Raw genomic sequence first — 144179 nt, forward strand, 5'->3', positions numbered from 1 at the left:
GATATTTTCCCCCAAATAATGACCAAAATAGTGTGAGTCAGGAAATTAATACCACACACGTCTCATCAAAATACTTGGGAGTTTTTGCCATTAGTGTCAGTAGAGCTGTGATTCTATCCACTGTGCTTTCTAGTAAAGATACCCGTGGATAAACTGTAAGAGCAAGCATGGGCATGTCCAGTGGGAGTGCTGATCAAATCATACTACTCAAAGGGAACAGGATAAATCTTAGTCCCCTCACATAATACACATCTCACCTTGCTTCCAGAAGGGTAGCAGAAAGGTCTTTTGGCCCCAGGTTACAAATGGATACTAAAAACCTGGGAAAGCCCTTAAAGTCTTACCCTGGGCCAGCCGCACAGATCCTTCTCCTTAATAAAATCCCTCCCTTGAAGTAATTTTGCGGATTAATAGGACAAGTTTTTCAAACGAGTTTAATTTTTTTCTCAGATAAAATGTTAGCGAGTATTGAATTACTGTCAATGTTGAATGCTTTATTCAGTGTTTCAGCTACCCGAGCTACACGCTTGAGCATCAGCTTTCATTCTAAATTACAGTTTGCATTTTGCATGTTTTTCACATTTTTCTTTGCAAACATCACCTGATAGCTTTTTTAAATGGCAAGGCCAAAGCATGAAATGCTTCTATTGTAGGGAAGCCCTTGTAGGGCTTTTAAGACTTCCAGAGCCCTTTTTGGTGGGGTTTCAGCAGCTCTGTACATTTTCTGGTGCTTAACTCACTTTTGAGATCTGAACAGATAACACTGAGTAACATAAAAGGAGAGAAACAGACTGGAGAGATTCTTCAAAGCACAGCTCTAAACAAAAGAAATATGGGGTCCTCATCCTGTCTGCTTCACATTCCTGTTTGTAACGATTTCAGTTCGCTCTGGTTTCCTTATCTCAGAAAAGAGATAGCATTGCTTGCTTACCGCACGGAAAGGCTGCGGGAATTAATTGATTTAGACATACAGGCTGCTTTTGAAAGCCTGGAACATTATTAATATGAACCACTACCCACCAAAGACATGACCAGCTAACCACTGCACCCTCTGTGACAGCCCTTTATGGAATCACTGCAATTATTTCCAATCTGCAGAGGATTAAGGAGGACAAGCAGAGTTTTCTCTACAGCAAATTCATTTTCCATTTTATCCCCAAACTGTATCCCTCTTCTTGCGTTTACTCATCAGCATTCAGTTTCTCGCCAGGGTGCCTGTGGGATCTGTGCGGCTGGCCCAGGGTGAGACTTTAAGGGGCTTCCTGGGTTTTTAGTATCCGTTTGTAACTTTCTTGGGGCCAAAGACCTTTCCACCAGCCGCGTTGTCAGAGCAAGAATTCAGGCTGCTATTTTTAATGTCTGTAGAGCAGTTGTATTTCCCTGGGGCTCCTGGAGGCATTTATCCATCTTAGGCTTCCTTCCACAAACCACTATTGGAGCACGGCTTTTGAAATGGCAGCTGGCCGTGGCAGGCGCCGATTCACCGTGCTTTAGTCGTCACTGTTGCTTCACACTTGTAAGTAGCACTGTACTGAGGTGTTTTTTTTTTTTTTCCTAATTGCTTCCAGCTCACCCCTGCACAGCGAGAAAATATTTCTGCGCCTTGTTGATCTTCTGGATTGTGCAGATATTGTGCCATTGGCCTTAGTACCATATTTTCTGTGCCTTCAAGCTATTTTAGTATTTTTCGCTTCCTCTCTTTCCTTCTGCTTCAAAGCTCTGCAGTTATGCTTTGTTGGACAAGTCACATTCCAGGAAGAGTTAAAGTAAGAAATAAGTCGCTGGCAAAGATGTGTATCTTTTATATAAAGTAAGTGTAGCAAGACAGCATGTTGCTTTAGCTTTCGCATGTACATTTACTGTTAGCAGTAGTTTAAATAGTTTGGGATGGACGATTTCAAATGTTTATATGATTGAATAGGAACATTTTGTAGGAAAAAACAGTTTAATCAATGTTCTGAATGGAAATAAAATGTTGTGGTTTTTTTTTTGTTTTGTTTTGAGAACATTCTTGCTGTATTTTGGCTTAATGTTAACATTTTGATTCTGTATTGTTGTATGCACATTTTATAGATTATTGTCAGTATATATTTGACAAAAAATCGAACAGACTGAGTGCTTTGATAAGCTTGTGCTACTGTTCCTTGAATATATTTTTCATCTTTTACATTATTTTGGGCTCAGAAAGAGAATCCCAAATTGTCATTCTTCAGTCTGAAGGTACAGCAGGAGAAGGCACCATGGTGCAATTTCTTATGGACTAGAAGCCATAGCACACTAGCATGTCCTGGCACATGACTCTTGAAGAGTATTTTAGATTTATTGCATTCCACTGACATCTCTGGAAAATTCCTACCCTTTTCTCTATTAACAAAGACTTTACAATTTCAAAACACTGAAGTGTTCTGGAAAGGGATAGTAATATAAAAATGTGAAGGTATTTTATTTAATAGTAAAGTGGCTTGGGGCATAGACTGTTGTAACTTGGCCATCACTACTCTAGCACTCTATGACATTTAAGCTCTGATAATTTATATTTTTCTTTCCCATAGTCCAAACTGAGAAGTGTTTCAGGGATTCAGTCATACTCTGATGTAGACCGTAGATTTATGTTTTTACCTGAAGTTCTTTCTTTTCACTCGATAAAGGCTGGAGAAGGGATTTAAAGTGATGAAACTCACTCTGGGCTTTTTCAGGAAAAATATTTCCATATTTTTTCACTCTTGTATATATATTAAAACTCATCCAAAATGTAGGAGGAAATAGGAAACAATCTTGCACCAATACTGTGTTTGTAATTAGCAGCACACCTTTTGGTATGCAAGGAGAAGTGACATTTTGTGACAAATTTCAGTTTTGCTTTATCCCCTAAAGGGCCCTCTTAGGCTAGCCCTGTATAAAAATCTGGAGAAGTTTAATCAGAGCTGAGCTTTTGCAATGTGTTAACTCAACAGGCATACTTCTACTCAGGATTACTCCTCTGTCACTCTAAACATGAACTGCCTCAGCTTAAGTTTTCTACACATAAACATCAATTATCTCAAATTTCGTCTGCAGTTCCACATAACAATTCAATCCTTTTCAGAGGAATTTCAGGAATTTCATTCAAAATCCAATTATCTGGATGGATTTCTGAATGGGGAGGATGGGATCGAAGCAAGGCCTTTTGACTCTCCACAGACTTGTAGGAAGAATTCAGACATTTTGTAATCAAAATATTATGTTGAAATACTGCAGAGAGAATTACACTATATTGGCAAGACCTTTATTAAAATGTGCAGTAGCTTTTAAGCTCTGCTTAGATGTTTAACTGGATTTCAATGTACTAATTTACTTGAAGGTTTTAATAAAATCTTAGAAATATCATTTTATTATTTTGTCATGTTTAGGATTAATTAAAGATTTCTTCAAATTGCTTTTTTGACATTGTTAACACAGCTCTTGTTCTGTGAATAGTAAGATAGAGAAAAGGAAAAGATAGTATTATTATACTGATTGCTTACATTTTGTTGCATGTAAATGCTCTATCACTTTCATTTCAATCCTTAGTGCTTAGCAAGAACTTCTAGTTAAGTCTCATACTCATGTGCATTCAATTTTTTTGGGTGTCTGCTATATTAAAATACAGAATGTAGTCTTAGGATCCTTTTGAAAATGGGAATGCAGGTTTTTTTAGATATTTTGACTAACATTTCAGGATCTTATAATTGATTGTAACCGTTGCACATTTTATAATAGTAAATATAGCAGCTTTTCTTTGGGAATTCAGAAAAGCTTTGTGAATTCTTAGTTCCCTTCACGCTGTTTGGTGGAAGTTATTATTTTCTCTGTTTTAACACGAGGACTGCAAGTGGCAGAACAAAACATGGTAGTAGATGCTGCTTCTGTCTGCTTTTTTTCAGGTGCCATTGCCCCTTGCTCCTTCTCCTCCAGTCAGTTTCTGAACTGAAATAGTTTTCGGTCCAGAAAATTAAAACATTTTGCACACAGAAGTCAGTGACTGAGGCCATGCCCACTTCTGAAGGCAGCAAGAGGCCGTTTGAGTGGCTGGTTTTGTTGCCACTGCAGCTGGTGAGACTCAAATTTAGGTGCTGAGAGGCCTCAGCCCAGCCTCTGCGCTCAGCCTGTTGGTGGCTGAGAGCTCACGGCTGCTCCGCGCCTCATCTTGGGGAGAGGGGCAGTAAAGTTTTGTGACAGAAACTGGCAGAACTACCCATCTGAATAGACTTGCTCACGTGTACGAGGGCTTGCAGGGCGCAGCCTGTAAATTACAGGCATCTCCTTCTGCGCTTTGCTTCCCGTCTCGGTTTTGTGAGCTGAGTGAGGGGAGGTCAGGTGTTCTTAAACTGATAAAGGAGCTCTTGCGAGAGAAATTACTTGACTGTCCGTGTGATGAATGGCTGAAGAGAAAGCAAGAAAAGCCAAGATTCAGCTTGGCATCCAGTAAAAACACAAATGAATGGTTTGTGCCAGACATCTGTGTTTGTTCCAAGGAAAGCCCTAGGAAAGAGAGTCTGGCCTTTCTCCACTTGGAAGCTATGAAAAAGGCATGAGAGCTCAGTTTGCTTTTTACTTAGTGTGCACTGCGTTATGTCCCAGGATACTGGAAGCTCTTAAAAGTGGAGCAGTGTATTTCCATTCAGGTCCTGAACTTTACTGATCACCAGGTGCACCATGTCGTTTCCAAACCACTATCCTAAAGTGTGCCCTGGCCAGTATTTATCTTAGTACTTCTTGCCTTCTGTCTGGAAAGAGAGAGGGTATGCCCTCATAGCATTGCACTTAAGAACATTTACACATACATGCAATTTTAGTGGTCTCAAGCAGTGTGTAATGTTCTCAGTATATGCAATTAAAAGTTCTCACTGAATTCTGAAATCCCTTTAAAAATCTACAGCCCTTTGATGTGATACATGTCATGTTCCTTGTTCGTTGGAATACAGGTGAATATTTGCTTCCCATAGCTTTGTGCTTTTTTGTTCACCTAAAGATGAGCAACACCTTCCTCTTCTTGTATAAAGACAACCTCTGGGTTGGTTACTTTGTTTATTTGCTTGTTTGATTTAAAGTTAAAAATCCAGATCTTGCCTATTGTGAAAGACCTCTCGACTGAGTGAGAACACAGTAAAATTCACATCACAGATCATAGGGAGTTCACTTTAAAGTATACTTTGGTTTGTTTTTGCCAGCCTCTTATAAAGAAGTAGATGAAAAATTTTCTTTGATAAAGCATTCCTTTCTTCAATTATCTCTTGTAGGAATTCCCAGTTCACATCTCTTTATCATCCAAATGATTCTTCTACTAGAAAGGTTTCGAGCTCACTTTTTGTCTTTGCTAAATTACATTTTATTTCCCATTGATATGAATGGAACCTCGAGACCTGTCTCATGTTTTGGCAGCCTGAGATGTTACAATCCCTCTGGATGAATCAGAAAAATGCAGTAAAGATGATTTATTTAACCATTTTTAGGACATCTATAACAGTTTGCTTAATCTTGAACATACAGAACCTAAAGTAAAGATGTGCTTATATTAATCAGGTTGCTAGGAGAGAAGCAAGGTTATAAGCAAATGATAACTGCCCTCAAGAAAAAAAGGATCAGCCTGGTATATGAAAAAAATGATAGGGCAGAGGCAGGAGGAAACAAAGAAGATGATATTCCCAGTATTATTTTTTTTCTGCATATGGCACTTCAGTAAATTCTGTTTAGCTCTACAGAAAGTGATAAATTTGAAAAACGAGGATGTTCCCCAGATTCCAGCTGGGTTCTTGCAGCCCCACAAAGGAGTTCCAAACCAAGTTCTGTTTGAAGAAAAGACATCTAGCAATAGAAAGAGAGCTGTAGCTGAGTGGACCTTATTTTCCAGTGTTAATTTATCCTGTGTAAAACTGCCAGGCTATTTCCCCAAACATCCTTAGTAAGGTGAAGAGTGGAATTTTTTCCAGAATTATTACATCGTCCTAGATTCTGCTGATTGTACGTGTATGGGTTGTCACATAAGAAATCAATAGCTATGCTGAGTCATGGGACTGCTGAAGGTATAAACATGTGCCTTTGTTTTCTGAAAATCGGGATTAAAATAGGAGTTTGAGATGAGACAAAAGGTGCCACCTTTTAGTAATGGGACCACACTGGATCTTCACAAAATTGTAACATGCTTTGATGGACATTTCAAGTGTTAATTTGGAGGGAAGTTGGATGTGTAAGTTCAAATGAGCTTGTAATATCAAAGAAAACTCATGTGCTGTACTCAGCATGGAATTACCCATCTGCTGCTGGGTAGCCACTGCAGTGTAAGTCTTTAGTGTGAAAGCCATAAGTTTGATGGAGACAGCTGAAGGCCAGCCTGAGTCCAAGATGGCCATAACCTTGCTCATTGGCATTTGTTGACTTCTGTCAGCTGTCTCTGTGGCATTGACATAAACATGGTGATGTCAAGCTATAAACGTAGCTCTGTACCACTATAGTGTAGGTCACTTATTTTAGCTCAGAGAATGGCTGGACACTGATAGCCGTAACGGACTAGTTCCTGGCACAGTCTTTTGAATGCATTTTATGGTAATTTGAATATCTTCTCTATCTAAAGGCCATTTTTGGCTTTGGCTTGGTACAATTTCAAGTCAGATTAGAAGCTACTAGTTAGCTAACTTAAAAACAAACAAACAAACAAAATAAAAACCCACCTCCTAAAATTCTAGCAGTGAATGACGCACTTTCAGGATGTCTAGGCCAAATTCTTCAAGTCTTCTGAACCTGTACTCCAGATATATGCATGGGCATCCAGTCAGTGTGCACAAGAAATTGCATGTCTAGCTACAGTTCTGGCACTGGTGCAACGGGTTTGTATGCCCCCATGTAAAACAGTGGCCAACATTTCTCCTCAGTTGCCTCAGTGTGAACATGGAATAGCTCTCTACCATCTTCAGTACCAAATCTAAAGCAGTGCAAAACAGATGGACACAGTTTCAGAGCTGCATTTGAATCAGAATGCTTCCATTTTGAGTATAAAAGTATTTTATTTGAATGAAAGCTAACATTTCATAGGAAAAAAAAGGGGTTTATTTTAAACAAAAATATTATTAGAAATAATTATGTCAGAAATATTACCTTTGCCTGTATAGAGGCAAGTATATATATTTTAGTAATATGTTTAAATTATGTCAGAAAGCATATTTTTGTAATGATTATTAGGGGTTACATGACAGTAGTTATTTCATTATTCATATTCAATATTAAAAATTTATTAAACTGTAATAAATGTACTCGGCCTCATCCATTGCAGGCTGAAAGTTAGGACTGTGAAACGCTATCCTTGAAACCTATTAAAGGTGCAGAGTTAGGGGAATGTAAAAAAGAGGAGAAAGTTGGGATGATATTTCTGAGAATCTAATGATGATAAAAGAATACTATTCATTAGATGGTATTTTTATTTTATCATCCTTCTGATTCATTAAAGTTGCCTAGCTGGTCTTTATACTATACCTGAGATTGTGCTGAAATGTGGAATGGTGAGAAGAGTTCTCCAGACATGGTACTAGAGTGACACTTGGGTCTACATTTTGTCTTGACCTTGCCAGTTGCCAGCTGGGTGACGCATCATGTCTTTACATCTGTGCTGAGCTCAGGTTTTGGCTGGTTTGTCTGTTTTGGCTCTAAGTTCTTCAGAGCAGGATCTTCTGCTGGCTTGCAACAAGAACAGCTGCGTTATGTGCTTGGTAACTGCAGCTCTTGTTTCTTGAATACTTCTACAATGCAAATAAAAATTGTCAATTAGTAAGTATAAAAATTACATATTCAGAAAAACCCAAATCCCAGCAGCATCACCTCCTCTCCAACAGCTGTCTTCCTGCTGTCTAGCGCAGTCTCAACTCAACATCAATGGCATCCCTCTGCAGTGAAGTTTACATTCCTCCTTCTTCAGGTTAAAGCTTCCAACTAAAGCTCAATTTTCTCAGGCTCTGAGCATGTGGAGCAGGGGCAGAGGAGGGAGCACTGAGCTCTCTGGAAATCAAGTCCTGTATGCTGTACTGTGTCTTGTAGAGTTGGTAAAAGCAAGGTTTATTGGACTAAGCAGAGACATAAATCTGTTGGTCAGGGTCTGCTGTTGGGACTGCCAGTTTAGTTCCTTGCTACTCATTTTAAATTAAAAGATGATCGAACAGAAGTTGGTGGTCTCTGCAAAGGCCAGATTAAATATGAGTGCATGTCTATGAGCTAGAGAGCAATTGGTCTTTCCATATTTAAGAGCAAAAATGTTGACTCCATTTTTTAATGTAGATAAGAGTGCTTAACTTTTCTGTAGCAATTTGGGGAGTGGAAATCTCCATTTTTCACAACTGGATTTAATAGCTTTTCCTTAGTTTTGCAGTTAGTGACTGTAGCATGCAGAACAGAAGTGATACACCTTAAGGGTTACATTAGAATGGGGTAAATAGAGCATAAATCACCTGGGTACCACCCCATTGCACTGTCCTTTAGATCAGAAAAGAGACATGACTTGAGGGTCTTATGTCTAAAACACAGTGCATTGCTTTGAAAAAAATGAGTTCTTTGCAGTACTGAAAATATCCAAAGCTGGCAATATAGAACAAAGGCTAAAAATTTGCCTTGTTATAAAGTTGATTAGTAAGCTCCAAAATCTAAGTGATAAGTGAGCTCCAAAATCTAAGTGATACTGTTGCTTGTTTTTATTTTATGAGATTATGTGACAATGAGGAACTCACAATCTGAAATTTATTTATATTTATTCCTGGAAGTAGCTATAAAGTATTAATTAAAGTATCAATGCCCACTTCACAGGGGCATAGACCAGGACAGGGAGAAGCTAGGAAGGCTAATGGTGCTCAGGATCAAAACTTGGTTGTGCCTGTGCCCAGAATCTTGCCATGGCCTGTGGTACATCTCCTCCTCAGAAGGAAAAGGGAGGATAAACACCTCTGCCATTCCTGAAAGTACTCTGGCTAGGAAAATTAGATACATTTCATTTCTGTCTCTAGTAAGCTATGTTGACAAACCAGACTATTGGCCACCATTCTACGGTATTAATTAACTAGGTAGCCTAATTATTGGAGCTACTTTGGCATCTCAGGAGAAAATGATTAGAAATCCATATCCACATATTATTTCAAATAAAAGTACTGCACAAAGGCAGATTTTACTGGCTTGGCCAACGGTGTGCAAATGAATAGTAGGATACAATGCATTGCTGTTTGAAGTTGCATTTGATGGCTTTTAATAAGATCCCACTGTTTATGAATCAGATGGAGCATAATCTGTTTATTTACTTCTTCCTGCGCAACGCGTCACTTTAATGCCAGTCTGCTGAGACTGGCAGGGACTGGCAGAGTCACAGTTGCATCATTAGAGCAAAGGTGCCAGAAGGGATGTTTGGCTCTTTCAGATCTCCAGCTCTTCAGTCCTGTTGCCAGCAGGCAATATTTATTAAATACTCTGAAAACCAATTCAGCCGATTTAAACTATGCTGGCAGCATGAAATTGTATGTGATTAACAGAAATAGCTGCTGCTATGAGCACAGGACAGGTTACAGGAATCCTTAAAGTCTGGTTGCCTTGCTAACTGCAGGTCTCAGCACTTCACTTTAGACATGCCTACGTTAATGGGCACAGGTAGATCAGAGGTTTTCTGCTTTGTCTGGATGAAAACCAGCTCTAGTTCAGACCCTGTGGAGATGTCCTGCTGGGGGGTAGTAGTCTGAAGGGCAGAAAGCTGCATCTCTGGCTAAGAAGAGCTACCCACTTTATTGCAGGGTGCTCCAGGGTTGTTCTAGTGTTGTGCTGGATGGGGGCTTCTCCTGTAAGTTTTTGTTCAGGGATGGGATACCAACTACCATGGAGCAGAGACTATGTTCCTCTCCCTCTTGTGGTGGAGTAGCTGATGGGATGCTTTGTACCTCTGGGAGCTCCAGCTGCCGTTCAGTGCTCTTGTAATGATGGACAGAATCATGCTGGAAATATTTCTCCAGGGCTTGGAAGAGAAATAGCTCTCTGTGTTGCTTCGTGTCCTTTAAAACTGTTGCTTTTCACTTTTAAGGATGGAAATGCAGCTTGTTGCTGCTCTTGAGGGCATCATTAATCAGGTTTGACTGAATGCTCATCAGTTTAGTAGATTTATGTATATTTATTGTCATTGTAACATTTCATGTGCAGTTACATTCATTACACGGAGTCCATGCAAACATAGGCAAATGCAGATTCAAGGCTCATCAGGTGTATTTTTCCTTTGCTGAGTCATAAGCATATTTTTACCCAGCTAAGCCAGAGCATCTGAGCTGGTTCTATAAATTAAGATATATTTAATATTTATAGTGTTTGAAACAATGGGTGAGGGCACAAACTGAAATAAGAATCTGATTGTGCTCAGCATTGTATGAGTACGTAGTAAGAAGAGTTTCACAATTTGAACAAGTATATACAGGGGAATGTTTGTTTGGGTAAAATCACAGAATAACAAAGTGATATGTGCAAGATCTCACAGCAGATTGGTTGCAAATCTTAGCATGAACCTGTAACTCCTGCTTTCTGGGACTCTTCCCGTGTTTCTTTCCAGCTCTTCCTGCCAATACAGAGTTATAATCCATACATGGATACAAAGATGCCACAGTTGACAGCAAAGCCAGATCTTCAGCTCATTAAAAAATGAATGTTTTTTCATGATGCCGATAGGGCTACGCTGATTCAACATATATGATGACATGTCACTATTTTTATGTTGAAGTTTTCTAGTAATTTTTAAGATACAGAACTCTAAAATCAGGACTTCCAAAATCTCCTGCCTAATTTAGGCATTAAATCTATGTGTAGGCTGGAAAGTGTATGGCCTGATTTTTGGTTGGTGATTCCACAGGGAGCAGAAATTGCCTGAATCCTTTGTAGCTCAAATCACTCATGTCATTGTCTACAGATGAATGTGGGCGTTTAACTTCAGGCCACCTAGTTTGAAAAATTTGTCTCAAGTCTTGCTGTTGGCTGCTAGAAGTTTCTGTGTAGCCAAACATTCCTATTGCCTTTGTTCAGTTTACCCATCCTTCTTTCTGAGTTTTCTTTATTATGGTGCATAGTTCCTACGTTAATTTGAACTTTTGTAAACAGACAACCTTTGCAAAATTCAGTTTAGCCTTTCCACAGGCTTAGAATAGGAATGGATCAGGTTCTATGTCTGGTTCTTTATGCCACTGGACTGTTGCTAACTTGAATGGTACAGGACAAATCACCTACAAAAGTAAATTGGCAAAAATGTCCTCATTGAATTTAGAATAGTGTTCTCAGGTTGCTTCTGATTCTCAAGTTGTCTTACTTCTAAAATCAGCATATTTCTGAGGATGGTTACTTTCAGCTCCGTTGCCAACATCCTTTAATTTTCAACAGTGCTTTGAAATGACCTCACAAGGTGATATAATAACTTTTTACAAGGAGATCTGGAGACTGTAGGAACATGTCAGACTGGTATTTCACTTACATCTGGACGTACTGTGTGACATATTAACACTGCAGACACATCTGCTATTCCTAAGGGGCTGAGGAAACTTCGGTCTCAGGCAGGTGCAATACGCAGAGTTGACAGAGCAGACAAAGAATCACTGCAAGTTACTAAAGCAGGTGAGAGATGGACGCAGAGGGGAACTGAGCAGAGCTTATCGTGGTGCTGCGTGATTTGCAAAGTAACATTAAGAGTGTGGCTGTGTTTAGTGACTTAGAAATAAGGCATAGACAATGATGCACTAAATACATATCCTGAATATAAAGGAGTGACTGTTTATGGCTTAACTTCTATCACTCTCCCAATAGCTTGAAGTTTGTATCAGAGTGATTGTACTCTATAAGTACCTCTATAATTCCACTGAGCTTGATCTCATCTATGAGACCCAAAGGGTCATTAAAACCATGAGCATTTGCTAGCCAAGTCATAGTTTTATCTAGAAGTTCTGAAAACAGTTATATTCTGTGGGATTTTGCATTTGTTTTGTTTTTAAACTCCTAAACAGTTGCTACATGCAGCTGACAGATCTGGTGAGATTTTGGACTCCGGAAACAGCTTTTGATGCCCATCTTTTATAGTTGGGTAAATAATCAGTATCACCTGCATTAATTTTTTCATAAACAACTTGCTTCTCCTGTTTGAAAACTCCTTTAGAGTTTTCTGGTTGAAATGTAAAGTACCTGAGATAGAGACTAATCTTTCTGTCCTCTGCCTGTGTCATGGTTTCTAGTACCCTTAATAACCAATAATGCAGAGGACATAATAAGAACTTCTACTCCCTTCTTTTCCTCTTTCTTGGTCTTGTCTAAAATTCTTATTTTGTACCATATGATTGCAATTTGATTTGACCATTCATTTTTTGTTGTCATTATCTTCCTACTTTGTTCTGTTTCAACTTTTTTTTTGCTTCAAAGCTGCCTAATATTGAATGAGAAGAATAAAAACAATTAAAAATGACAAGGTAGTGCTTTATCACTTACAACAAATTGAGTTGTTCATTCCAATGGTTTTTGTGGCCACCGGTTCAGCACCCCTGTACCCACAAACCATTTCTCACCAACACCTGAATGCTGAACTATCTGTAGGGAAAGGCAAAAATAGACAGTTGCCTGAGACAGCAGATTGCTCTGGAACAGTCATGTGGTCATGACCTTCTGATAGCTCTGCCTCTGCCAGAGCACTCCAAAATCAGGCTGGCTGCAGCTTTTAATGAACCTGAAGATAGGGTGGTTGATAGGCTGTCGTTGGAGGTGAGCACAAGGCTTCTCCCCTTCCCCAGGGAGCAAAAAGAGCACCAAAAGCAAATCTGCAGAGCTCTAAAACTGGGTCCCTCACCCAGTTCTGACTGCATCTCTTTTCCTTCCAACAGCAGGGGAATTATGGCTTTGTCTTGATCCAGACACTCATTTCTTTGCTTCAGCTTTGCTTATGCTGCATAGAAACCTCAAGTTTGAGGAGAAAAATTTCCAAAGCTCCTCAGAAACTCCAGAACACAAAATTCGCAGCTGTTTTCAGTGTAATGAGGCCCTAATTCCTTCAGTCTTTTGAAACGTCCTCCATAATACATAAGTTCAGTTAAACCACAGTAATACAGCCTTGTGGATTTAGCAATTTGCTTTTAAAGTTCACCCACCACTGAAAATTTTCTTAAAGGAACAGTCCCTGACATGACGGCAGGTTGGACTGTGGTGTCTGCAATTTAAGAATATCATTCAGTGAACAAAACTAGGTGTGCTGGGGGCTAACTCTTCTCCCCTTGAAGGCAGTAATACAAACAGCCGAATGGAGCACTTTTGTGTATCCTAAGTACTTTTAACATATATACTGCACTAACAAAGTTTGCAAATAAAGCAAAGATGTGAGCCTTTTCTCCAATGGCTGACCTCAGGAGTGAGAAGATGATCTTCTCAAGTACCACGTAGGAGAGCTGAAGCATCGTATAATTCAAGTAGATGCTGGCAACCACCAGTTGCAGCATCAAGGGAGAGGACTGAGGGGGTGTGCTGGCAGGCTGGGTCCAGCCCTGCAGGCTGTGCTAGCAGAGCTTTGTGGGAGGAAAGACTTTCTTTGGCTACCACCACTTCTGTTCTGACTTACTGTACCAGAAACTCATTCTCATGCTGTTGTTAGGGGTATTTTCCTTTCTTACGAGGTGACTTCTTCTCAAAGGCTGCATTCTTACTCATGGCCCAGGGCCCATTTTCTGTCTCCTCGCCCAAATGACGCAGCACATGAAAAAATTCCCTCTCTCTGTTTGGAGTCATATTAAGGAATATTGGCAGGACTACAGCCATGCAGCTTCTGCATGTGCTGTATCTGCACTTAATTATAGATTAAGTTTTATTTCTGACGGTTGCCAATCTGGCACATTGTAAAAAGCTAAATTTCAATAAAAAGATGAAGAAAGAATCATCTCTGAGAACTTGCCAATGAAGAAATGTTGCTGTGCATTTGTTGCATTTCTGGGGGTATATCCAGTATTGTATAATGGCATATTAGCTATGAGGCAGTAGCAAAATATGAGTAGCTTTTCAGCTATGCAAAATATAAAAATATTGGTAGAAAAGGAGAGAAAGCAAGGGATTGGAGGTGGTTTTAGGATCAACCCTCTAGAGGTAACAGGATAACATTTAATTTCCTAAGCTACATTGATCCAGTTTGCTGAAAACAAGTCAAAGAAGGGATAATTTTCAAATCTCATTTAAGTTATAAGAAGACCTTGTAAATGAATGTATTGGTACTCAGGTAAAGTTTAATTACAGTATTGAAAGAGAAGGTGGCATCTTTCTCAGTACTGCTCCCTGTGGGCAGCTTTCAGAAACAGATTCAGAACATTGTTAAATCATAGACTCTGGAGACTGAATTGGCTCTGTGACCATTTATAATCCAATTAACAAGAAATAAATAAACAAACGCACAAACAATTCCCAAGCCCCATCCAAATTGTCAACACAGACAAAAAAATGCATTAAAGTTTAACTCCCATAAAGTTTTCTTTAATGAAGGGGATGCACTAAAGTAAATGCCACAAAATTGCTTCTTTTAGCAAACTGTAGGTATTAGCATATTTAGGATTTGAGATTTTTTTCTGAAGCACCTGGTAGTCCCCAATATCTTTCCAATCAATTCCTTGTTATTGTTCTCCTGTTTTTTGCAAAACACAAACAAGAAAATGAAAAACATTACAGCATTTCATCATATGCAGCAGGATTTAAGGCTGCTTTGAAGAAATTGCACCTCATTATCTGGAAATACAGCTATCCAGTCTGAAAACAGCCCAAGATGATAGAATGCAGCAACTTGTCTATTTAGAAACACAAGTAAGCGTAAGTTTATTTCCCTAGTGTTCTGTTCTCCACTGGTTCCCCACTGAATACAGAATGAACTTGAAGATTTCTGCCTTATGTTCAAAGCCCTACAGAGGATTTGCTGTATTTTTTTCCTAGCTGTAGTAGGGACCTACTATATTAGGTAGTTTGCAAAGTCATACCTGGACAGTCCCTCCCCTGGTGCCATTGAGGAAACAGAATAAGAGGACTAGATTGAGTGATGACTTTTGGGCAAGTTCACAAAACAAGCTGGGAACGGTGCCAAACCCTGTGACATTCACACTAGTTTCATAGCAGCCAAATCCCACTGGCTGCCAAAGCTACTCAAGTAAGCATGTCTTTCCCTACAAGCATCATTTTTTTAATAAGAACTTCTACTGTAATAGTGAACTTTCTAATCTAAGGACACAAAACAGGATATTCTTCTATGTCAGTTGCAAAATTTATTTTAGCAAGCAATTCGAATATCAGCCCAGGTAGATCTCAGACGTGCTTGTTCCTTTGATTTAACTTTTCAATAACCAACACATTTCTCCAAATCTTAAGCCTAAGAAGGAGAAGAAAGAAGAAGAAGAAAAGATTCGGAAGAAAATAATTATTTCCTTAAAAATCATCCAGCTTCTAGACAACACAGAGTTGAAGGTAGTATGCACAACTAGATTAATAGGAAGGAACCTGTGGGACAAAATTTTCTTAAATATTTCTTATTGTTCCTTGAATGTGTCATTTGGTCATCTTCAAACTTTTTTACATTCTACCTTCTCCAATTTGAAACTTGAACCTGTAAAGAATCCTGTTTACCTCTTGTGTTTGTGTTTATATTTGATGTGTGCCTCCATATCTGCATCTGCATGCCTGTGTGGGCTGATGGCTACTTGGAGGCCTACTTTTTCAAATTGGTTCCCACCTAAATGTATACACACTCAAACTTGTTTTGCAACTGTACTGCTAGTAGATCACCTAGGAGATCAAGTTCTTAGTTGCTATAAATTTGGTCAGCAAAGGTTTACTGACTAGACACTGGGCATCCCTCCCATGTGCCCTGAACAGTCCATACAACCCAGATTATGTGATGCAGCCTTCACCATTGACATAGGGGCTGCATCTGTCTCAGTGATTGTAGAAAAGTATAAATATTTGTCTTCCATAGACTACATTAAGGAGGTAAAAGCTTACCATAATTATGAATGAAGTGCAGCAGCTGAGTGTCTGTACAGATGTACTTTTAAAGGGTTGTACACTTAAATGCGTCTTTGAAGTTTCAACCTAGCTGTTACTTATCTTTCTTATTAACCACCTATACATGTTGCCTAGGTGTGTTGATGAGCTAGTACTTCAAAAATAAAAGAACTGTGATTATAATCCATATTGTTATTAACGAAAAACACATTTGACTGAGGCAAAGCTTGGATCAGCTGAGTATGTAACTGTATTATAAGAGATCTGCCAAGAGGTTTGCAGGATTGTAGGCACAAGATGAAGTAATTAATTAAGGAATTACATCCACAGGTGAAAAGTCCCTAAAGATAAGTATGTCAAGAGCTATTTTAGGGAATGGATCTAAGGTTTCTGCATCTGAATAATTTTATGCAAATCTTCAATGGCAATGCTTGTGTGTGTGAATATATTTTCCCTCTTGTATAAGTGGTCTCAGTTCTGTGGTCTCAGATTTTTTGTGACAGACTCTGAAAAACTCACAGGCTGTTCCTAAATGATGCTCTTCATTGAAGTAGCCTAATACACATCAACTGTTGGTTTGCTGCTGATGTGCCTAAAAGCTTCATGAGAGGACCTTTCAGGTGGTGAAGATTAGGGTGAATGTTTGCTCAAGAAAAGATGGAGTGAATGTAGGATAAGAGTGTGGAGGGTATGGAGCCCTTGGCTAATGCTTAGGAAGGTTATCTTTTTCCTGAGCTCTGCTTAAAGGCCCCTGTAAATCACTAGAGAAGTTTACATAAAAGATATAACACAAGCTAACAGAGAATAAGACCTACCAGACTGTGGATTTCTGGACTTGTGCAATAACCAGGTACCATATTTTGATGTCAGTTTGACACAAGTTGCTCCAGTTTTCTGTGATGCTTTATATTCTTCAGTTCTGATGGTGTCAGAAAAAGGTATTAAAAAATTTCCTTAGTGTGTGGGTATCCTGTCCTCCTATTAGTTATTGTGAAATATGCTGCTTGTTCTTTTCACATGATTAAGTGCTTGGCTTAAGACAGATGAAATAGCTTGTTGTCTGCACACAAACACACAGACACACAATGTAATCTCATGTAATACAAACGTTCTCATTATTGTTGCTATCCACTTTAATAACTTCCATTGTTATTAGGAAAAATCCATACATGCACTAGTAGTTGTGTGCTTAGTATATTTATTTTGTAAACTCTTCTCTTTCATTTATTTATTTTGATTTTTAGAAGGAAAAAAGATTTCTTTTAACTTGATGACCTCCCTATTATATTAAACATGCATCTTTCCACTTTTTTTTTTCGTAGTAGATAATACCTTTTGGCCACCAAATTAAAATAATTCCACATTCTAGTCTATTTTAAGTGACATTAATAGTGATCTATGGTTTTAGATAATGACCAGGTTGAGAGGAACATTTTAAGAGGATTTTATACCATTTGTAAAGCAAGCAAGGAAACAAACACACAAATAAAACAGAACACAAGATAAACAGGAACAATTTCCTGTTTTCTTTTCTCTGATTTCTTGCAAGCTGAAATATTTTATGCTTTTGTGCATATTTCAGTCAAGGCTTCTGCTTGTTTAGGAAATAACTTTCTCCTGATCCTGAGATGGAAGAAGTAAGACAACAGGGACAGTGTATGTTGCTTAAACATGGTTGGTGAAAGAACAAATAGCAGTGACCAAGCACTGCAATACTAGAAAGCAGAAAAAATAAATAATTATGATTCTTACATGTACCTCTTTTGAATATCAGAGATGTTAAAACATTTGCCTATCTTACGCAACTTTTGTATAAGATGTTTTTGGAGCACTGCTGCTGTCGATGGTTGTTTTATATTTGGCAATTTGCAGCACGCCCAGGTCTGAACCAGGAAGCGCTGCTGCGTAACACCAGGAACCATCGTGGAAGCACCTCCTTGGCATGTGCTTAGTGATCTGGGACCTGTGATGAAAGGCAAGCAAAACGGTTCTATTAACAGAAAATTACTATTGATTGTGATCTATATTTTCACACATTTTCAATGGAAGTTCCTGACATCATCCAAATGCATTTTTTTTTCACCCCAAAGAGTGGAAACCCAGTCTTGGGCTTAGCCAGATGTGCGCTGTGAATGTGACATTTCCCTGTATTCTCCCTAGTTCCATGCAGTCCTTCACTCCAAGTGTACCTTATTTCCTCAGTAAGTTCTGGCATTTTTCACGTTGATGAGGATGAGACAATCCACTCTAAGTCTCAGCTATGCAGCTCAGATAGCATAAGGTGAATATTAAAATCCAAATCAACAGCCTCAGTCAGAAAGTTTAGGAGGTGTTCTATAGGCAAAAAGTACCAGGCAGGTTGTTTTCAACAACCCAACTAGCTAGCACTGTAAAATGAGAGCATGAATTTCTGCAGTCCCCTAGGCACGTTTCGTCCACCAGGCTGTCATCTCTAAATCTGAATCAGCTCCGTACACAAAAGTGAGCTGTGTTGCCTCCTAGAATTAGTTGTGAATGGAACTCTTACGGAGCCAGGGAAGTCATTATGACAGCTCTTTGTCTAAGTCATCATGCAGCCTGTAAAACATGCCATGTTTATGAGGGTAAGCGTTGTATGGCTGTAAGAGCTGTACATCACGCCTGCTGCTCTACGGAGGCACCTGCTGACAGCTCATATGCCAGCTTGTAAAAAAGGCATGCAAACAGCTTACCTACATAGTCTTCCTTTTAAGTTTAATGAAACCAATTTGAACTTTGCGCTATAACCCTGCAAGTAATAGTTGAAGAGACTGTCCTTTAAAGAATGTATGCAAGAAAAAGAAATCCTTCACCCAGTGCGTAATTGGTTCAAGGACTGAAAATTGTAGGCCCCTGCTACTCATAGAAAGTCATGCTGTATTTAGATTTAGACCACCTTTTGGTGCTTTGAGCCCCAGACCAAACCTTACAGAACAGAAATACTACTCCAAGCGTGCCTGTAATAAGAAGAGGTGGTGCAGTAAGCCAGAGGTATGTGTTCCCTGGCATACTACTGTCAGTGGCTCTAGTTTCCGGCACAAGGTGCTTGCCTTTTGTCCCTGTAGCAATTAAGTTCTGTTAATTAATTAATAAGGTGCCTGGATGCGTTATACCTCTCGTCCTACGCTTTTTATTGTGTACCACAAAGAAAGCGTTTTAGATCTCTGCTCTGCAGCTATGCTGCTGGTGCTTCCCCTGTTCTTGCCCACCTTGGTTTCTGGGGTCATGGCAGGGTTCAGAACCTGAGAAAGCAAACACATTTTGTGCAGCAAACATGTTTTAGGAAAAGCGGTAAGTGTCCTTGATTCCTATATTTCATGCAGAAGTGCTTGAGGACACATATAAATATCTGCAAGGAGTGTTTATGGGATGCATAAAGCTCTGTCCTTGGCTTTCATGCTCACTCATCCTTAGCCCCTCTAGAATTAAGAGATATACATAATAAATGATTCATTATGAGCGATTATCTCTGGAGATCTTTTTAATCTTATCAAAGCATAGACTATGTCAATCATATGCAAAGTCTCAAATGGAATTACTTCTCATAATCAACCACTCTTAAGTTTGTATCACATTTTTACCATGTTGTTTTAAAAGGAGATCTGATTCCCAGTGCCTCCTTTGCAAATTGAAAGAAAGAAAGGATGTATTTTAAATCCATCTTTGGGACTCAAAGCCATCAGCTGAATAGCCTCTGGAGTCTTAGGATTTCCAATAAACTTTCACCAACAGAAAATCAATCACTTCAGGGAAAAATATTTGTACCCTAGTGGTTGCATACAAACAGAAGAGAGGTAACACATATTAAATTAGATGCCTCATCATGTGGCACAGTAAGAATGGTGCTGATCTACATAACCCATTGTAATAATAGTCTGTGACTCAGCAAAGTGCACTGTTAGCTTTAATAAATAATAATATTTCTCAATGTACAACAGATTACCAGATAGCTTTTGAGAAAAAGTCAGTAAAAAAAAAAAAAGTCAAACTTTGGAGGCTAAAAGAAAAGAAAAGACATCCAACAATTATCAGGGTTCATTGAAACTGACTTGAAAGTTTCCACTGTGAATTTCTAATGTGCATGTAGGGACCTTACTATTGAAAACTTGATGAAAAGTAGACAAAAAAGATTTTCTAAAACAACATTTGGGAGTAAGTGCGCAGCCTGAATTGTGCAGCTTCCATTAAAGGTAATGGAACTTTCAATTTGTATATCTTTCATTGAAAATGTGCCCTTGATAGCCTAATTTAATCTCACCAAAAGAAATTTCAAACTTCAGACAGAAGTGTGCTAAATACTATGCTGTACAAGAACAACTGGGCACAGCTTTAATTTTATCAACCTGCTTGGTATATAAGACTAATGTAGAGCACAACCCCCCAGATCGTACTGCCAAGGCTGGGACCTGCCTCCTTGCTGAGCCATGTGCCCATGTTTTCTTGCCCTGCTCTCAGGTGATAGCACAGCACCATGGCCTAGGAAGTACTCTTGAACCTTTGGCTAGAGGCAAGAAGGAAAGGAGCAGTTGTACTTGACCCACGTGGCTGGTGCTGGGTGTTGTACTCGGCCAGTTTCTCTGCAAGATCAGCCCCACTCTAGTCAGCACGTGGACTGGTGGCTCTGAAAGAAGAGGGGAAAGCCCCCGCTGGGAATTTGTAAAGGAGGAACTGTGTAAAGGTGAAAAAGCACCCTGGGGCATCCCCAGGATGCTAAGGAGGTCTGGGAGACTGCAGACTGCTAGTGAGTCAACGGTTGGAAACATGTTTCCATTCAAGCCAGCAACTTCTAAATCTTGTTTTCTTTAGGTGAGAAGCGTAGAACGCAGACACATTTAAAGCAAAACCAAAGACTTCCAGTTCTTTCTGGTGATCGAGCTGGAGTTTTCCTTTTGCACTGTGCAAGTGTGGTGGACAGTAGCACAAGAGACACATTCAAGGCTTGTGCTGCATTTTTACCGGCGTGGAGCAGATCCAGAGATAGGGTCTCTTGAACGGCCAATTGTACTGAGAGACAACTCCCTTGAGTCTCTGCAGAAAAGAAACATTTTTCCCCTGCAAAATTCAGATACCATTTATGGCTTAATGTTTATTTCTGCTCAACCTATAGCCTATTATCATGACTGAAAAAGCCCCTACTGATTTGGCAGGACTTTAAACCAAATGTATTGAAGACTTTATTCCTATGTAAAGCTGTATATACTTAATGTACATTCATAGAGCACTATTTACAGCCAGGTCCTACTTACCCCAACATGCTCTTTCACAAGAACATGCAATGAAAACATTTGTCATTTCTTTAGCTTTATGTCTTTCTGGTGCCAGAATTCATAAAACCAGAACAATTTATTATTTATTTTACAAGCAAAAAGACTTCATTTTCTTTTCGTGTCCATCCTCCCTGTAGCAAAGCAATGTTTGAAACATTCCTGTCCATATTGTCAAAAAATAACATACAAAACCAAAATGAGCATGCAAAAGGTCACCAAATCTGTAAAATTTTAGTTCCAAATGTGTTTCCTTAGAAATTTATGAGCAGATCAAAACAAGGTGTCAGAATGACAATACATGTGCGCTATTAACTTTCAGAATAGTAATGGTATTTTAGCTAGAATTATACCTCATTTTTCAGTAGTTCATTTAAGCCTTGGTACTTTAAATAATTAAATCATGAAATGAAGAAACTAAGGTGGATGTGACTTTGACCTATATTTAAAAAAATACTCCTGTCTTCTATATCACATGAGTATGTCAGTGAGCAGTCAGATAAGCAGAGCTCAGTCTGTTCTTGGTGCACACGGTGTGTTCATACATGCAATGAGATCAACATCAAACTCTGTGTCTGTTTAAGAGCTGTGATCTGGAGCCAAAATCCTGAGTAATGCAGGTGCAACTGGAATATCCAGTGATGATTTGGCCACATGTATACAGATTGCCAGAACCTAATATTGGCAAGAGCAAAGGAAAGGTCCCACCTGCATTCTGTATGTGACAGGTGCGACTCAGTCTGTTGACTCACAGTAGCAAATGCCGCATCATTATAAAGTCTGCTATGTTCTTTGTTAAGAGTCTTCAGGCTGTGATTGCAGGGGAGGGTGTGGTGCACAGGCTTTTGCCATTTTCCTTTGTGCTAAATACCTTCAATTCTCTTCCAGCAAAGGCTGAACACAAAGGGTTGGGAGGTAAAAGATCACAGCAAGGTTTTAGATCCCCACGTCCTGCATGTCGATATGTGTTCTTAAGTCCTGGAATGACCAACTCCCATTCCCAATGGTCCAATGCAGGACCATTTTCAGGAATCACACCCTGGAAATGTTAGGACTCAGTGTTTCAAGGGGACATTTTAGGATTCCTTTGTAAGGAATAACTGATTTGTGATCAGATGAGTGGAGCACAAAGCATTAATGAAATGGAGTGATATTAAAAAAGTCACTGTCTTGATAACTGTTGTTCATTAATGGTCAGTCTGTGTGGGGAAGCCCCTAACTCGTGGACCATGTGGAAGTGACTCTGCCTACCATCACAAGGGTGAAAGGAGACAGGTCCTAACAAGTTGTTCTTGAAGAGTGGTACTTTCATATCATAAAGAAGAGCCACCCCACAGCCCTGTCACTTTTCCACGTTTTTCCAGTAACACTGGAAGGATACTGAAAAAGAGAAAGACCCATTTCAAAGAAGGTCATATACTTCCCAGAGCCTGTGTAGCTCCACATCCTTCTCCATAGGGACCATTGCCTCAAACATGCATGTTAACTTGTTGTGTTGTGTTATGTTACTACTAAATATTATTAATCTTAAAATTCTGATCTCAAAGAATGGTTAGAGTTGGAAGGGACCTTAAAGATTATCAAGTTCCAACACCCCTGCCATGGGCAGGGACACCTCCCACTAGAGCAGGTTGCTCAAAGCCCCATCCAGCCTGGCCTTAATCCCTGACATATCTATAGAAGTTTTTCTTATTGTCTTTGATGTGCCTGCCTAGATTTAGTTCTGTCTGGGTTTTCGCTTGCCTGATCTGGCCACTTGGACAGTTTCTCTATATTCTGCCCAGTCTACCTGTCCTTGCTTCCACCCTCTATAGGCCTCCATCTCATCTCTGTTGGATGATTATTTTTCAAATTGCCTATTCAGTGCTAGTTTTCTATCTGATAAGGCTGTTGAAGAGTTGCCAAATTTCATGACAGAGGTATCTGAACTGTGGTGGTAGATTAAATAATCCCTGCAAACCATATTGCTATAAAGGCTTCTAAAGCATGTTATGACCTTTTAGGGATGAAAAACAATTTTAAACTGCAGTTATGATTATCATTCAGTTCTTCGGTGTTATTGCAACAGAATGAAGAAAAAAAAGCTATATAATGGCAACTGGTATGATTATGTGATATGCTGATCTTTGGTAACAAACACAACTTCTTTTTCATGAGTGAAGGTACAGAAATAGTGCCTGAATCAAGATTTATTAAAATCTCATCGTCATCCTCTAGAGGTACTGGCTTGTATTTCTTATTTACGTTTAACATTAATAAGGACCCAGGAGCAGAGCAAGTGAGAAAATAGTGTCCCACAAGATATTGTGGAGTTTCAAAGTGTACTTTCATTCTCAATTACAGTGAAAATTTCAGTTAGATTAGAATTTCTGATCTATTTTTTCTGAAACTCTGAACAGATTTATTTTAATAATGCCGAAAGAGCATTATGTTAAACCTGAAGTCTTAAGACCAATATGTAAATAATATGAAACCTTATAACCATAATAACAAAATTAAATTAAATGTTTCCAACTTTTCAAAACACAAGGTTTCAATGCGACTGAATCAAAACAAAAGGTAAACAATGATTAAATTTAGTATTTTTTTCTCAATTTTGGGAATAAAATTATCATGTATCTATTTTAATTCAACATTTCCCAATGTGAAACACTTCTCTTGAAAATGTTTTTGAGCTTATGTGATTTGTTAAGAATACGTCTTTGCTTGGTTCCTTTACTCTAAGTAACAGTGCAAGTTTGACTCTGCCCGGCAGTGACTGCAGAGCATTACTGTTGGCAGGTCTTCCTTACAATAGAGGAGACCTGAATCAATCAAATTCCTGATAGCTATCCTGAAACTCTGCTTGGCTAAATAAATGCAGGTCTAAATAAATGACCAAGTATTAAAGGGATGTAACAACCAAGCTCTTTTCTCATCTTTACGTTTCTTTTTCATACAAAGTTAGTACTAGGCAAAGCCAGAATATGAAATCACAATGTGGTAGTGTACATATCTCTATCTGCAGTGGGGAAGAAGGAAATGGTTGTGTGGCCTTGTCTGGTCATATGTTTTGGAAACGCAAGTACCACACGGGGTGATATTAACAGAATGGGAGTACACAATAATGAATATGAGTACAGATGCATTTTCTTACCAGTAAATCCAGCCTTAAGCTAGGTTCTCCAAACTATCTCCTTGTGTAGACATTTTTATGAGCAATAGGAGAGGTAGCTTACTTAGAAATGTACTTTCTAAGCTGTTTGGCTCTACAAGCTATTTTGAAAGCTTAATGTCTTTGAAGATGGGTTGAAATACTTCATTCATATTTGTTGCATTAATAAACTCACTAAAAGCTATTGTGGAATGGCATGTGTTCAAACCCATACTGACTTCCTAACTCATACAATCTACCTATCTTAGACCTAAATCCCTCAGCTCAGGGTTGATATGGGGCCACTGGCAATATTATCTTCTGGCTATGCGTATGCTAGTGTTTAATATGGCATCCCTCTGCCAATCTCAAGACAGACTAGCATCAAGCAGCTGCCACCAGCAGCTGTGGGGATTCAGCACCTCTGAAAATTAGCTGCATGGTATCTTGAGTCTGCTGTTCCAAAAGTGGTGAATCATAAATTAGAAGCTGCAGTTGAAAACATAGCTGTAGTTCTTGAATTTTTCATAAGAACTACTACAATTAAAGCCTTATAGTAGATAAAAATAAGTGGGGAAAATCAAAAGTCTTGCTGTACCCTCTTGAAAAGGAGAATTCATATGAATGATACTCACTCTAATTGTTTCAAGTAACATCTTAAAACTAATGTTGATAATTTTGAAATAATAAATATTAGTAAATTACCAGTTAAGTGAAGCCACAGTGCAAGGTCAACAGCTAGTGTGACATCACACTAGACTGTAAAGTGAGCTTGTGGGGGTTTGGCAAGCAAAGCTGAACATCAGTAGTGGTTAAATTGGGATGAAAATATTGGAAAAAAAAGAATGCAGAAAACTAAGAACTGAAACGCCTCGCTTACCCAATTTCACTTTACAGTTTCTTACCCAAGATCCCACATGCTTATCACATATTTTACAGCCAAGATATCTGATTCTACTCAATAATACAGTTCAAACAGATAGGGAGACATAACCTCCATTTCTAAATTGATATTGGTACTTACTTTGGTGTCAGATATCATCAACAGTATTGTTAGGGTATTGCTGTGCAAGTTGTAAAACAACAGCTCCAGGTCTAGGAAACCCCCTGTCTTTCAACCAAGCTTTGTAAATAAGAAGTACTTAAGCTGCCAGAGTGAGTGGGACAATGTCCAAATCAGTTCATATCACTGAGCTGACTTAAAGCTCCCCGACTTTTCGTCTAAAAACTTCATGGATGGGTCCACGGTTTACTTTGGACTGGTTTTGGAGTTAATCTCCTTATTGCCGACACTTAGCAAGCTTTCACGTCATGGACTAGTCTGAAAGTGTTCCAAGTGGATTTCTTTTGGATGAAACTAAACCAGGAGACATGATCCAGTCATGCTTGAAATGCAATGTGCTCAGTGCTTGAGGCCAAACTAGAACTAGTTTGAAGTAAAAGCTCTCTAAAGTGCAGCTAGTGCACATATTAGTTCCTACGCACCACCTGTTTCTGTCTACAAATCTTCTCTTATTGGCCTCCATTACTTGATAATGTAGACGTAGCTTGTCTGTCCATCTGCGTTCCTGGCTGGAGATTGTGAGCCAGGTTGCCTTTAATTCCTATGCTGCCTGATTGCATACAACAAGACCTTTCTAAGACTTGTTGTTTCTAAGACTTCTGCAGGGTTTGCAGAGGATAAAATGGGCTTTGCAATAGCCTTGCCTTGAGCCCACTTTGGATACAAGGCAAACTGGGGTTTGAAAGGCAGTAGGGGTTAAGGTTGGGAGTTTTTGTTCTGGCTCCATGTGGGCTTTCACCAAGCTTTTAGGACCTATCTGTTCCCCTTGTCCATTGGAGCTGAAGCAAAGGAATGAGAGGATTGCTGGTTGGCTGGTGCATAACCTGAAAGAGGTGCAAAATATAATATAGCTTCTCCTCATCTGTGTCTTTCACAGGGTGCACAACAACATGGGCTTCAGGGTGGAAGGATTTTGCTGGGAATGAATCATAGAATGGTTTGGGTTGGAAGGCACATCCCTGGAGTTATGCTCTCTGCTCTTCTCATTCCCAAGTTCGGTTTCTTCCTTTTCCATCTTCTTCTTGGAATGTTTTCCATTGACTCATAGGTTCTTGTTGTCCCAGAAATGCTGGAGCATTCTATTTTCTTGTAATAAAACTGTTAATATCTCTAACAAACCTCAGCAGCTCTAAAAAGTCCATATGGTGTTCCTATATCAGAACTAGCATATAGAATCCACAGAAAACATCCACCCAGTGGCTTAAGAATGCAGCAAGTACTCAGTAAACAAAAAACCCCACAACAATTGCCTGTATAGTCAGACAGAAATGCTGGTGGCTCCTCCTCTTTGGTCTTTGTCTGAAGGCAGAGGAAGGTATTTCTCATGTCTGTCACCAGGAAGAAGATGACACTTCACACTCAGGTGTTGTGAGTGTAGGTTCCTGGCTAGTGGAGGTGATGGTTGTGTGCAGACTCAGTGCATCCACTGAACTTCCTTGGATATGCTGTATGCATTTTGCAAAAAGATTTTTGGAGACCTTTTTTTTATATGCTCTTATTGTGTCTTTCTGGGACCTGCTGTCTATGTGTGGCTGCTAGCCAGTGCAAAAGTTGTGTTCTTGATGAGAAGTGTCCTCTGGGAACTGACTATTGGGCTTTTTCTGTCAATACAACCCGTACATCATCAGTGCACATTTAAAACATGGTGGTGGTCTCTTCCTGGTGCCTGTGAATTCTGAGGAATGTGAATTATTAATCTCTTTTGCTTATTTTATTTCTTTTAGAACATTAAGTCTTGGTCTCCTTGGGTTTTTGTTTTGTAAGACGCTTGCATTAACAGACTGCACCTCCTCTTAGCAGCCCATGAATGTTAATATTTTAATGTTTATTCTCATATCTCTCTTAACTGTCAAAAAATAGTACTTAGCAGTACACTTCATTTAGTGCAATGTATTAAAGTAGTACCATCTCAGAATAAATACATTATGCCTCTCATACATGATATGTAATTTAGAAAAGAACCAGATGCTAAGAAGGAAGGAAAGGAAAAAAAAGGAGAGGAAACAAATAACCATGGACGCCCAGAAGCCAGATTGATGAAAATTGGTGTAAACTTCTTTGGAACAAAAGGGAAAGAAAATCAGTTTGCATAAATAATACATGTTCATATTGTTCAAATGAGTGTTTAAGGAACTGGATGGTGGTGTATTTCATTTCTTTGGAGAGGGAAGGTTGTACACATGCTGAAGAACAGCAGATAAAAAAATAAAGCAGCGTTAGTGGAATATCAGGGTCTCTGCTAGTACTCTCTCAGCCCAAGGAAACTGTAAGCAAATGTATCAGAACAAATGGACAGTGTTTGCAAGCTTTCTTTCTCTGTTTCTCATGGAATTAGAGAACAGTGGGTTAGGAAGAACCACAAAAGGTCAGACTGACTGCTGCCAAAAATATTTGGTGATTCCTTCAATTGAGAATTAAAAATAAGGGAATAGATTAAAAGCAAAAGTGCTTATGAATGATTTGGACATAATTAAACATTCCTCACACTTGTAAGTGTTCCATGTGCTTGGCACTGGTACCCCAGGACAGGATGTACTGGAGCCCTAACCACTGAAATCAATGTTAAACCAGTGCTTGTCCCTTTCTTTTTTGTCAGAGGGAGATAGCTCAGTAAAGAAAGAAGCACCAATGTGGACAGTTAGTGGACAACCTTGTGTTTGACTGATTTAGTTCTTTTCAACAGAGTACAGTGCAATATTTACTGCTACATGGTATGCAGAAATTCTTTTTGCTTTCTGCTGTTGTAAATAAAATGAAATATTCTTTCTTTGGCTTTTTGACATCGTAGCAGAAAAGTACATGATACTAATATTCTCCTACTGCAATCAGTTTGTTTTACATTGAAGAGATCATCAGTATGTATGAACAGGTGGGGCAAGCTGTAAATCCTCTTCGAGCTAATTAGACATTTTTCAAATTTCTTATAAAGGAATGTTTAACCATACACTTTTCCACAGGAAAATCATCACAACACACTTGTACATTTGGTATTGTTTTATTTTGGAAGTCACAATAAGTAGGACTCTCAAAACACTCAGTGTTGACCACATTCAAATCATCTCTGAAAGGACTTGCCACTTTAGAAAAAAATTCAGAATCACTTAAGCTGTATTTCTACATGACAATAAATCTAATTTTAAGACACACCGTAGAGAATCAAAATGTCATGGCCACATGACATAAAGCACCAAACCTGTACAATGTCTCCCTGTCAATCCCAGTTGTTCTAGTGGGAAGTGTCCCTGCCCAAGGCCAGGGGGCTTGGAACTCGATGATTTTCAAGGTCCCTTCCAACCCAAACCATTCTATTATTCTATGATTCTATGGTTGTTAAAAAACATTAAAGGGGAAGCTTTGTTCCAGTAGGTTTTATATCAGAAAGGCACTTTTCGTCTGCTCATAGCTGGGATAAAGCTGAAATGCGGCTCAAGACATAAGTCCCATGTTGTTGGGTTGTTCTAGATAGCTGAAGAAACATGGCTGAGTCCTTCCGTTTAGTCATATGTGAACATGGACTTATAGCTGGGTGAGCATATATTGTAGTGACTTGGAAGAGCAACTGTGGAGCCAAATGTCTTTGCAGCAGGAACACATCATTGTTTACAACACAGTATATCAAGTTCACCTATTAACTCACCTGTCAAAAAACGGGAGGTCTTCATAGGTTTACGGCAGTGTCATGTGGGTGAAGAAGTGTCCTTTTGTGATTTCATTTTGGGGCAAAACTGAGAAGAATCACACCACACCTCGAGTGCTGTGTTGCTGTAGATGCTGAGTGTGTCTTTAGAATTTAATCTACTTTATCAACTACAAAAAGATCGTATAACACAGTAGTCATGCTAACTGTCAAAAAATATCCTGAGTAGTCGGTGAACTAGAGTGTGATCTGCTCCATTTGTCAAATTTGTGAAGTTAGGGCACTTCCTTGCATTCCCTCTGCCTAGATCCATTGTAATAAATTTGGATTGCATGTCAATTACTGCAATTTATGACTACCCATCTCTCCATTCTGAATATGTATGTGATTTTAATTTAAGGCTTCCTTACTGTACAATATTTATTATCAGTTCTCTATTTTAACCAGCATTGAGATAACTGCTATTTTACACTCTTCTACTGTCTTCTCTTTTCAAGGTCATCAGTTTCGCGACATCGCTGAAAATGAAGTAGGACGTATGGTTCTGTTTAATCAAATTTCATGCTCTGTCACCTCCTTCTTATGGCCTCTGTGCTAATTGATCAAGTTTTCAATTAAAGTCCTCCATCTTTGTTTTAATTCTTTGTTAAGGTTTTTATTCCATTACATGGTTTCATGAGATCTAAGCTGTTACAAGTGCAACTGTCTCTGCCTTTCCAACTGCCTAGTTACAATGATTTAGTTATATAGTTCTTCTCATTTCCCCTTTCTTATTATTAAAACCCTCAGTGGACTAGCTTCATCTGTTGGATTTAGACTTACAGTCCAAAAATCTGATTCATCCATCAAGGACAGATTAGTTTACCTCATGAATTGTCATAGTTAAAAATCTCTCTGTATTTCAGCACCTTCCAGCCATTTTGCTCAGCCACAATTAAGCAAATTGCTGTTCCTAAAGAAATATTGAAATGACTCTCGCTAATGAATGAGGCCATGTCAGGCATGTGCAGAAGTCACTGCCTTATGGAGAGGTTTTCCTAACGAGCAGCGATTCTGTTTTCATTCTTTTAGTGTGTTTATATGGATGAAGTAAATATTAATATGGCAAATATATATTGATGCACAGGACTGATTATTCATTCTGCAGTTTATAACTCTGTGTTTCAGCCTCTAAGTTGTACTATATCAAATATATTTTGAAATCCACTACCATGTTCATTTTTAAAAATCAAATAATCTTTTGAATCAAATGTTTTTTAAAAGGCCAAAGAAAAGGTGCTGACAGAATCTATATAAACATAACTTTTTCAGGGAGTTTTTTTTTTATTAGGGGCAGTTCTTCATTTTTAAAAAAATGGTGGTGGTCTTTTTACTTAAGTTCTGATACTTTGAGTTCTGAAGAAAGTATAGACCAGATCATTCTCTGAAAAAATTGCGATGACTGTCAGCAGTCTTAAAAGGTTTACAGTTTAGAGTCTTTGCAATGCATAAAATCTCACTTTAAGATAATCTTCAAATAAAGCATGAAAGCTTATAAAACATTTTCCATTTTCCTATTTAAGATGCAAAATCAGGCTTGCTTTCCAACCTCGGCTATCTGAATGTTGAAACAGAGCCAACGTGTTGATAAGAGTGACTGTAGTGGTCCAATTCCACTGTGATTGTGCAGATACATTTTTGTTTGCTGTTTCGTACAGGACCAGTATGAAGTCCAGTAGTTCTTAAACTCTTCCATGAACATTTTGTTCAAGCGCATGCTACAAAGTTTTGTGCTTTGAAAATCTCTGGATCATTTCATGCTGAATATTCAGGCAGTCACCAGGAGGAACCCTCATGTGTCCAGGAGCACTTGAGCCTTGGGACTCAGGTAGCATGAAGTGAGATTCTGCTTCCCTTGCAGGTGGTGCCAAAATTGCTGCTGATTTCAATGTGGTCAAGATTTCATCCTTCCATCCAAGATTAAATCATTCATAGATGACAGCATCATCTGTGCCATCGAACTGTCAGGTATCCATTGGGTTTCTCTGAGCAAGCCCACAGACCACAATAAACAACACAAGTGCCTACATCAGCACAAATACTTTTATTTGCAGAGGCCATCTTCAGGCCCCTGAGGCATTTTTTGACAGATGGCAAAATCCCTCTAGCCTGTATGCAGTTTTGAGAATATTGAAGTACTGAATACCTAGGGAAGATGTAATAATAGGGCAAGCATACAATGGCTCTTCCCTGGCATATTCTCCCAGCTTCCAGCAATTCAGAGTTTAGCAAATTCCTTGGTAATAAATATTTCTGGGTTTAACAGCCTTGATGCACTTGCTTTCATGAATTGACCCTGTTGATTTTTGAACTGGTAAGAATTTATAGTATCTAGAATATCCTAGGGCACAGAATTTCCCTGTGCTGCTTGAAAAAATGCCTTCTTTTGTTTGTTTTCAGCCTGCTACCTGATAATTTCATTTGTTGCCTCTACTTTTTGCACTGTGAAAAATCCAAGTAATAATTTCCTTATGATCTTCTGAACGTCATTGGTGTTTCTATTCATTTATGTCACATCTACCCTTGGTTGTCTCTTTTCTCTGCAAAAGAGTCTTAATCTAGTTGTTTCTAGTTTGGACACCATTCTTTATTATGTGATACTTTTATCTGTATGTTTTCTCATCCTAGTACAGCCTTTCTGACTGGAAATCCAGAACTGCGGGCAGTGTTCAGCTATGGGCACACCATGGGTTTATACAAAGGCACAATTACATTTTCAGCCGGGTTCTCTGTTTCCTTCTTGATAATTTCTAGCATCCCTGTTGTTTTTGTTGGGCCAGCTGATGTTTTCATGGAACCAGCTGCTGTGACTCAGAGTTCTCATTCCAGAGACGCAGCAGCTAGTTCAGAGCTCATCCTTGCACACATCAAGTTAAGTTTTGTCTCCTAGGTGCACCACTGCACATTTACCAACACTGCATTTCAGCTTTCATTTTCTCCTCCACTATTTTGCCATGTTTCTATATGTCTCTACAGCATCCTTTCATTTTCACTCTTCTGAATAATTTAACATTAACAAATCTGTCCTCTCACTCTCCCCTCCTTTTTCTGGGATATTATTGAATATGTTTATTAAGAGTCTTTTGAGAGAAAGCTTGTTGAAAGCTTTCTGAAAGCCTTTTCACTGTGCTATGGAAAGCCTTTGAAAAGGCTTGTACATACAATGCCTACAAGAGGAACCATCTCAAATGGGTGAATGCTTTTGCCTGAATATCTCTGTCCTTCGCTTCTCCTCCTCACAACAATATAGGTCAATAATGCCCCTCTTTTGAAAACTATTTCAGGAGTTTGGGGAGTAAAGATTGTATAAGTGCTGTCCGTTAGTATGTCTTAATTTAGCTATTTCAATAACATTTTATGTGGTGAATGCTTGAAGGAAGCCATAGGAAGAGCACAAGCTGTTCTTTAATTGTATCTGGCAGCCATAATAATTAATAATTGCAAAGTAAACCTTGTCTACATTTGAAGTATGCAACTACTACAGTGAAAGGCTTCAACACCTCTCTGCTTGAAAAAATCCTTCAAAGCCATTATGTTCTTTATTAAGCATATTCTGGAGCATATTTTCTTATGCAAGTGAGCAATTCAAGAAGTGCAGAGATGAATACACTGCAGTACACATTTAAATAAAGATTAAAATAAATTCAAAGACAATTGAAATTATTACCAAAGTTAGTAAAGCAAATTCCTGTATCCTTCCCATGTTCAACACTGCTGAGCTTACAAGAGAAAGACTAAAAAATCCATCCCACATCCCAGCAAACAAAGATGGCAACAATAAACCTATTTTATCGAATGTTTGAATATTTTAAGAACATCTGCATGTTTTTCAAAATGTATGCTATGTTCTGTCTTGAAACGGTGAGGCACAACATGTAATAAATTTTAAACCAATTTTGTCTGTGAATGCACACTATTGATTTAAATAGCATTTATTCGCATTGGATTTTTTTAACAGGACAGTAGCTCAGCAAGTAGGAAACTTTGTGACCCTCCACTTGCTATCAGCTGAATGCTAAACCAAACAAGAGCTGGTCTGGCTTTTCTCATTGCAGCCTGAGTAAAACAGATTGTTCAGGTGTTTCAGAAGCAGGTTTTCCACCAGGCTGATGTGGGTGTCCTAACCTGGAGGGTGCTCCCCAGCATCCGTTATCTACCAGACAGAGAGCCAGTGTGGTTGCTTTCAGTCCTACCTTACTTTTTAACCCAGAGTTGCATGTGAGCTGGAAGGTGCTCACTTACACTATTATGAGCCATCCACCCTACAAATCATAAACAAAGGTCTCCTTGAGTCCTCTTTGCCAGCGATTAACATCAATACCAGTTCTGCTGCAGACAGAGCTTGGACAAACTTGTGTTTCCTTCTTGGTTTCATCCCTAACTCTGTGATCACCCTGCATCCTGTGTCATCTAGATCTTCCAGGCACTGTGCTCTGATTCTGATCAACCAAAGTCTTAAGGACAACACAGGCAATGAAAATGTAAATTATGCTGTATCACTAGTACATCCACAAAATAGGTGGGAAATCAGGTTAGCAAGGTAAGGAAAGAGAATAATGTGTGAAATGTCCAACCGTATATCTTCTTTCCATACATTATAGTCAAAGTCAGTAAATTTTGGTCAACCCCAGAAAAATATTAATTCAGCTACGTCTTGATATGATGGCTTCTTTTAGACTGCTTTAAATTTTTGTTTTCAGTAGACAACTGCCTAATTTGTTGTGTACCTGGTCATGTCTTCCAGACCATGCACTGCATGTACCTGCACAATAGAGGCTGGAAGGTGGAAGGAGGCACTGCCGCTTTCTGGTGGAGATGCTACCAGCTTTCTGCCTCAGGGAGCACACCTTACTCTGTTCAGCCTGGGGCAGTATGCCAAGGCCTTTTCCTCTGATTGCCGTGCTCTTCAATGTGCATAGATGGATTTATTTTTTGCTAGAAAAATACAAATTATTTATTCCTTCCCTTTTTCATTGTGCGTGCTTCTCCAACCACCTGAGTTTCCTACCTTCTTTGCAAGATGATGACAGAAAAATAGTCATTAACCTTTAGTGCCCTTGTGATTTTAAGGGTTTGGTTGACTGTGGCCAGAGTGCAGTGGCTGCACATCTTAGATAATACAGAATGGTGGTTTCTGAGATCTAGCCCAGTTGTAACAACCAAGTGCCATTCACACCAGTGACTTTGTGTGTGGGCAAAAACTCGTATCACATTTAAGGTTGATGCTCTCATTTAACCTAATGAACACATTTAGCGCAAGCTACCCTACAATATCCATTTAAGGTGACTCTTAAGCTAATTTATCACTAGTAAAGTAGCAGAAGAAACCATGATTCTTATTAACAGCTGAATGATACACTTGTAATCTCTATTTCAGAAGCTGCTGTGGGAAACAGCCTCATAGCTTGTTGTTTCTTCTGCAATCCAACTGGCTTGTGCTAAGGTGATAGTTGCTGTATTAAAAGCCTAAAATTTCTATTCTTAAATTTAGGTTTTATTGAATTTAATCATTCTATTTTTAAAACTGCATTGCAGTTAATGATTCAAACAGATCAATATTTATAACCGGAGTTGTGCAAACTAAATACATTAATAAGTAAAGCATATAAACTTGTACTGTCACATAAAGCATAATTAATCTGATGTGAATTGTAGACATTTTTAATTGGAATTATCAGGTAAGGAAAATAAAGTGTTTACCTCTTTCCGCAAGAAAGAGAAATTCTGTTTATTTCCAGAGAATGGGTACCAGATTCTGGTCTAGTACTCTTTTTACATGGGTTAATTAAGCTCAATACCTTCAAGCAATACCTTCATTTTAAAGCAGTGAAATAGAAAGATCATGCCTGTAGGGGAGACAGTATCAGTGAAGCTGGTCCTTCTGGTGAGTGTTGGCAAAGAATCAGATGAAGCTTTGCTTCCAAATGCAATACATTGCACTGTGCATGAGAAAACAAGCCTAACTACTCAAAAGAGTTAATTATCTGAAGCTCAAGCCCTTGGTAGTTGTGAGTATTTTGGTTCTGGAGTTAGGTAGATCACCTTTGGCTCTGCATCCTTTGCATGGTGCTTCTCTGAGCTGTGTAAAACCAACTCCAGAGTAAAATTGCCCTCTATATGCTTGTGTAGGCACCCTTTCCATTAAGATACATCAAGGCCTTCTATAGACATGACAAAAGTGTCAGTAGACTTTGCAGTCTAAAATAAGTGGACATATGCCCTATGCATTTCCTTCTTCATGTGTATGCAGAAAATGTGCCTACCCTTTTGGTTAGCTGAACAAGAGTGAATTTCTGTCACCTTTCTATTCCTTCTTTATTTTCTTTCCTGGAACAAATCTGTATAATTCCTGGGCTGCTTTATTTAGGACAATGATGACTGGATCCCAGATGGATGCCTGATTGCCCCCGACTGTTAGAGGTCTCTCTGTACCTTGGTAAGGGGGAAGAGAATTCAGGAACACACCATGTCAGGTCGTCTATGCTGGTTTTATACAATCAGAAAATCTCCTATGGAGTGTAAAGTATGCTAGGGAGTAGGATCTGGTCCCATAAATAGGACAGGAATAAAATATTTCTGTACTGTATAACCAGAATTACATAAGACACAACTCATTCACTTTTGTTCCCAGGGAAAGATAAAAGTCCTATTTTGTCTCCACTTGAGTTGTTAGATCAGGAACCTGACAGTATTAGTTGGTCAAGTCTGATATTTTTCTAAGTCAAAGTCTCTGTATGGAGAGGTTTCACTTCTTCCTGTTTCACGTACTCTTTGGTTCATGCTAAGTTGATTCCACAGCAAAAAAAAATAATTAAAAAATCCATTGTCAACAGTAATTGTTAGCAAGAGATTCCCTCCCTCCTTATCTGTCCACAAAATTGGTATTAAAAATGGTTGAACTGCTAAGGAAGTTGAGACAAACCCCTGAGAACACTTCTGAGAATACATTTGTCAAGTAGAATTTTAGTCAAGCCTTTTCATGAAGGACCTAACAATTTTGCAGGGACTTGCTGCTGTAACACACACACAAAAAGTATCCATGCTTGTGTCATGTCAGAACTATCAACACATTTTTCTATGCAAGAGGGAACATGGATCCTCCACACCTTGTTTTCCTGAAACAATATAGCAGTGGTAGGTTATTGTCTAATTAAGTTTTAGATTTCCCAAGCAGGAACAATCTATACATTCTCAAATTTATCCTCATCCAACTCACATTCATTTCTGAAAAAGCGATGTCTGAGATGCTGGTAGATGGCTGGACACCGTAAAGCTTTTTGCAGTTCTGAATGTTGCAGCTGGTGTTGTCAATTCAGTGTAGACAATTTTAAAATACCTGAGAATCCCTGGGGCAAGCTGTTTTGCGGTTCAGTAAGTTTGGCAGGGGTGGCAGTCCTGCCCAGGTTGCCAAATTCCTTCCTTTTGCTTAGTCATGGGGAAAGTGGTGTCCACATGTGAGGAGTAGCACTTGATTTTTCGCCTTATTGGGCTAGATAAGCAATAGTTGCGGACTGAGCTCTGCAAAGAATTGAGCTTTGCCTCTGGGAATGTCAGCCCACTGCTCTGTGGCTCATCTCTGTTTCCCAGTTTGAACAATGGAGTCAAAAAGTCGGTTCTTGAAATCTTGCAGTTTTCAAGATTTTGTTTCCGGCTCTTGTACTCTATTCAGGAAAATCTGACTCTAGATCTTCCCTCTCTGTGCTTTTAGTTCTTTATTCCCATTGTGTTAAAATCCTGAGAGGAACCTGTGGCACCTGTGAATTTCAGTGTGACTCTGACTTAGATGGCAAATGGGAGAAGGAGGGACACCATCTCTGTGGTCCTTCATAACAGTTACTACTTGTTTCTGGAAATGAGGAACAAGTGCAAGAAATGAAGAGGTGTTAAAGGGCCATAGTCTCCCTGCTTAGTGCAGATTTCTGTGGGAAGTTTGTGAAGACCTGAAATGTACTGCTCTGTGCAGGGCTGTCTATCTTCTGGGATTCTTCAGCTACCCAGTGACATGAGAATCTGACCCTGTTGCAAAATTTAGCTCAGAAATTAAGCTTTTGTGGTTTTGCTTAAGCTTCCACCTTTCCTGGTTGCACAGTACCTGATCTTTGTGTAACCCGGTGCTGTATTATCCTCCCCAGCCCACGCTCTGACAGCATTTAAAAGAGGCGTGAATTTTCTCTGTTCACCTCTGTGGGATGTGTACTGCCCCACACCGAAAATTCAGCTTACTGTTTTCCTCCTGCTCATTTCAGCTAACAGAGCCAACTAATAGGATTCTTTTCCTGTATGTTCCCAACATATGTTACACAGACTGTGTTATAGTCTCTGTAGAATTGTTTGATGCACTAACAGGTATTGAGAGAGTGGGAGTAAAAGAACAGGTTGGGAATTTCAGCCTATTTAACAAGCTGTTTTTGCCTTTGCCCCACAAAGGAGGTAGAAGGAGAGGCCATATCACAACTGCTTCCTGAAGATCAAGCCACCTACCTTGTTCTGGTTTGATTAGACTGATCCAACTTTTCATTTTCTGGCTTCCAAAATTGATTTACCTATTTTTAATATGTCATTCTGCAGCACAGTGGTGACAAAAAATAGATTGTGCTGAAATCCTGAAGTTGCTCCATTTCATGGTAAAATAAAGAGAGAGCAGGTGGCTAATTAGAGGCCCTTTCTAAGAATATTTCTAGAAGATGCCACAACTGTCACTGTTGCTCCTGGCAGGGTCTTCTCCCAGAATTTGAGAGACTTGGAGACACAGCCTGCATTTCCCATACTGTAAAAACCTTCAGGTTTGTGTTTCCATATTAGATATTGGCCTTGACTTTTACTCCCTCAGGTGTGGTAATGAATAATACAATGATACAATAAAATAATGATTACTGCTGCCCATGGGTGTTGTGTATGGGTGTGCTCTTGTTGCTGCAACCAAAATAAATCATAGCAAACTCTATGACTCTTTAATTTAGTTATGCTCAATGTTAAAACTGACAAAACCCACAGAATTTTTACAAGTGATGATAGACCAAGTTTGCTGTTTCTACCTCTAGAGATACTGGAGACACCCAACTCAAGAATCACTTGGGTTTTAAGTGAGTTAGGTTACAATATCATTACATAAGCTGCAGTAGATTTTCCTGAGATGTGAAGGTGCTTTCTTTCTTCTTAATTTGAACAATCTTTCCTTGTATGCAAGGAATTCTCAAATGTCCAAATTGAGGAAAACTGTTGGAGTATGCTATCTACACTTACCAGGAACTTGTTACTTTCAATCAGTGTGCAGAGCTGAAACTTGAAGTCTTCAGAGCTCACCTGATTCAGCTCCAGCTGACCGGTAGCCTAAGTCAATAAGGTGATTTCACTCCAGGTTTTAGGAGATTAATTTCATTTCATCCCCATTGTAAGGCATTCTGAGGACATGCACAGCCCGTATTCTTTTTACACCGCCTCTGACCGTAATCTCTTTCCAGGAGAATGAGAAGAAATTGTATTTTATTGTGTTACTTGCATCATGATCTGGGTGACTGAGAATGGAAAGCAGGCCTTTGCTTTTGTCTTTTCTTGCTAGGAAATTCCCTTTGTGATCAGATGCTTACTCTCATTGACTGTAATGGAAGGAAAACAGTCCTTGACACACAAGAAAGGACTGATGAGAAAGGCCAGGTGAGTGAACAGCTCTTTGGCACAGAAGCTGTGTTTGAGGAACAAGATGAAGCAGGCTACAAAGCCAGGGCAAGATGAGCATCCCGAGTGGGATTTGGCCTCAGCCTGGAGGCTGGTATTGCACTGTTTTTGCTGTTCGAGGCAACGAATTACCGGATGCACAAAGGAAAGAAATCCAGCCAAATGATCCCACTCTCAGTAAAGAGGCCTTTTGAGTCAAAAGTCTGAGAGAATTTTTTTTAATCTTAAAGGGAAGAGCACAAAGCAGGCACAATGTGGCTTCATCTTCTGATTCCTGTAGTTGTTTCCAGATCCTAAAAAGCAAGTGAACATTTTCTACCCATACTGAGAATCCTCAGGGTAAGGAACTGACTGACTCAGCCATGTATCAACTTGCAATGTGTGTATCCCTGCAATACAAGCCAGCAGGCATTTGTTTTCTGTGCCATAAAAAACCAAGCAAACATATCATTATTATTACTATTATTTTTATTGTTTTGTATTTTCAACTTGTATTGGGGGACTGTGAATATTTATTTTTTTTAAGAAGGAACTGGCAAAGAAGATTAAGTGATCTAATAATTTGTAATAATGAGTACTGCATTTGTGAGTGCTGCAGAATGTTATATTCTGCCTTTTGGGACCATGCGTGCATTTTATAGGGGGATAAATAAATAATCACTTGTGACTTCAAAATGTAGCAGTCTTCAGAAGGGAAGGGGAGAGAAATGAATGTTGATTCAGAAGGGAACTACTGTTCCAATTTGCCATAATTTTAACAAGAAGAGATCTTTGAGTGCTTACAGGAGAACAATGTGTAGTTAATACTTCAAGTTAAGTACTGGCTTGATTTTCTTCCTCTTTATTCTTGGATCCAATTATGAGCAATCTACAGAAATAATGAGAAATTATTGAAAGTTTTCCAAATTTCTGACCTTTTTTAAGGTAATGAGAAGGAGTCTTAGATTTTACTACCTTTATATCTTGCTTCACTTTTCAAGACTGGATGAACTTCCCTATGCAGTTTACCTCTGAACTGTCCTGTAAAATCTGATCTATTACTGTGATTTATGACCAACTGGATATTGATTTATTCACACCAAATGATAATATATGCTAAGAGCAGTCCCATAGGATCAGTGGAAATACTTGCACAGTAAAATGTAACTTAAATTTTTAAAGTCTGGCCTTACTGGCATAAAATGGGTTAATTTGAAAAGCTTTCCAGAGTTCAAGAATTATTGATATTTCCCATTTTGAAGAAAACCAAGTAGAATTATTCGTAATGAAACTATGGTAAGAACTTTTGTTAGATATGAGAGCTTGCTATTTGCTTTGGATGTGAAAAGGGATTGTAAGTGTTTTACTTCCCTTACTGAGAAGCAGTAATTCACATGAAAAGTTAGTGATACTGCTCACAAAGGGGATTTGAATCCTCTTCTGGCCTTTAATAATTATAGGTCATATTGTGCCCCTGGCTGTAAAACAGATCTTCTCACTTCGGGAGGTACACTGCTGACCACTGATATGAAACTCAAGCTTCCAGCTGGTGTAGTAAGGTGTGTAAGAAGTGAGTACAATTACAAAAAAGTCTTCTAAATGTTTTTTGTGGCCTTTTCTAAGCACAGAAGACCCAATCTGTCGTGCAGAGAATTTCTGGATTTCCAGGATGAATTGCTGCCTGGATTCTTTGGCCCAAAAATTCCTCCTAAGACAGCCAGAAAATTATAGCACAGCCTATGAAAATTATATTGTTACTTTTCTAGTTTACACTAAGAAGACACCCATCTTTCAGTGAAGTTAATAACACAGCTTGAGTAGCAAATCAGTACACAGCTGCAGCAAGTCTTCTCTGCCATGAAAGGACCAAATCCCACTCAGGTGTCTCAGAGATGACATTCCCTAGGAAAGAGAGGTGCAAAAGTGCCTGGACTATGGACGTTGACATGGGAAGGTCAGTTACCAGTGTTGCAGCCACACTGCCTTGCCTGTGCTGCAGGCAGGGGAATTCTGGGGAGGTGTACCCTGACTGCACAGGGAGCATGCTGCAGGACAATGCCTGGGGCTGCACCACCCCTGAACCACATTCTGCCTTCCAGGGTAAAAACATCTGGATATTTGAGCTTGAGGAGAACCAGTATGTCCTGCAAAGGATCGCCTCATATGAAGAATAAAGAATGAGGAGTGCAAGGTCTCCTCAGAGTACACCTGTCCTGCATTTGAGATCTAGATAAAATTGCTGCAGGGACATTCTCTTTCTGAATGCTTCCAGGCTGGGTGTTCTGAAGCATGTGTGCAGTCAGTCTGCTCTGGAAAGGAAAGTCATCTGCAGAGAGGACATGGGCCAGTCTACATTACTTGGCCTGTGATCCATGGGATACAATCTGAGGTAGCTACTTTTAGCTGTGTGGATGCAGCCTTTGGCACTTCCACTGATGCTAGATTTCAAGTATCTGGAAACTGTGCTAGCAAATCTCATTTGCACCACAGAAAAATACTCCAGTTTGGAGAAAAACTATTAACAGCTGAGCATATACAAGGAGTTTCTCCCACTGGTGGCTTTTTGTGGTTTATATTTAGTTGTTTAGCTATTGCCTCGTTGGAGGGTTGATCTGTGTTTTAAGATGACATTGGCATTTTGTGGTTAAAGATTAGTTCTCTGCATGGTTGCACTTGCATATGTTCTTTCCTCTTCGGAATTCCTTGTAGGGTGTTTATTTCCCACTTCTGGAGTGTTATGTCACCTTTTAAGAGAGAACTGCTAGGCAGAAACTGGTGATATAGCCTCCAGGTGATGTATTTATCAGTTTAGGGTATAGAGAGTGAGGGCAACATTTGTTGAGTACCAGATACAAGCCGTTGAACAGGAAAATAGCAGCAGCACTTCCAGGGGGGTATGTATACCAGAAATAAAAAGATCTTGTGGCACCCCATACACAGAACTGAGAATCCTAGCCATTACACAGAATCACAGAATTGTAGGGATTGGAAGGGACCTTTGAAGATCATCTAGTCCAAACTCCCTCTTGTGTTAGCTAATACCAGAGTCCGTGGCTCTTTCCAGGTGTCCAAAGCACGAGGGAGTCAGTGGAGATGGGTATCATAAAGCACGAAATCAACAGCCAAATTCAGTGCTTCTGTATACTCAGAGTAATTTCAGTCATGCCAGGGGAAATATTCTTGTCAGTATTATTAGTAGCAATATCTGACTCAAACTTTGGAAAGTAAGGTTGGTCTTTGACACAGTAAATATTGTTCTCGGTTTACCTTCTTCATGTTAATGTTTTAAAGTTTATGCTGTAGTAAATAATATAATAGTACATTTTTATTAGATTGAGTAGACAATTTTACATTCAGTTATTAGCTGTTTAGACATTGGTAAATGGGTTGTTCTCAGAGATGCTGATCTTTGGATATCCCTTTTCTCTCCAAATGCACATTCCAAACCACAGACCATTTCTCTTCTTTAAATCTTACTTTTTTTTTTCCCCTTTTCACAAAACAGCATATTTTGTTTGTATCTGCAGTTTTTTAATGTTTGTTTTTGTTGGGGATGGTATGCATGGATATTTTATTAATGTTAAGAAGCAGAATTCTTTATGATTCCTTATGATTCTTTCTCTCTTCCCTCAGAACAAGATCTATGAATTAGTGCAAAGTAATACATCAGGAACTTTTTTAATGGTTTATGTGATCAGTAGAGAGATAGCACAAAGCCTTCCAGAAACTCTTGGCAGGACCCTGAAATGATCATCACAGATGAGTGGCTGATTGCAGAGCTGAATCAATCTGTGATTACATTACAATATAAGGGACGGTTTCTGCAACCCCTTATTCATGCAAGCAATCCTAATGGAGGCAAAGTTAAGAAGGAGAAGAAAGCTGAAATCATCAAATTCCTTTCAAGCATAAAAAATATCCTGAGGAGTGAAGGGGTTAATGCCTTGAAGTCTGCCTTTTCCTCACATTTTCCATCAACTGTATACAATGTGAAATGAATTGAATTAATTTAATAGTTGCTAATGGCTTAAGCGAAAGCAACCTCTGTAAAGCCCAGTACCAAAAAACCTGCAGGTATTGCTGACTCACTCTACAATTCAGAGAGGATATTTCTTCCAGCAATCTATTTAACTTTGAAAGGCTAGTGAAAAGTTCCTTAACCAAGAGTGGCTTCTACAGATGGATAATTTGTGGCATACATATCTGAAGCTTTTACTTAAAAAAGCAGTGTATTCTGTTATTGTATTTTGAATGCCATAAAAATTGTAATTGTAATTAGCCTATGTTTCCATTGTTATCCCTAGCCCAGCTAAAAAAATGGAAACATGACCTGTTCAAAAGACAGCAGAATACATGATAAAAATGTAGGTACAAGAAAACATAGTGGGTTGGGTAACGTGACTCCAGCATGCTTATTCCACAGAATAAGAATCTGTGTTTAAATTTAAACTGTGCATTTAATAAAGCCTGTCCCCATGCAAAGCATTCAAGCTCATGCTCAGCTTGAAATCTGTGGTCACATTGTACTGATGTGAATAGAAAAGGTGCATTCAAACTGATCAGCATGAAGCACATATGGGCTGATGCAAAGCCCACCGATACCTGAGACTTGCATTAGACTTGTGTTGAGGTGTATCAGACCCTTATTTAGAATGTTTGCTAAAATGGGGTCATTTATTTGTTCATTCCACAGTGCTTTAATGTACCCCTAACATGGACGGGACAGTGTTCAGGTGAAAGAAATACAGGGGATACAGCCTCTGCCCTAGTCAACCTCAGATTTTGCACCAGGATTGGGAAAATTTTTGAAGTACATTCCAACAGGAAAAGTGCCTGTTATTTCCCCCCCTTTCTTGGTCCTATAGTATAGAGAGTCTCGTTTCTCTCCAGGTTCTCTACATTTCATGAGAGTATCTCCAGGAGCCCCTAACCACTGCCACCAACAAGCTCCACATGTGGAGTTAAGGGAACAATATCAAGAGCATTCTTGGGGCCCATGAAAGTTACTTAATAATCAAGAGATGGAAGGAAGATGTAAGAAGAGCAAGGTAGTTTAAAATTTCTACTTTTTTAATTGATAGAATCTGTATATATAAGAATGGAAAGATGCAATTTCAGCTATAAGGGATGTTATTTCAGTAATCTGGCACATAACAGAGTTGCCATGAGTGAATACAGCTTTCACTCTTTCCAATGCCCTTCCATTTTAGAAACATATGAGAAAAGATTCTTACTAGACACTGGCCCCAGGGTATGAGGGGAATGTGTGTATTTAGGTATTTGTACAATAAATGTACCTGAGGCTGCACGTGGTCTCAGTGTTGGTCCTGCAAACTCTAAGATGGAAACATTATAAAGCTTCCAGTCTGCTTTTCAAAGAGGCATTAAAACAGGCTTTTGAATGTGTGCATACTGAAGCTTTGTTGCTGGGCATGGGGGGAACAACAGGAGAATTGGGGGTGCAGGACTATGGTATAGATGACACTTTTTTAGACCAGAGTACAAGGAGTTAAACAGCAGTGGTACATTTAAAGGAGTTTCACACTGGAATGTTGCAAATCCTGATGTTTGTCTCAAGGTCTGGTGCACAGGGACAGATATGAGATGCACAGACTGATTGATACACAGCTATGCAGCCTGGCTAGGGTTTGGAAGCCTCAGGACTGGGTTTATATACTGTTTTGCATTTCTATTCAAAATAGGTTCTCCTAAAGCTTTAGGCATTCCTGAAAAGCTACAGTGAAAGCGACAGTGTATTTTCCATAGGAAAAAGGACTGTGCAGCCTGTTCCATGGGGAGGGGACTCTGTCATGAGTGGGGAGAAAGGAAGAAAGCTTAGCGGGGAAAATGTCAAAGAAACAGGATGCTTCTTAGGCTTCTATAATTTTCTATCATTGACCAGTGACAGGGGGATGTTCCAGCAAGGATGACTTAGTGCTGAGTTTGATCAAATGTAGTAATCTTGTCCCAAGAAATTCATTCAGATGTTAATAAAAATGGAAAACTGTGAAATCATGGCATTTGCAGGATAGGAGGGAGGCTTTGTCTTCCTTCCTGCAATTTACCCTCCTTCATTGCTGAGGCACAAATAACAATGTGGATAAATGGCTTTTATCGCTGGACCTGGCTTTATACGCCTTGTGCAATGGTAGGAGGAAAATTAATACCGAAGCTGCAACCTGATGAAAGCCATTGTAACAATAGCCATTCTTTGTGAAGTGCTGCATCCTAAACTGATTTTCACTAAATGTTTACAATCATGTATCTCTGTGTCTATGTGAGAGACATTCTTGTTTACTGTGTGATTTCATCAGCTCCTACGGCTTGAAACACCACAATGTACCCTGTGCTCTAACACACAAAAGCTGATGGGTTTTCAGTTTAGGGGGATTGTACAAGACCCTTCCTAATCCCCCCTCCCCCAAAAAGAAACCCCAGACTCCTCAGGCTTCTGGAGTTCATGATGTTTCTTTGATTTCCTCTCTGGAAAAAAGAAAAAAAAAAAGGATGTGCAGCTGAAAACTACTCTGAAAAGAGAGAGGGGCGGGGGAAAATAAGCTCCTAAAATGTTTTGAAGGCTAGAAATTACCTGGTTTTTGTGAGCTGTGTGCAATAGATTTAGTCTGGGCATTAGTTATCCAAATTACCTCTTCCTTTTATCTAACATAAAAAACACTGTCACACTTAACTAATGTTTCATTTTTGTGTGTAGATGCAGTATTGGATGTTTAATTAGGCCAATAATTATTCATGCATTAGTGTGAACTTTTTGAAGTATAATGGTAACTTGTTAACTTGTTAAATGTATAATTATTACCACTGATAATTAGCAACCTTTGTTAAAAAATGTGCATCACTGGGCCTGTAGAAAAAACTACCATTTGCAACACTGAATGGCGCAATTCAGTGGAATTCACATCTCTTCACACAACTTGAGTTAAGATTGAAGACTTGACCTTGCTCAGGTAGAAGTCCCAGTGTATTGTAGTCTTGGATACTCAGTCGTACTCCACATTTCTAAGAAGCTGCTATTTAGAATTTCCTGTTAATTTAATGCTGTTCAGTTGCCTTTGCAACAGGAAAATCGTGTCCTTTGTGTCATTGTTATGAAAACCCTTAACTCTTCTTTAATGCAAATAATTCTGAGTACATTCCTTGCTATTTAAAATTTTTTTTTCTTTGAAAATTCGAATAACAAACATTTGATTCCACAGCTGAAATTCTCTGTGAGGAAGCTTATTTTTCTAAGCACAGATCTGATGCCTATTTTTCATTTCACTTTAGAAATTTGAATGACAAAATACTTAAACAAGCATGAAGATAAAATGCTCATTCCTGCTAAATGCTTTGGAAGTACATCTCTAGCCTGATCTATTCTTTTTATTACTATGTGTGATTATGTGGCATATAATTTTTTATGTATGCGTGTCCATATATATGGGTAGGTATCCATCTATATATGCTCCCTATGTATATCTAATTTATGCACACACATTCTTTGATGTAACATTAAATACAGAACCATATGTTATACAGCATTATGGCTTCACTATTATTAACTCAGAGTTAAACATTCAGAAGCTGAGGTACCTCATGTAATCATAACTTTGGTCGTGCGTGTTTTACGGTCTTTAACTGGGTGAGCACACATTACTTCTCAAATAATGCATCCAGCTTTATCTGTATGCTTAGAAGTTGAAATATTTTAAAAATAGTCATTTCTCCACTCCCAATCCCTGGAGTTTAATTTTACGTTGTTCGAAGTCTGTACAAATGTAACTTGAATACGGCACTTCAAATGCGGAATTGTCATCCTTTTCCTTCATTCTTTCACAGGTATAGTAGCATTTGCATGAGTCTTATTTTGAACCATTTATTCTTTTTTTTTAAAATAAAACAGGATTAATGAAAAACAGTTACTGGGACAATGCCATTCAGATTGTACTTTCATATTGTATTTAATTTCATCATGAGGAGAATCTATAGCACATCACAAAAAGTATTAAACTAGAAATCCCAATGTCTGAAGCTACCTAGATTTAAGAAATAGTTTGGACCTTTAGAAAAACACCAGTTATAAATTTTGGATTAAGTTTCAAATTTGGATTGCTGATTTGAATGAAATGTAAAGGACTTTAGAGGTGGCATCGAGATATAGTTCTTCCCTAACCAAGCAGATAAAGAGAAATAAACCAAAAGAGAATGATCAAGAAGAGCAATTAAAAGCTAAATAGTTCCCTGCTGTATTAGAATGGCAATAACCTTTTGTTGCCTTGATTTACTGCTTTGTAAATTGGGAATATCATGACTGTTTCTGATGTTTACACAGCACTTAACAGATAATTAGGTTTTTCTACATGCTAAGTATTTCAGCCATACGTAGTATTTTAATGGTGATACCCAGACCATATCAAAGCAGTGTAAAACCAGTTTTTTTGCATACTTGATGTGGGATAAGAAAGGATACTTTCTTCATTTTCCCATAACCCATTTCCTTTCCTTTGCTTGGACTGTATGAACTTAGACGAGCTGGTACCCGGAGCCTTAGTGAGAGGGTTTGGATGTAAAAATATCCTCACATAAAATTGCTTTCTTTCTGTAACAAATGGATATAAATCCTGATGGTCAGTGAATTCAGTCCATTGTCAGTATCCCCAGTAAAGACTGGGTTCTCAGTAAAGAAAGTAAGTTGCTGGGTCTGCTGCTCCTCTGATCTCTGTTTGCATAGTTTGTCCAATGAAATGAAAATCATGCTTCTATATTTAACAGGGCTGGAATACAAAATACTATATGTAACCACTGGGCTCTATTTCCCACTTTTGTTTTTGTGTTTGGGTTTGTTTTGTTTGTTTGTTTGTTTTTTGTTTTTACATAAGGGTGATATATAAGGAAAGAGATAGCTTTCCATAAAAGGAAGATACCTCCTTTTTAACTCCTTGAACCTTGCTCGTTCTTTGGCTGACTGGGTCATCTGGAAAGTGTTGTACTTTAGGAGATTATTGTCTACACAGACTTGGCTGGAAGCACATAGCCCTATCACCATGCTGAGCTCAAGTTAATATATGCTGCCTCTTGGTAAACCTTGCTAATTTGGGTTCAGCACCATGCTAGCTTTTAATTAAATGGCTTCTAATTAAGAGCTGGCTCATATCTTGGCTCATATCCCCATTCATGGGAAGAGTGAAATTTCTCTGCCCACAGTGATAGGACAAATCCACACCGTTATCGCTGAAGTTCTTTACTGAGTTGGTGTAACTTGGCACTATGACTATAATGGCCTGACTTACTACAATCACTGAGAATGTTTTATTAGTATTTGCCATCAGATATTCAGGGACTCAGGGGAATGTACATGGAAATATTGCATCCTTTAGTCAGAAACATAAAGGAAAATATTTCATCTGTTGCATTTTCTACTTCCAGAAGGTGCCACAACAGCAGCAAAAACTTTCAGAGTAAATAATGTAAACAACATACGAGAAAAAACAGCCAACAGTGTCATAAAGCTAATCAAGAATATATTTGATTTGGATTGAAAAATCATATAGTCTTCCTTTTTGTTTCTTGCAGTTAAAATTTAAAAAATAATTTCTTTTCTGTTTTAAAATAATGATGAGAGCAATTGACATCTGCCAAAAGCAAATGATGTGTCAGCTTACCATAAATTCTGTGTCAAGTCTGGACAAGTGTAAAAATGCTGAATGTAACATTAATTTATCAATTTAACATAACAGAAAAGCTAAATTCCTCCCTATGATGAAAATTCTCATTTTTGCCCTTTTCAGAATATGGTTTTCAAGTGCAACTCCTTTACCACTGAACACTCACCATGCAATGGAGACGAATTTCATATCCATTGTCCATTTTTGTAAATTATTTTAATTACTTCTGCAAAGGGTAATTGACACAATCAGCAGAGGTTAGCAGATCATCTGGGAACATTTATTTTGCCAATTATCCATTCTTGAAATGTCAGTACTGAATTATCTTTTTTTTTTTTTTGCTACAAATATTATACACAGCTATAGTAAATGTATGTTTTCTAGGAGAACTTGTGATCTCAGGGTTCATGAGTTAACATGTTTGTTCTGGCTACTAAAGCTAAACGGAATGTTAATGAAACATTTCAAATACTGTCATCTGAAGTCTTTTGTAAAAACAATATGTATTGTAGCACAGGACTGTATTTATGTAATGAGAAAGCATAATGTGCTCAATAAATATTGAAGTTCTTGGCCTCCTGCTGAGCATTTGATATTGAAGTGTACATAGTTGCAGACTTTGAAATTGATGCCCCTTTTCATTCTGGGCTGAATTTGCACCTTTGCTACAGTAAATTCACTTTGCATCTCTGCATGTAATTATTGTGAGACTGATTCAACAGGGAAACAATAAAGAGAGATATAGAGAGAGCTCTGCCTGAACAGCAGGCAGTGTTGTATTATTTTAGTGAAACTAGAAAGTTTGAGGAGCTGAAACATTAAACATTGCAAAATGCCCAAAAAAGGTCTTCAGGCAGTTGTTTTCTGGTCCTCTGCTACCCTCAAAGTATTTGGAGCTAGATTTCTGTGAAGTGTAAAATGTATAAGAGAATAGACTTTTGGTATAAGTGTAAAAGAGAACAGACTTTTGGCCTTTGTGGTATCTTCCACCGTGGAGTAAGCAATGCTGTATTAAGCATCCATCACCTGAAGCCTGCAAGCCCTTAAGTGCTGATCTGGGTACCTGAGTAAGGAAATGCAGCAAGAGTGCAAGACAGGCTTATATCTTCCTGACCCTAAATTCAGTATCAGCTCCTCCTTATGTATTAGCTCTTCTGAGGATTCTTAATTAGCTCCCATGGCAAATGGACTCAGGAAGGCAACTGGCTCTTTTCATGCTGCACCAACTCATCATAGTTTTAAGTAACTATAATATTTTGCTCTGTGAATGTGCATATATTTTTAAGGTTCATGTTTTACCAGGACAACACTAGTGCTGAAAAGCCCTCAAAACATGATTAGGAGCATCTCAAGGAGACATTCAAGCTGAGCAGATTCTTAGCCCCTTGGAAAGGCCTGTAATACAAGCAGTTTGAGGACGTACTAATTTATCAACACTCCTAATTTTGAAAGGATTGTGGTGGTCCCACAGAGGGCATTTCATCCTCCAAGAGCAGTCTGTGTAGACTGTACCCACAGAAGAGTTAGACCCTTGGCAGAGTCCTACTGAGAGAGTCATTGACATGAAGCAAGTTATTTCAAACAAGTTAAGAGCAGTGCATTTCTCATTCATGAAATTTTGGCTCCTTTGAAGCCTGTAGAAGTTCTGCTGTTGTCTTGCAGTGTGGTTGGTGTTTAAGCTCTGAATCTGCAATAAACTAAGTGGTTGAGTTCAGAAAGAAGTACGAGAACTGACTATTCCACAAAAATTATTTGGCACATGGGAGTAGTCTGGGTTTTTGGGAGGGAGGTTTACCGAGACACATCGAAAGTTACCCCTGTTTCAGCTGAAACTAGCTACTGAATTTCTCCTTTGTGTAATAGCAGATATCTCCCAGTGTCCTTATTATGGTTCATTCAATATAAGAACAATAAAAGTGTACACAGAAGCCCAGCTACTCAGGCACTGTAGATCCATTGACTTCTAGATCTGCTGAAAAATCAAAACAAAAGCATGCACAGAGGAGTCTTCAAACTTGATCTATAATTAACTCTAAAAGAAAAAGATCTGTGCCAGTTCAAATCCTCATACTATGCAGTATGATGTAAACTGACATACTACCACTGATGTTGCCAGGCTTGCATCAGTCATCAGCCTGAGAGTCTCCTGCATTGGGCCTCTGTGCTGGAGAAGTAAAATGAAATTCCAGACAGTGTGATTTTTCAGTGTAGTGAAACCAAAGCCTTTTCAGTTCTCTCCAGCTCACTTTCTTAGGACACATCACCTTCTAAAATTTAACTTTGATTTTACTGCTTGGCTCAATAAAGGGGCAATGTGATGATGAAAGATTTTTTTACGAAGTTGGTATCACTTAAGGTTATCAGTAAGTCTCTTTCTCGCATGACTTTAGATATTCAGGTTTCCTACACATATTTCACTGGGTTGTATCTTATTTAGACATTAACACTCTCAATGGTCTTTTACAAAGTATGTTTCCAATTTCTTTTTCCTAAGCAGCAGAGATGTCGCAATCAACTTCCTATGGACAGGTTTTATGGGCTACATTCATTTCAGATACTGTACCCCAGCAGCTACATCTGTGATGTATGCTGTCAGAGAGCGAGCCGGTTGTTCCACTCGCTGGTTGTTGGTCTTCATTTGGTTCTCTGACTCATAAGGAACTTTAGCTATGGTTGTTTTCAAATTGCAGTCCTCCTCCATCCCTTCTTTTCCCACTGCCATTTCTGTACACTTGTCTGTTGATTTGCTTCTCTTAGATAATTTCCCTTCTGCAGGAATATAGGGTTTTATATTCCTGACTCGTTTTTTCTGGAGTTTGCACCACTGTCTTAAATGCCCTTCACTTTGTTGAACTCATTTATATCTCTGTAAGGAGTGGGAGAAAAGTAGCACCCTTCAGTGCTCCATTTGCTCCTCTCATTGCACAGGTGTAAATGACAAGATATGAGGTTGTCAGGAATTAGGTCTGGCTCAAGCTACTCAGGCATTGAGTTACGCTGGCAATTTGAGGTTCAGAAAACATTGGGAACTGTCAATTTTCATGTTGTGCAGTGGTGCAATGGTATGGAATAGCATTAAATCTTACTTTGATCCACAGTCCATAAATATTTGTGTAGCAAACTCTGAACAAACCTGAATTTATATGCAAGTTTATAACCCCTGTATTGGGCAATATTGTCTTTGAGATACCAGGTTTTGCTGCAAACAATTGATGCTACTCTGTGGATATTCTTTTGTTTGTAAACGATGCAGTCTTCTATAGGTTCCCAGGCATAGGTTGATATTGTTGATATGAAAAAGTTTTTGGTTTGTCTAGGCATTCTGCCCTCATTACAAGGGCATTAATTTGCTCACCTACTAGTTTCTGAGCTATAGGAATAACACCCTGATATATTGAGAAAAGTGGGAGCTTGTTTACTTAGAAACTGCTGGCTTAGAAACTGAGGTCACCCAGCAACTACTTCAAGAGCAGCTGAGGTTTGTGTGGCCATGGAGGACTGGGACCTCAGAGAGAAGAAGATAGACAGCTGAAGATGGCAAACACTGTAACTCTTTCCTAGTAAACCATCCTGCTTGCGTGTCATCCCTGCATGTGGGTCTGTTTTGAGTTCATGAGTTATTTTGAGTTAATTAGTTATTCTGCCCATTTATCCAGGATTCCATTCACAAATCCAGTGCATCTCACATATTTTTTTTTTATTAGGAAAGTTATTACACCGAATAACTTACAGACTGTCAGAATGATTAACCACGCACTTCTCAGAATAAGCCTGTGCAGTGGCCTGAACAACATGCAGTGTTTTAGCCTAGTTTTAAAATAAAATTATCTTCATTCTGTCTTTGGAGACACATTCAGACCTGGGTACTATGGACTTCACAAAGTCACAGAATGGGTGACGTTGGAAGGGACCTCTGGCAGTCACCTGGTCCAACCATCTCTGCTCAAACAAGTACAGCTAGAGCTGACTGCCCTGGACCTTGTCTCCCTTCCAAGGATACTCCACCACCTCTCTGGGTAACCTGTGCCAGTGTTCAATCACCCTCGCAGAAAAAAGTGTTTCCTGATGTTCAGAATGAACCTCCCGTGTTTTGGTTTGTGCCCACTGCCTCTGGTCCTGTCACTGGGCACCACTGGAAAGAGGCTGGCTCCATCCCCTTTGTACCCTCCCTTCAGGTGTTTGTACGCACTGATGAGATCCTTTTGAGCCTTCTCTTCTCCAGACTGAACAGTCCCAGCTCTCTCAGCCTTTCCTCATAAGGCAGATGTTACAGTCCCTTCATCATGTTCATGGCCCTTTGCTGGACTCTCTCCAATAGCTCCAAATTCACAGTCACCTATACATTTGTAAAGGCAAAATTTAGCCCTGTGGCTTTTTTGTTTGTTTGTTTGTTTGTTTTAATCATTCTGGCTATTTCAGGAACACTTAAAGTGGAAAAGTAATGAGGAAACAAGAATATCTAATTTACTCTCAATTTCTTTTTTCCTGCTAGATCTGCTTAAGAGGCTGTGGTCTTTATCTAAGTCATCTATGAAATGAACGAAGGAACAATTTATACAGGAGATTAATGGGTATGAGGGGATTTGGTAATATGGCAGTAAGTACCATAGAAATGTTATAAATACCTAAAAATTCAGCACAGAGAGGTATGGGCAAAACTCCAAATGGTTGTCACTATTGTAAGATGGAATATAAAACCCTTAATGGGCAAAGCCTCTGCCTGTTATTGGTAAGAAGCACTAAAAGTAGCCATTCTTAGGAGCACTTGTGGTTGACTAGCAGTTGTTATGCTGCAGGAGAGGAGTAGTAGTCCTGAGGAAGAGGTTTTTCCTTGTCATATCAGCAGTTTTGAGTAGAGCGCAGATGCTTTATGCTTCCAGGCCTGGTTACATGAGGCGATGTATTGAGCACAGTGCAGAGGGTTGTTTTTTTTTTTAAAAAGTAAGTGATGTGCTAGGAATTAATGGTGTGATTAGTGAAATTTTGCTTCTCTTGCTTGTAGAAACTACAGGCAGTTTTCACTTTTGCCTTTTTTTCTAATTGAGACAGGTGTAAAGTCAGATATTTTCACAGAAGTCACACAGGCCAGAGTGTACAATAGCAATTAAGTATTGAGTGTGCATATGACTAATTAATTAGTGCCATAAGGAAACATATGTTTTGGCTCCTTCCTGAAGCCAATTACCACATGCCTGTGTTATAAGGCAGAATGAGATGCAGCCTCATGCTGAAATAGAAGTTCATTACAAAACAACATGACAAAGAAGGAAGAAAGTGTATGCTGACCAAGCCAACTAGTACAGAGCCACAACAAAAGAAAATATTATCAAGAAAACTTCTGCACTGAAAAGAGAGCTCTGACTCCCTTCAAGGAAAAACTTCAGATCACTGGTACACTTGCACAACTTGTTTTTAAATTTATGTACAATACTTAAGCATATTGTAGAGCTGAATATAGCCCATGGCTGAAAAAAGCATATAACTTACTTCTAATGACCCCATCAAGGTTGCAATAGAGAAAGGTTTTGATACTTGCTTTGTTTGGATTCATATTTGCATATTTACAGTGTCATTTTGACTTACTCCATGCTTCAGTCCTAACCTGTGGTTCCCCTGGTTGTCTTCCCAGCCTCAAAGCAGCTCATTCCTCTTGAGAGGAAATCTGAGCAAAACTGAACAAATAGTTTGCTTCAGCATCTGTATAAAGACATGCAATGGGCTTTTGGCCAGGCTGCTTCTGAAGAGTCAGCAAGGACACAAGGCCAGGCTCACTCGCTGAACCAAGGGCTGGGGTTTGCTCCCTGCTGCACTTTCCAAAGGCAGCAGAGACTTCTCTTAGAGCCTGCAGAGATGGTCCCTTCCCTAGTCTTCATTCTTCTTAGATTTCATTATCCTCAGAATATTATCTCCTTGAAAGATTTTTCTTCAAATGAGGTACTACTTTAAGGTACAGTTGCAGAAGTCAGGTACAATTATATGGCTTGGTTATATCTGCCACACAAATTATTTTTCAAGCAGTATTAAAAATAACATGCTTTCAGTCACTGAGAATGTGGACAGAGTCCAGCTGCAACTTGGCAAATAAACATTGGCAGAAACTTTGTTCCATACTCATTGAATATTTGCACAGGCAAGGATTACATCAGTAACAACAGTACAAATTTATATGTTAAATACAGGAATGCCTTCTAGCAAAATGATAGAGTGACTAGTAATGCCTTCTAATTCTGTGATTTGCTTCAAACTTAGCTTAGGTATTATTTTACCCAACTCCTGACATGAAGATGTGGCAAGTGCAAGTATGTTTAAAATAAATGTCTTCAGAATTCTTCATACTTCCATTCCCATCTTGCATGAATACACCTCACCAAATACATTGCTACTCTATGATACTTCTATCAGACCTAGTTGAGCAGGATTTAAAAATCTTTAACATAGCTTTATGGTGAGAATATTCATGAATACAAACCCTTAGTTTGCCCACACTTAACATAATCCAGGTACACAGTTTTCCTGTGCACTCATTCATGGGAAATGTAACACAGATAAAAAACGCACACAGGCTCATGTTTTGTATATTTGACCATCTGTGCTTCTTTCTGCCTTTGCTTCTATCATTTTATTGACACTCTTGGCAGGTGTGGGGAGTTTATTAGCTTTTTATTATTTTATCCACTTATAGTCCTTGTCTCTCCTCTTTAGGTCCACGGCAGTATTATAAGACTATTCCCTGCTGGGTTTTTTCCAACTGGGCATTCTGTTTAGTCATTTTGTTTCTCGTCTTGACAACTCTTGTCCCCTCTGGCTTTTCTGCTTCCACCTTGTGGCTCGTTAAGACTTTTGCTTTAAACATGAGTTCTGCTTATTCTCCCCCAACTCCTGTGTTAACTTTGGGAATCTGTGCATCCAGGGTCAGGCCTGTTAAAGCCATGGATCTCCAGGGGTCACCTTGCTGCATTAGCACCTGTCTTCGCATTTGCCCATTGCAACTGTGCCACTTAACAGCTTGAAGGTGACTCTGCCTCCTTTGTTCCTGCCAAAGAGGGTGGTAACTTAGTTGTGGCTAAAAGAGCCAACACAAAGAAGGAAAAAAAGACTGGCCAACAATGTCTAGAAGTCACACATGCTTCAATTTCTAGGTTTGCTGAGGTCTACTCATGCTTGTGTTAGCACAACACACCTGAACCCTGAAGTTCACCCTGAGAACCCAGGCTAAGCCCAGCCTGCTGTGGGGCTCAGGTGGTGACCAGCTCTCCCCATGAAACACACTGTTCGTCTCTCTGGTGGTGGCCACTCATCTCTGAAAGAGAGGTCTCTTTAGATCTCCCTCATCAGCAGCACAGTGTCTGCCTCGTGCCCACACTCCCATTTTCAGGACAGCTGGGGATACCTGTGAGTGGGCTTGTGGGGGCCAGCCTCACTGGTGCTCTGCCAGGGGTCAGCCCAGGTGTGCTGCTGGGCAGGCTCAAGTCTGGCCAAGCTGCTCTTGGTAGGGTCAGTAATCACCTGGAAGACTGGTCTTGAAGGTCAAGTTCTGAGGCACGTCCTGAGCCTTGATTTTCATGTGCAAAGTGTGTTAATGGTGGTCTTCACATTTCATTTTTATTTCCAATCTCCTTTGGCAGGGAACTGTACTGTGCAGTTTAAGACGAGCCTCAAGTCACTCTTCGTGTACTAATAGTACTACATGGAGGTGCTGGACATAAACAGGAAAAGCCTTGCTGCAGTCCTGAGGAATGTGCTGTGGGCAATCCTGCTTTATCAGGGGAGTTGGACTAGATGATCTCTAGAGGTCCCTTCCAACTCTGACGATTCTGTGATTCCGTGATTCTTTCAAAGAAAGAAAGTAAAGTTTAGTTCTTGATCTAGAAACACAGTTGGTACTCATAAAATCATCATAAAAAAATCAACAAGGGCTTCTGTAAAATCATCTTCAGTTGTCCAAGTTCTCTTATCCACATATCTGCCTGTACTCTTTCTTGGTGCATCTGTAACCAGAGGTATGTAATAAGTAAATAAACAATTTATTCCATGTTTAGTAAACTGGCCAAAACAAAAAATCAAGATCATGTTCAAAACCTATTTAAGAAAACCTCATCAAATAAAATTATTTGCTGTTATTGTGTCTCCTAGATTTTGATTTATTACCAGACAGTATTATTTAATGCACTCAGAAATGTAGAATTGGTATTCCAGTGGCACAATATATCAGAGCAACATCAAAGCCATTTATAGCCTGTGTGGCTCAGTTGCGCATGAGGTTTAAGAAAATGTTCTATTTAAACATACTTACTTGTGGGTTTTTTTATGTTAAGCATTATCAGGGATAACAATATTTCATTGGAGGCAGATGACTATCCAGAAACATAATTAATCATGATTATTTATGTCATACCTAATTATCAGGAAATAGCCCCAGGGATACACTTCGGTTATGTTTCAGAACCTTCAGACTATAATTACTTTGCTTTGTATTAAATATTCTTTCCATATTCCTGCAGAAGTTTAGAACATATTTATAAAAATAAGGTCAAAGGGATAGAAATAAGTAATATACATTCAAATAATGAAAATAATGTGCATTTGGAGAAGTGCTGAGTTATTATGAGGAAGTATATTAATTTCATTCTCTTCATAATTAGGTAAAAGAAATGGCTTTCTACTGTAGTTTTTAATATGTGAGCACACCAGCAAAAGAGCAAGGGACTTAAAACATAGGCCTTTTAAAATTCTGGTAATGTAGTGTAAAGTGGATTAAAAGTTGGAAAAAAATATAATTCTACCTAAGGGTCTGAAGTCTCAAGGACTTTTCATTTGTAAATTTTGAAAGCTATTTTTGAGTGAGGACCTTTCATATTCTAAGAGTTTCATAGCTTCTGGTGTTGCTGTAAAAAATATTTGGATGCATTTCTGGCTTATTATTTATAACCCATTGTGTGTAATTAAAGCATTCAGTAGGAGTTGTAAAATTAGGTAGGCACTGTACATGAGTATGTATGTGTGTAATTTACATTCCTGGTTGTTAACGATATTGACAACGTTTAAAATAAAGAAAGGATAAGACTGAATATAAGACCTCAAAACATGCACACACTTGTGGACCTAAGCAATAATTTTATTGAAGGGCATACCACACAACAAAGTCATTCCTGTATAAATGAAAACCTGGACATTTATTTTTACAAATAAGGCTTTTTCCCCCTTGTTTTTGTTGATAAAAAAGACAACAACATATTTTCAGCACCGCTATAACCAGAGGCTGGTTTTGGGAACATGGCTCTTGCATAACAGATTTGCAGAACTATGCCGGAATGCATGTCATTATACGGTCTGGGAAAGTAGGTTGGGGGGTGGGCTGAGGCATTTTGTTAGTTTGGGTTGTGCTTCGGAAAGTTATGTATGACCAGGCCCCAAATTCAAAGTATATTTGGTTATTTTATGAGCTGACAGGGTATGAGCTTAAAGGTACTTATTCGGTACTTTGTGTACATTCATTGCTGTGTGCTTAGTGTTAAGGTAAAGTTGAAATCTACCGACCTCATTGCACATGCTTACAGCTCTGTGTATGGTTAAACAGGGTTTGTCCTGGGAACAGAAGCCCCAGTACAGCTCTCATTGAACAGAGTGCTGCTGGCTTCAGTGAACTGCCCTGGGATGAAACACTTCCATCCAGTTATTGTGTAGTGAGTGCTGAATCTCCTCTTGGTTTTGGCAAGAGTGCTTTAGGATCTGGGTAGTTTCACTCTTTAGGCTTAGTTGTATATAGGTCCCATTGACTTTGGAATCATGTTTCGTTAAATCTCTTGCTGTGACTTGTCCATGATTTAGTTAACGGAAAGTGAAGGGCCTTGGCAGCCACATCGTTGCCGTATTTATTGCCCAGGCCCTTGTTTTAATGTCTGTGTATTTCATGACACAGCTTTGAAACCTCTGCAGGGTTTGACTGTACAAAACCCTCATTAAAGTGAAATTAGAGGATTATTCTCCTTGCAAAGTTATTCAACCTGCTTAAATATTGAGGAAAAAATAATAAAGAGGGTGTTATTTTAAAATGCTAAAAAGGAATGTCTCGTGTTAGGGTTCAGGGTCAACAATCTGCTCTTAACACTGGGGCAGAGAAATACAGAAATTGTTTGCTAACATTTAATGTAGAGACAGCCTTCTGATAGAGTCCATTACAATTTAATGACAGTGCCATGTTTATCTAAACCAGTGATGAAAAACAGTGTGTAGATTTGGACTGCCATTCTGTGTCTTCGGTGGATAATCATATGTGAAATTGAATGTTACTTGGGGAAATATTTCTTTAAAAAATGTCTGACTTTTTTTCTACTTTCTATTCCAAAAGGTATTTGTCTTCTCTGCTTGCCTCTAACCTTAGCTGGATACTTTTTTCTTTCACCCATTATTTGAAACATCATTAGAACAGAAGGCAAAGCGTTTGGGTAATTGAACATTCAATTAATTAAATCAACAAATTTTGAAAGTCGGTGTTATGAATTGACCACTTTCACTTGGCATTTTCCCTCTCTATTTTATCTACTTCCCTGAGATTTCTGAGCATTAGTATCTAAATGGTGTGCTGCTTGTTGCTGATGATGGACAGGAGCAGCCTTCCCTTAATAAAGCACTAAAGTGGAAACAGTGATCTAGTGACTTTTTAGAGAATACCAAATGTTTCACTTTAATTTTTTTCTCTCAACCTACCAGCCCTCCAAAGGCAACCTCTATGTAGGATGTGGTGAATCTTATATATCTGATGTTGATTCAGCTTACACTGAGGTGAGCCGAGGCATCTCCCTGAGCAAAATTTCCTCAAGTGCAGAGTGGTTGAGGTGAGAAGCTATCCATCTCCAAATGGCTTAGGGGAGTTCAGCTACCATCAGCACATGGGAAATGAGAAAAGAAAAATAAAAAAGGAAGAGAATTCTACAAAAAGGATAGGGCTCTTCATCTGAGCTAAACACACTACTTTTTTCCACAAGGAACAGTCTTGTGTCTGGGTCTTAACACCCTCCCCACTTTCCCAGTGGCTGATTTGATCCATGGGTTCTCCTTAAATTCCTGGGCCAGGCCAGACAAACACCTCACCTTCCATGATGTCTGCTTTTCCCCAGCTTGAAAGCTAATCTTTCCTTTCCTAATCACCTTACACTGCTTTGAGATGTGCAAAAGCCACTACAAAGCTGCAGCTCAGTTCTGGCTGGTGAGGAATGGTGAGCAGGACATCTGCACCGGAGAGGGGTCTGCAAAGCTGGGAAAAGAGCACACTGGAGGTCTGAATTTTCTGCAACCGTGATCTGGCACACAGGGAAAAATTGGAGAGGTCAGGGTTACCTTTTCCAAGGACACAATGGAAGAAGGGAGATTATTATTTTATGTATGGCACACATGAAACGATCCACAATAGAAGTTTTTGACAAGGTAGATATAGGATTCTTCAAATATATCTGCTCTTCAAAGAGAAATCCTCAATATTGTCCTAGTGCTGCTGGTAGGAGCCTATGGCACACCCTTAAGTGTGCACAAATGCATGCTGCTTTCCACTGAAGGTTTTGAAAGAAAACAGGCACTTTTTTCCCCGAAAAGGTTTGTTTGCCTGTATGTTGCATTGTGAAGGCTGTGGCAATTTCTGCATTGTCAGAAGAAATTATCCCTTGACCATTTATTCTTCTCAGAGCTTTCATTCTTCTTCCACTTGTTATTTTAATATCTTCTCTATCTCCCAAGGTTTCTTTCTGCAGGGAGAGAGATTTGGCTCATGGCATCCATTGTGTGTTATTGGTCTCTGTTGTTGTAAACCCTGGAGTGTGACTTCAGTGAGAAATCCACTCAAAGCATGGGATGGAAAAACAATCTCATTTAATTCTAAAAACTGTGACTTTAGTAGGGAAAACCACAAAGTGACAGCAAATAATCTGCTGTTTGTATACATATTGTTTCCCACTTTTTTATTTCAAGTTTTCCCAGAGTGAAAGCTCATCTTTTATGAGACAGTTCTCTCCTGCAGTCTTCCTAAGACACAGCAGAACAGAGGAAGTATTTTAAAATTGCCATCTATTTGGATTGTTTGAAAACCTATTAGAACACTACATATACAACTTGGAGATAATGTTAAACTCTTCCTGGAACCTATTTGCAATTGCTGAGGCTCAGGAACAAACCAGGTTAAAAATTCCTTTATATGGTACCAAGTTACATGCTTTTTACAGCCTTTTTAGCCCCTATGCTTCATCTCCTAGTATTTGAATACTAGGTGCATAGTAGACACATCTCTACAGGTATTCAGCTGTACATCTGCATTGTCCAAAGAAGAGCAATAGGGAAGCTTATATAAATGACCGTCTGTGTACTGTCTTTCTGTTATTCTACATTGTCTTAAATACTTCTAGTATAAACTTATGGAATTAATGAGATTATGATAATAGCCTGGTTTTATTTGCATTAGTCCACAGAAGTAATGGCCTTCAGCTCCAGATTTATCCCAGCTACCTTTGGTCATTTGGGTCATGTAGGTTCTCTCTATATTTAGTGTAGATGGACAGTGAGGTCCAGAATATTACTCAGCTCCCCTGTCTTAGAAACCATGGCTGTTGGGTCTGATGTTAGAAGGCTGAACACCTCCAGGGTCCCATAACTTCAGTGTCTGTGTAACTCAGAACTCTAGTGTCCACACCATTATGCAGCTTTCCTGCAAGAGAATGGACTCTGCCTCTTAAAAAAAAGCTTAAACCCCTCTGTATGAACCTTCATTTATCATGTAGAAGTCCAGTGATCCTGTAGGACTTCTGTGCAATTTTAAAGACTTTTCTGTAAGGATGTTGATGCACTTTCACACTTGATCATTTTTCCACTTATTTGCCTCACACTCCCGTACTTGTCTGGCCACTCCAGGCACCTCAACTGTAAAGAGAGAGGAGTAGCAGTGATCTCTACTAATGGCACCTGAACCTTTCTACAGGAAATTAACAGGCAATGGGGCTGTGAATAATGAAGTCAAAGGCAGCTTTCTCCCTTGCATCCCACTGGAAGTCCAGATTGAAGGTAACTTTGGATGACTTCTACATACATGCTACATTCATGCATATGGAGACATAGATGACATCCATCAGTACCATGCCTTGTAGTTCAAGGAAGTCAATCAAAAAGCCTGTCCTGTGTTTTCAGTTGATAGCTGATGCAAGCTGACTTGACTATTCTGCTGAGGTATGTAATATTTTTCTTTTTTCTTTTTTTTTTTTTAAGTTGGGGAGGCTTACTTTATGTCATCAAAAATGTTTGGAAATCTTTTTTTCACTTCAATAATGAAAATAAGCATATTGGAAAAACCTAAATGTTTATTTGTGACATTTTAAAGTCAACATTTCCTTTTTTTTTAAATTCAGAAAGTGTTAATTTCCATTACATTTTTATTTAGAAATATTTTTCTGTTTTATGTAGAAGGAATAGAAATCTTTTATAAAGTTCTCAGGTTGGAATTTAAAAATCCTGGTTTGGGTAAAATGAAACATTTTGTTAAGTGAAAATTTTTACTTTTGAGCTTGTTGATTCACTACAAATTGTCATCAAAATGGCAAGACCAAGCAGCTAGAAGAGTTATCTGTCAACTGTAGCTGCTGAAAGCTGTTTAAAGACAGGGAAGTGTCTTTATTTCTAAGATGTCTAGACTAGTTTTTCAATTTCTCTCCTTTTTCTTACTTTTTTCATACTCATTAATAGTTGGATATTTTGCTAAAGAACTCCAAATGTGTGTTCTTGTTATTCTTAAATGCAAAACAGAACCAATCAATAATTCTGTCTGCTGTGAAACAGACCTAGACTCTAGGTGGTGTTAACAGTAGAGAAAATGAACAATACAGGATTAACAAGTATTTTGATCGCATTGCTTTAATTCAACTAAAATGTGATAGTATTTTGTGGGATTAATCAGGAATCTTTATTTAAGAAAATGCACATCAAAGGGTTGGTCTCTGTTTTCTTGCCTTTTTTTTTTTTAACCTTCTGGCTTCTTTATTTCAAACTCTTTGCAGGTCTCACACCCTTTTTCACATATCTATCACATTTATCCATTTTCTGTATTTATTCAGTGTTATATACAACGGGTACTCGGGTAGCCAGTGCAATAATTTTGAAAAGCCTCATCAGAACCTATTGAAGTCAAGAGAATATCCTTCAATGACATCAGCAAACATGTTTAGAAAGAGGTTTCAGATGTCAGTTGAACATTGTGATAAACTCTTTCAAGTGTAAACTTGATCGCTTCATAGCCCCTCTCTTTATGTCACTTCACTACATCCCATTGCAAAAGGTCAAAGCAATAGAGAGTGATACATTTCCTTCTATTAGGGAGCAATGGCAAGGAGCTGTTTCTTAGGTTTGCATTGTCCTGACTGTTACTTTCAATGTCATTGAAACACAGCCTGGAAATTAAAACATTGAAAGGAAATGTAATAATTGTGAGTTGCTGTCCTTATCTACTGAATAATGGCATCTTACTAGAGGCTGTGTTCCCCGTGGCTGGTGACAAGCTCAGGCTGAGTATGGCTGAACCTTAGAAATGTCATTTTTTTCAGTCTGGATCTTTATATCTGAGTAATTATGAAATCTACTAAGCAGAGAACTCTTCAAATCAAACATATGCATTGGAGCAAAATATTATTTCAGCAATCATGACACAAGATAACGTATCAGTCAGTATGTAACTGGCTCCTTTATATCTCTGCAGTATTCTTTTTCTACCCACAAATGTCACCCAAGAAACAAAGTATTTTCCACTTCCTAAACCATAAAAACTTTACATCTGTATATCCAAAAACCTGATTTTTTTGTCATTCTATTCCAAAATGCATTAAAATGCTGAAAATTCAAAATCCCTGATGAAAAGGGGCACTTGCACAAAGTTTAATATTAACTTAGGCGTGGCACTGTTCTTTTTGCTAAAGCTGAAACCCTGTGCAAGAATTTGGACCTTTTTATTTTCTCTTGTGTTACATTTTTATAGCATATGATTTAATACGTAATATATTTTAAAAGATGAACTTTTTTTGAAACTGAGAATAAAAACATTTTTTTTTCTGGGAAAACTGAAACCCTCTACTTTTACTGTGCAAAAAAAAGTTTTTTTTTCCTAAATCAAATCTCTTCTTCAGAACATGTCAAGCTTAAACGATCCGCACATTCCCTCAGGATATTTCCTAGTAGCTCTAGTTGCTTGACTGCAAGGGTCTTGCACAGTAGTTGCCCCTATCCTCATTTGGGTTTCAGATGCTGCCACAGTGTAAATAGAGAATAATAACAAATAATAATCATAAGTGGTAAAAGCAAAAAGAAACGAGGAAAGTATGAGTTAGCTCTAGTGTAGGCAGCAATGTGCCTCTAAACTTTTAATTCCCCTGTGGTCAGATTCCGTTTAGCACTTAGAGTGTTTTCATACATATATGTGTTTTTCCCGAGCTAACAAATATTTCTGCTTCTCCTTAAGAATGAATTTTAGGTATGAATGAATGTGAAGACAGTGTCTGTGAGAGGTCTGACTTCAGGAGTTGCTGATCCCTTCGAAACATTTTAAAAGCAGCTTAGATAAGTAGAGGTAAAAAAGCTAGGAAAGCAATGTGACATTGGCAGGAGAGAAGGCTTTGGGGGCCTCATCTCAAAAGGAACAGTCAGCTAAAATTCACTATTGAACTAGTGGGGAAAGAATGCTAACAAGAAAGAGCAAACAAACCCTGGCTGGTTTGCTAATGTTGTGATTTATGTACTGCATCAGGGTTCTCTTTTTGCTTCCCCTCATCTTTCCAGATCTATTGCTGCAGATGAAGAAGATTTCTAAAGAGGAAGTGAGCAGCTGGAATTAGCCTTGTGCCCATGAATTAATTAAGCAAACATTTCACTGAAAAAGGGGAAAAAAAAGATTAAAAAGAGAGAGGTAGAGCACAAGTGAGACAAGTGAAACAACATGCTAAGTCAGTTGGTAGACTGGGGTCTTTTTAGCTAGAAATAACAGTGATCACTTAGCTGCTGGATTTTGAAATGGAACAAACTAATCCTCTACAGATCAAAGCACTAAGGGGAGAAAAGCAGCAAGGAAAAGAAATGTTCATATTATCTAGACAGTTAAAACACCTGCATTATCTAAACATCTACCTGAAGCTCGAAACCAGCAGCATTACAAAACTGGGAATAGGATTAGTTTGCCATTTAAAATAGACATAGGTCTTTCTGATTGCATGTAACTGCTTCTGCAGCCAGCTGATGGGGAGCAACCACCACCTGATGAGTATACCCAGTATGAGACCACAGCATGACCATGTGGTGCCATCAGGCAGCGCCACCTCACGTGGCTATCCAATGCTCTGTCATTGAGCCAACTCCACAAGTATTGCTGAGCTGTGAATTGATTAAAAAACACTCATAATGACCTGCTTGCATCAAATCAATCAAAATACACGTTAGAAACTGTCATAGATTTTCTTAATTACTCCCTTGGATTTCCATTTCTTTGGTACTTGGACATTTTCAGCTGCCGAGCGCTTACCAATATCTGGGTAAAAGGATTGAGCAGAAGTGTGTCATGGGAATAATGCAAAAATGTTTCACACTGACTATTCAACAGGCAGCTTGGACATTAAAAAACAGCTGGCTGAAAATAGACTGCATCACATTATGCTGCATATGAAGGCATATTTAAATGGCCTAGAAAGCCATGCTAAAAGAACATATATAGAGGTGCCTCTGACCTGACCTCAGCACATGGTCCCTGCCTGCGTAGCATTTACTAATATTGACATAGTGATGCTTCCTGTCTTTGTGTTTTTCCTGAACCTGGTGATACTGCTGCCTTCAGCTCTACCTAAATGAGTAGGAAATAAAAACATTGAGAAGCTTATCCGACTTCTTTGAATCCAGTTTGGGTCATTTTTCCTTATTATTGTTGGCTGTTGCCAGCAAGCTGTCCAACTTTACTGAGGTCTCAGTTCTCCCAGGGCCAGGAAAAGCTATGCTTTTCTTTTTGATCCAAAACTGAGTTCCCTTTACTAGACTGAGCTGTTACTGGATGCTAGCAGTAGTATAAGAGAGTTATAAGTAAGAAAAGGGATCTAGGAATTGGGAGTGAGTTTGGGAAAGCACTCAAAAATATGGAGGAACATGAATACAGAAAAGGGCAAGAGGTAGGGAAGAGTTTAGATAAGAGAGGGGTGCATAGAATAAGCAAAGAAATCAATGTGTGTTTGAGGAGTGTAGAGCTACATATCTTCCTGAAAAGAACCAGAAGACTGTTTACATGCGTCCAAAGATCAGGACTGTATGGAGAGAAGTGAGGAAGGGTGGGAGGCTGAGGAAGGACAGCTGGGTAAAGCAGCAGAGGTAAGCTGAGGTCCTGTCTCTCTTATTGGCTCTTGGCATGGCCCAAGACACATTGTTTAGTTTTCTCATTACTTTCCCACTTCTGATGTCCCTGAAGTTTTGTGGAGTTGTTGGGCCAAGAAATATTCATCCAAGATTATGAGGTCTTCAAAAGGCTTTGATGATAAGACTCATACATAGCACCATAGGTACAACCTGTCTATCTGCATGTTCCTGCACCATCGTATGTATCTCTGGGGAGGAGCAGGACAGAGGTCCATGTGCCTCATGTCACTAACAGATCTGGAGATTGTAGCCCAGGCAGCAGAGATTCAGATGGTCAGAGCAGAACTCTCCAATTCTGAGGATTTAATCTGGGTCTGGAATTGCAATAGCAGAAGACAGGATAGCTCATCCCTATTTCTCTTTGTAGACAGAGGGGAAAATGATAAGAGTTTGAGTATGGACAGGTCACATACATGCATGAGTAAATTTGGTGGAAAGGAAGTTTGCAGTTGTGAGTAGATTCTGGGACAAGACAGTAATGCATGTAGGAGAGGTTTAGAGAAGAGTGTCTAAAAGACTGTCAAGAGAGGAAAGTGTTTCTGATGAGAGGCTGGAATCAGCATTTTTGTGGCTATGGAAGGCTATTATGTGAGAATTTTGTGATAGAGGAAATAGAGTAAGAGAAAAGATGGAGTGGGGCAGAGAGGGAACAAGCACAGGAAGCCACAAGATGGAAAGCCTGAAAGCAAGAAAAGAGCTCTCTAAAAAGAGAGAGAAGTGCTGAAAAACAAATGAAATTAAGAAAGAAAGGCAAAAGTTAAGATACAAAAAAAAAAGAAGAAGAAGAACAAAGGGCAATCACTTTTCACTGGATAGGAAAAAATGACCTTAAGGAAAAATTAATTAAAAAGGTATCCGGAAAGTGATGACACAGAGGGAAAAAAAGAACAGAACAGAGTGAAGTAGCAAAGAGAAAGAGGGAGACAAAGTACATGTAAACGAAGTCTTTAATTAGCTCAAAGGATAGAGATGTCTACAGAAAAAAGAAAAAAAAGCATATGGATGAAATATCAGAGACACTCATTTATGTAGGTCCCTTCAGGCTCAGGTTTTTATGCCTCTTTTTCACTACTGACATTTTAAAGTTGAACAGAGTCCTCCCCTCTTGGTCGTTCTGGCCATTTCCCCCCCCCTGTGACTGTGTATATCATTGCTCCAGTAACACAGAATGATGTAATACACATTTTCCACTTTTATATTTGTAGCTTTGCTCATTTTTTATCATTGTTTTCTACTGACACGGATTCCCTTGTTAAAACAATCTTTTTATCTGTACTGGCTGTGGATTTCTGGATGACAGCTTCTCTTTCATCTAGGGAATTTTCTTTGGTAGAACTGTTGGCACCCAGTCACTGTGCATTTGCTTTGCAGCTCTCAGCACCACTTACCATGCGTACCTCCCAGGGAATGACATATCTTTCTAAAGAAGCAGCAGTGGCAAAAACTTATTCAGGCTACATTTGCTATGAGTTTGTTCATGGACAATATGTTTCATGAATACTGTTGCAGTTTATTTTTCACACAGATGACTCCTATGAATTAGCTTTTGTCAGAGAGACACAGAGTCATCCCTTTCCATTGCAGTCCCTGACACCAGGACAATCTGTGGTTTTGAACTCTTCATTAAAGAAATTGGATTATAAAATACGTGTCTCAGAAACAGCTTTAGTTAATGTTGCTAAAATATAATGAAAATCTGAAAGCCCTAATGACTTATTTTCTGCAGTTTTGAAAAGCTTTGTATGGTAACTTTCTCCAATTCCTTCGTTCTTGTTAGGGAAACTAATGTAATGAGGGAGGCAGAAAGGTGGTAATAGTCTCCTTCAGTAGGTGGATGGCAGCATGGATTTGAGCATATTTTTAAGAGGAGTCCACAGGTTTTCTGTATGGTTGTATGTTATGCTTTTGCAGGCTCTGAATGAATTTAATGTGCACTATGAAAAATTTTTAAAGTAAACTTTGCGTGGAAGGGGTATAATGAAGGGACCATTTGACCCATCTCATTAAACCGAATAGTAAACTTGGGATCATAACTGTGTGAATTTTATACGTTGTAACTGAAGGGATGACCCCAGAATGGGCATGTGCCCTTGATCAAACTTCAGCCTAACTAGCACAAGAGCAAATGGCAGTGGAGATGTGGTAGTCCAGACCTCAGCACCAAATGGGTCCTGATAACTTTGTTCAGCTCATAGCCAAGCCCATGCCACCTTGTCTTCACTGGATGGGTAAAGCTGTAACTAGCTGTAACTAGCTGTAAATAGGAGACAGGATGTTTGATCGGCCTGGCCATTCCTGATATGCATTTTCCCCTTACCCTCAGAGGCAGTGAAATGACACTAACCTGAATTGCATGTCACGCAGAGCAGGCCCTGCTTCAGCCTGGATGCTCTGCCTCTGAGAGTTTGATGGGTAGACACAGCCAAGACTTGATTTTTGAAGGCATGTGATAAATTGGGCAACCATCTTCCATCAGGTTTTAACAAAAATGAAGCACCTTAGACTTCAGTTGAGAGAAGTGCTGAGCTTATGTCAATTCCATGGTCTTCACTCAGGGGAGAAGTTTCTGCTTGTTTGACAGTGTCACCCAGGATCTACCATGGGAATATCCGTCACCACCAGCAACCCTCACACATTGCTTTTTTATGTGATTCTACTGTAATTTTTTTCCATACAGGCTTAATACCTAAGCTGAGGTACCAAAACAAGAGGAAGGAGCCCCTGGCCTGCAGCAAGCTGTGGACAAATCTTGAAAGGAATGATATCTTCTGGATGAAAGAAAAGGACCATAGGGATGGAGAACAGATGGAAAGGAAAGGGAGAGCTCCAACCAGCCATCTCACGGTTCAGGTTTTGAAGCATTATCAGCCAAAAGAAAATCCTGGGAACACAATTTTCCACCAAAGCTGTCCTGCACAAAAATGGTTTCAGGCCTCTTTGTCAAACCACAGTAGATTTTTGACATGTTTGAAAAGATATAATTTCTTTCTCCACTAGTAGTCTTGTTCTGTATAGGAATGGTGAGAGAGGGAAATACAATATGGGGGAAAAAATGTGTATGTTAACACCTGTAGCAGATGGGTGCTCTTTCTGTTTAGAGTTTTGCTACTGAGTGTATTAGGTACTGCTGGATTTACAAAGAAATATGGACTTGCTTATCATCACCACAGGTAAGATGACATGAGAGCTACTTGAAGACTGTGAAGGTCTGTAAAAGTAGTTACAAATGTTGCATAGATGACATTCTTATATAGCTGTGTACATCTTATTAAGTTAAATTAAATGAATAATTATTTTCATGTTTCCAATCTTCTAATTGTGTAATTATATTTATGTATAAAGGGAACAATATGTAAAGGGAGAAATAACTGTGGGTCTTTTTACATATACACATACATATGTATGTGTGTCTATGTGTATATACATACATAAAGAATTCTACTACAATAAAGGCATCCTGGCCAAACTGTTTGTCTGCCTCTGGGAGATTTTGTATTAAGCCTTGTGTTCTTACCAGCCTCACAATGATCTCAGATAAGCAAACTGCACCTTTGTGAACAAAACAGAAGAAAATCTATTGTTCTGATGTTTATCTATTTGCATATTGAGAAAGAAGTGTGATCTCATTCTCCATTCATTACCCTGTTTTATTCTTCAGTTTATCTCTGAATACATTTTCTTTGACCATCTCTCTCATGCAGATACTTAGAATAATGTTAATGAGTGGAAACCCACTGGTTATTATGAAAGCTGTTTAAGCAATGTAAGGTTTCATTTTCTCTTGTAGGCTCCTCTTATTCTTAATTGTAATGATCTAATTCCCTAAAGTGTCTGTGCTTCCATTATTAACTCCTATTAATAACTTGTATTAATAATACACCATACAAGTCGCAGTCTGTGCTGAAACACTGCAAAACAAACCCCAGGCAGGGAGGAAACAGTCTTCATGTTTTGTTTTAAGAGGAAGCAGAAATATTCCACTTAAAAGTAAAGCCAAAGACAATATTGCACTGGATTCTCCGTTATGCTGATACTTTACTGTTCTTGTCCTACCAGAAAGCTCTAAACATATCCTGAATAAACACTGAAGAGGTCCTAGCTTGAAAGGATGACATATTTGTGGCATGAATTGGGAGTTAAGGTCAGATTGCCCTTGTGCAGTGCAATGCCAAAGCTGGAACCCTGGCTATGGTGTCTTTAGATGGAAAAATTTTAAGTCTTCCCCGAATATCTCAGAGATGGTTACAGACCAGAATGAACCTGTAGAGATGCAGTACATAACCAGCAATTACACCATAAGGGTCTGAAGGAAATTGTCGCTGCTGTGCTGTGATAAACAAAAGCACTGGTACAGTGAGAGGCATCACTGAATCGGCACCCATCTCACTGCAGCTGATGTAAAAATATCTGTTACTGCCTATGTGGACCACACTGTGGTGCCATCTATGTAGTCCTCATGCAGGGGGTGGAAAAGAAGGGAGGAGAAAGAAGGAAGAAGCATGGAAGCAGCCACAAACTCACTGCCATCTAGCCATGCCTTAAGCTTCCATCCAGGCACGCGTGGCTGGGCAGAGAGGCCAGGCAGGGCTTGCACCATGGGCAGGGCAAGGACTGCTGGGCTTTGTCCTGCAGCCCCCAAAGTCCCCCAGCCCCTTAGGGCAGCCTGGTCAGGGGTGGAGACTGGGGCAGGATGTATGGATTGAAGTCAAGTGTCCAGGGTCCTCCACAGTAGCAGGAGGAAAGCTGTGCTTAAGTCCTCCTGGAGTGCGTGTGCTAAGACTTTTGCTTTACCAGGACATGAATAATTCTGTTTATCATTGTTTCTAAAATTTCAGGTGGCCAAGAAGGCCAACAGCATCCTGGCCTGTATCAGGAACAGCGTGGTGAGTAGGACCTGAGAAGTGATCATCCCCCTGTACTTGGCACTGGTGAGACCCCACCTTGAGTACTGTGTCCAGTTTTGGGCCCCCTACCACAAGAGGGACATTGAGGTGCTGGAGCGGGTCCAGAGAATGGCAACGAAGCTGGTGAGGGGTCTGGGGCACAAGTCTTATGAGGAGAGGCTGAGGGAACTGGGGTTGTTTAGTCTGGGGAAGAGGAGACTGAGGGGAGACCTCATCGCTCTGTACAAGTACCTGAAAGGAAGCTGTAGAGAGGTGGGGGTCGGTCTCTTCTTCCAAGTTACAGATGATAGGACAAGGGGTAATGGCTTCAAGTTGCGCCAGGGGAAGTTCAGGTTGGATATTAGGAAACATTTCTTTACTGAAAGGGTTGTCAGGCATTGGAATGGACTGCCCAGGGAGGTGGTGGAGTCACCATCCCTGGAGGTATTTAAGAAACGTGTAGACGTGGCTCTTCAGGGCATGCTCTAGTGCCCAAGATTATTGGTTTGTGGTGGGATGTTGTGTGGGTGGGTGATGGTTTTTGGTTTGGTTGTTGTTGTTGTGTGTTTAGGTGGTGGGTGTTTTTTTGTTTTGTTTTGTTTTGTTTGGTGTTTTTTTTTGTGGTTGGACTCGATGATCTCTGAGGTCCCTTCCAACCACTACGATTCTGTGATTCTGTGATTCTGTAAAATTAATATAATTTCCCAGTTCTAAATATATAGGTTGATCATTTCAGCATGTTGCCTTTTTTGTAGGGCACTTGGTAGTGCCTAGTTTTCCCATGCTTCTTGTGAAGACTTAAGCCTGTATCTTAATTAATTTTAAGCATCACCTTCTAGACATCTGACCCTTTCAGCGTTGCCACCGGTGATGCTGGGCAGAGAGAAGCAGGGACTAATCCCACGCAGAATTACTGTGGAGGAGCTGAGCTCTTGTGATGCTGAGAGCTGCGCCGATGCCTTTCTCCAGGGATGTCTCCCTGCCACATCTCGGGGAGCCTGGCTGGATGTTACCAGTGCAGTGCCACTGTTTTTTCTGGCAGTGCACAGTGAGTGCAGGGGTGAGCGAAGTGTTGAAGTCTGCACCTAGTGCAGAGATGATCCTGTTGGCTCTCCTGCTAAACATTTCATTGGAACCAAGTTCAGAGCTCAGTCAGGCTGGCTGCAGAGCCCCTGAACACAACCTGCATGCGTGAGACCACAGACTCAGCTCAGCTCAGCTCAGCTCATCCCATCCCTCTCATGTAACCCATCCCTTGCTACCTCAACCCTTTGGACTTGGGAACATGAGTGCAAGGGATTGCTTGCTAGATTTAGTAGTGTCTCTGAATAAGGCATTTCCTTCTATTGTATCAGCTGTTTCCCCTCCCGCTAAGTCTGTTTTCCCTCCCCTACAGCTTTTCCAGCTTTCTTCCTCTTGTGGCTTTAATAAGAAATGAGGTTGAAGGAGGCAGAACCAAGAATGATTGCACAGAAGGGGTATCAGGTGTCTGAATTCTCCCTGTATAGATAAGTACTTCTCAGTAGATACGGTCAAAAATGTTTGGTGGAAGCAGCTTTGTGTTAGATAGTATCAGCTTGTTGTAACTGGGATATTTTGCAGGAAATATTGATTATGATGATATTTCATTTTGAACTAAATGGAAAGCAATGAAGTAACCTCCTCACTTTCTGTAACACAATGTCTTCAAAAGACTGAAGCTGATCAGACTAGAATCCCTTGGCTCCATTTTGGAGTGGCTTTCATTGCAAATTTTGCTTTTAAAGGAAAAATTATAAATGACAAATGTCAAAACAGAAATTAGCATTTTAATTAAAAACGTTTGTAGGGCAAATTCTTACAATAAACATTCCGTTCTGATCTAATATTAAAAGATTCAAAATCCTGGGCTGTCTCCGAGACAGAAATTCTGGCTCCTGCATAGCTCTGATAATATCCAGAGCTCAAGTGTAGCATTGATCCTGGATGCCTTGACCAGTAAGACTGCTTTTGTGTGTGCGTGTGTGTTTTCTGCAGATGGCTTCCATCTCTCTTTATCATAGCAGTTCCCAATATCAGCCAAAAATATCTGCACAAAAGCCTCTGTTATGTCTCCAGGCTTGAATAGTGGCCAATGTTACATATATGGAGAATAGTAACTCAGTATCTTGAATGGCTATCTCTTGCATTATACTGACATAGCCTGAGCTGGATAAAATGCAGTGTGTAAACTGAAATTGAATGAGCTATAAAGACTTAAATTATTCGTTTGGGAAGTATGTTCTGAGTGTCACCAAAACCCTAGAGATCAGGGAAAAATAAATAAAAGCATTTTCTCTTTTGTTATTGGCTTGTGTCTTTGCTTACTGAACCCTGTGCTGGGCAGCCAGAAAGGCCCTGCAAGGGGCAAAGGACTTGAAATTTCCATTATGCTGTTGCCCTGTGGCAATGTTCAGTATAGGTGAAGTGCCTTCTAACAGCAGCCTCTGCACAGGGTATGCAGAATTCGCAGCAGCTTGAATGCTACGCAGCTTTGCCTCTCATTACTGAAGAAACAAAGCTTCCTTTTAGACTTTGCCACAACAATAGAGGTTCAAGAATCAGTTTTCTATTATAGACCAGCAACAACAAAGATATGCATTTTCTACAAGTAAGTGCCATTTTCCATTCCAATAACCCTATGCAATTCTATGGCTCTACATGTTCCTTATTTTAGGATTAACATATCTGATAAGAGCACTGCTTGTTCGGATCCCCTACAATGTGAAGGAAAAAGGGTGCTGGTTTTTAGAATAAGATGTCAATTGAAGTACCTAGACTATGCGAAAATATATGCATTAGTATTTTTTTAAAAATCACTATCTAGTAGTCACCGTTCACTTTCCATTGCCTGCAGTTCGTAGGGCGGTAGAATATACAGCTTGAGAAAATAAAGCTGAAAGAATTTGCTCGCTATTCTACAGATTTTTACTTCCTTTCCTTACAACACAATCAGTTTTCCCATGTCATATATCTCAATAGTCTCCGCTAAGCCTTGCAGGACTGTTCCAGCCCAGTGCTGGGAGGTGGGCTGCTCACAGCGATAGTGCATCCTGCTCAACACAAAGCTTCCCCAAATGGCTGAGTATCCTTGTGCCCCAGGATCTGGCTCTGTACTGGGGGTCTCCAGGCTTCCCAAGCTGTGCTTGCAGCTCAAACAGGTTCTCCTGGCTGCAGCACAGGCAGTGGGATATGGCTAGCAAAAGGGTTGTCAGGGCTGAATCTTCGCATTGGTGCACTAGTAATGACTATAAATTAAAATACCTGGTATTTGCAGCATGTGCAGACTCCAGCCAGACCCGGCCAGGAGCTGGGCAGGGGAGACCAAGGAGAGGAGGTGGCTTACTTCTGTGCTCCAGCACTGAGAGGGAGAGGCTGAAGCACGAAGGGATGGGAAGAGACAGAGTTGTCAGACACAGCGTTTCAAACACACTGTAGTGACAAGGAATTTTTCCCTGTCATGGGATCATGCGAGCAGCCCTGTTCCACCCACTTGTATCATTACCGAAACAATAGATGGCATATCTTGCCTGCTATTGGGTGGGTGGCAAATAGACTTTAGGGAGGGAATGAAAGGTGGGTGTGAAAAAGCTTGACTGCTGTAATTGTCTCCTATTAGCTTAAACATTTCTCCCTCTTTTCTGCACGTTGATCCAGCCTTAACACAGGGGAGGGAGTAAGGAAGATGTTATCTGGGGTTGGTTCACTTCCTTGTTTTGTGCTTTGTTTGTTGTTCTGTTTTATTTTTTAAACTGGAAATTAATATTTAGGCTATCCAAGATTATGTGTAGTTTTAATGAAACAAAATCATGCAAGCATTTTCTCCTCCTTTTAATTTCAGCCAGTCCCTAGGAAGCTCCCCTCAACAGGCTAAACGCTTAGATTTAAATGACATTTCCCTGTTCACAAAAACTATGATTTCTTATGTGATCCATGTCACCGGGAAAAATGACATAATTCTTGGGAGGGATAGAACCTTGTAGGTTAGGTTATAGGAGTCTTGAGTTACCACATGAATCTTATTATTCCGGGTGGGTTCCTCATCTTTTTTTTTATGTTTTCATCATATTCTACTGAAGGCTTTGATGTGCATTCAGCAGCAGATTGGACTGTGACAGGCAAAGCAATTTTCATCTCTAGCTTCTGCCTTGCCCCTTTCTGGGAAACTTCTGCCCCTGCAGTATGGACTGTGGGGCTCCTCCTAAACCTGTGCAGTTAACAGCCAGGCTTACTAAAGTAAATCTTAATCCCTTTCAACTCATGGCAATTTATCATCCTGCAAAATCTGTTGTTCAAGAGGTGACTCAAAAGCCACCCAGCCACCTCAGATACAGGGGTAGCATCTTTCAGGACGATGACAGAGTGGACAATGAGGGAATAGAGATCACTTCAGCAGCAGAATTTTAATCTGACAGTAAATGTGTGGCAAGATCCTTAAAACCTCCTAAGGAACAAAAGTTACAGGACAGCAAAATGTTTGTATACTTGTTCCCCCACAATTGCAATGTTTCTTTCCCCCTTGTGCCTTACACAAGTTCCTGGTCGGATGACAAGGATGGTATTGAAAGTTTAAGCTATCTCCAGCTCTTTCTTGAATTTTCCAATAACATTCCAGTATAAAATCCAAAGGAAAGATAGCAGCGTCGTCTGTCATATTTAGCTGCTGTGAAATTGTGTGACATTAAAGCACAGGGAAGAAAACAAAATCTTCAAAGCTGATAATCTCTGCACTTCGTTGGCTACAGAAAAGCCAGGTTAATCCCAAAATATTGATGCTGTTTCTGGTGCTGACACACCATCTGCTCTTCTTCATGCCAGACGTGACCAGCTATGAACTTTAAAGCCTTTCTTGTAGGTGACACTTATTTGTGTCTTCAGACATTTTACCTTCATATAAACATGCTTTTTCTTTCCCTGGTAGAAACCCATTTATTTTAGTGATGTTGTAATTAATACATGGCAGCAGGTGCTAGAGGTTAGCCTGGGGTTTTGGCATTCTTTCTGGAAGTGTTTTGGTAGACCCAGATGCCTAGTTCTCAGGTGCAGCAGTATGCTCTCCTGCTGTTTTGGCATTGTTTGCCTTGTTCCCAAGTGGTAGACTAAGCAAGCAAGGCTTACTTTTGGCAGCTATGAATAGGAAGGGGAGAAAAATTCTTGCTGAAAACTGGCTACTTAGAAAAGCTGGACCAAGAACCGATGGATAAATCCCCAGCAGTGGGTTGCCTTTTGCAGAAGGAAGTTGTATGAGGATAGTACAGTGACATTTCGAACAAAAGCTAATATTAAGCCTAGGCACACTGCAAGCAACCCATAAATTCCTCTATTCCTGTAGTAGGACAGATTTTGAATACAGCTTCCTGACCAAACTTGAATGGAATTAAAAAAAAAAGAATTCTTTTGGCTTTAAGGGAAAAAAAAAATATTACTTCCAGAGAGCAGTGCTGCACCTTGCTTTAGAAAGCATTTTATTTTTGAAGTTTTCAGTAGCAATAAAGCAATTTATTTAAACTCTTTCTAGCAACCCACAACCCAATTTTCCTTTCTCATTACAAGTGTTTATGACAAACACATCGTCCAGGGTTTTTCTGTGTATTGAGACATGAATGCTGCTTCCTTAACTAATGGGATTGCCTGTTTTATGCTAGATACACATTTAACACATACATTTGTAATACAATTATTGATGCAATGGATTAAATATGAGAACTACAAAACCATACAAGAAATTAATTCCCAGTCACTGATAAGGCTAGAAGGATTCATGTTCACTAGGAGGAACCAGTACAACAAATAAAAAATGTAAACTGTAACAGTATTTCTTGCTTTATCAACATTATAAGAATAAGATTGTATGCCAAAAATAGACCAGTTTTGGAGCTGTATTGAACCACACTGTTTTAAATAAACATACATACAAGTGTGTGCAGAAATGATGTTAAGAGAATGGTTTTATGATTTCAGAGTCACTTTACCAAAAAGCCAGGAAATGTTGGAATTAAAATCATGTAGGAGATAAATCTGTCCCCTCCATTGTGTCTATGTATTATGACATAGTTGTTAATGACAGTCACATATAGATTTTTTTTCCAAAGGTCTATACCTTGTTCATCATGCAGAATGGATGCTGCTCACTTAATCAGCAGTTATTCAGTCTCTTGTTTACTCCTTATTATAAGATGAGAGGCCCCAAACCTTATTTACTGCACACTATTCAAATCCTTCTCTAAAGACAGAATTTTCAGTTGCCTCCTGGGCTGTTCTATTGAGCTCATCCCTGTGGTATCTGAGCACTTTGCAATGAATGCATTTATTTATACAAGATCCTTGTGAGAATAAGGGATATTATTAGCCCTATTTTACAGATTCACAGAAAAAATTTTGGTTTTCCAGTCTGCGGCACCTACGGCCAGATTTTTCCAGTGTGCTCAGCTTTATCTGTTTAAAGCAGAGTTCAGGTCCTATTGAGCTCAGTTGCAGCTGCAATACTCAGCATTTCAGCAAATCAGGCCCCAGGGTATGAAGTCAGATACCCAGAAAATAAAACATGCAGAATTACTTTCTGCTTAGGGAAAGCTGACGTTTTGATGCTTCTGACTTCTTGTCCGAGCCATTACTTCTCCCTGACCCTCTCTCCCATCTCTGACTGCTGCTCCATCTCCTCCTATTAGGCGTGGTGGTGGGATCCAGGGCCAGGCACAACCATGAGGTGGCTGAGCAATGCAAAAAGACATTATGCAGAGGGTGGACAGCAGGAAGGGGTTCAAAGGAGGGATTTAGAAACTTTGCCTGGGCAGGTGGGCATGGTGTTAGAAAAGCCAAAGCTCAGGTGGAGTTGATACATGTGAAGGATATCAAGAAAAACAAAAGGAGCTTCTGTTCAACATTAGCCATAAAACAGCTGAGCAAGAAAAACATGAGAGCACTGCTGAATGGGGCAGGTGATTTAGTGAAAGTAGCCGGAGTTTAGCCTGGATATAAGGGAAAACTATTTCCCAGTGAGAACAGTCAGGCTATGGAGCTGGTTGCTGAGGGAGGCTGAGCAGGCTCCATCCTTGGTGGTTTTCAAAGAGGTTAACTGGATAAAACCCAGATAAGCTTGGTCTGACTTCCTGACTGACCCTGCTTTGAGCAGGAGGTTGGACTAGGGAACTCTATATGTCTCTTTTCCACTAAATTATCCTCTGGTCCTGCAGTTTCGTCTCTACTCTGTTTTACAAGCATGTTTTTCCCAAACAACTCATCTAAGATTTATTTGGCTGTGGTCTTTTTGACATTTGAGCTACACTGGTTTCTCAGAAATTAATTGCAAGGACCCCACCTCAGTCCTGGGCTGGCTCATGTACAGCAGGGCAGGCATTTGAGAAATGAAGTGCTGAAACCTGGGCATTTGCTTAATTTTTTCCTGCACATATAAATTGAGAGATTCCCTTTTTCTCTTCTAATGGACAACAATGAGGTGAAATTTGGGAGCTTTATTCATGGGGAGAGGAAAAGGTACACTCCTGACATGAAGATCACAGTTTCTTTGAAATATGAGGATGCTGGTGCTTCTCAAAATGAGATTGGGAGAAAGTGCCAAAAAGAGAAAGGGAAAAAAAGAGAAACTGTTGTGTTTTCCCCTAACTTCATTCTCAGATAAAGAGTAATTCTGTTTCCCCAAAATAAAGAAACAGACTAAACCTCTCCCCACCAAAAAAAAAAAGATAAACAATGACTACTTCCACCTAAATAGTTGTAGTCTCACAAAGCAGTAAGCAATGCAGGTACAGTTTGGTGTGGAGAAGAGCCTTAAAATAGTTCATGATATCCAAATCACATAGAACAAGGGGCTTTCTAGAAATGCTTCTGTATGTCACCTTCCCATGATAAAGACAAGCAGGAAACGAACTGCCACAAAATAACAAATCTGTACCAGCCTCAACTGTGGTTCTCTTGGGTGTACAGCCTGAAGCATCTCCCTCTTCTCACTCAATACATTTCTGCATATTCTCTTTTTGTGTGCAATACTGTGGATCACATGAAAATAAGAAAAGTCCTCAAGAGCTTTTCTGTCTATAAATGGATTTCAGAAATTCTAAAGTGCATTGCCAATGAAGATGTAGTTTCAAGGTTGCAAAATACAAAAACATTGTGTACATGTAAAGTTGTACCCTCTCAATTTGTTGTTCATTTTCTTTCAACCAACAGAATAGTTTTCAGCTTCTGTGATGGCAGAGGACATATTATTTCTGTATGAGAGCAATTTACTCCAGCTATATATACGTATACATATACACAGTCACACAAACACACATGAAGAAGTGGCTTGAACTAAACTAAGAGGAGCCATATCTCACCTGAGAAAAAGAATAACCATGCACACACAGATTTGCATCATTAACTAACTCAATTTTAAACCCTGGAAAGCTTTACATCCTTCACTAGATGCAGTTATATAAATATTATTTCCTCAGTTGCATGGCTATTGAGGCCAGCACTGAAATTCATATTAGGCAGTATCTCACTTCCAGAGTGGAGATCTCTGCAGAACCAGTGTCAGTGCTGGAAAGCTGAAATCCTGCTGTAGTGGCAGGAATCTGTGCACTCTCTGCATCCCCCTTCTAGCCGGAAACATCCTTAACATTAAAAATTCTTTGCATGAGTAAATGGGGTGCAACATTCTCAGAGGGTACATACATGTGTGTGCTATGAGATTGTTGGGATCTAGACAGGGCTACAAAACCTCAGCTGCTCAGCAAACAACCAAAGCAATCAAATTGTGGGCAATACAATCTTCTCCAACAGCCTCAGGTTTTAACATTTTCATCTCTGGTCACCATGAGCAGTGCTGGTACCCTTTCTAGCCCCATGGTGCCCACAGGTAATAACCTGGGAAACCACTTTGCCCCCTTCTCAGTCTGGTTCCCAATTTCACGATGAGCTGTGTCCTGCAGCATGATTCAAGTTCAATCAGGAGGTGAATGAATGCATAGACGGCACAGCAGGCTTAATCCTTGTAACTTTAATTTCCTTCACCTTTATAGACCGGCAAAAGGAAAAAGGAAGAGGTAATTTTTTTTTTTTTTAAGGGAATGCATCTGGTGGCTGTAGAGGATGGGCTTCATTGAAGTAACTTTCTATTTACTATCAAAAAAAGAAAGCTTTAGGTTTATTGGAATCATTCAGTGAAAAACCACAGAAAAAGCAGGTTATCCTCCTATCTCTCATTTCCTCTGCTTCTTTCCTACCCCTTCATACAGTTTGAGGGGGACTTTTTGACATCTGCTCTTCAATTTGGGGCTGTTCTTGGCACTAATTTTGAGTTTCACTGGGAGCATTTGAACTCCTGAATAGCACTTCTCTTATCATTGCCACACCAAGTAGTTATTGCTACAAAAGAGGTGAGAGATAGAGAGACGGCTGATACTTCCCAGCTGAGGCAACTGCTGCTACTAACCTGCTTTTTTTTTACAGAACAGTGAGTCATGCATGAGGGTCGAAACAAGATTTATTTATCTGAGTTAAAAGAAATAAATAAAAATTGAGAACAAACAAACAGTAGTCATTGACAGTCAGTCGGTACCTAATGAGTCATATTCTTGGGTTAGCAAAGATTTGTATGTTTACTGAGTAATTTTTTCATAAGTGCAGTTGCTCTTGGAGACTTCTGTGCTGGTACTAATTCTGTGATTATAACCCTCTCTCTTAACCCTCTTTGCTTCCTGCTTGGTAATTTTGCTTCTTTAGAGAAATAAAAAGAAAAAAAGGAAAAAAGCTGTTTTTCTATCAAGAAGGAAGCATCACGTGCATAGCGAAAGTCCCTAAAGCTATGGTCTCATAGCCAACTGATGATTTTGAGTGGGAAACACTTATGGTTTGGCAGACCTTGCTAGTGACTTGGTACTGGCACTTTTTCTGATTTTTGGTTGCTGAAGTGCCCTAAAAAGGTGAAAGCATTTAGTGAATAATTATCTGGTACAACTTTGCTGAGCTGTGTCCCTCCACTTGCTGCAACATACAGGTACAGGGCTGGTGTGGGATGTCACTGTGAAGATAAAGGTGCTGGAAAGTCATCTGGCTCTGTGCTCTGATAGAGCCCATGTTGGGAGAGGAAAAGTGAAAAACCCTGGTTAGGAAGCTGCTGTTTCTTTAAACAGGAGATAGAAAGCTAAGGAAAGGTTTTAGGCAGAGATTGTGCCATGAGGAGAAGAAAGGTTCACGGTAGTTCTCAGTGGTAATCTTGTTCTCCTTTTTGTAACAAACTCCTTTGTTCAGTTCAGAAGAAAAGATGAATAAAAAGGGGCAGGATGGAAGTATAGAAAGCAATGAATGCTAGATAAAAGGTAAATCAGTTATGCCTACTTACTGTAGTAAAAACATGTAAGATAGTAGGATATTGGGAATGTGTCTGCCAAAGCAAAGGAACCAGGGAGAAAGGGCAAATACAAGTGAGAGTTACCTATTTTCTGAGTTCAATGTCCACAACAGGCATTCATCAACAAACCTAGACTGCTATTTTTAAGGTCTGCAATACAGTTGTTGCGTTTCACAATGATGGCAGGGCAGAGGTGACTGGGATTTGTAAAGGGACAAAAGTGCACCAGCTCAAAGTGACAAATCAGTTGTCCAGATCCATTCAAAGCCCATAAATGCTATAAAGGCAAGGAGGATGCGAGTGACGTCTTTGTAACCTGGTAATCCAAGGCCCCTCCACAAGTTCTTGAGGTGCACAGGGAGGCCCCTGTTTTGAGAGAAGTATGTGCTTCAAGGGGGGCTGCTGTGGAAGCTGGAAATTCACTCTGTGCAGTCAGCACGTGGTCCCCACGAAAGGTTGTTCTTGGGCAGAGAAAAAAAGGTGCCTAAACATGCAACAAGGGGGAAAGGAATCTGAGCATTGAGACTGCTTGCTTGGGCTTGGACTTGGGTTCTGTCTCCATGCTACCTAAAGTGTCAATGTAGTCCTCATGGGGTGCAGCCCACAGCTTCCCCAAAGTCCTGCTGCTTGGCGACAGCAGGTGATGAAGTGCAAAGGGCTGTTGAGGGTTACTGCTTCTGCAGACACTGGGTCTGAAGGAAAGTGAGTGAGATGTTGCCCAGTGGGCCTAAAGGGAATGGAAGTTTATAAAGATGACATTTAAATTTACGGGAAGGATAAGGAAGGACATGGTAATCACTTCTGGACATTATCTTGCAGGCTTCTGGACTCCAACTAAATATAGGAGAACTTACACTGTTAGAAGTCTGGCTGTGTCATTTAAGGTATATGGGTTGGGAGCAGATCATCACAAACAAAGTTTTTTGAAAACCTTGACCCAAGGACCTTGACTTCAAGGACGCCTTGAAGTGGACATGCAAAGACGTGAAAGAGCACAGAAATAATGCTACTTGGGAACATGATGAATGACTGGGATAAATTATGATCAGTAGCACCGTTTCTTAAGACAATCTCCTCTTTTTTCAGTTCAAACCCCTTCCGTTACTTGTGAATCATCAGAGGGCATTAAAATTACTGTGGTGTAAAGTTATTTACTTTGAGGCTTCTAGTATGCTGTAGTGAATTATAGGTACTGAACAAGCTTTTATCTAAGGTTCCTGCAACTGAGCAATTAACTTTCTGACTCTTACACTAAAGCAATTCATGTAAACAGATTGTGGTTATGAAGCAAAACACTTAACAAGTCATAAATTGTGTATCAGTTGTTGATTTGTCCTTTTTGTTTCTTTTATTTTCTGAAAAAAACATACATTTTCTGCCCGTAGTAGGGTTTTTTCTAAAACATTGAAATGTCTTTGGGATATAGAAGAATCCCCAGAAAGAGTCACAACCCCTGGCAGTTTACAATGTAGAGTGAGAGGATTCCTCTAAGAAACAGGCACTTGGGGAATTGTTACAAACAAGACACCATCAGTTATGATGGAGTGTGAATTTATACATTTATAAGCTGGGAAAGATTGTCTTGCATTTACCATGAATAAGAAAATGTGGCTGTGCAGCTAACATGAGGAAGGTCAGGCTACACAAATTAGTTTCCTTTCTTATCTTTCCTAGTTGTGTGAGTAGCCCAGCCTACAGGATAAGTAATCCAGCTCCTTGGCATGACGGTCCGTCTACTCCTTTGTCCTTGCTTTGCAGAGCTCAACAACGTTGCCACAGAAGGTATCTTCACTGCCAGAGAAGTTCACTCCATTTGAATAGATGGGACAGCTTCAAACTCTCTGCAGATTCAGGACTTGTTTAATATAGACTTGGCTCCCAGCTGTAAGACCCACCTAGATTATAACTTTTGGAGAATAATGGCATGCTGATCTATTTCCACTAGTCCTTGCACCTTCACTGGAAACTATTGCACTATGAAGATTATGGAGCAGAACACGATAAAAAAGGAATTCTCTGACTCCTTCAATTGCTTAACAATGAACTATATGACCTCTGTTTAGAAGTAAAACTAAGCCAATTAATGCATGCTTCAATAGATTATATTGCCTATAATATGACTATGATTTACAATGTAAATTTAGGAAATATGAAGATTGAGTCTGGATAAAATGTTCCATGTACACTACGACAAGGATTATAAAAGCACTTCTTTGTAAATGTCTTCTCTCATTCATTTTATGGCACTTTGCACCACTATGTAATTATGTATAATTGCTTGAAAAAACACTTAGGCTTCTGGCCCCTTGGGGTGCAACTTAGTCAGAGAGAGACAAAAAAGGGTCAGTGTTTGAGTAAGGAATCAAATTTTCTGCACTAGTACAGCGTGTTCCCTGGAAGTGGAAATATTTCTGCAACACCACCCGCAGGAGAGTTTATCCTAGTGGTCTACATCCTACGTACTTTTAATCCAAACTTGAAACATTTTCTGCCACCTACTGCTTTTGCATCATCATTCTCTTATTATGAAAAAAAAATGTTTCTGGTCAATTAAAACTCAGAAATGTCTTCTGTAAAGTTTCTGAAAATTATTTTAAAATAATTTTCACAATGTCCAAGTGGGTCAAATGAGTGCAGTTATTTCCATTTTCAAGGTAGAGACAGAGAGGAAAAAGTGAAGTTTGGCTCAGGGTCATAACAGGACTGAGGATGTTCTCGTGTTCTTAAATCCTACTGTGGTGGATTAGACAGACAGACACGCGTTTAACCTCTCTTGCAAGCTTATACATTGTCTTAATGGCAGGTTGGGCTTTTTCACTTTGGGTACGCTTGCATGCACACAATTGACTTTCTATGATGGTCAGCTGGAGTCTTCCAGCAATTAACTGAAATGTTAGTGTAGGAAGAGAAGTTAGAGTTCTTCTTTATGAATCCTTTCACAGGTATGGTCTATTTCATTAGTTAACTTTGTCATTTGACTATTGTGGAAAGTGTCATGAGGTCTGGATAACTGCGATTACTGCTCATCTTGTTCTCTGTGCCTTGACTCAAATGAGTTTAGGTATTTTGCAACATCCTAAGACAAAGACTGATATGCAAACAACATCTCAGAGATAAATGGCAATAAATGTTCTTTATGACATTATTTGTGAGGTGCTCAGATAACACAGTGGTTGGTTAGACAGATGGGATTTTATCATTTTTCTCTGATCCTTGTAAGTTGGATCTTACATTTTGAAAACTGATTTGACTTCCAGTAGGACTGCTCAGACTGGAGGCTTGAGAAAGGTTGCACTATTCCAGTCTCACAAACGCAGGCAAAACGCACAAGAGCGATGAGGGCTAAACTGCATTTGCCATGAGGAATGGGAAACAGCATACAAAGTCTAGACCAGATATGGGCTGAAAATGTCCTGTCTTGGTGACTGAGTAGTTAAAGGTGTCTTGTTTCTGGGTTGCAGGACTCACCAGCTGGTGGTGGTCAGGGATATGCATCAGCATTTGGGCTATTGGCTTCTGCCTTCATCGTCAGCAGGAGCCTCTGGGTCTCCAGCCCCTCAGCGGCACAGTGCTGGCAGCAACCCTGAGGCTGTGCACAGGAACCATCCTGGTGGCTGCAGAAAGGGAAGGGGGAAATCAAAACTAACAAAGTCAAGCCTGACGTCTGGCCAAGTTGTGTGTCTGCAGTCCCAAATTAGAGCACTCCGTGCAAATATGGAAATTGTTTCAAGGCCAAATATCTCAGTTGCTGTTATTACTCACAAGCATGCCGTTCAAGCCAGCATTGTGAGGAGAGTAAGCTGGATCTCAGATCTAACTTCTTTACCTTTCTTCTTCATCCAGCTTTGGAAGGCATCTCTATAAGTGGTGTTTCTGTTGTGAATTTGAGTTTGCCTTTGGAATGACATAGCAAAATGAGGAAACCACCTCTCTAGTTATTCCTGGTTAATGCTTACTTTTCTTTCTAGATTAGCAATAACCCCATATTCATCCCATTTATTCCTTTCCCTGTCCCCAAAGAGAAGCTTTTGCAGAGGCACCTGAAATGTGGGTCAGCTGAAGGAGTTGTCTTTCTGGGTTAGCTATGTTGAGGCTTATGAACACTCAGCGCTAGTCAGTACTGGAATACCTCAATTTCATCTGACCGAAACTATAATTCTAAGACTTTTATTCCAGTTATTTGACCTTTTTACCTTTTTTTTTTTTTTTAATCTTTTTATAACATTTTGGTTAAACAGAAAGCAAACTGTCATAGGTCAGAAATACTGATATACAATATTTCAGGTTTTCTGCATTTTTTATTCTTCTGGCTGAGATTACTTGCTGTATTTGATTAAATCTGTGAAACCCTTTTTGTTGCCTTGGAACAGTGTTTTCTAGAAAATCAACCATTCTGCTGGAAAAACATTCAAGGTTAAAGCCAGCTATAGATTAAAGCATATAGCTTCTGTTTTTCCCATAGTCTTTGGATAAACACAAATTCCAGTCTCCCAGGCTGTTAACTTGGCATCTTTCACTGGTGTCTAATTCAGAGAGTATATGAATAACATTTCAAATAAATAGGCAAGTATCTTCCCCTTTTTAGGATGCTGACTCCACCTTCCTCAATCTCCTTCTGCTGATCTCCTCTGGGGGAAGAGAGTTGAGTATAGTAATGACAAAATGGCAAATGTGCAAACTCCCTCAAGGAGCACTTAAAAAGCTGCTTCATCACAGCAGTGTGACATGGACATGAATAGAGGATTGTTCTCTTACTTCAAATTCCAAGCAGCCATTGACTTTATTGCATATTTTCACCTATGTGAGTTACAAATTAGTGACAAATACATTTGAAAGCTAGTCATTACTTCAATCAGTCAATTATTCAAAAGATGTATCAATGTGATTAGTTGCTCTCAGTTAATTATAGGAATAATAATTAGCTAATAAGGGAGTCCCATCATTCATATAATACTGATTTTCATTTATTTAGAAAATAATTTTTAAAAGTCCCTTGAATCTATATATTGAGAAAACACACAAAATAACCTTTAGAATAACTTTATCAAGTTGCAGGAACTGTTTTTCTCTATTGTAACTCTTTTGGCCAAACCTTTACTTCTGCCATCTTCTCAGTACTGTGTTGCTGATTAATGAATGTATCTTCAAATGTAGACTTAGTAGTGAACTGCTGTGAGAAGGCTGAGTGTCACAGATGATGAGACAATTTGCTGCTTTTAATTACTTCACCCCTGGACAAGTCTAAAATGATGCCAAACACTGGCAAAGAGAGATGGGTATGTCAAAGATATTATATCTCATCTCTATAAAGACACAACTTGCTCTGAAATTATAGATGCAAGACCATAGGATTTCATACTTCTCTTCCATAAAATTGACACCTGAAGGAGAATGTATGGTACAGGCATTTTGTTTAAATAAGATTCTGCCTGTTTGTTCCTTGTATTTGCACTTCCTTCTTGGGACCTTCAGCCCCAACTTGTTAAACCTTTATAGCTCAATCATGTTCCCAAGTTCTAAAAGTGAAGAGAAAAAGCCCAGAACCTCATAGGTAAATAGGGACCTAACTCCCTGTGACACCCAAAAATCAGTCCAGCCCAGTCCGTTTGGCTCACCCCCACCCCATTGTCAAGCTAAGGACAATAATCCAGCATTTGGTGCTGAAGCCAAAGATACACTTCTTATGACCAAGATGCATAAAACAAGTCTGAAAGAAGCTAAGAGTTACCAACAGCTTAGAGGGTGACTGTGAGGCTAAGAATAAGAAGTCCCTATTTGTGGTTAACAAAAGCAGTTCCACATTTTCCCATCTCCACAGGCCATGCATGTCTGATTGTGTTTAGCTGGCACAAGGAGCTAAACCACCAAAAGACTAATCCCACTAAACCACGAAGGGTGAGGGGAGCACAACCCTCCAAGAGCACGGGGGGTGGGGCAATGGGACCATTGCTTTCATCTGCTGTGAGCTGCTACTTCTGCTTGCTCATATTGTCCATCTGATCCATGAGCGCAGGTTATTTCACCTCTGTAGAGTGGCTGAAAACTCTTCAGCCACTCTCCAAGTAATATACTAATCTCAGAGCGTAATACACTCCTCCTACTACTTATTTCTAGCTCATAATCAAAAGGGGGACCTTGGGAGGGTCATCCTTGCAGCCACCCGCAGACTTTTCCCAATTTCCTTACCTGGTGAATGTCCTAAATGTTTTTATCACATGCTAGAAAAAAATCTTTTAGAAGATCCCGCCTTCCCCCCAGCTCTCCTGATATTTTTAAAATCATATAGTTATCTAAGACTTTGGGTTTTAATCTTTTTCATTTTCAGTTCACTTCCATCTTTACTCTGAAAGTCTCTCTTGATTCCTGCTGCAGTTTTAGCCGCCCTGGGAAACGGTTACATTAACACAGTACTGGTTACACTGATACACTAGTGTACATCCCATTTATTTATTTAAAATAATAATAATAACAATGATTGATAAATCCCAGTTAGACCTCAGTAAAAGACAATAATTTTTAACCTAGCATAGTCTAGTGTTCAAAGCAATAGAAGCCAGCAAAATCTGCATCTGACAAAAATTCTCTCAGAAAATCGTGTTAGCCCTGTATCACAGCTTCTTTATATATGGTGTAGGAGTTATACCCAACAAGGTGTTGTGAGACAGCTGTATATGATATGCATTATTTTTCAGCTTTCCATTTTCTTATCATAGCTCCTAAATACTAGTTACATGACTTGGACTTACAGTTTTGGCAAGATCCTTTTCATGCTTTCCAAACAAAACCACCCTTCATTGTCTGTTTTTCTTTCCGTGTTGTACTAGATAAATAAAAAGCCTTAGAGGAACACAAAAATCCTGTTGTATTTAACTTATGGTATCTAGCCCTTTTGATGCCTTAATTATCAAAAACCATAGTTTACATATAGTTTTCAGACTGATTTTAAAGAAGTCTTCTCCAAATAGTGAGAGGAGTATGAGCTCTCGAACATTCAAACCAATGTTCTTCAATGCATAGATCAAACCCTGGCATTGCTCTGGTTTCTTGTGCAAAAGTCTGCAAGTTTCTTCTGCATACAACACTGCAGAAAGATGAAGATTTCAGGACTGATTTATCTACGCATTTCTGATTATTTTGTCTGGATGTATGTGGTACTCTCTAGCCAAATCATACCACCTCTGATTTCTTATTACTGCTGTTGTTTTTTTGCAAGACAGCTGCAGAACCCCTTCTAGGATCCAGTATTGAAAAAGGTCCTGCTGTCCCTGGTGCAACTTCAGTTGATAACCTGATAGCTCTTTTGTCCTTTCCCTATCCCTACTGCCTTTCCTGTGTCTTCCTTCTTGTTTCATCTGGACTACTTCCAACTCTTCGCTCAGGCCTTTTCCTCTCTCTGTTGTGACCTGTTCTTCAATTTTTTTTTAATATTTTATTTCACATGACAGCCATGGAAGGAGGCTGATGGGAGATATTAGTCCAGGGAAGTATCACTGCTGCTGAAGTGGAGAAGGTAAAATAGGTGTCACTGCTGAAGAGAGGTAGATGTTATAAGTGGATACGTCACCATTTCTGATACTTGCCATGTGTAGGGGTGAAGAACAAGACCATAAACTGTGGCAGCCACAAGAAATATTGAAAAAGTTATATCAATAGGAGGGAAAAAGAGTAAATTAATTATTCTGGAAGCTGATGCACTAGGGATATGGACAAATTGGGGTAGTTACAATCAAATACACCTCTATTGCTATTCCTTTTATACAGCACTTTAGGAATAAATAGGTTCTTACTGGACCTACAACGATGAGACTCAAGAGCTTCTTTGTGACTTCACATAAATCCCTTTTCAGCCACATTTACCATCACACTCCTTCCTGCTGGTACACCCCTGAGGCAGGAGTAAATAATCTTTGAGTAAACTCATAGCTCAGTCAGTGCTCTTGCTGCATTTGCTAGCCATGTGGCCAGGCTGTGTGCCTGTGCATGACCAAGCACCTCCACCTGCCTCAATTTCCCTTCCCACAGTGCAGTAGGATGGACAACAGACACCTGGGGAACCCTGAGACTCTTCCTCGGAGGCCATGCGTTTTCTGCTGTAAAGGCACACGGGTTTTCTAGGGAAAACTGAAGAGGAAGTAGTATGCCTTGGGCATGCCTTTGCATGCTTGCAGGCCTGGGAAGGGTGGACATAGCCTGTTTCACCAGTGCAGAGCTCTGGCAGGGAGCTAGTGATGCTCTGCAGGGCAACAGGAGTCCACAAGTGTTTTAAGAAACCAACCCAATAAACTCTGAAACCTCTCATTTGGGCATCACTGCTTGCAGAAGACATCCAGTTCCCCCAGGACTGGAAAGGGTAGTCATTTGTCACCTATCTACACCTAGAAAGGTCTAAGGTGCTGAATTTTACAGTCTCTGAGATTTGAAATTAGTGCTGGAAGAACATGTCCAGCCTTGACAGAAAGGGGAGTCCAAGGAAAATTCACTGTGAGAGGGCATTGCCAGTACTGATAGAGGGCCAAAGGGTGAGGAGGGGAATAAACAGAGCAGTTCAGTGAGGAAATGTTCAGACTTGTCATGATAGTGATTCAGTGGGATTTGGAGTGATGGCATACTCTGAGCTTCCTGAGTATTTCTATTGCAAAGGCACTGCGACCTGGCACAGGCTAGTCCTACTCACTAATCTTACTGTTCTTTGCCCAATTCTTGAAAACTTTGCATATGTATGACCGAATGAACGATCTGTTTCTCTTTCTGGAAAAGCATAGCTTCTTATGCTGGAAAACAGAAACAATGCAAACATTATTGGATCAATCTGATTAAATTTACTTGTGTAAACTTGGATTTAATCTCATTGAAAATAATTTAGAGAGATATTCTGAATTTTCCTTTTACTTTCTTCCTATGCTCAGTTTCGTCATAACAGATACTGGAAAGCACTAGTTTTCCCCCTTTCTCCCAATAAGTATAGCAAAAAAAACCCTAGGCTATTTTAAATACATTTCTTGTTTCTTATCAGAAGCTCTTCTCTGCTCTGGATGCATACAATTACATACAAAACCCCTGCACTTAGACAAATGCTTTCTACATAATGTTCCTGTGCAAAAGATTCCCTATAAATCTGATCCTTCTTGGACATTAGAACATGCTCTCCAGTAAAGAGAAAAGAAAATAAGGAAAGTGTGTGACATAAGGAACTGAACAAACAAGAACTCTGGCATGCTAAAAGACGGAGGAGTGAAGAAAAAGCAAGTCAAAGACCTCTGTCTTTAAATCCCCCCTAATTGGCAAATCTCTTCTGTATCACCATGGTACTGCAGCACCATGAAACAGATGCTCTCTAAAGCAGTCAGCATCCAAACAATTCAGCGTATTTCAGGCCAAAGCAAACAACCTGAATTATGCTAGCAAACTACCCAAACCCCAGAACATTTCATGGTAAATACATGTCATCTGCTTCCACTTAGAAGCACTATGAAACAGGCTGGAAAAAAGAGGCAATTTTTATAATTTTTAAGCGAAGAACTGTATAAAATGCAGAAGCTAATCAACACACAGATGTGGCCTGAAAGAAAATTTTCCTCTGACACAAACAGAAGAACATGCTGTAAGTGCTCTTAGTCCCTGTGGTTGTGCACAGCAAAGGAGTAGTGCTCCTACAGATCATTATGGTGTCCACTTGCACAGCAATGGACAGGCTAGGGGGTTCTGGGACAACCATTGCTATATCTTTCCTGGTTTCCAGCATTTCCTCAGTCCTAATTCAGCTTTGCATGGAAAGGAAAATGCATATTTTTTTTTCAAACACAGGATATTTCCTGTGTGGAAGCTTGTCTAGAAGAATTTCAGGAAGCTTGGTGAGTGCAAGACACTTTTGGAGCCAATTCCACAGCATTCATGTGTTTCTTCATGCTATTTAATTTACTGCTGTTATCTAAATGTTTTAGTCATCCTGGAAATATTTCTGTGTGTTCTGTGTGATAAATTTTGATGGTTGTAATAATTAATGCCTGCTGGATAAAAGGTGTGTCTATAAAGTGCTATATGTTTTTGTGTAGGTATCTGCATATAGATGCATCCACAGGCACTCAAGAATCATAAAAAGAGTATGAATGTTGAATTTAGACTCAATGTGCCTATTGATTAAAATGCCAATAACAGTAAAAAAACAGGGGTATATTACAAGATTATATACAGAGCACATAAGTAAATTACTTGCTTAGATTATGTTATTATCCCTGATGAAAGTAGTTCACATAATTGTTCTGTCAAGTAAGTTATTTACATCGCAAGTTAGAAAAATGTGGGGAAACCTGTTAACCCCACTTGTCTGACCTGTTCCTGTCAGAACTATCTTTAGTTGGAGCTTCGGAAGCAACAAACCGCATAAAGTCTACGCCCCCTTTCTAACATTATTATCACCCCTGCTGTTTTAATTTATGTGTTTAATTTTGGTTTGCTGGGTGCAATATGGCTAATTGCTTGAGAACTGTGCAACCTTACAAGTGAATTTTTGCTTTTATAATTTGTAGCACATCAAGTGTAATAATGTACATTTAATTTCTCAAAAAGATAATTATGCTAATAGAATTATTTGAATAAAAATTCACACTTTCTGCAGGATAATGTCCTCTACCTCTTAATTTATACTAATGTAGGTCTCTAAGGAATTTTTAATAAGCTACTTCAACCCAGGGCCAGGAAAGGCTAGACAGGAGCAAAGGTCTTAAATGGGACAAAAAGGTATCAGAGGGCTTTGTAGCAAAAGCCGTCAGATGTGATGCAGGTATTGGATTTGGATAGAATCATAGAATCGTCCAGGTTGGAAGGGACCTTAAAGATCATCTAGTCCAACCATCAACCTAACTCTGACAAACAAATAAATAAGAAATAGGAAATAAGAATCACTGAACCATATTCCTGAGGACCATGTCTACCTGTCTTTTGAACACCTCCAGGTACAGTGCCTCAACCACTTCCCTGGGCAGCCCATTCAAATGCTGGATAACCCTTTCAGTGAAGAAATTTTTCCTAATATCCAATCTAAACCTCCCCTGGCGCAACTTGAGGCCATTTCCCCTTGTCCTATCTCCTGTGACCTGGGAGAAGAGACCTACCCCCGCCTCTCTACATCCCCCCTTCAGGTAGTTATAGAGTGCGATAAGGTCTCCCCTCAGCCTCCTCTTCTTCAGGCTGAACAACCCCAGGACAGATGCTAGAAGGTGTGGCAACCAGCTCTGGTCATGTTGGGGGATGTGGTCTTGCTATGTTTAGCTTACAGAGGGAAAATAAAGAAGGAAAAAAAGACACTGCAGGTGTGAAACTGTATTACATGCAAGCAGGGCTTGAGAGATGCAAGCCTTCATGCAACAACCCATTGCCTCCCCAGAATGCGTGGCACCTAAGCAGGGTCAGCACCTTGTGAGACTGACCCTCGATGAGCTGACACCCAAAGGGACAGGACACCCACCTTCTCCAGTAGCCTGAAGAGGATGCCACTGGATGGAAAGAGCAATGACAGGAGAGGAACAGAACCTCCCTCAGCCCCAGGGAAATGCAATTTATTTTTAAGGCCATTCATTAAGCACGAGTTAGGCATGAGGGCTTGAAATTGGCTTAAGAGAGTTAAGGCACCATGTGTACCACTCTCTGATGCCCAGACAGTCTCCATGCCCTACAAACACTGTTTCAGCATTTCAGCAGTATCCACAGGAGCATTTCTGACTGACAATGAAGCTTTTGGAGCCGGGAGGGGCCATGCAGAGGCCAGGCTACCCAGAGGGCTGCCAAGCTATAGCCCGGCACCATCCAGTGTCTTGTCCCACCATCATCATCACAAGAAATGCAGATACAGGACATTGGATGTCCCTAAGGTCTCTGTACACAGCTGAAGTACCTCAAGAGGTGCCTCAGGGCCTTTGCTTTTCAAAGATGGGCACCATATTAATTTTCCTGGAGACATTAGGATTCTTGCTACTTTGGGCAACTCGTCGCTTGCAACTGGGAAAGCCATGCTTTCAGCTAACCCTCTTTGCATTCAGTCTATAGAAGCCCTATGGAAATGTGGTGTTAAAGCAGTATAGCACTGTTTTCTGTACTTTATTTTGGAAGAAATCAGTTATCAGCGTGTCCAGGTTTAAAACCATGTGTGTGATCCCCCTCTCTTCCCAGAGTAAACTTCTGTCCCCTGCCTCCTGCATGCATCGCTTGGTGAAAGGCTGGCCACTGGTCTCTGTGAGCACTAAAACACACTGAAATCTTGTGCAGCAGTATACAGTTACTGCTTTTAAAATTTCACCGTTGGGGGTTTTTAATGTTGATTATTGCATTTGTAGTAATTCCCTAGCCTTGGAACGAGGAAACTATTGCAAATCCTTTGTGAACTGCTTAAAGAGGGAAGTATGATAAATGAAAGTTTTTAAAGGTGATGACTTTCATACTAGATAAATATAAAACATCATGATTGATGCCCAGAATGTCAGTTCATATTTTCCCCCTTCATTATTTCAGGACTTCTTTTAAATGACATAAGTATATTGATAGGTGATAAAAGAGCAGGATTAGCAGCTTAAGTGCTTGAAAAACTATTTATTCATGGAAAGGGTGTAGTTATGAGCAGCAGGTTTTGCAAAACTCCTCTGTGTTTCTTCCCTTTAGCAATGTACTTGTCTTCCTTCTCCCTCTGTGCTCAGTTAATCATCCACAGGGCTGGTGATTTCAAGGTCACAAATAAGGAGACACTTATTGAGGCATCTCCTTTTTGCTACAAAAGAGGGGGGTCTGAGGTCAAGCCTATTCATTTCACAAATGCTGCCCAACATTAATATCTGAATACTTTCTTGATTTCCTCTTTTAGGTACGGGAAATAGCTTTAATGTCTTGGATACCACAATGTGGTAGCTATTGCCTTTTAATGTTGATCCTTACAGGCCATCAATCGCTAACTAGTTGTACTACTTACTGAAACTGAGATGGTTTCAAACTGAGATTTATAGGTAAAAGATTTCCTGTCTTATGGCTAATTTCTCAAGTTGTATGGTTTCACTTCATTTTTTAAATTCCTTGGGCCATCAACCACCACCCATTTTTAGGTAGAACTCTTCACTGATTTGATTGGGGAGTGCTTAAAAATGTATCATATTTTTATGGAGTTGAGTTACTTAATGATGTCAGAACATATTGTTTTTGAGACTTGCTCTTTTTTTAGTTTTGTTTTCCTTCGATAACTTTAAATAAAAAGTGCCTTATAACTGGGGAAGAAAGAACAAGTATGTATGAAATCAAAATGGCTATGGATCTTTACTGAAAACATATATAGAGGCTATTTTTACTTTTGTTGCTGAGTTTTGCAGAATAAACAGATTACAATAAACAGAATACAGAGAGGTGATAGCGTTATTACTATTATTTATACAGCACCATAAATGTGCATTCTGCTTAACAGACAAATAAAAGACATCTCAGGAGATCACTTCAACTTCAGTATAAAGTACAACTTTCTCCTGCACATTTCCTTTTTTCACAGTTGCAAAGAACAAATGCTTCAGACTTGAGTGTGTTAAACCGAGGAACTGAAATCCTTAGCTAGGTTCAAAAAGAAAGTGATTTGATCACACTGCTTAAATGTAAAGGCCAATACTCACTGTCTGATAAAAATTCTCCTGACTGTAGTCGAGGCCAGAGTTGACCCAACATTCCCATCAAAGCTGCTGGAGTGCAGGAGTGCCCTGAACTTTTATAAAATTAAGAAGATTTTTTATGTTTTTAAGGGTGATGCCTCACTAGAGGTCATAATACCTCACAAAAATTGTTGCAACATATCAAATTCCACATTAAGCACAGCACTCACTTTCAACCAAAACCTTACTTTTTAAAAAAATGTTATTTAATTTTTTAAAGAGCATAAACACTTAAGTGGCCCAGGCCTAGAGAAGCTCTGTAAGAAAGGAAAATCTTGGAGATTGAATTGATTTAGATACGCAAGTTGGATATGAGTAATGAAAGACAATTTTATAGGTCTATCTCCCAAGGTGGTGTTGCCCATAAACATGAGCTGGGAGCCACAGGAATGCAGGGGAGAATGAACTCCAGAGGAAGAAAATATTCCAAATGAACAGTTTCAAAGAAAAAATACTGAAAATAACTAACCTAATAATAATAAAAAATAATTAAAAATAATGCATTCAAAATACTAATTGAAATAAGTACCTATCTTGTGTAATGTTTATGTATTTCAAATAATGTTTGTCAGAAACATTTGTAAATTGCAAGACAATAAGAAATACTGGCAGGTGTCGAGGCTGTTAGGGATAAATCATAGCCAAACTTCAGATGTCGAAGAAGGAACACGGATTTCAGTGTATCTGCAGCTAAGATCTTTGGTGGGATGCAAAGTATTTGTGTGCCAGAGGGACACCTCCTCAGAGTAAAGTCTTTCTTTTATAGCTTAATAGTTGATGTAAAACCACATTAATACAAATGTGGCAAGTAGATTTATCTTAATTTAATCTCTGGGCAAACTGGGTAGTACTTCCAGATAGCCTTTTTCAATACCTGTGGAAATCACAGAAGAAAAACCCAACCGTCACTGAAAGAAACAACTTCCATACCCTTTCCATAGTCAATGGGGAGAAATAGTCAGCTTTATAGTACAATTTGTCTCATCTTGAAGTCAACATCTGATCAAATTAATTGTGTACTGAGAGTGTCAATTTCTGTCCACTGAGCTCAGAAGGTCTAGTTGAAATGCAGATATTGGCATCAAGGATGGCTAACACACAAGTGAGGAAGATCCCCCACTTTGTGCCTATGAAAAGATGTCTCCCTTGTGCTGCTGTTGGGGCACTAATCAGTTGCTGCAGCAAAAAGCAATGAGAAAGAGTGCCCCAATAAGAATATTGCCCTACTCATTCAGCTTTTCATCCTTACACAGAGCTAAACTCAAGTCAAAACCTTTCCCCTGAATACAAATATTTGGAACAGGTCCCAAAGCCACACTTCTTCTGTAGTCCATGTTTACTCACATAGATGTCAGGGATATTGAGGCATACTGCACAAATTTTTGTAGCTCCCCTAAAAGCGAAATAATGCTAGTCTTATTTTTACTATCAATTAGCTAAGGACTTCTGAAGTCCCAGCTAAGCAGTGATGGAGGATAAAGTTCCAGACATTCTAAATCTGTACTGGAGAAGAGTAGTACCACATTTTTCTGTGGAAGAATTTATTTTGAACATATGTACCATCCATGCCCTGAACTCCCCATAATCTGTAGGAGTAAACAGAGGGTGCTCCATTATGGTACTGCAAAAAATCTTCCAGAAACCCATGCCTGTCTATAAGTCATGAACAAAAATTGATTTGTGAAGTCTGTATCGAATGCTTCACTTTCAGTAGGAGCATTTATTTTTTAAGAAACAGAAGAACTAAGGGCAAAAGTCATATAATTCTTACTTCCAACTAAGTAAGACCTGACATGCTTTCAAGTATGTATGAATAGTAACAAAGATGTTCTTGCACTGCATTATATTCTCAAGTTATAAAAATTAGTAGACTGGAAGAGAGCATCATTCTAGTTCTGTATAGACAGTTCTTTGGTTCTCAATGGTTTATCCATAACAATTCAGACCACTTTAGAGTTTGGGAATTTGTCCTTTCCTACTGGATTGATACGCAGGTTAGGAAATGACCCTACTGGAAAAAACTCTTGACTCCTCTGAATTTGGTAACACTTTTGTAGTCAGACATGGCTGAAGTGGGATTTCCCTGATTGTCTAAAACAACTAGAAGCAAATAGCATCAGCCTGATAGAAAGTTTTATAAAACTAAGGAGAAAATTTCACTTTCACGGTTTAGAAAGCACTGAAGGCAATTCTGTTGATTTTGAGCCCACTTTCTGACATACTTTATAGTCTTTCCCAGTGTGATAATTGATTTCAAATGCCACCTGAAAACACTGTGGGATGGCATCCAAAAACACGGGGGGATCTGGTATACCTGGCTGACATGTATTATTACAATTCAGTTTCTGAGCAAATGCTTTTGGTCACAGCCCTTTTTTTTTTTTTTTTTTTTTATAGATCTGGAATATCAGATCAGCTATTTGGTTCAATATCCTATCCCTGACAACAGGGACTTAAAAATGCTGTAGCTAAGGTTCAGGAAACTTTTTTTTTTTTTTTTTTTTTAATCAGAAAAATAAGATTGAGAAGATTATAGAGCAATTCCAAAGCGAGAAATAAAAATTGACCCTGGATGTTTGTTTTTTTAAAATTCTCAATCAATAAATAGCCTCTAAATCAACAAACCCCAAAAGCTGTTTGAAAGCCTAATACAAAATTTCTGTTTAAGGGCTAAAGAAAATTCCTCTGTTGTCTATGGAAAGGGGTATAACTTGTGTCTGAAGTTCTGTTCCAGACTGTTTTAAAGCTGACTATTTTAATTCTGCTTTACATTGATAATCCTTCCCAAGACTATTCAGCAAGCAGTCTGGGTGCTCTAAGGATTCAGAGATAAAAAGAGGTCTCCGAAGTGGTCTTAGTGCTAACTCAGCTGCCTCTGGCCCTCATCCAGCAAAGCACTTAAATCTGTTCTTCACTCTGAAATTGGCTTGGCGATGTCAACAGGGCTCCTCATGTATCTGCAGTTAAATATCAGCATAAATGATTATTTAGATCTAACCCTTCTGTATCAAGGCTTGAAGTACTCATAGTAGTCACTGTAAGGGAGGCCCTTGTTTTATGTTTCTGGTGATCATGTTAACAAGTTACTTTTCTCTTTCAACAAATGCCCTGGCATTTGGCTTGCCACGCAATGCTCTGGTTCAGGTTCAAAAGTTTCTCTGGCCCAAACTCTTCCCTCTCAGTCTTGCTTCTGAACAGCCTCACTCAACACAATCAAACAGCTTGTTGGTACCCACACAGATTCTTTGCAAATGCCTGTGCTCATTGCTGGGGAGAGCTGAACCTCAATAAAGCCAGCATGGCTTGTAGTAATTAAAGAACAACTTGTCTTCTCTAGCTTTGCCCTTCGATTTCTCCTAGACATCCTTTTCTCCTTAGTAGAGAAATGCCTACATGATGAAAGAAAGCATAGTCTTCTGGTGACCCATGTTTGAGTGGAAATCTAATAGCTGTCTTGCAAGCTGAGGAACCACCTTTCCTTTTTTTTCTTTAGAACTTTGTAAAAGCTAATTGGAAAGCAATCATAGCCCAGCACTTAATAGACTTTCACATTTCAATAGAAAACAATTTTTTTTCTGTGTTCAAGAGGCACATCCTGGGTAATTTGCTCGCTTACATCAAAGGTAGGTATTTTGATCTTGGTTAGAGAGAAGACTACAGTATATCACTTTTATTACCTACTGTATATGAGAATAAATGTTTTATAAAAGTTCTGAAAGTAATTTCTTATGTCAGGGAGGGTGATACTTAGTTCTAGTACTAAAGATTCTTTAATTAGTTTTCCCTGAGTCTGTTTTCTCAGTTGTCTCACTACAACAGGATCAGTTTTATTACCCTGAAGAAATAATTTGCTCTTATTAAGACCAAGTACTCACTTCTATAATTTAATATGTTACATTCATCTTTAATGTTAAAGGCCTGAGCCAAAGTTCACCAAAATCAATGAAAATTCTGCTAGAGACACCAAAGGGTTCTGGATCCCTTTTAGAGAGTTTTAGTCTGAAGAAGTATCCACACTGCAGTTTATTATGTGCAGCATATCTAACTTGGATATTATTAGAGGTAGTACAGGCCTCTGTGTGGGGCCAAATAGTAAGTATTTATGCAACTCCTTGAGCAGGTTGGGCTTATTTTAGTCTGAGCTGAGTTTTATGCTGCCATGGTTACATTACTAGAAATACCTGTCCTATTTAGCTTAAATTTAGCTTATGTATTGTTACACAAGTTGAAGTCACTCCAGTATAGACATATTTACTCTCCCTAGAGGTTTCTTGTGTTATAGTGATATGATTTCATCCCTTAAATCAGAGATGTATCTCTCTCTGGTTTTGCTTCATCACTGGCTGGATCATGTTCCTGCTCATCAGCAGTCACCCGTAACAGACAGTCTTCTCTGGCAGTATTGTCATTTTCAGTTACAGTCTATTTTCTTCTTTCATTACTTGAAAAGTTTTTGATACTCCTCCTTTTCTGATAGGTAAATTTTTTCCTAGCCACCTGTGTTTCCCTGGTGGATCTGCTAATAGCAATAAATTATTCCCTAGATGCATTATAGCATGGTTGAGCACCATTATATTGACAAGTGAGCCAGAAAAACCCTTCTAGCTCAGTTCCTTAGAGACTGAGTAAAAAAAGCCATCCTAGAACTACATTGATATTAGGCAGCATAAAATTGTGTTATGTGATGGAAGCATTATTTTCTTCCAAGTGTTAGTCAAGCCTAAAGATTAACAAATGTATTTTAGGAGTGTCCAGTGTGCTTGCTTATCAGTCTGAGAATCTATTGTAATTTCAGAAGAACAATTAAAATCCTACAATAAACACCAATATTAATTTAATGAGACAGAAAGTCCTTCATTAAGTTCATTAATATTCAACCAGGGAAAGTCTAATATCTGTAAGCAATCTTATGTACTCAAGTATAGTCTTGTTTTGTTATGGCCATGTATGTGCAGTTGAAAATTTTTTACCATATCCTAATATATCATTATGGGCCAGATCCAAAGTTGGTTCTGACCAAAAAGGGGCTGCCTGATACTTTGAGTCTCCTTTGCCTTGTACCAGATGGAGCTAAAATCTTGCTCTCTCTAACCTGTCTGTAATGCTAATTTTTCAAAATGGAATGAAAGTTCCTTAAGGCAGGCAATTTTGTGTCTTCATTTTCTGTTGCTTTAATTTTTATTTCTTTTTTTGAAGTTTGTGAGAATTTAGGGTAGGCTTAAGTAATCTCATCTTACAAACATGACAGCCACAAGTTTTTAAGGAAAGCCCTGAATCAAGTGAATGAGGCATAGAGTGCTCTGGCTGCAACAACAGATATCAGGAATCCTGCAATTAATTTTCAAATCATGGTACTGGAACCCTTCCACCTTCTGTGTCCTCAGCACATGGACTCCATGAGAAGTATTATTGCAACTTCCAAATGGAAATAAAAATGAGGGAACAAAATGAGCAGTTATTAAGAATGGAGCTATTTTCTTGATGAAACATGACTCATACTGACAATGGAGATTCAAAGTACTCTGCAGATTTAATAGTCATAAGTAATATTTCACGAGTGATAAGTGATACTTGAGAAAGATAAATCTTGAAGGGAAAGAAATTCTGCCTGAGTTTGTTCAGACAATTTTTGTATCCTTTTTCTGAATACCTTTACCACAATGCCTATAACGAACCAAAGCCTATGCTTTGGGGACAACTGAACTTAATTTCTAAGCCTAATACATGCACGTCCATATATATTGGAGTTTTATTCCATGCCTCTTGTACTTTTAGCTTTTTACTTCAGAATAGAGGCTATTTCTATTGATATGCATGAACTGATTAAATGAATAACCTTGATACAACCAATTAATAATGTATATTCTCACCTAGCTTGACGGGGTAATGAAGGCAACTGTTGGCAGGCAGATTTATAACATTCAAAATACCTGGTATGAAAGCATGAGCTCAGAAACCAAAGGAAGCATAGGCAGACTTCATGCCTTATTGTCTTTTCTTCTTTGAGAGGTTCAGAAATATAATGATTCAAAAAAGCCCTTGTCATGAATGTGTGTAGGTTGAGACAGGACTTATTATGTATTAACTATAATCTACCACAAGCTAGTATGCTGGACCAAAGGAGAATACCTCTTTACTGTAATCTTGGTGGTATATCAAGCTATCATAGTTCCTTCTGTGTACATAAGAATGAGTGTATTACAGTATAACTGCATTAAAGTAGCTTTTGCAAAACTCAGCTTTTTCAGTGAGTTTTAAAAGCTAATATCTGTGTTGATGAATATAAAAGAAAGATTCTGTTCTTACACTTTTTAAAATGTGAAATGCATGTTTGATATTCTTCATACAATACTGATTTTTAATGAGGTTAAAGGCTGCACAAGGTATCTGTTTCTTGACTGACAGAAAGACAGAAGGAGAAATTAGTACTATGAAAAACCATTATTTGCTTCTCTAGGCAGGATCTTTTAGTCTTCAAATCTGAAGCCTTTATTATTTTCATCCTCGCTCTATTGAAATCTGGTGGCAGGGGATACTCAGGTAGTTGGATATACCTCTAAGCACACTCAAGTGTACTAAAAAGCCTTATGTATGAGCTCCTGGGGTGACTCTCTAAATCCTTAAACTAATCTATTGTCCATCTCCTTTATACCCTGTTATACCTTTATACTCTCTCCTTCTTTTTCCCTGTTTTCAAGCTGGACAATTCTATTTTCTTCTTCACCAAAATAAGAGTCAAAAGCCTTTGATTTATACCCTCAGTTCTCTCATTTACAGATAGTACCATTACAGAGATTTTTGACTATCCATTCTGCTTTCAGGTAAAGTTAAAAGTGTTCTGGATCTTGGCAGCTATGCAGCAGGCAGTGGGCTCAGGAGAGCTGCAAAAATGAGTCGTGTGTCCTCCAGTTGCAAGTGGGGAGGAATTTGTATACTTGAGCTGAGTGGTTTTCTCCTCTTTTGTTTCAAAAACAAGAGTTATTCATAGGTATTCCAGCAAACTAAATTTATCAGCAAAGCCACCAGTTTTAGGTCAAGAAGAAAACAAATAGGTTTGGAAGCTCAACCAAATGCATCACATCCTTTCCAATATGAGGACAGCAACACTTCTGTCAGTGTTTCTCAAGGTTGTTTCTCTTCCCTTCACCTCCAGGACCTGCTTGGAGAAGCTGCTGTTAGCTGGAGTGCCCAGAAGAAAGTGGGCACACCGCTTCCTTATGTATGCCTTGGCCAGCCACATTCTTTCAGCCTGTGGTGCCCAGAAGTGTGGAGTGCAAGCTGCCCATTGACGGTATTTATGCTATAAGTGTAATTGTACAAGTTTCTTTTTGCAAAGCTGAGAGCCTTTGGTGGACCAGACTTTACTAGCAGTAGGCAGCAGAGCATCTGCAGTAAGAGAGGAGTGTAAGGTCATGTATACAGGGAGAAAATTTCAGAGAAATGCCTGAATCCTACTGAGAGTGATAGTCAGACTCCTTCTGCCTCTGTGTGCCCTGTCCTGAGACAGAGATTATTATTCATGCAGGATTTGGTGCTTCTAAGGTGGTGGGATTTTTTAATTTTTTTTTTTAAGTATGGAAGAAAGGAAGGAAAAAACAGCATTACTTTAAACTGAGTTTATAAATATAAAAGCCAGAAGGGTTCAGGTTCCCAGTCTGTATTTTTTCTAAGCTAGACTCTTAAATGTATTTAGCTATATTCAGAATATAAACTACAACAGAGAAGGTCACGGGGGTTTATTTCCATTTTCTGACAACCCCTGATTTAAGTTCATTGCACTAATACATTAAAAAAATATTAATTTCCCTGCATTTAAAAGGGTTAAAAAAAAGTAGTAAAAGTGGCTATGCTTTACTGATAATGCTAGCATTTAACAACCTCACAAGTGGTGATATTAATGCTATGTTAAAGTGTATGGTAAGAAGGAAAGCAAAGTTTTTACTGCTTTTGTGTGTCTCAGATTTTTTGTACAATCAACAGTCAGCCAAGCTGAGAATAACATGGCAATGCTGCAGCACATTCCTTTATGTCCTGCCAGCTGTATGGCACCTCAAGTCAATGCAGCCTACCTCCAGCACACTGAATATATTAGCCCATTTTAGACGCAGCTGCCAGAGCTAATGTCAGGAAGCCAAGTGGAAGACCAGGCATAGGGGCACTTTTAGGCTGGCAGTCAGAGAAAAAGCTCTTTCTGAAGATTTTTTTTGGAGGGAAATTTATTTTGTAACAACATGGGAGGGCAACAGGAAGGGTCAGAAGTAAAATGAGATAGCAATTTGTTGACAATACAGGGAAAATGCTGCCAGTGGACTTCAAAGTGGGAAATGTTTCTTAAAAGCAGACCAGATGGAAGTTGATCATTTTGATGCTTGCAGGACACAAAATGGACAGATTGTCAATTACCTAAAAGACTGAACAATTTACCTAATATAAGCTGGACAACAAGCCAGAGAGAAGTTAACGGTATAAGGGAGTTCAATGAACAAGTTAGCCTAACTGTGTGAAAATCTCTAGCAAAAGATACTGCTTTCAAGGATATTTTTAACCCCAGATAAAATATTTCAGTTAGCAGTGATGTTTTGTCTTGTTTTTAAACTGGATTTCCCAAGAAAATGTTTAAGTGCTAAGAACATCCACCTATCTCTTGGTCTCTTGCCTTAAATTTTACATCAATTGGCAAATTTTGACAAAGGGACGGGGGTCTCAGGTATACTCACTTCCTACACAATTAGTGCATATAGACAATTTGATAGAGAAGGGAACCCCCTGCTAATGTCTTCTTGTTTCAATATGAGCACAAACCACACCAGGCTGCAGTGAATCTGTACTGGTGCAGTTTACGCTGAGAAACAAAGACAGAGAAAGGTAGGTTTTATTCTTTGTTTTGCTCATGCAGTGGTTTTACTTTTCCACAATCTTCTAAATTCAATAACCCGTATATGCAAAAAGACTGTCACATTTACAAGAGGACATACATTAACAAACTAATTCCTTTTTATTGTTATTACTTCCTATTTAAAATATTTGAAAACCTGCTATGATGCAGACTTCTGTAGACATCCAGGCAGCCAAGGAAGAAATGACCTGAGCCATTTTCTACTGAAGTCAACCACAGCATTTTCTTTGCCTCAAATATGGTAGTATGTCAGACCATTGTGAATTACACTATACAGGAAGTACATGACAGGTGAGCTTGTAATGTTGGAGATAAGCCATCAAAAGAAGTGACTCTATGCAGTTTTGACCAAAAAGATCAGGCTGGGTATCTCACAACAGCCTAATGGATAAGCAGCAGGGACAGGAATTTTATATGTTCATGAATACACACATGTATGGATAGTAGGAAGAAATACACATAAAGGGGGAAAAAAGGGATCATTTTGTTATGTCTGACAGCCACACAATTATGGATGCATAAACAAGCAAGTTCAGATATTAGTCAAAGGTAGATATCAAACAGGGCACTAATCTGACCTAGACCCAATAGACACTTGAGCATATGCATGTGTGTATGTAATGCACTCAAGAAGTGCCAGACTGGTGTTAAACTGTGGGCCAGTTGCTTGTATCCTAGAAAATACTTAGAATAGCATCAACAAGAAGCATGTGGGATTATCCATGCAAGCACCATCCTTGGGGCATCACAAACAACTTTGCATACAGCAAGACCAGTTGGCAGAAAGGAAGAATCATTTTCTCTAATATTTGAACTTATTAGCCATAAAGAAGCCTGTCTAGAAAGGCATGACTGTGTACAGCAGGAGGCAAAGGTCAAATAAATGCTGCATATTCTGAATTCCACAGGAAACAGCCCTTCAGAGGACACTACTCCCAAGCTTCAGGGACAGTGCTGATTAAAATGAAAGAAGAAAATACAAAGACAGAAGCAGTAACAGAGAAAGTCAACATATTCTGAGCTGGCTTCTACCAATCAAGTTAGTACATTGCCCCCTATCAGCTGGAAATTCAGTTTTCTCTCAGCAGAGCTGACTACATGCACTTTCCCAGTCTACTACAATGGAAAGTTCAATCACCTCCAGAAAGCAAGTTGCACTCCCAGACAAATGATATATTCATGAAATACCCCAGATCATTTTAAGAGCACTGTTCTAACTTGTTTGAGACAGCCTTATTGAAATCTTTGTCTCAGGGCATCTTTAGGCTCTCAATGAGGTCCAGCCGGTTATTTAAAAATATAGCTATTAGGGACCAAGTGAATATGGTAGATATTCTACAATGTCTGTCCTGAGGCTACAAACCACCAAGCTATTCCATCTGGCAAAAAAATTATAAAGAAGCCATTAAACTCAGACCTTGCTGAAGTCAAAAGTAAGAGAGGAAAAACCCAAGCCCTCCAAATGTTGATGTATTCAATGAGGTTGGAATGACTGCATTTTGTATGCTGTACATTTATATACTCAAGCACACATCTCAAAAGAGAGGAAACACAAGGGGAAAAGAGAGGGAGAAAAGACCTAAGGGCCAAAAAAATAATAGCTTGGTCTGAGGATCTCAAAAGACACAGTGATAAGATCCAGATACAGAGGTGAAGGAGCTCTTCAAAGGCAGTGTGAGAAAAACGATTTCTTTCCACTCAAGATGCTATTGCCCACAAATCTATGATGCATTTTCTCACATGCATAGACCAGATCCTGGCAAACTGAGTTAGATGTAGGGCGTGTTGGGAGGGGGTATGCATGGCAGACTGACAGCCTGAGCACACCAGTTGACTAGGAGTAGTTCACTCACCTGCCACTTGCAATATCCTCTACCCAGGAGGTACTTCACATGAAAGCAAATGAGGTGTTAGCTGACTTAAGCAGTGCAGAGGTCACTGCTGATGAAAGAGTACTGAGAAGGAATTCAAAGGAGCAGCTTGACAGGAATGCAATGGCGTGACAGGAGCCAAAGGAGTTGAGCAAACTGCCTGCATCTATTCCTGAAAAACAACACAGAGGGAGGTGAAGAGGCTCAGCTGTTTTGCATATAACCTAAGGAAAGAGGACCCAGGAAAGGAGGACAGAAGAAATCAAAAGTAGGTTGTCCGAAGGAGATGACAGCGGCAATGCGTTTTCTGCTGAGCTTCGTCCTACCGTTTGCTGAGGTCATCCAGTCCCAAGGAGGCTGCCTGGAGCTGGGGTCCCACATGAAACCTTGTGTGCTGGCACAGAGGGCTCCTCATACCTGCAACCAAAACTCGTGAGAAGAGAAATCACATTATCATAGGACAGGAAATTGCTGCTCAAACACACATATTTTCTTGAAAGCAGGGGAAGCTGACAGGTGAGCATGAAGGGTAAGAACAAGTTCTAGGGCATACTTTAGAACAAGGTAAAGCCAAAACCTGGTTGAAAGTTTTCTGTCGCATTTATTTAATGACGGAAAACAGAGGGCTCATCTAGTTTATATATTCATTAAAAGGGCTGATTTCTGTCAAAAAGCTACATATTTTTAGGAAGGGGATTAGAAGAAGATAATTTTTTGTGTTTCTGAACAGACTGCAAACACTTCTTGATTGCTTTTAATGTTGTCTCAGTATAAAGAGCTGCCAAAATTTTCTCTATCACCTCCAAGATTGAGTACAGAAATGAACCACAAGCCAATGAAATCTATTTTAAACAAAGCTTGTAGTCAACATTGCCAAAATCCATCTTTATCATTAAAATAATAAATAACACTGACAAAATATGCAAAAATAGTAAAGATCTTTCTGTTATGGCCCAGCTCAAGGAAAATACATGTCAAAATACCTGAGTGACCTTTTGAAAATACTTTATGCTGAAAAAATATGAAGCATGAAATTGAAATAATATCCTGCTCCTTAGTTAGTGTCACTGTGTAAAGATAAGAACCAAACCACTTGTTTTGAAGTCTGAAAAAGAATGCAGGCAATAAATATCACCTTCCATTGTTTCTCCTTAAAAAAGCAGCATAATATTTCAGCCTACAAATCTCAAGACACCTGCAATCATTGCTAAGAGCTAAATCTAATCTAAAGACTGGGGACATGGATGAAAGACAATTTCTGTCTTAATCTGAAGTCTATACCAAGAATAGCCTTCACTTGGTCCAGAAGAACAGCTTACAGCTCAAGGACTTGAATACTTTCCCTGTTGCTCACCACCTGCAATCGTTGCTAAGAGCTAATCTAAAGACTGGGGACATGGATGAAAGACAATTTCTGTCTTAATCTGAAGTCTATACCAAGAATAGCCTTCACTTGGTCCAGAAGAACAGCTTACAGCTCAAGGACTTGAATACTTTCCCTGTTGCTCACATATCCCTTGCTCGCGGGAGATCAAGTTCCTGCTGCCAATTAGGTTCATCATCATCACTCATCCACAGAGTTCTACTAGTCTGAGAGACTTTCATTACTCTGTGTGTATGGCTACCCCAAGCTGGTGTTACCTCATCTCTTCCAGGTCATTGTGTATTGTATGTATTTCCTTATTTTGTTTTTATTATTTTAATTATATTTTCATTAAAGTAGTTTAGTTCCTTCTAAACTCATAAATCTCTAAATCTCTTTCCTTCCTTTCCTTGGACAGAGAGGTGGGGGAGAGCATCTGTCATTCATGTCAGGGGCCAGTCCATCCCAAACCACAATAGATAGAAGAGCACACACGCTTCTGGGGATAAGGAAAGGCAGGAAAGTGAGGGGTGAATGGGTCAGCAGGAGATGCTTCTTCCCTGCCCCATTGTGCTTTATGCCACACCTGCCACTGTGAGATATGTATCTCAAGCTTTTTTTCTTGAATAACACCTTTAGTTTCCCAAAGGGTATCTAAAAATGCCAGAATTTGGTATAAATAGTCCAGTCCTGAAAAAAACCTGTATTCACTGACTTGTTTCTTGGTTACAGATGAAGTAGTAGAGTTTAACTGCTGTTACTATACTAGATTGCTGTTGTACTGCCTAGCTCATCTCTCTGTCTTAGAATAATGTTTATTGACGTGTCAGAAGCAGTAGAATGCAACAGAAAGACACTGCATAGAAGGATATGGACCTGATGGAGCGCGTCCAGAGGAGGGCCACAAAGATGATCGGGGGGTTGGAGCACCTCTGCTACGAGGACAGGCTGAGGGAGCTGGGGTTGTTCAGCCTGGAGAAGAGGAGGCTCCAGGGAGACCTAATAGCAGCCTTCCAGTACCTGAAGGGGGCCTACAGGAAGGCTGGGGAGAGCCTGTTTACAAAGGCTGTCAATGACAGAACAAGGGGTAAGGGCTTTAAACTGGAGAAAAGCAGATTTAGATTAGACAGGAGTAAGTTCTTGACTATGAGGGTTGTGGAGCACTGGAACAGGTTGCCCAGGGAGGTGGTTGAGGCCCCATCTCTGGAGATATTCAAGGTGAGGCTCGACAAGGCCCTGGGCAACCTGGTCTATTTGGGGGTGTCCCTGCTGACTGTGGGGGGGGTCGGACTAGATGACCTTGAAGGTCCCTTCTGACCCAGATGATTCTATGATTTTATGCATTATGTATGGCTGAATGTAGACTCTTAAGTCTCACAGTTTGGCTACTTTTAACTCCACTGCTGGCATCTCTTCTGCTTTCAATCTTCCCTTTCCTAATGGAAATGTCCAACATCTTAACTCAAGACTGTATTTCCTCCTTTGCTGAAAAAGGGAAGTGGGATTAGGAGGAGGCAAAGCTTCATCCTACCTTGTTTTGAGTCACAGTGGAATAATGTTTCCGAGCAGCTTTTGCTCAATGGACCTCCCAGGTAACTCAGTCACCAGGACGAGGAAGCCCCATGCAAAGGGGAAATAAGATGCAAATATTTTCAGACGCATGAAGTAATTCTTTCAATATGCTCAGCAGGTCTCAGAAGTGATATGTAAAAAACAAATATTTGTTTCTATGTAGATAGATATCTATGCAGACAGCCAACCCTCCCAGAAAACCTGCTGCAGTGTTTGTGGTCTGAAATGTATAAGCTCCTTTCAATTACCTCCTTTGTTCTATTCAGATTTTCCTAAAGGTTTTTGGTTGTTTGGTCATTTTTTTAATATGCTTGCCCTTGTGCTTAGGTTTACTAACCCATTCTCAGGCCCAGCTAAGCTGGTTTTTGTTGTACTGCCATTAAGCAACAACATATATAAAATTATTCAGATACAGAAGTGTTTTCAGGCAAAGAGGGCTGTTGCCATCAATGGCTATGACAATTTACAGGGATGGAGTTCTCAGTTGGTAGACAATTCCTTAAATGAATAGAGAAAAGCTAGAGGAAAAAGAAGGAACACTGCAGTAGCTCAAAGGGCAGGGCTTGACCTTGTTGGGGAAAAGAAAAGTAAACTAAAACCCCTGATATGAGCAGAGCTTGGTAGATTCATTTTAGTATCTCTTCAGCTTTTGCTGCATGCCAGCATTCCCTGTAAAGAGATTTAAATGAAAAGTACAATTTTGTCCTTTTCTGTTTGCAAAGATCCAGCCGTTGCCCTGTCCCCACAGAAATAATATGAAAAGAAATCTGGCTCTGTGGCTTCCCAAGCACAATGGATCCAATTAGCTGCCAGAATACCATGTACAGAGTCCAGTCCTCCGATTTCTGTCCCTGTTTCCAGTTATTGCATTAAAGTGACAAGGTCTATCAGGGTGATGATGCTGAGCTCATTAGCTTGGGATGGTGATGTACCACACAGCCCCTTTTTTTCTCTCTAGGCAGCCATCTGAAATTTTGAGATCCTCATTCTTTTATGTGCTGTGGACTTACTATGTAGAAAGTTAACTTGTTTCAGAAAGAAAATGTCACACTTTTCTCCAGATGTAGAGGGTGTATTTTTCTATGCCACAGGTAATGTGACAAACAGTGTTGGTAAATCGAACAACAACTTGATGGGTCTCTTGTGTTTTTCCACTCACAATTTCTGCTGTTACTCTGCCTCTCAGGTTATCATTTACACTGCACCCACTGAACACAAGTCCATAGGCCAGCCTGGGCAACACAGGGAAAAATAGCCCTTGAAAATGTGGGCTTGGATTCTTCCTCCAGACTGTCCAGCTGTTCCCCTTTGGCTTTCCATTCTCTATACAGTTTCTGTGTACTTTTAATTTAAGGGTTTACATTTGTTTCTGTTTTCCTCTGGCAGCAGATACCTGGGTATGTTCACTGACATTTGAATGAGAGAATCCCTTCTATCTGGGATTGTTCCCATTGCTGATTGCACTGGAGTCTACTGCCTGGGTATTTTCCTTTGCTTTGGCCATGTAAGAGTTAGCCAACATATTTTGCTCTGGCTGCCTCATTTCTGGAAGCTTGCTTCAGACTTCACTGAGTTTATTGCCTACATTGTGTCAAACTACAGTTCATTATTGTCGACATTTTATTAAAATAGTCCCTAAGTGCACCAGATTCTGAACGCTTGACTGCAATATTCCACGGAGATCTACTTTATTTTTATATTGGTCAAAGCCAACAGTAAAGCTGCCATTAGGAGCCAAGCAATGCCTTTGTGAAGTGCTGCCATGCTTTCCCAGTGCCTGGCATTTAGTTACTGGCTCTTGAACACTGTGTCTCGACACTAGGTACATATTGCTTTTGCATACAGGGGTTTGCACGCAGGGGTAAAACTCACTTCTGTTGCAGAGGAAACAGTATTAAAACTAGCTGAAATCCAGTTCTATATTTAGAGCTTCATGCATTCTTTATAAGTTTTGTGTTATCTTTTCTGATCTGAAAAGGAAAGCAATGCATTTGGCCTTTATGCCATATATTAAACTCTAGAGTGTTAAATAGAAAGGAGGAATGTGTATGAGTCGATAAGTGATCTTTAATATGTAAAATATGCTGCTTACGTTCCTCAGATCTATAATAGAGATACTGTCTGGTTTATGTGCAACAATTCAAAAGTTTGTGTATTTTTATGCCAAGTTCGTAGGGATGCTATAATGAAATGCATCTTTACAACTTTACGAAAAGTAAGAGAAAGTCAAAAAGAAACTGGAAACAATATTTGTGATTTAAGGTGTGACAATTTGCAGGGCTTTTGTGATTTCTAGGCCAGTGTTGTGAAGCTGAAGCAAGACCCCACCTGGGGTACTGCATCTAACTCTGGAGTCCTCAGCACAGGAAGGACATGGACGTATTAGAACGGGTCCAGAAGAGGGCCACAAAGATGATCAGAGGCCTGGAGCACCTCTCCTATGAAGACAGGCTGGGACAGTTGGGATTGTTCAGCCTGGAGAAGAGAAGGCTCCAGGGAGACCTTGCAGGAGCTTTCCAGTACCTAAAGGGGGCCTACAGGAGAGATGGGGAAGGACATTTTATCAGGGAGTGTAGGGACGAAGGGTAATGGTTTTAAATTGAAAGAGGAGAGATTTAGATTAAATATTAGGAAGAAACTCTTTACTGTGAGGGTGGTGAGGCACTGGAACAGGTTGTCCAGACAAGCTGTGGATGCCCCATCCCTGGTTGTGTTCAAGGTCAGGCTGGATTGGGCTTTGAGCAACTTGGTCTAGTGGCAACTTGGTCTGATATGATAAAATACAGAAGCGGGCTTTTTTGTGTCCTGCAAACAAACAATGCTGTAGCATTTGTGTTCTGTTCATATTTTATTGTTTCATACGGACTCAGCAATAACACTGTGCAGCATTTTAGAGATTGTCATGCCTTTACATTGAGCTTTTCCAGGGCAAGTGGGAAAACGTGCACTATAGTGTTTATCTTGAGTGTGAATGATTGTTCTTGAAGTACAGGCATACTAAGAATCTCGTTTTAGTGCAAGAGAAGCTCTTTAGATAATCATGTCTGGATATTTTTAATAGCTTTTGGTAATATCTTATCCACTTCCACTCTAAGTATCTTTGAAAAACCTCCCAGTGCTCCTGGAAAACGCTTTGGAGCAGAGCTGTATACATAACAACTTCAGGTATTATCAAGAAAAACTTTAGATAATAAAAGAAGTTCAAACCTCAGACTTCCCAGTCTTCTACAGTTAAGACCCACTGGTTTAGTTTAAAAACTTTTATGGAGGACTAAAAATATGCAACTTCCTTAGCAAACTCACTATAAAGAAATTAATTTTCTTAGCTTTTTGAGACAAAGTACAACAGATTAATTGTCGAGATGGGGAGCTGAGTGTGAAGAAACAAAATCATGACCTCAATTATATTAGCACCATCCAAGTGAATAAACAGGCCAAATCTAGTGTTTGAGGCCCTGCCTCAAGCAAACAGAATCAAACTATTAATGTAAACAAAAAAATTAAATTTGTTTAATAGGTCAGCACTGGGATTAACCAAAGAGCAGAACCTTCTAAGCATAATTTTGCTTCCATATTTTGTAAAAAAAATTGCAGTCATAATAATAGATTCCTTTCCCAGAGACTGATTTTACAGCAACTCTAAGTAATTGCACACATCTGGTGATAACTTTAAAAACTGCAGTTATAAAAGGAGCTAAACTAAAGACTACAGATTCCCTGTGCTATAATAGATCAGGTTTTGAAGCCATATCCATTGTGACACCCTTTAAATGACAAATACTGCTGCAAATTTGGAAAGACTCAACTATAAACTTATTTACAACATTGTTATTATTAACATCTGTGTTACAGAGACCGTAATTTCCCCAACGGTGGAAAAACAGCATGAAAGATTTTGCTGCACACTTCTAATTGAGTTCAGCCGAATTACAAGCAGTGTTGTATGGTAGAAATCTCACATCACAGTGTCCTTGACTGGACTGATAGTTAATCATCACAGATAAATTTTTACAGTAGTTATCAAAAGCCCTCCCCTTCCCACCCCCCAATATATTTATATTTGTATAAAGAGCAGTAATATACATTGCAAAAATGTGTATATTAGACATTCTTCATATTTCATTCAGAAATCTGTCACACGCTTTTGGCTGGCTTATCACACTCTGACCACTAATCCATCTACCCTGCTCTACTCAAACATCACAGACATCTTGGTAGCATCATACAGCTGTCAGTTTTTAAGCAGCCCAGCCAATAAAAGTTTCCTTTCTCTCCCAAACCAGACATTCCCTCCTCCCTCCAAAATTTCAGAGATGGTATTCAGTCAAGACAATGTTAGGTACTGGATTAGTGGCAGAATTAGAGTTTGATATTTCTCAAGCCAGCACACAGAGAAATGGGGACCTTGGAAGCAGTGTGCTTCCACCTTATCAAGAGGGTTTGGCAGTACTTGTGTTTATTCCTGGTTATTAATCTTGCCATTACGCTCTTATCAGAATGCCTCACAATCTTTTGGGTCTTCAGAGCAATCTGTGAGATAAAGGACTATTGTCCACTGTCACAGCTTGGGCAACTCGAGCCAAAATTTGCAAAGGCATTTAGTATATTGTGTGCTGGGTCACAGGCAGACAGGAAGAGGTGAAATGAGGAATAGGTTACAAATTTTAAGTGTTTTAACAGCTCAAATGCAATCCTAGGCCTAGCTTCATTATATTATGAAGCTGTAGGACTCCCGATAGTGGATGCTGCTTAACCTGTACACTTGAAGCAAGAGACAGATAGCACAGGCTTTCAAGAGCATCATCACTAGCTTGCATGATGATCAGGGCTAGGGGCTTGAACCAGTCCCATCCTGTGTTGGAAAGGTGGGTCCCTGAGGAGACAGCAACATCAGAGTATGTCTCCTGGAGCTCCTCCTCTCTTGGCTCACCAACGTGTGCCGTACATGTCTTGTGCGTCTTACTTGTAGAAACTGTATTTGTAGGAATTGTGAGAGCTAGCATCTCATGGCTTATTAGTCAGTTAGCTTGTCCAGGAGATCTGGGAAGGGGGACAGAAAGGGAATCTGTATGTCTAAGGGCTGTCCTCCTGAACTAGATTTGAGGCGTCAGGCTTTGTAAATAGAAGTAGAATCAAATCAGCTAGGCAAAATGTCTGACATAGGATGCAGACACACATGTTTATGGTATGTGCAGAACATAAAATGACCTTGCACATGACCATGCTGTGTGTATGTTGGGAAATCTGGCATTTGGAAAGACCTGTATAAAAATTCAGTCTTTGTGTTTTACCTGACAAGTAGTAAACCCATTTCTAATTCAAGACAAAATCCTTCTGCCATACAGTCAATCCTTGCTTCACTGGTGTCTTGGAAGTGGGGTAATAAAACAGAAAATAATTAAAAACACACTCTAAAAATGTTGTTAGACTATTTCACTGAATTTCACTGAATTTCTAGAGTTGGAAGGGACCATAGAGATCATCTAGTCCAACTCCCCTGCTGAAGCAGGATTGCCTAGAGCTAGAGCATGTTACTCAGGACTGCATCCAGGCGGGTCTTGAAAATCTCCAAGGAAGGGGACTCCACAACCTCCCTGGGCAGCCTGTTCCAGGGCTCTGTCACCCTCACCGTGAAGAAGTTTCTCCTCATATTTGAGTGGAACCTCTTATGTTCCAACTTGTGCCCGTTGCCCCTCGTCCTCTCAGTGGGAACCACTGAAAAGAGTCTGGCTCCCTCCTCCTTCAACCCTCCCTTGAGATACTTGTAGGCATTGATAAGGTCTCCCCTCAGCCTTCTCTGAAGTACCTCCCTGAAAAGCCAGACACCTAACTAGCATCAGTCCAATTACAGGACCCAGAGGGAAGGGGAATTATAATTAATAATTTTAGAAATAGGCCCAGGATGCACAGTATGTATCTCTGAGCCAGGAAAACCCCAAAGGGCATAAATTTGGAATATAGTACCAGGCTCATTCCCAGGTAGAGAGCTGCAGTTTCACTGAAAGCCTGACAGACACACTGCAATGCATATATCATAAAAGCAGCAGCAGTGGTACTTAGCTATTCAGATCTGTTTCTCAGAAATAATTCTGCTTCAGGAGAGCAAGAATGGCCTACATTTTGGTGGTAACTCCTAAATATCATTGAGGGTCTGGTTCCACACACCTTTGGGATGATTTCTTTGTTATTACCATTCAATGTAATGATCTACACACTGGTTCTTGCAATGACCTTAAGAGCCCTGTAAGTTCATAGAATGAGTAGTCCTGGGCAAAACACTGGATTTGTACAGTCCACAAGATCACAAGCACACATAATTTTTTTGCAGAATGTGACCCCAGGAACAGCACTTACCTGTAGTGACTCTAGTGACTTTCATCATGAATGAAGATATTGCCCAGCGAATGTTTTCTGTGATGGTACCAAACGGCCACACTCCTCTGTTTATGCTCATGCTTTCAACTCTATTCAACAAATCAATACTGGAAGAGTTTTCTTCCTCCATTTTAATTCTTAATTTTCCTTGCTCCAGTTTGAAGTACCACGGAGGAGAGAGAAGGAGTCACTTAGCATTTGAGTTTTGGAACGAGCTCTTGTAAATCTCAGCAGCCATCCGGCAGCTGACAACTTCTAATGAGAATGATCCTTTTCAGCAAACAGGCAAGTTCCTTCTTTTGCGTTCTGCCGTTGGCAGCATACTGCTATAGAAAGACTCTCAGGGACAAAAATACATTAGAAAATAGTAGCAGGAAGGGAAATAGTATTTGCTGCAAATCTGTCAACCCAAATCAGATGTTAGCTTCCCTTCTTTCTTCCAATTTAGTAGAAATATGCTAAGGATTTGAAAATGTGACTTTTCATCAAATATGATCCTATTTTTCACTCCCTAAGTTAAAGGAGTGGCATTGTATTAATGCTCTCTCTTTTTCAAGTTTCTAAAGTGAAAGAAAAATGTCTTGTTTTTAATAGGAAACGTAACAGAATGACAGTCATTTGCACCTGAAGCTTCCTTTTCCTCTCACTTCCCTCCCCACACCCCATTCAGATCCACAAAGGCCTTTCTCATGTCAATCACATCAGAGCTTTTAGTGTGGTCAAATTGTTTTTTTCAAGCACTGATAATTCTGCCTGCTGTTAAGCTTTCAACATACAAAAGCAGGACATACTCTTTATATGCTTGATTTTTTATTTTATTTTTTTTTTTAGATGAAAGAATAAAAGTGAAAGCTCTATAGGGGGAAGGAGAGTTGTCTGTAAAGATATATGTCTCTTGCCTCTCCCATGAAATATTCTGTCTCAGGGCTCTCTTCAGCATTGCCGATCTGGAAGCATACAGCACAACTTACCAGACTTCATGATGGTTGGAATTCTCCTTAGGCTCCAGCTGTGGGAAAAAGGCAACTTGAGTGGGAAATTCAGATCACTTTTCTTTTTTCTCAAAGCAAGGTCTCAGAGAATAGCCATTACACAGGTGCACCCCTCAGCTGGAGACAGAAGGCAGATTAAAAATGTAATTTAAAAACCCTTGTGATCTTTGACTTCATGTCTTAGTTTTCTTTCTGGGAAGTGGGTGAGACAAAAAGAACCCATAAATTATTTTGGAGTGCTTGGGTTTGGCAGTCCTGAACTGACAGGTAGGCAGACATCTGATGTTTAAATGACATGATGCACAAGAGACAGCCATGACTATGTACACACCGTATTGAGAGGGAAGCTGGCTGGGGGCCCTGTATTCTCTCTATAAATTGCCAAAGGGAATGAAATTCAGAGTAAAAGCTCAGACTTTTTGATTAAATAAATCCATTGCCACTACCCAATGCATCTTGTGTTCTCTTTTATTGCAGCACATTACCCAGCAACAGTTGATACCATAAATGATCTATACAATCTTCTGGAGCTCTGGGTGAAATAAGGACAGGTTGATCTCATTATCTTCAAATTTCCCTACTTTTTTCACTTCCATCAGGCCCTTAACATCCTTGTAAATGTCTTTATTTATATTTATTTTCTGAGAAGACAAAAGAATTCATTTTGGAGATTATAAAACAACTGTGAATGAGGTAGGCGTGGAGTCAAGCTGAAGTAGATACCTTGTAAAGATGAAGTTGCTGTACAGGTGACCTGACTTGTGATGGCAGAAATAACAAAGGGTAGACAGTGAGATTCCTATGTACTTTTACTTTTCTGTGCCTTTTTCATTTTAATTTTGTGGTGCAGTCTACAAGCCCTGCTGTCAGGACCTGTGGACAACACTATAAACTAAAACCTACATTTGGAGAACTGGTGCAACAGGCCACGGAGTAGCTTCAGGCTATTGAGGCAACAGAAGAAAAACTGAGAAACTAAGTCATTGTCAGTCTTTCCCCCTTTTGAAGGAACACACAAATGTTCTTAATATTGTCCTGGTAATTTTTTCACGTTGCCTTAATGCAGTAGAAAACCAATAAACAATCTTATATATATGGCACATAAGACAACATATGCAGGCACTCAGAGCTGCCCAAGTCCTCTCTTCTCTGGAGGTCTCTGGAGCTGCACAGACAGCCTGTCCACTTCCCTCATCCCCAAACTGTCATTAAAAAATGTTTCATAAAGTTATAAGCTCATTTTGGTTGGAGGCAGACAGTCTTCCTGGCTTAGCGCCCATCACAAAAGTAAACAAGAGACACTGCAGAAAATGGCTGGCTATAAAATACACACACACACACACACACACGTGCGTGAGCGTGTCCACTCTTGGAAGAGACAGCTAGACCTTTCAGCCTGTCTTTATCAGTTCAGTAGTTCTGAAGAAAACCAGGCAAGACTCAGCATCAGTAGCTGAATGCTGAATGCAGAGTGGTCCTGTAGCAACTGCACTGTGTATTTTATGGATATACTGCGAAAACAAAACAAAGACAGAACTGCAATGAGCATATCTGAATTTGTATACACGTGCATAACTGTGTGTATCTGTAAGACCTTTGTACTTCTGCCTTCCCCCCATGACTTAAATAGTTGTGCAGCTGATGACTGCAGTGCAGGAAGTAACTGAAACTACTCCCAGAACTGGGATGCTCACAATATCGCCCTCCCACTAGTGTTTCACAATATCTGCACATGAATTAGATGCTTAGAGCCTGGCCTTAGATCCTAGAGGCACTTTCTGGATGTCCACCCAGTCACAATGCTAGACAAATTCCACTCCTATTTCTCGACAGTTAAGATTTTCATCAAAACAACTGTGAATTCTTGACTTTCCTATTAAGGTGGGCTTGCTTTTACCAAGAGGATTTTGAGCAGCGTTGTGCCATGGCTGCCCAGCTGGGACACAGCACTGAGCACAGCTTGGATATAGCTGGGAGCACAGCTCCTTCTTGCTGAGAAGTTCAGATCCTTCTTCTAATATCCAGAACGCAAGGTGGGGAGGGGGGGAGGGAAGTGTAAGCCTTAGAGAGGGAAATGGGGATATGCCAAACTGTAGGACTCAGACCCACCATGAGCTCCAAATGTGACATGAGGACTGTTTTCTTAGCCCAGTGTGCTGCCTGGAGCAGTTCTGTGAGGCTGGAGCTTTTCCGTGGGAGGTTGAGGACAGCAGGACAAGTTTCAGCTCCCAGACATCCCTGCCCACTTCATTGTGCTGTGGACTATATTTCAATATTGCTGGCTGGTGGAACCCAGGACCATTTGTGACTCCATATCAGCAATAACGCAAGGGAGAAAACCACCAGGCTTGTATGGAACAACAGTAAAGTAGGGTGAAGTACAAAAGAAAAATGGTTAAAGGCCTCTTTGCAAAGAATGCAGCTCAGCCTTTATTTTGCAAAGATTCATGCTCTTTTGAGCATCAGCTGATATTTCTGGAATGACAAACTATTTCCATCTTTACAGAAAGGAGGTTCTGGTGGACACCAAGCTGAACACAAGCCAGAGATGTGCCCTTGCAGCAAAGAAGGGTAATGGTATCCTTGGCTGCATCAGGGAAAGTATCACCAGAAGTTGATGGAGGCTGGCTTTCCTCTCTACTCAGCAATGGTCTCACCTGGAGTACTGTGTCCAGTTCTGGGCTCCCCAGTAAAATTGAAAGATAGACATACTGGAGAGAGTCCAGCAAAGGTACACAGAGATGATAAAGGGACTGGAGCATCTCTCCTATGAGGAAAGGATGAGAGACCTGGGGACTGTTCAGTTTGAAGAGAAGGCTTGGGTGAATTTCTTCAGTGAAAGGGGGGGTGCAAAGAGGACAGAGACAGGTTCTTTTCAGTGGTGCCCAGTGACACGACCAGAGGCAATGGGCACAAACCGAAACACGGGAGGTTCCCTGTGAACATCAGGAAACACTTTTGTTCTGTGAAGGTGACTGAGCATTGGCACAGGTTACCCAGAGAAGCTGTGGAATGTCTATCCTTGGAGATATTCAGAATCCGTCTGAATCTGGTCCTGGGCAACTGGCTCTAGGTAGCCCTGTTTGAACATGGGGGTTGCACCAGATGATCTCCAGATGTCTGTTCCAACTTCAGCCATTCTGTGGTTCAATGATTCTGTAAAAAGCTTTGTTTTGGCTATAGTTTGCTTTTTTTCTCCAACCATATAGCTTTTGATCCCACTCAGAATAAAGCAAGAGGAAAGCAAAATTAAGCATGAAGGAAGATGTCAAAGGGATTTCCCCATTTGAATCTCTTCCTTCCCTCCTCCTATTATATTTTATATTTTCTTTATTTTGTCTTTTATATTGTCTCTCCCTCTCTCTTTTGATCACAAAAAAGATGCTGAACATAATCAACTAATCCACTGATGCTCAGCGCTTCTCACTCAACCCCAACATATATGACCAAATAACACTGTTGTCCCCTCTGTCCCATGCAAGCACCCCCTGCCTCACCCCGCCTCCAGTCCATGTCTTCCAGAGAAACAGCGTGGGTGTGTAGTGCACATCAATTCTAATTTTGTCTCAAATAGACTTCTTCTTTCTTTTCTTCCTCCATCACCCATGCCCTGATTGTCCCTGGGAGGCACTGTAAAGCCAATTCACCACTAGATTACAACTCTTCTTAGCAAAGATTTTGATGATGAAAAGCTTTGACCAAATCCGGACATTTTGTAAATGATATCCTGAAAGCAGAATGACCAGTCAGTCAGTATTTCTCTACGCGCTGCCTTTATCTTTCACATAGCTAGATTGTGCTGCTATTAACACCCTGACCAGCAGTAACTCCTTGTGTACATATTATAACTTAAATAGTATTTTACCTGCAAAAGTGCTGTTAAGACCAGAGAGGTTTCTAGGTTTTCTCTTTACACAGCAAGGATTTATTTCCCCCACGCCTGTATAGGGCAAGGAAGCATTTGTGCTACCATTGCTTTGTAGATGGAATCAGAGAATGTTTGTTTTAGGAGTTTCCCCTTGGTTTCTGTGCCAGGCATAGTCCTTGATTTGCAACAAGCTACTTTCTCTGCTCTCCCTTGCAAAAAGCGCTGTGGTATACCTTCAACAGAGTAGCTGCAATGGGATGACTTGGGCTAGCATCACTGAAAGTGGCCATGACAGCCAAATGGAATTGTAGCAGCAGCGCAGGCCAAATGCTAAATAACATTTACAAAAACTAAATAAAATATCTGGGCCCAAAGGCAATGTGGAAGACAGCATTTGGCAATTGCTCTTTTTAAGGAGGTATATTTTTAATGGTATTTTTATATCACGCAGATATTGCAAATATGAATTGCTCACCAGTGAACACTCATCTTGCAAAGATTCCAGCACTAACTGGATTTTACTTTCTCACATAAAAGGAATATATCACAGAAAAAACCAGGACCATCTCCCACATGGTCAGCATTTAGCAGAAATTAAAATCTTAAATATCTCTCATTTATTGCTCTGTTGTTAATCGGTGAAGAGAGCCTGGAAAGATGCCAGTTAGCAGCTAGCCTACAGGAGAGTTACTGCCTATTCTTCTTGTTTTTAAAAACAGATTTCTTTAGCTAGGTAACTCAGTTTATGCAGGATTATCTTGAACAGGACAGAAAAACATTGTATTGTATCTTTAACGTATTATCACTTAAAATTCAGGAATGCCTTGGGGTCTCAGCAAGACTGGGGCTCTATTGCATAAGGTCTAGTGCAGACAGGGAGTCTATGAGCAGTCACAGCCTTTGCAGTTTTAGCCTGAACATTTTTTTTTTCTGAAAATCATAGCTGCCACATAGAGATTACTGCCTGAAAATCTCACTTAAGTTTTAAAGGAGTGTGTTTCTCGCCCACAGTGCCTGGAAATGAAAGTCCTAAATGCTCCAGCACCAGAACACATATAAAAAGACTGTAAAATGAAATTGTCTGCTTTCATGGTGTTAAGTCAATCCTGTGATTGATTGGAGGAAGGAGAGGGTGTGATGAAAGGAAGGTGTTATTCAGGTTTCTGAATGGTGGAGCTGGGCAGAACTGCAGGTTGTTGTTCTTCTTCCTCATTCCAAAATCTAGGGATTTTAAACAGACACCACCTTAATCAGACCATCTACAGACAGAGTATAGGCCAGTAAAAACTGGTTCTCTGAGACAAGCATCTGTAGGCTGCTGTGTCATGACATAACAGAACACTGGTACTCGAGGCTGTTCAGGGATATCTCACATGCTGGAAAATGCCAAAATATAACATCATATTGGTGCATTTCCACTGCTTGTCTTAGGGAGAGCTATTTCTTCAGTGTCTATCCTAGTTTACTTTGGCTTGTGCTACAGCTTTGGTTTGCCATTCACACAGAACTCACAATAGATTTAGGCAAAACCTTTGCAGTTCACCATTTGAAACACTAATCCATATTTTCAGCATAATTAAGACACAAATTAGCTCACAGTCACTCATAGTCACTTTCACTTCAGCAGGTTGGCCTTTTAAGTGTACAAACCTGACTGATACCAGTAAATTTTTGCATGGGTGTGAAGTTCCTGGTGCTCATTCCCTACGTTATTGCTATCACAACAGTTCTTGGGCATAATGAGAGACTCTTTTATTTTCTTTACTGAAATGCACTGAAGATGTACCATATTGGTGTTTGCTGGACCTCTTGCTTCACTAGTCAGGCCCCACAGCTAAGAGAGAAAAGGCTTCTATATGTTTTGCTCTCTGACAGACTCCTTTGGCCGCTGCTCAGAAACATGTGAGTTACAGCCAGGCATCAAGCCAGCATGGCCTTCAGGTCAGCTGGTATGGACTCTCCATGACTAAGTCAGAGCTGGGGGAGGGTTTGGAGGTAAAAAAGTTATTTTTCATGCAAAAATCCCCTTTGGGGGCTTATCTTGGAGTTAAACTTTGCAATCTGAACAAGGTTAATCCAGTAAATTGGGCTTGGAAAGACAAGATTTAGGTAAATGAAAGGACAAAGCAGACTACTGCTAGCAAAGGGAACAAAAAAGAGAGAAAATTCATGTTGTATTCTTTTGGAATTTATGGGTCATTTTTCTGAAATGGAAGACATTTTTGAAAGTCTTTGAGGTTTTTCCTTAGTTTCCCTTCTAAAGAAAATAGAATGATCATTTACATTTCTAACAAGACCACATTTAGGGGCTTTTTCTCACTTTTGTTGTCCTCCTAGGAGGAGGAAACCTCCTAGGTTTCAGAGCCCTCCTTCTGTTTTTGTTTGTTTGTTTTTTGGGTGATTTGTTGGGTCTTACCCCCCTTTATATCTTTCTGATGGATTTCTTTGATTTTTCACTCATTTTTTAACACCTTTCCTCGCTTCCTCCTGGGCTGGAAAGCAAGTATTGCTCGTCAGCATCATCAGCCAGTTTCTTGAATGTTGACCTCAGACTTTGTCTTTAAGGGCTCTTTAGTAGTGGCCTGAACATTGTGTCTATAGAATGGTCCTATGAGACTACTTTCCTCTGATGAGCCACCTGTGATTGCACTTAAAGAGCCATGAGTTTTCATCCTGAAGGGGCTCAGCCATTATGGGACCAGGACACCGCAAAGAGCACGGGATAGCTGTGGAGCTGAAGGTGGTAACTTTTCTGTTTGTACATCAGAATGAAAACCAGGAGCACGCAACACCTGCTGAGAGAAAGGTGACCTGGACAATATTCTTTTCATGTCCAATTGTTCTAAGTTTCTTTTTGTTCTCCACCCTTTCCTTATTGTCTTCTTGGATGACGAAACCAAGCTCAATATTGATCAAGGGACCTGATTTTTCACTCTCACACTGGTAAAACTAGTGTTACGGTGGCCAAGTGTACTAATTCTAGCTGAGTAAATCACCTGATTCATGTGACTTTCATCAGTCCTGCCCTGCACCATGTCATTGATGTTAGACCAGCTTAATCAAAACCCATAAGAATGAGAGCACAACAGAGCATTCCTTCTGGGGAATTCACTTCCCTTTGTTGTCATTCAGCAGTTCAGGGACTTCTCACAGAGGAGGCTGTGCGTGGTTTAATAGCTACTAGTGAAAGGAAACCGGATCAGTGCTGGGATCTAAGCAAAAGCCCCCTGGGTTTCAATGCACTTAGATGCATGTTTAGCTGACACGGGCAGGGGATGGAAACCACCCTGCTTGTTTGTAAGATGACCTGGGGATCTACAAAGGTCTGTTCTCTCAAATCCATCACCTGGTGTCAAAGTGGGATTACATCCCCTCTGCACAGCGCACCCACACCAGCTGGTGAGTCATTCCTGTTTGCTCTCACACGGCCACAGGCTACTTGAACAGCATTTTCCCCTTTCATGGGGCAAGGAGTGGCTGTTTGGTTTCTTAGCAGCATGTTCGGGGAAAAAGGGGAGCTGCTTGTAGAGAAAGGAGCTTATTGTAACTTATGTTTGCACTGAAAATTTTGAAAGCGCAATGCAAACAGGGACATCAAATATAAGCTATACCTCAAATATGGTCTCAAGTCTGAAAAGTGTGAGAGAGATATGACCTCTACCTTGCTGGATGTTAGCATTGCTAACAGGACTAAGGTAACATATGCAGCTGTGCACAGACATCATGATGGATGGTAATTTTTTTGGTTAAAATGTTCTTCTTTTTTTTTCCAATTCAAAACATTGTGACATTTAATCTCTGATTATACTGGATGTTTATCCACAGTGTACTAAACTATAAACTGTGGATGCTTTTTCTTTTTCCTAAGGAAACCATAAAAGGCATATGAGAAGCAAGTAAGAATACAGGTAATCCAAAATTCAGAAGGTAAGTTCCTTCAGTCTGAAGACATGCCTGGTAAATATTAGAAATACACCTATGTACTGTGTAATTTTCACAGAAGCAGAGCAGCAGAAAGGCTAAAGCATAGTGAAGTCAGGATGGGAAAGGACAAATAGCTGAGAAAAGGCAGCAGGAAAATTAACCTCTGTAAAAATGCAGGTGTAAACCCAGGAATCAAAGTAAGAAAATATCCTGAGACAGAGTAAGCTGTTAAAGAGATATAAGAAATGAATAATAAAATACTCTCAAAAGTATGGTGGTCTAAGTTTACATGATCTTCACTTACATGCTTCAGTGACTGACATCGGTCACAGGCTTCTTCAGTCATGAAGCAGGGGTTAGCAAGTACTTTCAAAGCACACAGCAAATATACATGAAAACCTGCTGCTGTGGTTGTCCTAAGTAAGCAAGAGTTGAAGAAGCACCCTTTGGCTCGGTTTGAATGTGTCCCTCGTCTGTGTCTCCCAAGAAGGGTGTCTGGTTCCTTGTGTCATGCTGTTCATCTTGTCAGCAGTCTCTAGTTATGGAGCATTGTTTTCTGGCATTGTTTTCCTCAGAGGATTATGAACCCACAAATTGTACATCTAGTGATTTTGACAAAGGAGCATTTGAAATTAGTAACTTCTGGGAATGTGTCTCAGACCTCTTCACTTGCATTGTCTCACAAGACCATCTTCTGTGTCAGCAAAGAAAATAAGTTTATAAAGAGACTGAGCTAACTAGTAAGGGGGCTAAAAGGAATGCAGAGAATCTGTTCAATTGAAGATAAATAGATCCAAGATTAGGGTCCTCTTTGAACTAGACGGACTTTTGAAATTAGTATAGATATTCAATTCTTCTGAAATTTCTGAGAAAAAATTTATGACAGAACTGATCCTGCTTTCAGACAAATCTGAAATGCCACAAGCCTCCCTTTTTGTTTTCAGTGCCAATCTCTATTTTGGTACTTCTGTGTTTTGGTGACCAGAAGGAAAGAGGCACAAAGAGCAGTTGCCTTTGAAAGCTTCTCAGTTTTACCTAGGATAAGCAGATACAGCTGTCTCAAAGCTTTCAGTATCATTTGTACTTTTCTGTGCTTACTACAGGAAATTCCTTGGATATTACAAACACTGAAGTTATCTAACTGCAAATAGCAGCTATCATAGGCACCTGGTAAGTGTTTAAGAGTCTCTTGCTGCACAACTTTTCCTAACCTTACCCATTCAGATTCAAATCATGGTCACGGGCAAAGTCAGTTCTTTGCAGTAGACAAATGAATATTTCTCATCCTGTTCTTCCTTAACCTCAACCTGGGAGGATCATTGCTCATGTGTTCCTGTGCTACAGGAAATACCTCAGTAATTTGGGTGTCTTTGTCACAGACTATTATGGAACTCCGACATATGCAGGCTGCCAGTAAAACATAGAAGAAAGCCACATCGTTGCTGACATCACATGGGAAGTACTGAAGGTAAATCTGAAAATCACTGTTCTCATTTGGGAAGTTTTTGGAAGCTCTCCCACCTACCTCAAAATGTAGAGAGACGTGCGCTAAGGACAGCAGGGCTACTCGTAACTTTCAAGCAACGCAGGCTCAATGCAGGACTACAGCGAACACACCAGACATGCCTGTGCTTGTTTATTGTTTCAGCAGAGTGCTGTGGAGTCAGGGAAGGCATAGACAAACTGTGGAGACATTTAAATCTGTTTTGGGTCTTGTTTTGTTTCATGTTTTACTTGGGCAGACTCAGAGATTTCTTCCCTCTTTCTGCAGTGAGGGCCTCGGTTTATAACAACATGGAAAGGCAATCACCGAGACCTGCCCCAGTTGGATTGCACACTGTGGAAAGTGTGTTTAATTATGAAAAATTAAAGACAAGGGGGATATGTTTAGACTAAGAATGTAGACAGTTTCTTGGCTAGAAACAAAGATGAACCAAAAGGGTAAGAATTCTAGAACAATTGCGAAGGATTTATTTACATTTAAAAAAAATCTACATATGTTTTCACTTAAAGCTCTTGGGAGGGTCATTTCAAAGATTGGGACTCCTGGCTATTCGCATTCATCTCTACCTCTATTGCCCTTCATGCAACTTGAACATTAATATACAGACCATAGCAAAAGGAAATGCATGTCAGGTGTGACATATCAAGTGACACAAAAGCTCAGGCACAAGAAACAACTTTAAAATTGATCAAGTATTGTGAGGCCTTTGAGTAACATTTATTGGTGTCTCTTACACAGTTCAGACCATGCGATTTTCCCAGAGAATTTCTAGCCTTGCTGCCAATGAGAAGTAAAATTTATAATTTTAAAGTTTATTTCTTTTAAGCCCACCTGCACAAAATGAAAAAAACCCACCAAACCAACAAAAAAAACCCAACAAAAACCCAACCCACATCCCACACATTTTTTTCCAATAAATTTCCTTTAAGGTTTTTTTTTTTGTTGTTATTTTGTTTCTGCTTTCATCACTATATCTTCAATCTGGGTTACACTTAATCTCCTCTTTAACACTCTAAAGCCTCAATAATCCTTACCCTACCTTTTTTGGAACACCAAAGCCCAGTGGTATAGTTGATCTGCAGATTTGAAAATGGGCCATTAGTGCTATTCATCACAAATGAAGCAGCACAGTTTAAACAAGAAGAGAGTGCAAATATATGCCATCCTGAGTCAGATTAAATGTCCGGCTGCCCTAGTGTTCTGTCTCAGTAATGTAGGCTCTGTGACCAATTTTCACGATAACACAGGAAAAAATCAGCAGAGAAGAAAGCTACAGCAAGGGAAGGGGAAGCTCTGGATTTCTTCAGCCAAATCTTCCTCATTTAGGAAGGGATGATGCTCATGTCATGGAGCCCTCAGGCTGCAGCTCACTCGTGGAGTGGGGATAGGGATCAGCCTACCTATAGTTTACCTTCCCTAAAGAGCCATTGTTACTATATAGCCACCTCAGGCTCTGAATGCAAAGGTCAAAGCTCTTATCCCTAGCTGGGAGTCTGGACTGCAGGGTGAGGTAGCTGGAGGCTACTCTGATTGTTGTCTGAGAGCTGTGGCAGCCAGAGGAAGAGGGGCTAAGAGGAGGGGGCAGGGGGCAGAGTCCTGCCACAGAGGTGATTTTGCCACTCTAGACCTTAGAAAAAAAGGGCTAACGACTTCAAACTCCTTTCTGGGTGTTTTGAAGTTTCATTGCTAGGAAATGGCTGTATGTCGTTAAACAAAATTACATGCACCTTGTTGCTCGGCACATGATGGGTGCAGACTCAAGATGGCCAAGGAGAATTTCGCTTGGATTTCAAACGCAAGAGGAGGATTCACAAAGTCAGGGAAAAACAGACAATTTGCAGCCATTCTGAGATTTCAGAAGAGTTGTGGCAGCTTTTTAAACAGCAGACCTTCACCTCCGACACATATATACACCTGTAGTGGCTGCAGAAAACACAAGCAGTACCAGGACTGTGGTTTTACTGAAGATTATAGCAGATACGGATATCTTTGGTTGCTTTAGGTTCTAGACTTCAGGCCCTGTAGTTCATCTGCCACCAGCTCAGGGATGGCTTTTACTCTCTGTGCATTTAGTACTGCAACTATACCACATTGTGGTGTTGGAGTTTTTCCTTTAAGAGTTCAGAGAGCAGCGCACCTCTAATTGCTAAGGAGAAATAATGGCAATATGAAGAATCACCACAGTGTTGGTTTTGTCAGCCACACCTAGATAATCTCAACCTGTGAACTTTCTGTTCCATCTCCAGGAATATGTGGCTCTGAGACAGAAAGAAACAGTGAATGCCAAAACAGGCAGGTAATCACTTGGCAGCAGACTCCTTTGGCTTAAGCTTTGAGCCAGAAAATGGACATTTTCATGATAGTGGCATACAGACAGAAGATTCCTTAAGGGAAATAAAACTTGTTCTCATTCTCTTCACAGGTGACAACCCCATCTGCTTTGTGTTTTGCGCTCCGCGTGCTTGTGTCAGTTGCATCTTCAGAAAGTAACAATTTAATGTAAAAATGCTTTCCTAAATATGACTGAAGGAAAAAGAAGTGTGCCGTTAAATAATGAATCAATCGATTATAAAATGCATCACAGAAAACATTAATGCTCATGATTTAATGCCACACAAAAAATGGAAATATAAAGAACATATTTAATTTAGGGGTCTGAGGAGAAAAAACATGAATGGTTCCATTGAAAAGACTTAGTATTACAGTTTTCATCCTTGCTTGCTTTGTGCTAGACAGGAATCCATTAACATCAAGTAAGGCCTATTTCTAATCCCCTTGCTAAGCCCCAACCCTCCACCCAGGAGAATTTATATTGAAACAGAAACTTGTCAATCATTTTGACCAATTAAGCACAATAATAAACATGAAGCAAGGAAAAAAAAATGTGGGCGGTATTGCCAGAATAAGGAGAGCAGTGTCTACACATTTTGAAAGCTTGTCTAGATTATGAGGTTAGCTCAGTGCAAAATCATCTACAACTTGTCTCCTAGGTCCAAGGGATATTCCTGATCTATAGTTTATTCATTTCCTGTACTGATGACACATGCATTCAGTATGTGGCAAATGGTAACAGGATTACATTTCACACATATTTCCCTGAGTTTTTGTTTCCTGAGTACTCTCCATGCTTCTGCAGTATGTTTCAGTCTAATGGCAATTCAAATGATCATTGGGTTCATCTGGAAGCTTGGGAAATAAATCAAGTGCTATTTGCAGGCAGCAAGCTTACTAGATAAGATGGTAACAATGGTCTCAGTGATGCTCATAGCTGACAAGGAGATAGTCAAGAAATTTCTGTTTGATTTTTAGCCGTTCTCTAAGCTTGTCTTGTAGATGGTAACACATTTTTGTTTGACATCCAAAAGAACAATGTTGTTGATTTGCAGAGGGCATCAAAAGTTCTTCTGAATTTTTATTATTTTTCCTGATGGCCTGCTTTTCCTCCCTCTGCCTGTTCAGTGACCCTTCCACATTAATTGTGCAGAGCTGCAGCAGGAATTTATACCTAGCTCTACAGGTAAAGCAAATGACATGAAACAGAAGCTGTGCAAATTGCCTTTGGAGGCAATGTACACATACCCTCTAGAACATGCAGGCGTATGTTGCCATGCAATTAGGAAAGGAAAGGTAAATTTTGAATAAATATAGTAGCTATAAAAAGTAAAGCCATCCTGAGATTAGGTGAAGGCCTAGTCTCTCTTTCTAACAGTATCTCAGCTCCTGATGTGGTCAAAATTCTGGGAGGAAAAGCTCACGTGCAGCGTGTACACATTCATGGTATCTCTTGGGGGTCAGAAAGCAAGCGGGAGAAGACGGGGGAAGTCTGGCTTGCTGCCAGTTCACATTTTCATTTTGAACAAATGTGTGTAAAGAGTTTAGACAGAGTCTCTGTAGACCTCGATAATAATGTTTATCTGCTCAGCTTCAAAGCAAGCCACAGAAGGACTGTGATGAAATCTGGTTCAATTGTCCCTTTCAAAGCCAAGAAAAAAAAAATATTTTTTTTGTGTTGGAAAAAACTGATGGCTAGGTGACTGTGGGCCTGAACAGTCCTTATAGTGATGCATAATAAGTAATTTATCATTTCCATTTAGGGGAACTCTGATCTATCCTTTGCTTTCTAGCCATGAATGGTAGGTGCAGGAGCCATTTCGTTTGAGGAGTTAATCTGCACTCCCCCAGCCACAGTTTTTGATGTATGTTTGTGCAGGCTGGTTGTAGACTAGCTCTGATTCATGAATTATGTTTTTATTTTCCTTTTATCATTCCCTTTGGTTGAAGTAGTGTCTATAAATACCATATCACACAAACGCTGAAATGGTAGAAAACAAGTTAGGAATGCTATATGCAGGCAAATCCCTCCTGCTCTTTTCCTGCCTCTCCAGATAAACTGCCCATCTCTGGTTATCCATCCTAAAGTCACCAATGTTTAAGCAAGTGGCTGGCAGCTACTAAACAATCAGAGGAGCAGGAAAGGCTTTTGGGGATACGAAGTCCCTCCTGCAGCCTGAATGGTACTGTTGTGCTTTGTGATGGTCAAGAGCAAGTCTGAGGTTTTTTCATCTCTAGAAAAGGCAAGCTTCATAGCTCATGCAAGACCCAAGTGAAGCAGACTATACTCAAGGAGGATTTATTAATTTTTAAAATTTCTAGCTGTACGACCAGTAATACATTATGCCATTGACTTGCTCTTTGCATTTTAATGTTAACTATACATGCATCCTTTGCATAGCTGTTCAATCTAATCTACATTTGTTTCCAGCCTTTTTTTTCCCCCCTCTATCTTGATCTAGCTGATAAATCAATGAGGTTGCTCTTTAGATTCAGAGTCTTTGGAGATTAGCACGACTGAAGAAAAGATTATATATAAAGGGAGGGCGGAATCATTGCAATTTTACAGTGAAATACTGCCAAGGAACAAGCAAAAAGATTGCAGGGTAACATATGTTTGGAAACCTTGGGATATACCTACACTGCACCTGGTAGTAATATTGACTTTTCTGTAGCCTTAACCTGAGCTGGCTGATAATACTGAAGGTTTTGCACCACGGGCTTAACATGGGCTGCAAAAGTTAAGCAAGGATGCTAAGGATATTCATGCCAGCTGAGGTAATCATCAGCAAGGCTACTACTGCTGGCACCAAAAATAGCCAGTTTGAAAGTTACTTGGCACGAGTTACTTGGCGAGTTCCTGTAGTCAGGGAGAAGGCACGAGTTACTTGGCGAGTTCCTGTAGTCAGGGAGAAGCTCAGCCAGCACTGACCTGCTTAAGAAAAACAGCACAACCCCCACCCCAGCTTATTGTGGGCAGATAGGTGAGGTACAGTTCAGACTGGGGAGCGTTTGTGCAGTCTGTAGCCAGACTCTCCAGAGCCAGAGCTCAAATCCAGCAGTGTTGTCTGGGGAAACTGGTATTCCTTTTGATTCAGACAAAAACAAGAGCTTCAGCTTTTCAAATTATGATCTCCTTAACCTTCTGCTGTACAAGTGTTTACTCAGCATGCAGTCAGTGTTAGCATAAAATCCAATTGGGGCCTTAATCAAAGGCCACTGTAATCAATGTAAAGACTAGGAGGAAAGAAAGCAGATCTTGTCTTCTAGGGATTTTTCAGTGGAAGTTGGGTTCCTAATTCTTTAAGGTTGACTTTAACTGTGTTTAACTTTAGGATCAGGTTGAACCAACTTCTTTAGCTAGCTAGGAAATAACGAAGTTGCTGGGACCGTTTAGTTTGAGGAAGAGGAAGCTGAGGGGAGACCTCATCACTCTCTACAACTACTTGAAAGGACACTGTAGAGAGGATGGGGCTGGTCTCTTCTCACAGGTAATTAATGACAGAACAAGAGGGAATGGCTTCAAGCTCCAACAGGGTAGGTTTAATCTGAAAATTAGGAAGGAGTTTTTCACAGAAAGAGTGGCTGGGTATTGGAATAGGCTGCCCGGGGAGGTGGTAGAGTCACCACCCCTGTCTGTGTTTAAGGGACGTTTAGATGCGGTACTGAGGGATAGGGTGTAGGGGAGGACTTTGTAGAGTAGGGTAGATGGTTGGACTCAATGATCCCATGGGTATCTTCCAACCTGAATGATTCTATGATTCTATGAAAACCAGTCACTTTTAACTCACCAGCTAAAACAATCAGGTGTCCACCTAGAGCACTGTCAACTGGATGAAGATGCCTTTTGACTGAGGCTAGAGATGACCAGAAGTCTTAATTAGATATCTACCTTCCTGTGCGACATGAAAAGTCCTGCCATGTGCTCAGTGTCCATGTGGGAAAGGATTCATTATGTATCTGGAGAATACTGAGTGTAACAGCCACTGATGCTGACTGAGGCCTCACCGTTGAGTCACAGATGAGTTAATGAAAACTCACTTGATGCAAGTGGTTGTATTTCCTGTGGTGGATCTGCAGAGCAACAATAAACAGGAGCTGACATTTGGAAGTGCAACCCCTGCACCCATAGGACACAAGACTCCATCTGCCAGTCAGGGTCTATGAGCTTTGCAGCACTGTGACAGTCTGGCTCCGCTGGGCATCCAGATAGGGAGACACCAAAGCTCCCCTCCACAGGAAACCAGAAGTTATGAGATGTATGGCACACACCAAACTGACACCCACACACTTGCAGGCAGGATATGGTTGAGATGCACAGTATAGGTAGGAGGTGAGGAGATCTTCATGTTTCTCAGCTTTGACACAGTAAGTGACTTAAGTGAAAAAGACTCCAAAGTTAGATAACACAAGGTTTGAGAAGAAGGTGAAGAGGATAATTAACCAAGGATGCATTCTTAGCTTTATCTCTCAAAATTTAAACAAGAAGAAAATGCTTGTGGTAGATTTTTTGCCTTACAGACTGGATGCGATCTGCTATCACCTAGTACCCTTACCTAGCATCCATATCCTCTCAAAGGGTTGGATTTATGAATGAATGGTAGAATGGTTCATATCTAACTGAAAACAGAACGCTAGTTCTGTCCCCACTGATAAACATCATCATTCTTGAGGTTGTCCTCATTCGATTGACGACTGCAAGCTCTGCAGTCTTTGCTACATGGTATCTTGCCTACAACATCACATTTGCCCATCCTATTCTACATTTGTTGTGGGGTGGAGCAGAGAGGATCTAGGGGATCTGAAGCTGCTTTTGGTTAATGCACCATCTCTCTCTCCCTATTGCACCATCATGAATCAGAAGTGCAGCCACTTAGGCATCCAGCGTAATCTTTCAGCAGTTCAAGAAAAAGCAGCTGCCTCCTTCCACTCTGTGACATGCAGAAATTACCCTCTGGAAGTGCCCACATCTTTTCATTGACAAGAGCAGGCTATGTGCCATGCTTCTGGATTCCTGAAGCTTGAGGAAGCAGATCTCATCCCTCTAGATTAAATGTAACAGCCTTGTCTATTGGTAATCTATAAAAATGTCCAAGAAACCTGCAGTTTGTTCTCAAGACACCTTTTCCCATTTGAAAGCTCAATGTTATTTTGCTCTTTTATATTCAATTATGCATAAATCAATGTCATTGGTGCCTAAGCAGATAACTTTTCCTTTAGTGGAGTAAAATGGGTTTCTTTAAATAATTTAAAAATATTTAGTTTGATGGGTATTTCCTGTGCAGTGGTAACTCCCCTGATCTATTATGTAAGTCATCCAAATGAGCTCTTTTGTTATAGGCTTACATAGAGACTTTTTTCTTTTTTAAATAAGTTTTGCATGAATTTTGATTTGTGTTCCATCTGCCTCTGGTAAATCCACAGACAGATATTTATATTTGGAAAATAGCTTGAGCTGTCTAGTGAATACTTCATGGCACCCATAAGATGACTGCTTCTAAAAGTCATTGGCATTGGTAGGCACTGAGCGTGTGATTTTTTTTGTGAGAGACAAATGAGTAAATGGTTCTCTAGAAAGCTGAGAGAAATTTAAAACCCAAACTTGGAAGGAAAATAGTTAGCTTTTGCAAGGATCAATCTGTGCCAGTATGATGGGATATATTATCTTTACAGAATCTTTTCTATCATCTATTCCAGCTAAGGATCCCCTAATATTTTTGAAGTAATTTAATATTTTTTCTAAGAGTGTCATACTTCAGGGGATTGTGCAAATGGAACAGCTGAGGGTGTGTCTTCCAAAAAAGTATCTGCAGTACAGGACATGATGACAATATGTGAAATGCGTGGCTGGACACCAACGAATTAAAGGGACAACTCTTTCCTACACCTCTAGAAATTAAGTGCAAGCTAGATAGACCTTGCTCAGACAAATACACTGATGATGTTCTTCTAGGCAACATTCAAATAAATTACTATTGTCTACTTCCAGTTGACACCCATCTTCCATTGGGATCACTGTTCCACACAATGTCCACACTAATTATGGCTGATATTTGTCTTTACAATAACAAAAAATAAATATTTCAAATAGGCATTTGTTAGTCTCTGCAGCTATGCATATAGGAGCTTGCAAAATACTGAATGATTACACAAAGATCAGGAGCTCCTTTTATTTTTCCTGTATCTTGTAATAGAAGAATAAGGAGATAACCGAGGAAATAAAAAAGGCAATAACTGTCAGACTGATAAAAGTAAAATTTGTATATTTGCTGACCTCAGAAAAAAATGAGGCAAAGAAGGATACAGAGAGGTATTAGTCATATCTAAGAATAATAAAAGTATCCACTGTCGCATTACTCATGGGATGACTTTCTAAAGAAAATCCTGGTTCCTGTTTTAGGCCTAAGCAACTTCCTTCTTGCCTGGATTAGAAAGAAACTTCCCTCACTGGGATTAGGTTGTGTATTTATCTATTTTTATGTATCGTAACTTTCAGTGAAGACTGATGCTGGCTGCTATTGGACACCACAAAAGAATGCTGATTGCTTTGAGACCAATATTAAAATATTTAGAGTGGAATCTTTCCAGTGCTTACTCTATAGATCTTTATGTCTGAGGCAGATCTCTAATCATCCTTGACAAAGTTTTCATGAGTAAAAGAAAAACATGTATGGTTTGATACATGTTTATTGAACACATTTAGGCACGACCCGGCTCTCATTTTGGATTCTGCAGTAGAGGAGCCGTTTGTAGGTGTTAATGGTAGGTGTTAATATGCCAATATGCAAGAAATGTTTTCTCCAGCTCTTTTAATCCAGAATCACAATTGACACTACTGTCAGAAATGGTAGAAGACTGCCTTCATGGGCCAACAAGATTCTCAGTTCCATGTCTATTTAGTTTTTTGCAGCTGGTAAAGACAATCTGAAAGAAAAATCTGTGGGAGGTTTATTTTGTCACTAACTGTGTTGTGACTGTTTCTACAGAAAAACAGAAACTTCAGTTTGCAGCATCTTCCACTAGAAGTAACTTAATGCCAGAGTTTAAACAACATGGAAACACTCTACTGGGATCCTTATTCATATTCTCATCTATGATTCTCTACTTGCAGTTTCTAGCTACATGAACATCTACATTTTTCATGAATTACTCAGAGTTTATACCTTATGAATATGAACAAGAAATTGGCAAAAACTCGCAACTCTTAATTCAAAATTCAAAGGTTTCCTTGAAGAAAAAAAGAAGTGTATTCCATCTTTTAAGTCCAAAATTTCCTTTGTTCGCTTCCAATGGACTCTTTATTTTACTGCTGTATGGACAGCAAGTGAAGCAGAGAAGATGCCCCAGCTAGGAAAGGATGGCTAACTTTTGGAGTTACTAAAGTGTACTGAAACACACAGTATTGCAATTAATATTGAAAAGTTAGTCTACACCTCCAATCCCACAGTAATGCAGACTCCTACTAGACACAAAGTTATATTAATGAGACAATGAACATCTTTTGTTGAAAGACTTAGCAAAGCAGCACTTATGCTATTAGTCACCTCCAGTTATCTCCAGCACCTTTGGGCTATATGATGTCCAAACCAGGGTTCTTGTATGTGCACAGGAAGAATTCTAGACCTCAGAGTAGGGTTTGAGACATGCAGAAGATTGAGGAGGAAACTTTTAAGAAAGACAATAAGTGAAAGCCAAGGTGCATCTTAAATCTTACTGCTTCCTAAGATTTAGGTGTAGTTTCATTCATGATTCACAACTCTTGAACCCTTAGTTGTGAAGATGATTTCTCTCCTCCCTCATATTCAAGGAGGATAGACCTTTGTAGCCTATAGTGAATGACTTATCATGCTGAGAGTTTGAAGAGCAGTTCCCACATTACAGCTTGGCAGGAGGGTTAGAAAGAGGAGTAGCTCACATGTAAAGCTACCAGGGCTCAGCTGTAGGACAGGTGACAAACTCTGCAGTGCTGTCAAAAGAGGTGTGCTTTTACCTGTGGCCAGAGGCAAAACTCTAGTTCCATGTTAAAGTCAGAAAATTTTGAGGTTTTATGGTTTGATCAAAGGTGTCAGTGTGACAGAGAAGGCCCCCAGTCTCTAAACTGATCCCAGCCTTCATTTCACACAACTGGTCCTGGCAGAGAGACCCCTGACACCCTTAAAGCCTTAAAGTGGCTGACTGAGATAAATACTCTATTGGCATTGCCTTACTGAGAATTCAAGGGTCTAGTGATTTTTCAGAAATTAGGTGACAGAAAGCTACAAGGTCAAGAGGGGAAAAAAAGGTCGCTTAGGAATCGAGGAGTGACAGAGCTGAACATGGACTCTCCTGTGCAGTGTACTGTACCCCCATGCACAGACACATCCAGGAATGCAATCTCAGGTGTGCATTCTCCAATTCTGGACTTCTCAGGTAGGCTAAGTGGTGAGGTGTAAAAACAAAGCTGTAGGCAGAAAATGTCTTAAGTCTTTATTGAAATATTTTACATGGAAGAATCATAAATGTATCTCCCTTTTACACACATGAACAGGGGCTCAGGGAGAGGGATGCTTTCTCTCAAGGCTTTCAGATTAACAAAGGATGTGTCTGGAGGATAACCAGTGAATGATAAAAACTGAGAGGAGAGAAATGTTCAGTCTTTGGCTGGGAAATTATAAGACTTGTAGAGCCTAGGGGCTATCTTCAGATGCATGAACAGCTCCTATTGAAGACAAAGGAAATGGTGTGTCTATGCCTGTGGACAGAAATTAATCCTGGCCCTAGGTACTTTAGAAGGAAACGTTTTCTTGCCCCTCTCTCTCTCTCAAAAAAAAAAAAAGAGTGCTTGATTACCCTTTCAAAAGCAAAAAGATAAAAAAGTAACATCATAAAACATGTTATTGCAGACAGCCTTGGTGTGGTTCCCCACCCTCTAACCTTCCTCTCCCTATCTCCTTGTTACTTAAGTAGAAAGTTAGATGTAGTACAAAACTTTAAAGTGACCTTATATGGTAATTTTGCTGCAACAGTAAAAAATGATCAGTTTCTCTGTCAGACAGCCAAATAACACTTCTGCAGTACATTTTGCGCTGCCTTCCAATCTTATGAACATTTGCTTGAAAAGCATGTTTCTGTTACAGTCCTCATCTCAGCTATGATGTCTGAAGTGTACAACACTGTTTTTGAGTAAAAGCCAGGCAAGAGCCGTCCCCTATAAAAATAACAACAAGGAGAAAATCCCAATGAAGGAATTCAAGCCAATCTTTGCAGCATGTCAAGGCTAATATAGGCCCTGCCAATTCAGAGGTGGGTGATGCATGCTTCACGTGCTTAGTACAGAAGCAAGGTGAATGAGAGTAAACCGGCCAGTCACAAAACGCTCACAAAGGCCCGTCTGACACCATCGTGCATTCAGCCATGCACAGTGACAGAGCAAAATGCTGCCTTCCTCCATAGTCTTCATCCTACTGATGCGATGGCAGGTGGAGGGTGGTGCTTCTACTGAGTGGTGGGAAAGCAATCCAGAGCAAACCAAAGTGCTACAGCAAGATGCAAGTCCATGAACCGGTGCTTACTTAAAGGAGACAGTTAATTTTTAAACTCAAATACTTCTCACCTTCATGAAAAGGACACTTTAGCCACAAGACCTTCTTCCTGAGCAACTACATGCATTCCCTCTTTGCATGTACCAGGGAAATAAGAGATAGTGGAGCTATACCATGAACCTTGGTGTACAACTCAGCACCACCAGCTTTTGTTCATGGACTTTATTTCCTCCCTAAAGAAAGGTCACACGTCAATTACTGTATACAGTACACTTCATTGAGAGATTACTGAACACTATCAATGAGGCTATAATAGAAGTACTGCATCAGGAAAATCCAGCAGTTTGACTTAGCTGATGGATGTGTCATCCGTTCCCAATATCCTGACTGCTATTAGAAATGAAAATATCTTATCCTTTAACTGCTTCAGACATCTCATCTGTTCTTCTGGGTGAATGTACCATTAAATGTCAGTCCATAGATGTATCATTCGCTGAGGGGGGGGTGGGTGGGGGATAGTAATAGGCTATATTGTTCATATCTGAGTGAGACACACAAATCATGAGGCACATGAATAAATGGCTCCAAAAATCTCAGAAGGGGGAAGGTGGTTAGCTCTTCAGGGGTGCAGCACAAGTTAGAATGGGATTGTTGGCAGAAGGACTGAAAATGACCCTGATTTTCTGTAGTAAGTGTTGGTAAATGTGGGTTGCTTTACAGTGTTTCACAATATGCCCTCCTGTCCTCTTATACTTTCAGGTCCTTGTGAACTCGGGATGGTTCCGGGAGCTTGGGGAGTTCTTCTGACAGGGGTACTGTCAGGATAATAAGAAGAAATAAGTTAATGGCACATAGACTTCATGTATAACTGACAGCTCTGCACAGGGTGGCTGGAATGAGCTGCACTATTTTCCTCCTTAAACATGTCTTGCAAATGTGAGGAGGGTACATCAGGACTCCTGGGGCATTTTTAATGACATCAGAAAAGATTATTTAACCTCAAGAGGTTAACATTTAATAATTAGGTTAGAACCTGCTGATATCAGACTTGTCAGTCTTCTATCACTAAAAGAAATTTTAAACATCTGTGGAGGCCACAAACTGGGGAAAAAATTGTTATGCCTCAAACTTAGGGCAAAAAAATGTATAAGGAAAACATTTTCTAAAGTATCCTGGGATCATTTACAACTGAAGTGTTTAAAAATGAAGGCTCATACCTAAAAATGAATGCCTAGTGAGATTAAAAAATTCTTCTGGAAATTCTGTAGATGATGCAAGGTATGGCTTTTAAATACCTAAAAGACTTTAGACAATCTGGTCTTAAGTTATTTACACATCTTGAAGGATTTTGGCCTTAAGCAGCTAACTCCCTTTTCTTCTCTAAATTCCCTCAAGTCCCTAGGTATCTAAGGGAGGCTTAGCCTTCTGTGTAACTAAGATGCCTTTGAAAATTTGCAGGAATTGCTCTTGCTCTGACACATTTGTTTGAAAGTAAAGGTTGTAAATTCATTATACACTGGCATTAAAGTAGCAAAAAGGAAAGCAGCAGCATGCACATCTTCTGATAGGCCTGAAAATGGTGTGGTAAGAATATTTGCACCAGTCTTCAGTGTACATGCAGAATAGTCACCCGTAGATTAAGGGTTAAAACAGAAAATGAAGTATAAAAATCACAGAGCAAGACGAGGAAGCACTTGAAAGATAGACACAAAAATAAAGCTTGCACTACAGCTCAGACCAAATTAAACCAGAGCTGCACAACATCTGGTCTGGAGATGGTGTGCTAGCAGCTGAGTGGCAGCACGTCTCGCAGGCTGACAGGTAGTCAAGAGAAGGTACATCTCAGGCTGACTCGCAGTCTTTCCTGCTCAGCCTCACTAGCAAGGAATACTCGCTCTGCTTCTCATACTTCAGCTGGGGCACACTGCATGCCCATGCTCACAGACAAGGAAGGCCATGAAGAGGAAGCAGTGGAAGCTGGGAGGAAGGCTGCAAGGAGGTAGACTCTTTTCAGTAGTGTCCAGTGACAGGACAAGAGTCAACGTGCAATAACTGGAACACAGGAAACTCCATTTGAATATAAGGAAAAACTTCTTTACTTTGAGAGTGACAGAGCCCTGGAACAGGCTTCCCAGAGACGGTGTGGTGTACCCTCCTCTGGAGATATTCGAAACTCACCTGGATGTGTTCCTGTCCAACCTGCCCTAGGTGTACCTTCTTTGGCAGGGGGGTTGGATGAGATGATCTCTGAGGGTCCGTTCCAACCCCTATCATTCTGTGCTTCTGTGACTGCAGCAGGAGATGATGTGAAGGTGTAGGGCAGCGGGCATGGGGATGAGCTTCCTAATTGTAGCAGAGGAGATGAGTAGGTCATGATTACAGATGAAAATACAGGATAGGGTGGGTGTGTAAAGGAGCCGAAAAGTAAGGTCCAAAGCTGGTATGCTGAAATCTCACTGTCACTGAGATGGGGAGCCTTAAGTAAACCAGTGAATTATGCCTGGTTGCTTAGACACCCATAGACCAAAACAGGATGAGGTGTTTGCCCTTCACACAATGCTCATGCTGAGCTGCACTACCTCCTACGAGAAAATGGCAGCTGTCTGGGGAAAGCGGTCGACAGCAGGGATCAATGGACATGGACACAGCCAGCAGCCATGGCAGGGTTAACAGAGTGGTGAACTGCACCATGTGTATGCAGAGTCACAGTCAGTTGTGTGGACCTGATGCTTCAGTGCTGAATGCAGCGGTGGCTTTACCACTGGGACCTCCTAAAGAGGGAGAGCCCAGGCACCCAGTTCCACTTTCCTCAAGCCCAAGGAACCGAAGCAGCTAGACAGCCAGCTGCCCTTCTCGAAACCTCTCCAGACCAACAGGAGGGAAATTATCACCATTTGTTCTATATTTTAGCTACCAAGACCACAGAAAACACTTCAATTTTGAAATGTCACAACTGTATAAGAAAGAAAAATGCATTTAATTTACTTAATTTTTTTTCTCAGTTTCACAGATCTGACTATCCTGAATGTCACTTTCAAAATCCTCAGTGGCTTATGAGAAATGGAGTTTGCTGTTTTCTGAAGGTCTCAGGAAGCCAAAACAGGCCAAGCTTACTTTAGATGATTAAAAAAAGAAAAGAAACAGCAACATAACTAGGGGCTTCATGAACTATTTTGCCAAGTCACTCTGTCCAGCTCCCCAGCTTCATGCTGGACTACTTCCACACTGCCTTGTGTTATCTCCCTTTCTTCTTGTCTTGTAAAGATTCCAGTCCTGCACAGATATCCACGTATGTCTGTGAAACTTCCAGCAGGTGCTTTGGTCTGTCAGCGTGATTTAAGTTGTAGTCCTCTAATGTTGGGGCTCTGCTGTTGCTAACACTCACATGCTTAACTACCTCACGTAGCAGAGTTTAACACATGTGCAAGAGTTTGCAAGACTGACTATTTGCTTGAGAGCACTTATAAAGACACATTATATGAGGGCTATAAATATTTGGAAAGTGGCCAAGAACAAGTTTTGAAACTATAAAAGAAACATTGGGGGTGAAATTACAACTTCCATTGTCAAAAGAGCGGTGCTTCATTATTTACTGGTTTGGTATTCTTTCTTCTCCCTAGAAATTAATGAAATATTTGAAGAAAAATATTTAAAGAAGTTTTCTTTAACATATCTTCTGTGTTTTCCTGGAAACAATTGTTGTTGCTTTTATTTCAGACACTGAAGGAATGAAGGTCTACCAGAAAATTAGAAGAGCCTTAGCTATGCTTGAGCATAATCTGGAAGTATTATGCTCGTGGCTTAAAAGATAATTCTCTTTAAATGCTTCTGTTTCAGCCAGTGTATAAAAATATCAGGAAAACCAGAATGATCCCGGCAAATCAGCTTTGTGACACCTTCTCCATTAAGGTTACTTGCTCAAAATCATGCAGAAACTGATTAAACACAGAACATGCTCCAAGTCATACAATGTCTCTGCTTGTCTAGATGCGACAAATTACAACATCTGACAAAAAGCACATAAAAGGAACTCACAAAAGAGATTGCAGGAAGGAATGATTCACAGAAAACAACATATATAAATGACAGAAGGGCAAACAAAGTGTCTATCTTTATAAAAAGGGGAGGAAGACAAATTACTGAAGAAAGAAGCCAATAACTTTCCAGGTAAATACATGGAAGAAAAAAGAAGATGAGCCAACAGCCAGTGAAGATTTGTTAGAGACAAACAACTCATTCCTTTTGGGAAGACGATAGTATAGCTTCCCTTTGTGATTAGGGAAAGGTATACACATCATATACCTTAATTTTAACAAATTTTTATTGTGGTGTATGACTGGAAGACCACATGAGCAAGCTAAGGGACTACAGAATGAATGAAACAGTTACAGGGGAGCTAGAAAGTTGGTTGGAAAGCTATACATGGAGAAAGAACATGTGCTTTGTGGACAAGTTATATGATGATTCTGGAGTTTTACAAGTGTTTGTCCGTGATCCAGTGATACTTAATATTTTCATTAATGACCTCAATGATGGAAAAAAAAGAGGATGCTAATTAAAATTGGAGATAATAACCAAACTAAGTGGACCTAAAATTGTGCCAGAAGACAGGATAAATCTGGAATGATCTGGATGGGTGCTAAAACAGGGGTAATAAAAAGAGACTGTAATTCAGCAGGGGCAAGTGGAAGGTACATGGACAGGAATCAACACAAATAAATCCAGGCTCAACAGTAACTGTATAGATAGCACTTCTTCAGAACAGATCTGGGGAGCTTAATGAATTACAAGGTCAACACCAGCCATTAATTTCGTGCTGTTGTGGAAAAGGCAAATGCTGTATCAGAAGGTATAAGTAGGAATAAGTGAAATAGACCTTGACCTCTATTCAGAACTTTGAAAAGCTTCAGCTGAATATTTGAACATCTGCCCAGTTTGGGGCAAAATAAAATAGATCAATAGAAAAGAATCCAGAGGAGTTCATGAAGAAATATAGAAAAACACAATGTCTGGCAGCAGATTGAATGAGTTCTGATTGTAGCAGAAAACAAAGGCATGGCTGGGTCTCCAAAGCCCACAGTAAGGCAGACAAACACCAACAGGCTTATATTATAACCAGAGAGACTCAGGTTAGCCGTAATTAGAAAAGTTGTTAAAACTGAAGTAACAGAATAGATTTCCCGGTGACGACTTTTGCTGCAGGTCTTTCAGGACAGGTTAGAAAATACCTGTGAAGGGGGAGATAAATACCACTGATCTTCCCTCCAGGACAAGGAACAGATTTCCTGAGGGGATATATAGGCAATGATATTAATTTCTTCTCCAAAGTGCTTTTATAAATCTTCTATAAAAAATCAAATTTGTTACTGATGGCTTACCCCTGAAGAGGGTTCAAAACGTCGATTCGGGAACTGTATCTTCATTTTAACTGGGACTGTAAAGTGAAAGATTCCCTCATGCACCAAGAACTCCAGACAAAGCCATAGGATCTGGGTAAGCTTGCAAGATCAGATTGCAACCGGCTTTGTTCATACTCACCAGAAACTGCTATCTTTGTAAGAGCTTTTGTTGGAATTGCATATAAACAGATCTGTTACCTTGCTCAGTCCAAAATTATGACCTTGGCTGAAATGATGTTTGCTTGAATCCATTACTGGAAAAGTATATTCCAAGAAAAATTGCATGCAGAAATGGCTTGATAGCAGAGAAGAGGCCAATATCAGGATCACTTTCTTATTCTGGAAATTCTGTCCAAAAAAGGACAGCTTTCAGTCATACAGATAATATATTGAAACCCAAGAAATTCCAAGGCAAAATCAGGACAGCTTTCAGTCATACAGATAATATATTGAAACCCAAGAAATTCCAAGGCAAAATCAGAGGAGCTGTTTCAGGAAGAGCTTATTATGGAATAAATTCAGTACCAGACTTGATACATTATGATTTAGTGACATGCCTCTCTACACTAAAGGATGCTGTGGACCTAAACCAAGCACACTGACCTAACTTCAACTAGCCAAACTTGCAGAGGAAAGCTTGGAAATGGTGAGAGGAATCTGACTTCATGTGCTCCCCCCAAGAACTTGGTGTAACTAGTGGTGTAACTAGTAGTGTAACAGGTAACTGGCACACATATAGAGCATTTATGTGTGGAACCTGTGAAGCCTTTTGCTGAATGTATATAAAATCATGGTAACTATTAGCTGAGTGGTAGGAGATAATAAAAAAAAAGATATTTTTGTTGCAGATGACTCCACAAGCTGGATTTTTTAACAGCAAAGACCTGAAAAAGCAAAAGAAAAGAAGGATAGTTGCGACAGCAGAAAGAATGAAGCCAGGGTGCTGAGTCACTGAAATTAGAGAGAGGAAACATTATTAACTCTCTCTTCCTGGTTATGTAGGGCTTTTCCCTTATGGTTCAGCCCCCAGTGTATTGCCAAAGATTGTTTAAAATAATTCAGTTGCTTCTCATGGGACGCAACTCTGCTAACTAATCATTTGAATTTCTTTTTTTCACTGATTCTCCTACTCACAATTTTACATCCCACTATTCTAGCCCTTGGATGACCTGCATACAAATTCCTTTCCATAAATAGAACTTGCACCTTTCAAAAAACCCATATGTTGTTGTCACATCAGGCTCCCATTTCATTCTGGGTTGGTCAAAGCTACAACATAATGTTCATATTTATTTCTGGTAATTTCCTTTCATAAATCAGTCCCTCCAGTGCCTTAAACACATCTGTTACTTTTCTCTGAATGTCTTCCAACCTATCAATATCTTTCTGGAACTGAAGGACCTAGGATCATAGGACCATGTTTTAGGTAAATCATTACTTCAGAAGCATTTTACCTTGTTAAGTCCTATAAGTAATTGTAAAAAAATTAAAAAGCTGCCTTCAGGTAACCCTGAGCTATAAGCTGTTGGTGGTCTGTATGGAACGAATAACAACATTCTGTACCTCATGTGGGACATGACTCGAAAAAAACTTCTCATGCTCATAGCAAACTGGACCTGCTTCATGGTCCTTCACATCTCTTTCAATTTGTGAAGGTTATAGATGCTTCACTGATGTTTTCTAGTCCAGTCTGTCTAATTTGTAAGTCACATAGTGAATAGATATGGTGGTGAAATTCAACTCTGGGC

The 144179-nt window shown here is 39.8% G+C and overlaps 1 long non-coding RNA gene across 1 annotated transcript; it reads left to right on the forward strand.

The window, feature by feature from the left end:
* Positions 1-1239: 1239 nt before the first annotated feature.
* Positions 1240-69316, forward strand: LOC106891082. The gene is made up of 3 exons (XR_001412626.1): positions 1240-1516; positions 61440-61684; positions 68565-69316. It is a non-coding gene; the product is annotated as an uncharacterized LOC106891082 (long non-coding RNA).
* The last annotated feature ends 74863 nt before the right edge of the window (positions 69317-144179 follow it).

Source organism: Calidris pugnax, unplaced genomic scaffold (assembly GCF_001431845.1).
Source record: "Calidris pugnax isolate Ruff unplaced genomic scaffold, ASM143184v1 scaffold95, whole genome shotgun sequence".
Taxonomy (NCBI): Eukaryota; Metazoa; Chordata; class Aves; order Charadriiformes; family Scolopacidae; genus Calidris; species Calidris pugnax.